Genomic DNA, 144,179 nt, shown 5'->3' with positions numbered 1-144,179 from the left:
GCTAGACTTGCTGTCTCCAGTCTGTTAAGTAGTTTGGGCAGGAAACTGCTACTTTAAATCTATTGGTCACCGCCTAGAGGCCAACCGTATAAATAGCTGCGTAGCAGCTATTAGCTTGCTTCTGTTATGTTCTGACCTTGAATAAACTTGTTGCTGTTTGAACACCTCGTCTCATTCAATGCCTGCAAGAACCAAATACTTAACAATAGCAGTGCCTTAAATTTTTAAAGAAAGCATTTAAAAAATACAGGTAGTTCCCAACTTACAACTATTCCTTTACTGTAGTGACTGTTTGAAATTACAATGACACTGGAAAAAGTGACATGACCGTTTTTCACATTTATGTCTGTGGCAGCATCCCCATGGTCATATGATCAAATTTTGAATGCTTGGCAATTGCTTCATATTTATGACAGTTGCAGTGTCCCTAGGTTTTAAGGGCAATATTCTTAGGATTGGGACAAAATGTTCATTTGTGGTTTTTTTTTGCCTCCAGGTTGTTTCATATAACCCAAAACAGAATTAGGAGAGGTCCCATGAGTAAAAACTGTGTCTCTGAAAACTTTCAATTATTTTAGTTTGTGTCACAAGAACTGAAAATTAAAGGATTTGACAGATTTAAGTAGTCAAGTTTGAATCTCAAAGAGGGCTCTAGTCCTCATCTGATTTTTACCTCTGGCTGCCAAAGTACATCCAGGGAATTCTCAGAGACAAGAAATTCCAACTCAGTGAGGCTTAGATGGTGCAGAGGAATCCCTGTTCCACAGACGGGCGGCACATAGAACGTTGAATCAAGCTTGGAAGATGAATTGTACAAAAGGTGTTTTGAACTGGGATCTGTTAGACCAAGAATGCCCTCTTGTTACAAATGTCTGGTTAGCTTCCCCATTGGTATGTATCCTTCCTTGGTGTATTTGATAGAAGGATTAATAACAACAACAACAACAACAACAACAACAACAACAACAATAATAATAATAATAATAATAATAATAATAATAATAATAATAATAATAATAATAAAGTTGGAAGGGACCTTGGAGGTCATCTGTTTAAATATATTGGTCCTTCTTTTGGATTTAGGCAGAATGTGGGAGCATTGGCCTATATGACAGTTTTTGCATATATATTTTTTGTTGATAACCATAAATAGAAGAAAAAGCCTTCTGCAATGATTTCATTCTTAGTTTTTGAGTATGGTTGCCATGCCACCAGCCACTGAGGAGATGTAGAAATAATCCTTCACAAGAAAAGATGTCTTTGGCTACTTTCTATGATTTCATGAGGTTGAGGTGTTCCCCTGAAACTTCTCTTTTTTGTTTGCAACACTTGTTCCATGATATCAATTCTGTTTCTCATGAATGGTTTTCTGGTATTTTCCCTTATGAGTAAAATCACATAAGCTTTCCCAAGAACATAATCAGAAAGTTCTATAAAAGGAGCAATCAGGAATAGTGAGCACCAAACAAAAGAGACAGCATTTTCATAACTCCCAAGTCTGATCTTCAACGCTGTTCATCATGAAGATCTCAGCCTTCATGTTCCTCTTTCTGGTGGCCTCCATCTCTCTGCCTGTAACTGATGCATGTGAGTTAACTTAGAGCTAAATGAATTTCAGTCAGAATGAATTTCAGTCTGAACTTAACAAACAAATGTACAATCGTGGATGGTGTATTTGATAGGTAGCATGTGAGGAGCTCTTCAGTAATATGTCTGACAGTAACATAGAAACATCTTTAAAAGATTAGACAGCTACTGTATATCTTCAGAATAGTGACATTTTAAAAAGTGGTAGTTCATTTCAAATAGAAATTACCCAGTGGTTAGGAATCTTAGTTTGGTATACTCTGAATTAATAGATTCTACAATCAAAGTCACTGGTAAGCTAGATGTATTTAAAAATAGTGACATTAGCTAGTTTTTTCACTAAGGAGAATGATGTCTATTATAGGCTAGAAACCAATAATATCGGTTGATCTGTCAGTCAGTCTGCCTGCCTGCCTGCCTGCCTGCCTGCCTGCCTGCCTGCCTATCTGTCTGTCTGTCTGTCTGTCTGTCTGTCTGTCTGTCTGTCTGTCTGTCTGTCTGTCTATCTATCTATCTATCTATCTATCTATCTATCTATCTATCCTCCCTCCCTCCCTCCCTCCATCCATCATCTATGTACTATCTATCTATCTATCTATCTATCTATCTATCTATCTATCTATCTATCTATCTATCTATCTATCTATCCTCCCTCCCTCCCTCTCTCCCTCCCTCCATCATCTATGTATTATCTATCTATCTATCTATCTATCTATCTATCTATCTATCTATCTATCTATCTATCTATCTATCTATCCTCCCTCCCTCCCTCCCTCTCTCCCTCCCTCCCTCCATCATCTATGTATTATCTATCTATCTATCTATCTATCTATCTATCTATCTATCTATCTATCTATCTATCTATCTATCTATCCTCCCTCCCTCCCTCCCTCTCTCCCTCCCTCCCTCCATCATCTATGTATTATCTATCTATCTATCTATCTATCTATCTATCTATCTATCTATCTATCTATCTATCTATCTATCTATCTATCTATCTATCAGATTCAAATGGAGCTTTAGGAGTTAAATGTGATCAGTGTGATGATGAATGGTCAAACCCAGGAAACAAAGGTCTCAAAGATCTTGTATAGAAGAGGCTCATATTTTATAATTGATCTAAACTAAATATTGGCACCTTTAACATCTCTTACAGTTGGCTTTGATTCAACCATCTGCTGCCTAAGTTACACCAAGAGAAAAATTCCAAAGCTTCGTGTGAAAAGTTTTTTCTCCACCAGCGGGACGTGCAGATTGCCATCTCTAGTGTAAGTCTGGCAGCAAGGAAACTGGTGTCCTTTGCAGTCTCTTTAATGAAGTAGAGTCTAATTCATCAGGCACAGAACCCTGAATGTACAGTAGAGAGATACTCTGCCTGTGTAAGGTCTGAAACTTTTGAAGATTTGAATACCCTATTGCAGTGTTTCCCAACCTTGGTGACATTAAGATATATGGACTTCAACTCCCAGAATTCCCCAATGAGCATGGCTGACTGAGAAATTTTGGAAGTCCACATATTTTAAAATTCCAAGGTTGAGGAACAATGCCCTACTGTAGTAGAGTATTATAAAATCCATTCATTGCTTTGTAGCTCATAAATATGGTATCACTTACAACTCAGCATGCTTTTCTAAACCCAGCCATTTTTTTAAAAACAAACTATATGTTTAAACCAATTGTAACTTAGTGTGCTATGTGAACCCAGATGGTGAAAATATAGCTTAAGCTGTAAACATTATCTTATTTTCTGATAGGTTTATGCTAAGGAATGGTACACCAGTCTGTGTTAACCCAAGAGAAGAATGGGTCATGACTATTGTGAGATCTTTCAAAGAAGAATGAAGATCCTAACTGCTGAGCTTTTGCCTTGTTGATGTCAGCAGAGAAACTCCATCTGGGAAACAACTACATTAGAAGCTCAACTGTGCCTTTGTTACAATCCCCATAAATTCTGACAATTTGGTGGCTGAACGGAGCCCCTGCCAGGAGATTCCAAGGTTAGAAGGCAGGAATCTCCTGGTCTTGTTACTGGACTTCTATCCTGAACACTTGAAAGGCTTTCTTTTTTAGCTAAATCTTCCAACTTCAGATCCTATTGTTCCCAAAATTATTTCGAAAATTACTCTGCTTTATCCTGATGTGGCTGAAGACCAGGTGCATTGTTCACCTAACAGGTTTGAAAGCTATGCTTTTGAAATTAAAGAGCCCATCGCTCTCCTTCTTAAATAAAGATCATCTCATTTTGAGTTCTAATGGTGCTGCTAAATTAAATGTGTTATTCGACTACTGAAATTTACCCAAGTTCAGGACCACACATCTCCTAACCTAACCACTAAGGAAAGTCCCAGTGCAATTTTTCAAACTGTAACTCCCAGAATCCTATATGGGACATCATGAAAACAAAGATGGAAATTTAATTGTTAGTTACAGAGATTTCACTGTATTTATCAGGTGTTTTTTTTTTCAGGAAAGTCTAAACATAGATAGAAATTGAGAGCAGAGATTTCACAAGCTAGAGGTTTCAGAGTCTGTGAAAACTATTTTTGAATCCAGTTCTGCACCCATTTGTTTGTATTTATTTATATATTGTCACGGGCATTTCACATCCTTATCTGAAAATGAACACGTGATATTTCTATTTATATTGAATTTCTATTGATATGTAATTGTTAAAAGCTGTGTTCACAACAGTATTTATTAGCATCCTTATCCCAGTAAGATGTTACTTGGTACTTTCCAAAATAAAGATGAAATTTAATTTAGTTTTGTCCCCGTCTCTTTTGCTGAGTTTGTCTCTTTACTGCGAGTCCCAAAATAATATGGTCTGCACCTTAAGAAAAAGTGCAAAGGAGAGAATTGGTCCAATGCTATAAAATCAGACATCGGGTAGAACCGCAAGTGCAATTGCAGGTTCAAATTCAATGTCAGATTTTCTTTTAGTCAAAACATTACCTGGAAATGTTCAATGGTAGTTAACAAGGTTGTCATTAGTGACAACTAAGAAGAATCCTGTTGCTCTTATCTATGGTTCCATCTGTAGTCCACTAAAAAAAAAACCAACCCAGCTGCAATCTTTCCCAATGGTCAAATCCAAACTTCCGCTGAAATTCCATAAACAGAAGCCTCAATGCTCACCACTCTCATCAGGTTCAAACACAGCTATGATGGAAGGAGAAGGGAACTTTAAAAAAATCCCTTCTAGGATATTCTAGTTCTCCCAGAAAACATTTTAATATAGCAGACATTAGAAAGAAATTTTATTCCCTATATTTATATATTCATGACTTTTTTTTAACCTAGCTGCCAATCCCAACATTATCGGATTTCCAATGAACTAATTAAAGAGTGCAAAAGCAAATTGACAAAGACAAATACCTTTTTAAATTAAAAAAAAAACCCCGCACTTGTATTTACTTTATATGTAACACAAATGACACATTGAATAAATTGTATTTATATTCAGCTTGTTCTGCAAAGATTTCCTGGTGTCCTCATTGCAACATTTTTTGGCAGTAGGTGTGAGAGAATGTTTGGGAAACTGGGTTTACTCAACATACTTAATGAGATTAGTTAAAAACCCACCAGCTGCATTTGCACAAGCAGATATTTTGGTTAGTTTTAACCTTAGTCGATTATTCTGTTGCTGGATATGTTGCTCAAAGCCCACATGTGCTTAGTTTGTCAGTGTACTGTGTGAACACAGAATCTATTAATTTGGTTGATTATGTGTTTCTCTGAGGATCACATCCAGCACTCTTAGGAAATCCATGTGGATTACATGCTCTATAGCAGGCTGCACTGCCATAGTTATCAGATAACTCTCCAATGAAGCTATTGTGACATGGTGCTTCTCAACTGGCTTTGCCCTATGCACAAGACATACAAGATTTTCTCACTTTTTCTAGGCTCCTAAATATTTCCCAGACACTTGATTTTGACTATAGCTTTTCTTTCTATGGTTAGAAACAGGCTCTTCCCCTTCCAAGGGGTTTCTATAATGCTTGATTGACACTAGAGTTAGTGTCTTGCATCGCTTCCTCAAGCTCCTCTTATAGCTCTGTTAACACAACATGCTTCCCTTGATTATTGAATTAACCCATATTTCTGAGATTGCACAGTGTGATTAACCATACATCAAGAAAGGGGCTAGCTTTTGCATATCATAAAATCCCATAAAACTAAGATTAGCACCTGCCAAAGTTAGTATTTTTTAAGCCTGGCACTTTGATCTTTGGCTGATGTAGTTACGAGTGCTGTGAACATGCCATCTCTGATTGTTATGGTTCTGTTCTATGATTCGAATTCTATGATGACAAACAGATTGCTTTGGTTTGTATTTTCCCCATTTCTGCTCACTGCTGCTGTTTTTTTCCTTGTATGAAAGCCCCAGGAAGGTGGAGAAATAAAGCCAATAACAGCACAATGTCTTCTAATTGATAGTGTTAGGAACTGTCAATGTGAAAATGCCAGAGCTGTAAAAGAGATGGGGAAGGAACATAAGTTATTCTCTACACCAGAGGTCCCCAACCTTTTGGGTACCGGAGACCAGTTCCAAGGAGAAAGCTTTTTCCATGGACCAGCGGGTGTGCGGTTTTGTGTGCTGCCTGCATTCCACACATGGAGCTTTGCTTGTTTGTGCGGACTGGTTGCTGGCATGACGCGGTTGGCATGTATTTATGATAGTTCTACTTACCAGGGTTCATGTAAGAGCAATAGATCTTACACTTATAAACCATGCCATAGTGCTTTATAGCACTCTCTGATACGGCCCCCAACCATCTGAGTCCTTATTTTACAATCCTTGGAACCACCATTTGTAATCACCATTTATAACCTTCCCAGCCAGCTTCTGACTAGCAAAGCAATTGGGGAAACCTGATTTGTTTAATGACAGCGTGATTCACTTAACAATTGCACTGATTTGCTTAACAACTACGGCAAAAATGTCATAAAATGGAGCAAAATTCACTTAGCAACCACCTTGCTTAGCAATGGAAATGTTGGGCTCAGTTGTGGTTATAAGTCAAGGACTTCCTGTATCTTCTTTCCTTTGGGGCAAAAATACAGGGCACCCACCTATTATCAGTTTGTGCAGTTCTCAGACTCCTGCTGAATTTTAGCTACAAAGCCCGGCACAGAAGTACAGATGAAAACTGAAGAGAAATAAGTTGGCTTAAGCCAGACATGTCAAACACAAGGCCCGGGGGCCAGATCCAGCCCGCGAAGTGGCTTCATGCGGCCCGCAAAGCCATCCTGGAAACAGTGGGGGAACGGCCCCCACTGCCTTGGCCCTGGCCCAGAGACCCTCCTTCTGCCAGAGACCCTCAGATCTGTCCCACTCCTGCCCAGGCCCCCATAGGCACCCTTGATGCGAACGATGTAGAGCTGGCCACGCCCACCCAGTAGGCCATACGCACTCTGGCCACGCCCACCCAGTAGGCCACGCCCACCCTGGCCATACCCACCCGGTCCCCTGAGGGCAACCGCAATGCTGATGCGGCCCTCCATGAAATTGAGTTTGACACCCCTAGCATATTTAAAACAGACACCAAAACTCTTGTTTTTTTTTAAATTGAAATGGATCCTTCCATATAGGCGACATCATGCTGGTGGCACCCTCTGCAAAACCTCAGTTGCCCAAGATAGAAACCAAAAATGAAGTGTGAAACCTCATTGGCCACAATATGTTTGCTGGCTTCTTTTCTAAAGGGGGGGGTCACAGCCCAGTCTCCCCCATTTCTGCTCATCCAAAATATGACTAACCAAATTTCTTATTTGCTTCCTTTTCTTTTACCATGAAACAGGCAGCCCACCTCCTCACTCCCCCCCCTCCTCGCTCCAGCCCTACTTTTAGGAAAAAACACTCGGAAAGCAGTATTATTGGGAAATAATTACTGGGAAATTCCAGGCAGGATCTTAAAAAGCTTAATCAGCCTGGCATGCATTTACCAATAAAAGTATGTCAGCTGCTGTGTTTAGAGGCATTTTTCTTTTAATTCCTTTTGTCTCTTCCTTCCTGCTTCTTTTGTGGTCTGTTGTGGTCTAACCAAGATCTTAAAAAAAGAGAAGCTTGTCTTACATGTGATTTATTTCCAGAGAGAGAGAGATACATGTGGCCATGGAAATCCTTTACTGAATTCATACTCTACAGTTCTACAAGTTGTGGATATGAAGCCTACTAAACGGAATATTGTTCAGAGGTTGCCTGTTAAAACAATTCTTCTGTCCTGCCTGCCGCCTGATTGAAAATTGATGGGAAAGCTTGATATCCTTTTCTTGAAACTTTTCCCATTTTCCAGAATGCAAGAGTTGCACTTGCAGATTAAGAACTTGTTCTGTACTCTTCTCAAAAAGAGTTCAAAAGGAGTACTTCCTTCCAAAGGAAGACTTTTCATGTGTGTGTGTGTGTGTGTGTGTGTTGAGTGTTTTGAGCACCTCGTCGACCCAAATATGGGCAAAATCTTTTGCCTGTATCAGCAAAGAAGAGCAAAGAAGCTTGAAATAGCTATATCAGTCTCCCTTTAATTCTGTATTAGCAATCCAAAAAATTTACACAAACACACACACACACACACACACATAAATTATTGCTACTTGCAGCATTATTATCTGTGAAAGGTAGAAAAGTTTTTAGCTGTTTTTTCAGACTGCAGTGTAGATACCATCAATTTCCCTGGAAACAAATTTGAGGATTCTACTTAAATGGAGTCATGGGAGGTCATGGGAAGACAGACATTATCTGGGATGTAGTTTGGCTGCTGTTTATTTTTCTTCGGAAAGAAAAATGAAGTCAGATATAGGTCACACTTACTTCCAAGAGGTGAAAAGTTTCTTCAGTTATTTTAACTCTTTAAAACAGGATCCAATCTGGGTCAGTCACTGGAACCAGAGGCTAAGTCTTCCACGCTTTCGGACTTGTGCTGGAGCCCATCCTCAGGGAACTTCTCTCTCCCCAGAAGGTGTGCTTTGGGGTATTCTATGCAAAGTATTTATCTAGTGTTTTAACTTTTAAAAAACCTACTACACCTTGAAAAGCGCTGGGCTCTTCGAAAAACCACTTCTCCAGATGGAATGGAGAAGTTTGTACAGATAGTCCTTGACTTACAACTGGTTGCTTAGTGACCATTTGAAGTTATGATGACCTACCTAGGGTCTACTTATGACCTGGATTTGAGGTTCTGATGGTTGGGACCCCCCTGATTGAACTTCAGGTACTTGACAACTAGGCTGCATTTATAGCTGTTTGTAGTGTCCCTGTGGGTGGTTCCATGACTCTGTTTTACAACATTTTCAAATAAAACCAGTGTTTACTTCGTTTTTGGCAAATGTGCCCATAGCAAACCATTGGTTCATTTAACAACTGAGGTGTTTGCTTAACAACCACAATATTCACTTAACAACTGCCATAAAAAAGGATCATAAACTGGGCGTGAAAATGCTGCCAAGAAAATTGCTGGCACTTGCCCCGGCTATCACCGGATGTCAACAATGATCTAAAGGTACACACACATGGACACATAAAAAGGATCTCCCAATCCCTAGTTTACATACAATATTCAAAACAGAAATATACATTGCCTTGGCATAACCTATGAATCCAGAGGAGAACTGGGCAATTGGGGTGTTTTTTTAAATTCAATTGAGGATTGTCTCTCTAATTAGTGATAACTCCAGGTCAAAGGTCTGCTTTTAATAAACATCTTGGGAATTCTTACATTAAGGAAAGCATTGCCTGCTAAGGTATTTTAGTATAATATTTGGAGGGGCCAGCACAAGAAAATCACAGGCATAAGGTAGACTGGAATGTTTTTAAAAATGCCTCCAATGGCCAACCATTTCCATATTGTACCCTCCCCCCAAACCCCATAGATTTAAAGACCTGTAATATTAGGAAGTTAAAAAAAACTAGAAGAAAACAGTGCATCTGTTTCCATAAAGTTGCCAAAAAGAACTGCACAGATATAATCATCAGCAGTGGAACTAAGGTGATTTCTGGGGGTCTAGGACAGGGGTAGGCAACCTTGGCTATTTTATGACTTGTGGACTTCAACAGAGCTGTTCTCTGCTCTGCATTTCTGCGCAGAGCCACTGCATCCTCCGTTCTCCATTCTCGACGAGACAGGCGACAAAGGGCTGGAAGAGGCAGGTGGCCTGGAGAGTTGGCGGAGGACAAAGAGGCGGCAACTGTACCTGGGCAGGCGACCTGCAAGGCGAAACTTAAAGAGCAGAGCCATTCACTGTCACTCCCTCCTGGCTCCAAAATGGCAGAGAGGGACTGGACCTACCCTGCTCATCCCATCCACAGTAGCATGGCAGTCTGGCTTGGGAGGGGAAAGGTCGCTGATCAAGGAATGGCCTGGCTGGGGTGGGTGGGTGGGTCCTGAAGTACCAGTAAGTGGGTGTGGGGCGCATGGGGTAACTCCACCCCCTTCCCCACCTGCCTCACCTTGTGGCAGCAGTGGCCCGATGTGCTGTGTGGCCTCCTGCCAAGGGCGGCCGCAGCAGAAGTGGGCTGGCAGCCACGTGGGTTGCTGGACAGGGCTGTTGGTGCTGCCGCCATGAGGCGAGGCAGGTGTCATAAAAAATATAAGACATCCCCAAAATTAAGACCTAATGCCTCTTTTGGAGGCAAAAATAATATAAGACAATGTCTTACTTTCAGGGAAACACGGTAGGTAGATTGAAAAATCCACAAACACACTAATTTAAAAATGTTTGGTCTATGAGCCTCAGATAATCCAAACCAGATGATCAATCGAAACAAGATCTTTATTCTGAGGAGTTCTTATTATAAAGCATACAGTAACTCAAAGAATGTGTCTCATTTCTTGAGGAGGGCCTGAATTGCTGACAAAAGTTTTTAAATTTATTTAAACACTTTTCTGGAAAGTGTTTATAGTTTATAGTGACAAACATTAAAAATTAACTTAGCAAATTTAATATTTTACCCTTCCTTTTCTCCTCCTTCTTTCCTTTTCTTCCCTTCCCTTCCCTTGTTTCTTCTCCTCTCCTCTCCTCTCCTCTCCTCTCCTCTCCTCTTCTCTTCTCTTCCTCTCTCCTCTTCCTCTTTACCCTCTCCTCTCCTCTCCTCTCCTCTCCTCTTCTTCCTGTCTCCTCTTTCCTCTTTACCCTCTCCTCTCCTCTCCTCTCCTCTCCTCTCCTCTTTTCTTCCTCTCCTCTTTCCTCTCTATCCTCTCCTCTCCTCTTCCTCTCTCCTCTTTCCTCTCTATCCTCTCCTCTCCTCTCCTCTCCTCTTCCTCTCTCCTCTTTCCTCTCTACCCTCTCCTCTCTTCTCCTCTCCTCTCCTCTCCTCTTCTCTTTTCTTCCTCTCTCCTCTTTCCTCTCTACCCTCTCCTCTCTTCTCCTCTTTTTTCTCATATGATTTTCACTGGCAAACAACAGCTAATGCATCTACTCTCAGCCCCCAACTTTGGTCCATTCACTCTTTCTCTATCCAATCAGCCTCACAGAATTATTTTGATGAAGCATAACAAAAAGAAGGAATGTGATGTACTGTATGCTGCGTTGAAGTCCTGAATGAAAAGTGAGACACAAATGTAATAAATAAATAATTTATATAATATTAAAACTCTCATGTCTGTGTGTAAAATTCAGTTGGGGAAAATGATGCGTCATAGAGCAACAGTTTTTGAATCAATATACCTCAAATGGACTAACTTACAGAATGCATCCAAAATCTGGGACTCATAACTCCTGTGGATTTAAATTTGGGAAAATGGTTACTGCTTCAGTGTTGCTATGCTGCCAGGTCACTCTGCTGCCATGATCAGCCACAGCCACATAATCATCATTTCCAATGGACCTTATCAGTTTTCCAGAAGGAAAATCAGTGGGGAAGTCAGCAGGAAATCAAAAGTCACTCCTTTCTGTTCAACCATAGTAATCCTATTTTGCTGTTTAGGTAAGGAAACATTTCTGAAATGTTGTCCCAATGGCTCACAGATTGTCTTGTAATAAATAATGTAATATTAGTCTTCTCCTGACATTCAGCTAACTTGATCCATTCTATTGTTGATCTCCTGATATGCTGTATTTCCGCACATAGAACCTTAAGGCCAGAAACACTGAGCCCTACATTGTAGATGATCAGTAGATGGATGCAAAGAAACAGAAGGAAAAAAAATTCTATCAGCATCCAATAGGCATTTGGATACTTCTACCTCACAATTGTTGCCTCTAATGAAGGTAGTTCATTGGAACTAATCAACAGTTCTGTATTGGGGGTCCTCAAATGATTCTGAAAGGATGTCATAGGATGGATGGGGTCAGGGAGTCAGACACATGTGGGCAGATAACTGGCATTCATTCTCACTTCTGCAGAAGAGCTGGACACCAGGGCTGCACAATGGAAAGATCCCTCAGCAGGATTTGACAAGTAAGTTTTATGACGTGTGAACTATTGACACCTACTTCTGTATTCATTACCCTGGGCCTAGTTCTATTTACCACAATTTCCTTTTTAAATATTCTAAAGAGAATGTCTAGCCAGGAGATAGTTAGCCAAGCATGTACATAATTAGAGACGCTCATTTCAGTACATTATCCTTTTCTACAACCGTATGTTTTTTATTCTCAAGTGAATGGACAGTCAAACTAGTGTTACAGTACAGGTGAATCTTAAACTGTATAGTCTCTCTCTCTCTCTCTCTCTCTCTCTCTCTCTCTCTCTCTCTCTCTCTCTCTCTCTGAAATGGATTTTTTTGGCAAGGTTTCAGAAGTGGTTCACAATTCTTTACAGTCCTCTCTAAGCAGTTCACAGAGTCAGCATATTGCCCCCAACAATCTGGCTCCTCATTTTACTGACTTTGGAAGGATGGAAGATTGAGTCAACCTTGAGCCAGTCAGGACTGGGTATGGCTAGTCCAGAGAAAAGAATAATAACAACAACAACAACAACAACAACAATAATAATAATAATAACAACAACAAGAAGAAGAAGTTGGAAGGGACCTTGGAGGTCATCTAGTCCAACCCCCTGATCAGGCAGGAAACCCAAACAGCTGTCCAGTCTCTTCTTAAAAACTTCCAGTGTTGGAGCATTTACCACCTCTGGAGGCAGGTTGTTCCACTAGTTAATTGTTCTGTCAGAAAGTTTCTCCTTAGTTCCAGGTTGCTTCTCTCCTTGACTAGTTTCCATCTGTTGCTTCTTGTCCTGCTTTCAGGTGCTTTGGAGAATAGCTTGGCTCCCTCTTTTTTGTGGTAGCCCCTGAGATATTGGAACACTGCTATCATGTCACCCCTCACCCTTCTCTTCGTTAAATTACACCTACCCAATTCCAGCAACCGTTTCCTATATGTTTTAGCCTCCAGTCCCCCAATCATCTTTGTTGCTCTTCTCTGTACTCTTTCTAGAGTCTCAACATCTTTTTTACATTGTGGTGACCAAAACTGGATGCAGTATTCCAAGTGTGGCCTTACCAAGGCATTGTAAAGTGGTATTAGTACTTCACGTGATCTTGATTCTATCCCTCTGTTAATGCAGCCTAGCACTGTGTTGGCTTTTTTGGCAGCTGCAGCACACTAGGGGTGACATGATATCAATATTCCAGTATTTGAGGGGCTGCCACAAAGAGGAGGGGGGTCAACTTATTTTCCAAAGCACCAGAAGGCAAGACAAGAAACAATGGATGGAAACTAATCAAGGAGAGAAGCAACCTAGAACTGAGGAGAAACTTCCTAACAGTGAAGACATAACCAGTGGAACAGCTTGCCTTCAGAAGTTGTAGGTGCTTCATCACTGGAGGTTTTTAAGAAAAGACTGGACAGCCACCTATCTGAAAGGGTGTAGGATCTCCTGCTTGAGTAAGGGGTTAAGGTTATGGTTGAACAAGGTCCCATCCAGCTCTATTCTGATTAATTAATTAGGATCAAACTCCTGGCAGTCAGCAGAATTAACCTTCAAAACTGCACCACACCACCACTAAATTAGTTCTTTTTATGACATTATTGCTTACGGTATATTATATGAATTACATGACAATGTATATGACATTATTGTGGCTTATAAAAATTGTTGATGTTGAAATACCACTAGCGAAGTTATAGGCCTGGGAAGGAAGGGGCTTCAAGTACAAAAGCAGTTGCCAGAAATTTCCTGAAAGAGGCTACTGTTTGCTATGTGCAAGGATCAACCTTACTTTTCTTCTTACACAATCATTCAACTGTGTGATGCAATGAAGTTCACCGAGGCCGGAACTGGAAGAGTTGCCTTCATTCATAGACAGAAAAGAATTCGAACAAGCATTGCGTAAATAATTTACAGCTGCAGATTCCCCTTTTATGACAGAAGAGATCCTTCACACTGTGATGTACCTCAAGAAGTTGAGAAAAAGACATGGAAAGTCCCTGCCCCAGTGTACGCACAAATATCTTGGTTCCAAACTGACAGGACTGCAGTTTACTTCTTGTATCATTATTGCCTTCATCTTAATAAATTTGGCCGAAGAGAACATGGTGAAGTTCATACTTGGAAAAAATCACTTTCAGTTCAAGTAGCTACCAAGGTTTGACAGGAACCTGAAAAGGCTTAAAGGTATCTAAAGGCTTCAGTCCTCCTATGTTGGCTCTACACACTGTCAACACAAAATCCTCCTCTTATAAAATTATGATGTCCTTGAGATGCTTCATTTACAGTACCATAGAGTCCACTGAAAGTCAGTGATTTCCTAAAGGTTTCCTTACCTTTGATATGGGTCACCTTTGCTGATGGGGGAAAAGGTGGCCATTTTTGTGTTTGTTTTTGTCTACTTACATAACATACATTATAGTTCGTTGATGTAAGTAAACCGAAAAAAACCCCAACTTCTTTTTCCCCATCAGCAAAGATGATGAAGGTGACTCATATTGAAGGTAAGTAAACTTGTAGAAAATAGCTTACTTTCAGTGGACTCTATTGTAAATGAAGCACATATTGCAAAAATCCTGTGTACATTTTGAGTACTTTTCTCCAGAAGCCACAAATGCTACTTCCTGTCAGCTCAGGGTGCAGAAAACAAGCAAAGGGAAGGAAAGACATCATCTCATCTCCTTCCTCTTCCTCTTTCCATTAAATGATTATGAGGAGCTCCCAAATTTACATTTTAATTTCTGACATCTATCTCATATTTGTTTGTTCAGCATGATATCACATGAGTGTTGACAATTCTGCATTGCATGTCAGTGGAAGCCTTGAGTCATGGTGAAGGAAATTTTTGCTCATCTATCCACTATCAAGAAAGGGGAAGGGGTGGAATCAAGAAACAGTTTTGTGGTCAATATGATTCTATGTGTTTTAGGCTGAATGCGTTAAATATCTATGGAGATTCGCAGTCATCCACGTCATGGTTGTCCCAAAGGTGCTTTTTTTCAGGTGGCAACTAGACTTTCTTGTTTTTCTTTGAAGATGTTTTGCTTCTCATCCAAGAATCTTCTTCAGTTCTGACTAGATCAGGGGTGTCAAACTGCTGGCCTGTGAGCTGGACGTGTCATCTGGAAGCCACACCTACACCATTGCCAGCAATGGCAAAACTGTCCTGATATGTTGCACGACGTCATGTGACATCACGAGTTTGACATGTCTGGACTAGATGGTTAGAGGTTCTTCCATTCCCCACCATCTATCAGAGCTGGATGAGAAGTGAAACGTCTTCAAAGAAAAACAAGAAAGTCCAGTTGCCTCCTGAAAAAAGTACCTGTAAAGTAGCGTGGGTGCACACAGAGACGGACACTCAACTGGGTAATAACTTCTTTATTGGAGTCAGGAACAAAGCTGGGGAAAGGGGGTTACCTGGCGTACCTTTATACCTGCCCAGGTGAAAACCAACCAATGGATTCAAACCTGGGCTTCCTGCCAGTGCAGTTGGCCAATAGATTTAAACCCTGGCTTCCTGCCAGAGCTGGCCATAGCCCGGGGCTGTCAAACTCCTTCAAACCAGGCTTTCCCGCCAAATGCGGTTATAGCCTGGAGCTGTCCAGCCCCCTGCTGTGCTGACAGCCTGTGTATGCTTTAGCCGCATACACTACAGTACCTTTGGGACATTGAATGTGTTATTTAAAAATTGATTTATAGTATTATACATAATCGTGGGGCATGGTGGTTGACCAGATGGTCAGTAGTTTGAGACCCAAGTACCACGCTGCCCGTATAACCATGGAACCATCTTCGGACAAGGCTGGCTCCCTCAGCTAAGAAATGGAGATAAGCATTCTCCCTAGAACTGGACATGACTGGGCAGGGGAAACCTTCACATGTTTATTTACTTACTTATTTACTTGTTTGTTTGTTTGTTCATCTGTTCATTCTATTTATTGCTATACAACAGTAGAAAATCTTACAGTATTATTGTAGGGGCTTTTTCCTATTTTTGGTTTCTTAATATTATAATATTTCCTTTGTTTCTCATTTTCTTTTGTCTTTTCTTTTATTTTTAGTGTACATTCTTTAGCATTACTTTAAGTATATAATTTGCTACTGAATAGCATGGGATGTAATTAGTAAGTCCTGATTTTGGCACTTATTGTTTCTACTCATTCGATAACAATTATGTTTGCTACTGTAACAATCTGTTATATAAATGATCTGGGATTTGGGAAGACTTAGATATATCCTAACTCATCTTTTCCTCAACAATACCATCCTTTTCTTTTAGGACAGGGCTTTTCAACCAGTGGTACGGGTACCACCTGTGGTATGTTGGCACCTGGCAGGTGGTACGTGACCATCCTAGAAAAGTGGTAGCTGGGGAGGGGAATGAGCTGAACCGGTGGCAGCACCACACGAGCCTGAGCGAGAGATGGCTGGAGCTGAAGGGCTATCAGGGCTCAGTGAAAGCACCAGGATCAGCGCTTCTTCGGGGCTGTCAGGGCTCAGCGGAAGTGCCAGGATCAGCGCCAGATTCCACCTGGAGCTTGGCGCTGATCGTGGCGCTTCTGAGCCCAGAAGAAGCGCCAATCAGCTGGGAAGTTGCAGCATCTCCAGGGTCTTATGATATACATTCAGATGCTTGGCAACTGATTCATATTTATGACGGTCACAGTGACCCAGGGTCATGTGAAGTGACCAAAATCTGCTGCAACCACCCAGCAGATGGGAGGAATAAAAACCAAACACCCCCCACCCCACCCCCGCTGCCAATCCTCAACAGAAATGCTCACAACGATGAAAACCTTGGACAGGAGGAAGAGCGCCACCAGGCAGGCAGGCGGGTGTCTTGCTCGGCTGTTGCTTGGGGAGTACTTTTTTCAGTGCCATTGTAACTTCGAACAGTCACTAAGCGAACTGTTGTAAGTCGAGGAGTACCTGTACTTTATCACTTTTTCCTTTCTTTTTTTTTTTTTGGTCATCAAGTTTTTGATACCTTGCTAGGCAACTGGTGGTGCTTGAATGTTGCCAAATCCTAAAAGTGGTACAATGGGTGAAAAGGTTGAAAAGCCCTGTTTTAGGAAGCTCCCAGGGTCCATAGTGATCTTCCTGCTGAAGGGGAGCCTTCGTAGATATCCAATAAACGAGCCCAAGTCCTCATCCTCATTTGCTTTTTCCTTTCATAAAATGCATTTAGGACGGATAAATTGGTCACGCGTGACTGATATAGAAGTGTTTATGTTCAATGCCAATCCATTCATAAATATACTGATAACCTCTGGTGGAAACTCCATAGCAACACTGTCCTTGTCCCAGTGCTACTTCTATTTTTTTTCTACTTTGGAAATTTTTTTTTACTTGGTCTGGTATTGTCCATCTATCTATCATGGTGATATAAAAAGATAGATGATAGATAGAGATGACAGAGCACAAATCTGCCAGCCTGTATTTGGGTTCTTGCACTCTGGACCAACTGATATTTGCCAATATCATCTTCCTTATAAAGTGTATCATAGTAGCCCAGATACTTGACTAGAGAGTTGGCAGGAAAGTTTCCAAACAACATGAATGGGAGGGAAAGTAACCATCAGAGTGCATGTAAGGTTTTTCTTCTTGCCTAAAGTGTATCCAATCTACAACTGTTATAAGTGTAATCGTGTTTCCCTACTGGAGAGAGGGAAGAGGAAAGAATTTTTACCCTAAAATGCAACAGAGAAGATGTGATTTTTCTACATAAGGAAAGCTGATGTTCTCCAAAAGAGGCTGGGAAATCAAAATTTAGCACCAAAGAACAGTGGGAGAAAAACATTGGCAGAGTAAACACGTGACATAACAGTATTTGAGATGACAGTGGAACTGAAGAACCAGTTTCCAGACTCTCCCCTTAGTGAATGATGGACAGACAACTGAATGACATGGGTTATTGTAGAAGACACTTGGGTCCCAACAGATCAAGAAAATCCAAGAACCATGCGGAGAAAGAAGAGGTGTATAATGGTGGTTAAGAGGACAGTGCAGGAAGTGTGTTGTATATATAGGTTCTAAGTGTACGCCCACTATAGAATATGATGAAGAAGTTACCAAGACTATTCAAACCTACCAAATTATCCTTTCCTTTTATGCCATGTGGAAATAAATGTCACACACAGAAAAAAATCTAGTAATACTCTCTGGAAACTATGAGATCTTGGATCAAAACATGAAGTAACTGAAAGGACAGGTATTTTTTTTTTTAAAAAAACCCAATTCTTCCAATTTTTTTAAAAAAATTCCATTTATATCCCGCCCTTCTCCGAAGACTCAGGGCGGCTTACAAGCTTAGCAGTAGCCTTCATTCTATGTATATGCCTGCTTATTCACACACCCCCAAGCGGCATTATTACAAAGTCAGCTTAATTGCCCCCAACAATCTGGGTCCTCATTTTACCTACCTCGGAAGGATGGAAGGCTGAGTCAACCTTGAGCCTGGTGGGATGCGAACCTGCACTAATTGCAGGCAGCTGGTGTTACTTAAGGAGGCATTAGCCCACTGCTCCACCAAGGCTCTTGAGGGGTCATGGTGCAAAAAGACAAGCAAGTTCCACAAATCAAAAAGTGCCCATGCAAATGCTTTTATGACCAGCCCCTCTATCCATTCATGAAGGACTACCGGGAAGAGAAGAGAAATGTCTTACACACACTGGGAAGGCAGTGCTGGCAGCAATCTTGTCAGTCTCATCAGCAGAGCATTAGAACAAAAGAGGAAAGAAGGCAAAAATCCAGAACCACATATGTAGCCAAGAACTGAGGCCAAGAAAGCAGAACATTAAGGAAGAAACAAACATGAGGTCAGGATGGGGACTCAGAGTTTTATTGTACTTCATAACAAAAATGTCAGTAAGAGGTGCAGTACTCAGAACTTCAGATGTTTCTACATCTGCCTACAGAGTAAGGGAAATAAATAGGAAGAACTAGAATTCCTCATTCAGAAAGACAAATTGTATATGATAAGCACCAATGAAAGTTGGTGGAAAAATACTCACGATTGGAACACAGCAACACAATGCTATTAGTTCTTCAAAAGGAGCAGATTGAAGAAAAAGGGGGAAGGGGTATTTCACCATGCAAGAAATCCTATTGAAAGTATTTGGGTAAGGTGGTACGGCTATGGACCACTACCACTTTTGCAGGCAGAACATATACCTGAGGAGTTTCCACGTCAAATAACCAATGTTTTAGAGAGGGTTGTAATCACAGAAGTTATCATGGCATCTTGACATCCCCCCAAAGCTCATAATTGTTTCACTGATGCCAATCTTGAAAGTCAATGCTAGTATATCTTGACCTCTTGGGAATCTAACTCTGCTAAGAGCGAGAAGATCAACAACTTCTTGTCTTCTCTTACTGATAACTTTATTTTTCAGGAAATGGAAGACAGAACAAGCGGGTATATTAACCTGAACCCAATCCTCACCAAAAGGAAGGAATTGGTTGAAGAAGTGAAGGCGATTGGACATTTGAGGCAGTGATCATGTTACTATTGAGTCAGACCTGCATATTGACTTCACAAGAGTTGAATACTAAGGAAGAATATGTAAAATCCAATAGTTTCAAATCCTTGGTGCCCAACAGAACTGCCAAAGGTTTACTGAGAAACTCTCCAAGCACTCACTGGAAACTGTTCTGATTCATAAGTCTTCTGAGGTGGACCATCTTAATTGGGGTGTGTGCTTTACAGAGGTCATGGGTGCCCATCAGTCTCCAATAAACCACAAAATGATGTGAACATGTCAACAGTTAGATGGAACTATCGTCTACATCCAGATGATTGTACATCTGCTCTGAGATACAAACAAAATCCAACCTGTGACTCTATAAAAGCCGTACATGTATATGGTCACCATGAGGTCATGAACTCCTCCACTCACCTATTCCCATAAACATGGAAAATAAAGTTGCCCAAAGGCAAAAGAACTGTAACACCAATCTTGAGCAAAGAGAGAGCAGTCCAGGAAAGCTGCTACTGGGCAACACAGCTGCCAGGACACCAGTAGGGCAATTAACTTGCCCTTATAGATTGCTTTGCCAAGATTGCTTATGCAGAGAAAAGTGCCATTTATTTCTGGATGCCTGTTTTTGATCCAGTTGGGCAAGAGTGGAGATCCCTGACTCATTGCCTTGCCCTTTCCTCAGACAAGTTAGGAAGACTAGAAGGTTTTTCTGGGCCTCTGGGTTTCCTCTTCAACTCTGATTTTTGAATCGTTAACACTTGATAGTTTCCCTTTCTATCTGATTCATATTCTTTATGACCCAAAAGTTACTTGCCCCAAATGTTCAACTAGTTGGGTGCAGAACAGAGAGTCCCATTTGCCTGATAAAACTCTACATTCTATAGAAATGAAGCACTTCAAAAATTAGTTAAGCAAGCCTTTCATCATAGATTAGAATTTGCTTTTTTACATTCTCTCTCTGTTAATAATAATAATAATAATAATAATAATAATAATAATAATAATAATAATAATAATAATAATAATAATAATAATAATAATAGAGTTGGACCTTGGAGGTCTTCTAGTCCAACCTTGGTGGAGTAGTGGGCTAATGCCTCCTTAAGTAACACCAGCTGCCTGCAATTAGTGCAGGTTCGCGTCCCACCAGGCTCAAGGTTGACTCAGCCTTCCATCCTTCCGAGGTAGGTAAAATGAGGACCCAGATTGTTGGGGGCAATTAAGCTGACTTTGTAATAATGCCGCTTGGGGGGCCCCCAAAAGCCCTAATAAGCAGGCATATACATAGAATGAAGGCTATTGCTAAGCACATTGATTTGTGCTTTAGTTTGTAAGCCGCCCTGAGTCTTCGGAGAAGGGTGGGATATAAATGTAATAAAAATAAAAAAATAAAAATAAACCCCTTGCTCAGGCAGGAAACCCTATACCATTTCAGATAAATGGTTGTCCAGTCCCTTCTTAAAAAATCATTTCTCTCTTGCAAGGCATACAAAAAAAATACAGGTTTTGTGGTTAATAAGAAACCAAGACTTTATTTCCCTGTGTTGATACTTGTAGAGCAAGCAGACCTAGTCACTGATGGCAGATGCAGCAAGGGATAATGTTTCTTTACTTCCTAAATAAGATTGGTGCACCTGAATATTTTTTCTTGAGGGAAAAATCATCCTGTCTCAATGTCAAATTTTTAGTATTGTCATAGACAATGTATCTGTTCCCAGTCAACTGAGGTGGATGCAAAATAGAAATCACTAGTCTTAGAGATCTCTCAACAGAAGGAGAGATAGTTGATCTGCTGGATTCTATATAAGCTACTGTGGTTTTTCTTTCTACCAGTGAGAACCATACTGAACTAAAATTCGTGTCAAAGGACATTTTCTGTATCCTTCATATTGCAAACATATTATTATTAACCTTTGATGCATCCTTTCCCTGCTGGAATATTTGCCAAGGGGAGCCTGAAATATCTTCTCAAAAGCAAAGACCTTCTCTGGTAAATGTTCAGTGCCCTTCTGGGGTTTAATCTGTTTGATATTATTTCAGCATTGGCATTATTTGCTTCTACAACTAAAAGAACATTTCAAGTTCCAATTAATGAGAATTCTTGATGTTTTTAATGATTTATGTCACTTATTCATGACGGATGACAAATTACATTTTGGTAATTACTCATTCAAGGAAGGGACCGAGTGTAATTTGTAAATGTCAGAAAGCTTTTTAGGTAGAAAGAAAACAGTCATGCATTCATATATTGTATTAGCCCAAGGAATAACGTGGTCTGTTTGGTTTTGCTTAACCAGTGATATGAATATAGTGGTTGCTTAATTTTGTTTTATAATTTAGTGGTTTGTTTAGATTACTACACTGTGTTCAAGATCATTTCTATTAGAAATAAACATTGGAACTTGAGAACAACAGTAGGTCAACTCAAATTCACTGAATTATTTGTTTCATCTGCTTCTGAAAACAAGCTTGTACTGAGTCCAGCACATGTGTTGCATTTGTTTTTTGACAAGTAAATTAGCAATTTGTTAACTGTGAGAATGAGAAACACAATATCTTGTTTAATAAATTCATGACATTTTCCTGTAAGAGGGGTTTCAGTTTATTTAAAGCCTATGAACTATTTTTCTGTAAAAATCCAAAATGACTTATAAAATGGTGTATATTTTTGTTCACATTTCTCCAAGTTGGCAGCTTTACTTTTAGAAGAGTTTTTGCTAACAATTTTCCTAAATACACCAAATGGAAACAAGAGAAACAACCACTTAAACACCATTATTAGATCCAAAGCAATCCAAATGTAGCTGGCTTTAAACACTCATTAAAAGCTTCTAAGAACTGGCCCTTTAAATGTGGCAGAATTTTAGGAAGGGAGCAGATACGTCTTTTGGAGAATGTATTTGGAAATGTGATATATGAAGAGGACCTTTCTGACATTGCTCTCCAATACCTCCGATAGCAACGAATGAGCAAAATAACAAATAACTCAAGGTGGTGAATACAACCAACACACTAGCCTCCTCTTATTTTTCCCACAACAACAACCCTGTGAGATGAGTTGGACTGAGAGAGTGACTGGCCCAAAGTCACTCAGCTGGTTTCATGGTTAAGTCATAACTAGAACTCATGGTCTCCCTCTTTCTAGCATGGTGTCTTAACCACTAATCAAACTAGCTCAAAAGCTGTGGAACATGCTGTCTTCAAAGATGCCTAGCCCTTTTGTTCTGGGTATTCCAGAAAAAAAATAAGGATACTTATTTTTAAGCAGGCAATTGAGACTTAATCTGAATGTGACTGGATTGTCCTTCTCTACCGTCTTTACACTGGAGGTCGGCTGGGTTGGGTTTAGATAGATAGCATCAACTTCACATGGATAACTTAGATTTATTTGAACAGGGCAATATAGACATTTGTAAGCCAACCTACAAAAAGATAATGCTGCTTCTGACTTGGTGAGGTTCTGCATTCAATGTCTGCCTTATGGAGTTGGGTGGGAAAATACTGTTTTAGTACAAGTAGTCCTCAACTTATGACCACAGTTCAGCCCAAAATTTCTGTTGCTCATTGAGACAGCTATTAACTGAGTTTTGTCCTGTTTTATGACCTCCCTTGCCACAGTTAAGTGAATCACAATTAAGTGAATCAGTTGTTAAGTTAGTAATCTGGCTTTCCTTTTGCTTGTAAGAAGATCGCAAGAGGGGATCATATGACCTCAAGACACTGCAACTGTCATAAATATGAATCGGTTGCCAAGTGTCTGAATTTTGATCATGTGAGCATTGGGGATGCTGCAGTGGTTGTGAAAAATGGTCACTCTTTCAGTTCCATTGTAACTTCAAACTGTCACTAAATGAACCATTGTAAGTTGAGGACTACCTGCATGCAGTTGAGGATCAGATTTACATCCAAGGAGTTCACTTGTATTTCTAAGAAAATTGAATATCCTTAAATAGTGGGCTGATAGTTTTACCCATTTGAAAGTCATAAAGTAGCAACATCAGAAGTTTCCTCTAATTCACCATGATGCCGGCTTTATGCAAGTTATCATGATTCAGCTTAGTTTTTTTAGTTTTAGTTTTTATTAAATTTTTATACCGCCCTTCTCCCAAGGGACTCAGGGCGGTGAACAGGGCATATGATAAAAGTACAAAACTACAAAAGTTAAAATAGAATTAAATTAATGCCCAAGATAAAACAATAAAATATACAAATATTTAAAACCCAAATTAACTCCCCATCAGGCCAGGCCAGCTTGTTCAAACAGGTGGGTCTTTAACCCGCGCCGGAAGGAGCTGAGATCCGGTGCCATCCGGAGCTCCACCGGCAGTTGATTCCACAAAGCCGGGGCGCCCACAGAGAAGGCCCTCCCCCTGGGGGCCACCAGCTGGCATTCTCTGACTGGAGGCACCCTGAGGAGGCCCTCTCTGTGGGAACGCACAGGGCGGAGGGGAGTTGACGCCGGCAGCAGGTGGTCCCCGAGGTATTCCGGACCCATGCCATGTAGGGACTTGAAAACCATCACTAAGACCTTGAACCTCACCCGGAAGACAACTGGTAACCAATGTAGCTCGCGGAGCAAAGGTGTAACATGGGAGTAGCGGGAAACTCCCAAGACAACTCTCGCGGCCGCATTCTGTACCAGTTGGAGCCTCCGAGTGGTCTTCAAGGGAAGCCCCATGTAGAGAGCATTACAGTAGTCAAGGCGAGAGGTCACGAGCGCATGAGTGACCGTACACAGGGCATCCCGGTCCAGATAGGGCCGCAACTGGCGCACCAGGCGAACCTGGGCGAAAGCCCCCCTAGTCACAGCTGCTACATGATCTTCCAAGGTAAGTAGTGAATCTAGGAGGACTCCCAAGTTGCGAGCCCTATCCACGGGGGGTAAGAGCTCACCCCCCATAGAAAGGGATGGAACATTTTGAATGTCCCGGGATGCCGGAATGTACAGCCACTCAGTCTTGTCCGGGTTGAGTTGAAGTCTGTTCCTCCCCATCCAGACCCGAACCGCCTCCAGGCAACGGGACATCACAGCGAGGGCTTAGGTTCTCATGTTCAGGAAGAATGGTTGGCAGCCTTCCTGACAGCTGTTTCAGACTTTGTGGCTTCTCTTCAATATGGCAACAGATTTGTTGTTCTGCGACTTGTGTTCAGAGAACTAACCAATGTCTTGTGCAGGGAACTCTGCTTGTCCAGCCTCTGCTATGAAGGGCAGAGAAAATGCAGGAACAGGATTCCAGCTCAGAGAAAACCTGCTCAACTCAGGGGGACCATTGGGTTGACATCAAGGTCAAACTCGAGCCAAAGGGGAAGATTTCATTCATTCAAATTGTGGAATTTGTTTTCCACAATTCTTCCCCCATTTCTTTGCAAATTGGCCCTCTCAGAAATCCCCAAAGCCTTGCCTCGCTTTCAGATCCTGAGGCCCTCGTCCAACTAAAAGTATATTTAAAAGTCTATAAACGATAAATGCTTCGTATGCATAAACTTATTTAAAAAGCGAGATATCCGAGTGAGACCAGACTTCCTCCACTTGATTGCCTACTTCATTGCTCCTCACCCTCTCACACCTTGCCAGAAAAAGCTACCCTGCTTTCCCATTTTTCCCCCTGCCGGGAATGTTATTTCCAGAATCCCTGGCTCAGATGGCTTAAGTGTCACCGGCTTTGCAAAACTACAGGCTAGCAGATTCCCTTTCTCTGCCAACATTTGCTTCCTCTTTCCCCCAGAGAAACTTTACCGATTGTAGCAGATTTTTTTACTGTTATGTCATCATTTCTCAGATATGAAACGTGGATTTTATTTCCAGCAAATCTCCACCCATATATATCCAGCCTATATAACGTGAGAAGTTCTGCCTCTCAGCATGGAGCTAGGGAGGTGAACAAACTACCACTACCTACTATTTCTTCTCTCATTCGATCCAAGAGGAAAGATGAACAGCTCCCTGGCTACCCTCGCTGTCTTCCTGGTTGCTGCTATGTTCCTATCCCAAGCTCAGGCTCAGTTTGGTAAGACTGCATTTTCTTTTCTTTTTCAGCATCCCATCTACAATCCGAGGGTGGTGCCGTGTCTCATGGTTAAAACGCTGGACTTGTCAGCTGGAAAGCTGGCAGCCCAGGTTCGAGACCTGAGCACCAAGTGATGGAGTGTGCTCTTGTCCTTGCCCAAGCTCCTGCCAACTTAGCAGTTCAAGAGCATGCAAATGCGAGTAAACAAATAGGCACCCTTTTGGTGAGAAGGTAATCGCACTCTGTGAATGTTGGCCACATTACTGCAGAAATGTCTTATTTTCCTCTAGTGCCAGGTGGAATTTTTAGAAGTTAGTGCTTTGGGGCTCACATAGTCACTATCTAGCTGTAATAGATACATACTAGTAAGAATCCATGTTAGAAGGAAGGAAGGAAGGAAGGAAGGAAGGAAGGAAGGAAGGAAGGAAGGAAGGAAGAGGGAGGAAGGAAGGAAGGAAGGAAGGACTCTGCCTGAGTGAGAATTCCTGCATTCTTAATTTCTGCAAAATTCATTGTTGAATTTGCCTTTGGAATTTTCACAACTAGAAGTAAAAAATCTCCACTTCTAACTCTGTACCAGAGCACATTGTTTGAAAGACTTTGGGCCACTCATTCTGCCTTAATTCAATCTATCTCTAGGGCTGTTTTTGTGGGAAATACAGGAGGATGAAGTGTTAGCTATGTATGCCACCTTGAGTTGTACAAAATAAGGTTGGATATAAATATAATAATAATAATAATAATAATAATAATAATAATAATAATAATAATAATAATAATAATAATAATAATAATAATAATAATAATATGCTCCATGGTAAGGTCAGACCATGGAAAATCTGCCCATATTATATGAAGGGAATGGTAAATATTCTAAACTAGCAGGTGAGAAGTTCAGGTTCAAACTCAATGATGGGCAAGGGAAACCATTAAAATGACACAAGTCTCTTTTCCTGTCTTTCAGACCCCCGCCTCTGTTGTTTTGACTACGTAACCAAGCCTATTCCACGGAAAAACCTGAAGTCCTATGAACACTCAAATGCCAGGTGTTCCATGCCAGCTGTCATGTAAGTACTAAAAAAACCTATCAATTTCTAAGTGATTCCTAAATATATTAAATGTGATGTTGACTTGAAATATCTGGTATCATTGTGTGACCTTTGTGGGAAAATGCACCAGCAGTAATCCTATTTGCCTGTATTGATTTTATGTGAATTTAATTTAAATGTAAAATTACTTGTGGTCCTTATGGATAGGCATTCCCAGCCAGCATAACACAATGGGGCCAGAGAATTCTTCGCCCAGAAGAACTAATAAAGAGGTGGGGTTTCAAATGCATGGCCATGGCTGCTATCTTGATTTATCTGTTGCCCCTTCTGTGGGTACCCTTATACCAGTAAATCTATGTCCCTCTTGAAAGGGCCTGTGTGCAGCTTTAGCTTAACAATTTGATTCACAATTTTCAGACAAATCATTTAGCGTAAATATTTAAATTAAAGATTTAGTGGACATCTGCCCATGCACCCTATTTCATGAAATCAATTTGGAACAGGAGCCCCTTGAGGATGACTAATGGGAGAAGCTCTGCCCCCTTGAAAACTGAGTGTGGTGCCAATTTGTAGAGAATTGTTTTCTTTCTAGCTTGTGACTAAATATGCACACATATGTCTCTTCTGCAGATTTACCACCCATATGAAACGACGGATCTGTGCAGATCCCCAGGCACCATGGGTCCAAGATCGTATAAAACATTTGTCCCCAAACTGACAACCTCCCACCTCCTCCATATTCATCTGGAGAAGCCCCAAGAAAGAAGTCAAAGCTTTGAAAATCTTCGGATGTGGGAAAAAAAAGAACATGCTGAACTCTTATTCTGACCTTCCACATTCCTAACTTAAACTTCATTGATGGAAGATGAAATAATGTATTTTATTTAAATTATGGCTAAATATCTTATATATTTTATATTATTATTTTTAAAAGTTCATTTGTCTAAAGATTCTGAAAAATATTTGACAGAAACTTAATGTATGAATAAATCTCAGGGTTATGAAATCCATACATGCCTCTGCTTGTCTATATTTGAAATCTTTTCCAAGAACTCCTTCAGGTTATACAATTCTTCTTTCACTGAAAGATGGACTAGGACTCTCTCTGGGCTCTGGCTCTTCTCCTTCCCTGGCAGTGGGGATGCTTGGACCATCCATCTGCTCCTGAACCACCATTCATAACATCCCTCCCTTTCAGACTTGCAAGATTGAGATTAGCCTTGTAAGGTAGACCAGGCAGGAAACACAGTGAGAAGAACTAATCTTACTTTATTGTAAGGTTCCATTAACGGAATCTTGCAAATCTGAAAATATCTTTTTCTCCCATCCCTTTATACAGCACAAGAAACTAGGGATGGTCCCTCCTGAGTCTCTTGCCCTACCTACATTCCTGCTGCAGGCTAAATTGCCTGTTATCTCTCTCTGTTTGCCCTGACTCCCAAGGTCATTCCCACATACCATTATACTCTCCATTGTCTGTGCTGCTGATGCACTGGAACTTATGAGACAGGGAAGCAGCAGTATGCAAGGCTGTGGATGTATTCAGAGTAAGGCCTTCTAAAGCAATGTGGAAGTAGGACTGAAACCATCCATTGGGGCTATTTCTTTTTCTGTTCATTATACTCACATAAAGGTAAAGGTAAAGGTTCCCCCACACATGCGTGCTAGTCGTTTCCAACTCTAGGGGCTGGTGCTCATCTCCGTTTCAAAGCCGAAGAGCCAGCGCTTGTCCGAGGACGTCTTCGTGGTCATGTGGCTGGCATGACTAGATGCCAAAGGCACACGGAACGCTGTTACCTTCCCACCGTAGTGGTCCCTATTTTTCTACTTGCATTTTTATGTGCTTTTGAACTGCTAGGTTGGCAGAAGCTGGGACGAGTAACAGGCGCTCACTCTGTTACGCGGCACTCGGGATTCAACCTGCCAAACTGCTGACCTTCTGATCGACAAGCTCAGCGTCCTAACCCACTGAGCCACCGCGTCCCTATACTCACATAAGACATGGCTTAATTCTAAAACTGCTATATGCTTGCTGGTTTTCTCTTCATTTCCAGCACATATTCTTAAAAAACAACCCACCTTATATTGTTGTTTACATGGTTGCATGAAATAGGGATTTTGATGTTGCTTTAACATTGAAGCCTTCCAGGTTTTCTCTGTTTGCAAGGGAGAGATAAGGGAAGGGAGAGTGGTTATTTATAAGTAATCAAGAGCTCATGTATCACAAACAGCATCTTAGCCCAGGTGGCAAGAAACTTGGGAAGGAATGTTTAAAATCATTTAAGCAACTCTACTTTAATTAGCTCACTATAAACGACAATGGGAAATTTCTCTTAGCTTCAGAGCTTTGGCATTTAGCCAAGGCCAGCATTAAAGACATTTTGCTGAAACCTTGGTTGATCTTGCACAGCTGTGTGCGGTTTGGCTGTCTTCCTGCAATACCAACACAAGTATCAACCATGTGGCATTGTAATTAATACAGGTGGGAGTTTCTGAACTCTTTATCTTGAGAGGGTTAGCAGATCTAGGATTTCCAACATTACCACCTCTACTTCATGGTCAGGAACTCTTTTCTTTAAAAATATGCCACTGAATCTGTGTGCAACACTGTAATTTAAACATTGAATTGATCTGTGCTGATGTGAAACAGCTTATGTGAACCTGGGGTCTGGTTGTGTTTTTATAATGCTTAAATCTGAAATAGATCTGCCTGTGCTATTCTGTAGATGAGGCTCACATTGCTATAATTACTGTGATATTTTGAAACAGATCCTTTAATGGATACTGTTTGTTATGGTTATTTTATGGGTCATTTGCTATCAACTTTTAGTTAACAGTCCACAATTCTTTTTCATTTTTAAGCTATAATTTTTATTAAAACTTTCAAACAAGAAGATAAAAGCTAAACAAATTAATAGAAAGAGAGAAAAAGAAAAGTTAAATATAAAGTTATAAGTACAGATATATTTTAACCTCTCTGTGTAAATTTATGTCATGTTACAGTACTCTTCTTTCTATAATTTAGCCTGTCAAATTATCAAAACCATAAGTCATAAGTTTATTTTTTCATTTTTATGCAAAAAAGTCCATACAGGACTTCCAGCCATTAATAGAGCCAATTTGATGTAGTAGTTAAGGTGCTGGCTTTGAAACCAGGAGACTGTGAGTTCTAGTCCCACCTTAGGCATGAAAGCTGGGTGGGTGAGGTGACTTCGAGCCAGTTACACTCTCAGCTCAACCCACCTCGCCTGGTGGTTGTGGGGAAAAATAAGAGGAGGAAAGAGTGTTATATATGTGTTTTTTTTAATCCCATTTATATCCCGCCCTTCTCCGAAGACTCAGGGCGGCTTACAATCTAAGAAGCACAAATCAATGTGCTTAGCAATAGCCTTCATTCTATGTATATGCCTGCTTATTAGGGCTTTCACACACACCCCAAGCAGCATTATTACAAAGTCAGCTTATTGCCCCCAACAATCTGGGTCCTCATTTTACCTACCTCGGAAGGATGGAAGGCTGAGTCAACCTTGAGCCTGGTGGGACTCGAACCTGCACTAATTGCAGGCAGCTGGTGTTACTTAAGGAGGCATTAGCCCACTGCTCCACCAAGGCTAGGTTAGTCACCTTTAAATACTTGTAAAATAATAAAGGCAGGATAAAAATCTGACAAATAACCTTTTTGATTTTGATGGGAATGAGCTGCTTAGACAAAAAAAATCAAAAATCAAAACAGGACCCTAAAGCTTCAGTATTCAGTAGTGATTTGGACCAGAAATTTTGGAGTACAGAATATTTGATATCAAAGATGTTTATCTTTTTATTTTATGTTAACAGTAAAGTAAAATCAGGAAAAAAGAGCCAAAAAGAAAAGATTTACAAACTGTATACATTGGAATAATAATGTTTGAAGTAGTATTAGATTAACTCTGTATGAAAAAGTATTCTTAAATAAATTTAGCAGTTTAAAACCATTATTAAAATGAAATCAATATTCAGTAATCACCAAAGGCAGCCAATAGTCATTTAGCTTTATGAAAGTCATCTCACTCACAGACAAAACCAAGACAGTACCTAAAAAACCCAGCAGGGGGAAACAGTGTGCCATAACAAAGAGAAAGTATATCTGGTACTGTAGTACAGCAGCTATCCCAGAACTTGGGTTGGGGGGGGGGAGGAAGGCAAATTGTCTGAAAGTTTGCAAGTTTCTGGGGGAACCCTGCATCAGAGATAGCCTGCTTCCTTCATCCCATCAGTTGACATTGCTTGTGAGAGAGATACCAACCGTGTCTGCTCTCTCTGACCTCACTCAGTCAGCTCTGTATTCTTTGTAATAATATAAAGCTTCATAGGAAAAAAAACCTGGCAGGAAACAAAAGTTAATATCTGCGATTTGTTTCATTCTGTGATGAATCATATTTTAGAATTGAGCAAATGATCCAGCCTGATTATTGCATTTCCAACTATATTTTTGTATTAAAAAATCTACTTTGGCAGTCAGCAGTAGTATAATACAGATAGTCCTTGACTTGCAACCATTCACTTAGTGACTGTTTGAAGTTACAATGGCACTGACCGTTTTCCACACTTAGGACTGTTGCAGCATCCCCAGTTTGTCACATGATCAAAATTTGGATGATGATGATGATAATAATAATAATAATAATAATAATAATAATAATAATAATAATAATAATAATAAAAAATTGGAAGGGACTTTGGAGGTCATCTAGTCCAACCCCCTGCTCAGGCAGGAAATCCTATACCATTTCAGGCAAATGGCTGTCCAGTCTCTTCTTAAAAACTTCCAGTGTTGGAGCATTCATCACTTCTGGAGGCAGGTTGTGCCACTGATTAATTGTTCTAACTGTCAGGAAGTTTCTCCTTAGTTCCAGGTTGCTTCTCTCCTCGACTAGTTTCCATCTGTTGCTTCTTGAACCTTGGGGTGTAATCCATCTGGTCCTGGTGATTTGAACTTGTCTAGGCTGGACAGGTGCTCACTTACCACTTATTTGCCTATCTTAACTTCTGTTTCTAATCTGTTTTTTAATGGTACTGTTTTTGATAGGTTGGAATGTTTTTGTGTAAAGACATGCAAAAAATGAGTAGTTCTGCTTTCTCCCTGTTGCTTGTCACCTTCTTGCCACTTTCTCCCACCAATGGACCAATCATTTCCTTAACTTTTTTTTAATTTTCTTGTTTTTTACATGTTGAAAGAAGCTTTTTTTTGTTATTTTTGACTTTGGTTGCAAGCCTTAGTTTATTTTGAGCCTTAGCTTTCCTCACTTCAACTTTGCAGTTTTGGGCTATTTGCTGATATTCTGCCTTAGTTATGTGCCCCTCTTTCCACTTCTTATATTTGTCCTTTTTATCTTTCAATTTATCAGAGAGTTCTTTATGCAGCCATGCTGGTTTCTTTTGAGAGCTGTTATTTTTCTTCTTTGTTGGTACTGTGCTAGACTGGGCCTTTATTATCTCACTTTTCAAAATTTCCCAAGCTTCTTGAGTTGTTTTCCCCTTTAGGATTCTCATCCATGGAATTCTTCCCAAGGTCTCTCTAACTTTATTGAAATTAGCTCTTTTAAAGTCCAAGACTCTAGTTTGGCTGTGTTCTATTGCTTGTGCTTCCATAATGTTGAATTCCAATATTGTATGATCACTTCCCCCCAAGGTTCCTGTGGCTTCGACATTTTCTATCATTTCATCTCTGTTAGTGAGAATTAAATCTAATATGGCTAATCCCCTAGTTCCCTTCTCTACTTGGCAATTGCTTGGCAATTGGCATGTAGTTATGATGGTTGAAGTGTCCCAAGATCATGTGATCACCTTTTGCGACCTTCTGACCAGCAAAGTCAATGGGGAAGGCAGATGCACTTAATAACCATGTTACTAACTTAACAGCTGCAGTGATTCACTTAACAACTCTGGCAAGAAAAGTCGTAAAATGGGTCAATACTCACTTAACAACTGTCTCGCTTAGTAACAGAAAATTTTGGGCTCATTTTGTGGTAATAACCTGAAGACTACCTGTATACCAGTTAAAAACCATCTTGTATACATTTTCCTTGAGCTATTCTATTCTATTCTATTCTATTCTATTCTATTCTATTCTATTCTATTCTATTCTATTCTATTCTATTCTATTCTATTCTATTCTATTCTATTCTATTCCATTCCATTCCATTCCATTCCATTCCATTCCATTCCATTCCATTCCATTATAAAGCAGAAGGATGCTGAACATTTCTCAGATTATTATAGAACCGTTACCTAAATAGGGAATGGCTGCTTTGGCGTTGTCAGTGAGTTCCATGCTGTTTAGGATCTCAACAAAAATATTGATAATTTTCAAATTTTCTTTCTAGGGCTGTGGAAGGGACAGGCCCAGAGTGACCCGTCCTCAGGGAAGCAAGAGGCTAGGCCTTCCTGCTCCTTATCCAGCATTAACAATTAATACATATACTGCTGTCATCCCAAGTGTATGTAGAAAAACACAATGTCACACTTATCATTTTTCCCCCAAAGGACACTTGTTCTTACAATTATATTTGGGCATGCTTGTGTTATAAAGATAACCTTTATTGTCACTGTTCTGTGTACATACTGGCTCACATTGAAATTCTAATGCCTGCTGTCAAAAGAAAATATATATACAAATATATACATACGTACCCATATCTGTAGGGACGCGGTGGCTCAGTGGGTTAGGACGCTGAGCTTGTTGATCCGAAGGTTGGCAGTTTGGCGGGTCGAATCCCGAGTGCTGCATAACAGAGTGAGCGCCTGTTACTCGTCCCAGCTTCTGCCCACCTAGCAGTTTGAAAGCACGTAAAAATGCAAGTAGAAAAATAGGGACCACTACGGTGGGAAGGTAACAGCGTTCTGTGCGCCTTTGGCGTCTAGTCATGCCGGCCATATGACCACGGAGACGTCCTCGGACAAGCGCTGGCTCTTCGGCTTTGAAACAGAGATGAGCACTGGCCCCTAGAGTTGGAAACGACTAGCACGCATGTGCGGGGGAACCTTTACCTTTACCTTTTACCCATATCTGTACACACAACACACACACACACTTACACACACACACATTCAGTCTATTCTGAATACATAGCAGAAAAAAGTATTTTTTAAATTATTAAACTAAGGGTTAAAGTAATCAGTATTTGCTTCACCTGTTTTTTTTAAAGAGCACTAAGGGGAATTCCTCCATTGAATGTGGTTCTCTTGTTTCCTCTCTGCATGACTTTCTAAAAAATCACTAATTTCTAGTCATGCCACATGCTACTCAAATGAGTCTCCCTGTACAAAATAAATAAAAAACCATGAGTCAAATGTGGTTATGGACACAGCAGGGGAAAATATGCATAAAATAATTTTGCTAAGGAGAGGCAGATAGCCAGCACATCATCTGCCCTCTCATTATGACTTGCAAATGGATAGCAGCAATCTTTGGAGCGAAAATTGATGACCTTGTTCCCAGCCCTTTGAAAACAAAATGATTATGTGCCATCAAGTCCAGGGTCATTTTTAGCAACCCCATTGTTAGATCTTCTTCAGTACAATCTGCCCCAATGTGGCCCTTCAGGATTCCCAGTGATGCAGCTAATAAGGGAGTTGGAGGTTTCCTAGATTTAAAAACTTGGCACCCTGCTTCCAGGGCAAAAGTGTTGGATTGAAAACTACTCAAGCACTTGCATGCGGCTCTTTCAGCCGTGTCTTGCGGCTCCCAGTCCTCTGCCATGTGCAGTCCAAAAAAAAAGTGGGACTAAAAAAGTTCAACCAATCAATTCATATATGCAGGGTAGGTGCATATCTCGCCTTGGCTCCACTCTTCAGTCAAACCCTGTTCTGCGCATGCGCGCATGTACGCGCATGCGCACACATTTTTTGCAGCTCCCAGTTTTTCCTTTTGTGAGGGAACCGGTTCCGAGTGGCTCTTTCACTGTTTCAGGTTGCTGACCCCTGTACTAGGCAGTTATAGACTTCTATAATGGATCCTTCTCCTCTTTTAATTTGAGGCACAAATACAATGCTACAGGCAATCCTCAATTCATAACTATTCATTTAATGACCATTCAAGGCCACAATGGCATGGGGGAAGAAAGGGACTTAAACCCAGTTCTCATACTTTAACTGTTGTAGCATTCCCCATGGTCACATGATCAAAATTCAAGCACCCAGCAACTGTGGGTTCATGTGATTGCCATTTACAAGCTTCCCAAGTGGCTTCTGACAAAGTTAATGGGGGAAACTGGATTTGCTTAATGAGCATGTGATTCACTTAATGAATATAGCAAAAAGGTCATAAAATCAGGCACGACTCACTTAATGATTGCATTTTTTAGTGATGCCCATTCTGATTCCAAATGCAGCTATAAGTTCCCGGACTACTTGCCCATGCATTTGAGAGGCAGTTTGATGTGAATTCTAGTCCTGCCATGAGCACAAAGCCATCTGGGTGACCCAAGGCCAGTCACTTGCTCTCAGCCCTGGGAAGTAAGCAATGGCAAGTCACTTCCAAACATGTTACCAAAAGAACTGCAGGGACCTGTCTAGGCAATTATCAGGAGAAGAGATTCACTCAAAGGTAGACAATACCTCTCTTTCCACATAAACACTACTGTCTTACTTCCAAAACACACTTGTTCAGTTTTTTGGGCTATTCATCAACAGATGAGTAATTAATAAGGAATAATCCCTTTCTACCTTGCTTGCTTCTTAAATATATTTAAGTTATAAAATCAAACTAATTATCACCTCTTGCTTAGCTCTGGGCTTGATTTTACATTCCCAGCTATTTGGCATAGAAAAGCAGCCCTGAGAAGCCTGAAGCTCTCAGATATAGTGAGCGTGGTAGTACCAACCTCACAACCACCACCATTCCTGGAAATCCAAAATGAGAATGGTTGTTTGTTTGTTTTTATACTGGATCAAAGGGGGTGGATCTAAAGGGCTAAAAACGTACATTTTGACAGGAGTTTGGCAGTTCGAAGAGTCAAAATGGGTGCTTAAAGCTCAGAGGCTCAGCACATTAATTCAATGCAAAAATCTCTAATATGCCATTGAAAAGCTGCCATTTTGTCATGGAATTTCAGTGCCATATTTTCTACCTGTTGCTAAGCCATAAAGAAAGGTTTATAAATCCCAATGAAAATTCCCATAGCATGTGGAGCACAATGAGTGAATAGGGTTAATTAACTTCAGCCTTGAATGGCTTGGCTAATTATTTCCCACTTAAGATAGGCATTCCCCATTTATAAATACAGTGCACATACCTCCATCATGTGCAGGCTATTCCTTAGAATGGAACAGAGGCCATTCTTCCATTCCCCTATCTGTTCATCCAAAATCACGGAAGGGATTTGAAGGACATCTAGTAGCAGAATTAAAAACTCGGCTTGATTTAGAAGTTACATTGCTTTATTTCCTCTTCTGTTTGCGTACAGTCATGGATTTTTCTACTATGTATAGAGTAGGAATGAATACATTTATTTTTGTGTATGAACCAAAGATGCACAGTAGCACATGTGGAAACAGTAAGAAACACTAGTCTCAAACAAGAAGGTCTGGTGCTTTATTTCATCAGTGTGCTGAGTGTTAAAACAATTCAACAGAAATTGTGGGTCCGAGCAACAAAAAATGATCCCACATCAAAGAAGGAATTTAAAAAGATATATACTGAAAGGCAAAGAATGTGTGATATTTGACATTAAATCATGATATGTCAGAAACCTTTTAAAAATAGCTGAAAATAAAATAAATACCATTTGAAAAAATGTTAACACTTTCCCCCCCTCCCCCAATAATCTTTTTAAGCTTCTCTATAAGAAATTCATAGCTGTACATTGGAGATGGGTATGTGATTAAAATATTCTGACAACCTCTCACTCTGCTATTGGAGTTTATCCAAAATTCAAAATACCACATTATCATATGCAGACTTGTAACAAACAACTTTTCAGTTCAAAGCTCACATTCTTTGGCATCTCTGTGTTAAAAAGTCATTCTGTGAAGGAGATGGGCAATCTCCAAATTTGATATATAAATAAAATAATCATATAAATAAAAGTATAAATATATGGCAGCTTTCAAATCCACACCTCCAAATACAATAACAAGGCCAATTTGGTGTGTTGCTTTGAGGCAGGGTAGAATTCCTTACTTTTTACCATAGTCCCTCTCTCTCTGACTCTTCCATAAAGATTTAGCTGGCTATCCATCATCATTACATACTTGATAATCCTCTGTATTGCTACATTTAGCAATTCAAAGTTTAAGCCTTGAAGCACTTGAGTGTTTCCAATTACACCCTTTAACCATTCCAGTGCTCTCTAAATCTCACACTTAGGGCTTTCCAAGAGCTACAGAGCAATATGATACCAATCTTAAAAGAGTTTGAAATCAATATCTCAGCCAATTCAGGAAAGCATAGTCTATGGGTCACAGGGGTGAGAACCCAAAAAAGCTTTGAAATTAGCTTTTTGAAGTACAGAAAACCAACTCAATAATTAAATCACATTTGGAAGAGGTGATAGCTAGATCTGAAATCAATATTCATAATTAACTCAGAAAACAAGAAGGGGTTTCCAATTTTGCCATTTCATCTCTAGATGGAGAATGATCAAAGCCATTTTGTATTTTGTAATTATGATTGTAAAGAGTGAAAACAGATAAGGCAAGAAGCCAGAGTTCCTGGAGGAATAATTATGCCACTGTACCTCCCAAGGCCATTAGAAAACAGCCTAGTATATGTTGACTTGGAAAAGGGGCAGGAAAATTTTTTTGAATCTAGGAAATAAGCACTGATTTCTCCATACTGCAAAAGGCGTACATTTTGCTCAGCTGTGCCTATGACCACTCTACTGACTAAACCAAGATTTGTATAAATCTAAAGTGTCTAGAGATTAACCAGCAAACCTGGCCTGACCATTGGAAACATCATCTCAAAAAAATATATATGAAAATATTTAGAATTATTAGTGCCTCAGATTATTTTGTTTCGGGCCATTTTAACATTAAATGTAATGGGCCAATAACTGCATGTCATCTTTCCAAGTCAATTTAAACAAATCAAGTGTAAGTATTATATACTTTTGCAGATTAATATTAAAGATTTTACATAACAAATGATGTCAAATGTGGTGCACAAACGGTTTTTATCCTGCTTTCTAGGGAATCTGGTTCTTTGGAAGGTTGCAGAACCCTTTGGAATTTGGAAGAAATTTAGGGACCAAATCTGTTCCTGCTTTATAACAGGAATAGGAGAAACTAGGTATCTAGCGTTTTGCTGTCTGAAGGGTTCATTCTTTTGGCAAATACAGGAGACAGTAATAATCAATGCAAGTGGTGGGAGCAGAAAAAAATGTGAAATAGTTAATCTCTCCCAGCATCGAGCTTTTATTAACTCAATTTTCAATGACCCTTAATCAGGCTACATTGCTACCTGATATTGTTATAAGAATGCCTTTGTGGAAATCATCCACCGCTCCCAACGATGGTTCTGCTAATTGGCAGGAGACACTGCAAAGCAAAAGTGCCCTGTGTAGAAAGCAAGCAAAACATTCACATGCAGCACCATTTGAATATCATTTTCCATTCTTCTTTTCTCTGCCTCCCCACCTTGGTGCAACACAGAAGATGCTGCGCTCAAATGATGCAATGTATGATGAGGTTTTCCACCTAGTGAGGTCATAAAAATACTAAATGATCTGTAAATGTCAGTGAATGAGACGATACTTCTTTCTTTGAACATTCAAGTGGACTCAAAGACTACTTCAGAAAAAAGACACACCACAGAATATTTGGGTCAAGCAAAAGTGATCACCTCTCAGTATCAGCAGAGGCTTCCAACCCAACATTTCCTTTAGTGCTACTTAAATGTGAAAGCTCAGATTTGATTAAGTGCTACTCATACTACAACAGAAGTGCTACAACAGAACAGCCCATCCTTGAACAAAACATGTAATATAAAAGTTAACTTCTGCTACGCAAAGTTAGCAATGGCACTGATGTGAAATACAGTGTACATGCACACACAGCACAACCATATACATGTCATCTCATAACAACACACATTTTAACAAGCCACCATTGTTATTCACTGGTTTTTTTAAAAAAAGAACAAGTTCTTAAACAGGAGGAGGGAGCAGCATAAAGGGAACTGTTAACAAGGCATTTAAGAACGTTAAGCTTGTCCCAGTCCTGGATGGGGACAAAGGGATACCCCTTTCGGTTTATTTTCAGAAAGAGACATACTTGTAGATGGAAGTAACTTTAGGGAATCCAACAGATCATTCCTCACAGATTGAATTCAAAACCCATAAAGTGATGTAACTTAGAATCAGTCCTAATACCCAAGTATGTTCAAGCATCCATTTATCCCAAAACTAAGACTGCTATTCCAAGATAGTCCACAAGTGTTTCTTCGTTTTTATTGTACTGTTTTAGAACTGTCCAAATCTTCAGTTTTCCTACAAATTTCCATTCTGAATGCACTGATCCTATTTGCGTCCGACAAAACATAACACAACCTTGTTTAAGCAATCTCTCATATCTAAGTTGTCTAGTTGCTTTTTCAAGTCTTCCATTTTTCAGGATGAATTCAGAAGTATAAGAAGAACATGGTAATCTCCCATAAAACTACAGAGAAAAGTAACAGGATGTGGGTGCAGCCTACATAGGAATGGAAAATATCAGCCAACACAATACATTCTTGGTTTTATGTAGTGCCAGCATTTCCATGTCTTAAAGCTTCAGTCCTGAAATGAGACGAGGGGGAGCTCTTTGATAGAGATCCCTAAATTGTCATGTCTGAACATTCTTGTTTGTCCCACTTTTGGGCAGCAAGGCTTACACTGAATCACATAAATAGTCTGGAAGTAACTACTGAGGCAATAATTAAGTCAGTGGAAGGAGAAGCATTATTAAATGTGAGGGTCTGCGGTGAAGAGAGGAGTGTATTTTTAAATAAACAGTACTTGAAGAATATTAACAAATTTGTTTTGCTAAAATCTCTCAGGTGCCAATAGATCTGACTGTACAAAACCACGTTATATTTAAATTGAGTTACAAACCTATTTGCACACTTTATGGATTTGCCATGTATCAAGATGCAATTATGCTGTCCCATTCCTACAAGCATGGGGGACTACACTGCATTCAAGCATACAATTTGGGGGATATAGTTCCTTAGTATAATCATGAGCTAAAGCTGATGTGTTTAACTCTAAATTACCTGGTATAAAGAACTCTGCTACAACACCCTGGAGACTCTATTTTTCTCTAGGTAATAGCAGAATCTCTCAATAATGTCACCCATTTTGCTGACTGATGCACTTTTGCAAAATATGATTGGGAATCCTTCCTCAACCTTAACTTGTTTCATTAACTAGATATAATATGACTTGTGTAGAAGCATTTATATTAATCCAGGGACCTGGACTAATAAGCAGACAAAGGGAGAGTGCCTCTCTATTTCCCAAGATGCATCCCCAACTGCTTGGAGAAGACAGTCTATGTCTATCTTTTTTTTAAAAAAATAGCAAACTTACTCAATAGATTACATCTAATTTAGTTTTTAAACTCATGCCATCTGATTGACTAAGGGATGCTAATCATTGACTGGGTTCACTAAAAACACCAATGCAGTTGGATTGCCTTTGGCATTACTATGAAAGAAAGCCATGTTAACATTATGGTCAAATTCCCACCACTTGTTAAACTAACAGGTGAATTCTTACAAAGGCCTGGATCACAGATTACTCATTTCAGGCTTACCTACCAGCTTGATGATATACAGCAGAAGCAATCAAAACTATATATTGTATGAATCTAACAATTCTGGCAGATATGCTATTACTACCTATGCAAGAACCAGAAAAAAGATAATAAAAAGAACGATTAAAGAGGCATTCTTTATATGAAGGGGAGAAAAAGATAAAATGAAGGAGCAGCGTGGTAAGAGATTCAAAGCTTTTGAATGGTGTGGTGAGATAAGAGAAGCAGAGAACACCTGCCCTTTCTGTACTCAAAAATCAGTCAAAGTCAACAACTTGGAGGGTTGGTGTTTTAATTACATTGCCTGCTTCTTTTCTCTTGTCATCTTTGCTATTCAGCATTTGATAGATAAATAAACCAACGTGATGTACACTTGGCTAGAAAAAGTAGAACTTTGCTCCCATGTTGTCAAAATCATGAATGTTAAACAGTGCGCTCAATTAGAAAGCAGTTTCAAATTTATGGATAATGTCTTGGAAAACTAATAGGTAACTATTTGCAGATGGCAGAATAAGGAAGAGACCATTTGAACATCTGAAGCAGCAGGAAATGTTATTAAATTATCTGATGAGCTCAGAATGAACGTAAATCTGAAAAGGTTAAAAATGTCCACCCTGTTCTTGATGACATTATGATAGAATGGAGAAGTTAATCACTGTCTGTCATCCTCTCATATAATTACTCAGATATTCTATCTGTACTTCAAGCTGACAACCTGAGTATGGGAAGAACTGAGGAAGCAGATAAGTTTTAAAAAGATCGTGTCCCATGGGGAAGAGAAGCCGAAGTGAGCTAAGAGGCTGGTAAGAACTTAATACGGTTGGAGTCTAACAGTACAGGTTATCAGATATAGATGGAACTAAGCAGTCTTTATCTGCCAAACAGGTGTATATTCCAGAGTGATTCAAAATCTGTGAAGAGCAAGTGCCACAGAAATTTTTATGCAAGGAGAATAATGCAACTGGTGCAAATGCCCATAGGAAGAAAAGGCTTTGAAGATACAGGAAAAATCAAGATTGCATTAGCCATCAGACAGTGATAGCTAAATTTTAACAAAGCCCTTGATTAACTCTCTGAGGAATTTTGTAGCTGCAGCTTAAGAAAGGTACACTGTTGTATTACCAGAAGCAGAATTACTAAAGGCAAAGAAATAGTTAATCTTAGGATTGTACAACAATTAAGCCATGAAGCAATTTGCCATATTTCATTCTCCTTTCATTATTGTAGGGACCATCTGCTTTCTAACATCCATCTTTGATATACTTCAAATAAAGAAAAAAGGCTCACTCTATTCACAGTAAGATTCTTGCGTGCTACTATCTTGTCTGGTCAATCCTAAGAACTGATGACAGGTATGTTTTGCTTATTATTTCTGCTATGAAATATGGGCTATTTACTTCGATACTTAGTAGTACAATGTCATTAGCCATCTTGTGTCTCATTCCCTCTGCCATTCTTCCATTGTATTTTCTTGTGACAGAGTTATGGTTGAGTGGGGTTGCTCAGCTTCCACTGAGGCCAGGTGGATTGGGCCCAGAACAGAGTTCTCAGTCGGTTTCCCAGAGTTGCATGGAAGTTTCATTTACTCTGCACTTTCTATAGTTACACTGCATCTGATGGTAGGAGAAACAGGTGAGAGACTTCTGAAACGTATGTATGTCATGCATACATACTTACCTTATAGGAACAAAATAAACTCCTTTATTTTGAATCACTTCACTGCTCTATTAACTCGTTTTACATCTAAATCGACTAGCAGCAGCTCTAAAGGATTTACCAGGAGATGTTACTAGCTGGAGATGTCAGGTTTTGACATGGGACCCCTCCATATGGAAAACTGATGCCTTCTCAACATTTGAGATAAATATTTTATTCAGAAATGGCAACAGACAGATCTCCTAAAGCACTGGAAATATGGACACAGTCAAATATGTCTCCTGAAGCTCAATAGTGCGTTCAACACATAGGATAGGACACTGTGAGCAGCAAGAGTGAAGACTGCTTCAGTTATGATGGGTTATGGTGGTGGTGGCAGAAGGATCTCTTTAGTTTCTTTAGAACTTAAGGATTTCTGCAAAAAGAGCAAAAAATGCTATTGTGTGGCCAACAGAATATAGGTGTCACATCTAAAAAATAGTAATCGTACGTTGAATCCAGGGTTCAACTTTTTCACCACTGGTTTCCACATTCATGTGTTGCCTCTACAGATGTCTCTATTAAATACGTAAAATTGAGACCTACTCTGGTGATGAGCCAGGGACAAGAGTTGTCTGGATGAAAAGATATTGGGCTTAAGGCACCCAAGAAATCCCCCAGTTCACAGCTATGGGCGCCCCCCCCCCTTTGTTTCTTATTTTCCTCAAGAACTGCAGATGTTGCTGCTGCCTCATCAGAAGGCTGCCTTTTCGAGAAAGAGATGTGGTTGTCAGTGAGGCCCTTTCTCACTGAGATAAGCTGGAGCTTCCCCACTCCGCTTTATTGCACATTTTTGTTACAAAGTAAACATTAAGACACAAGCTCATTTGCCTGTCCAGCATCAACCCCCCACCCCCACCCCACCCCCGCAAGAGATTACGGTTGGGGCAAATCATTCTCTCTACTTTCAATGTTTCATGAGTGGATACAAACAAGAGGAACAAACAGAAAGTTCCCCTGGGGAGACAGAAGCTGCCAGAGCTTTGTGAATTCCAATCCTCTCCATCACTTTGAACCATGAAGCTGCCAAGTGCAACTCAAAGAGCAAATGCCTACAAGCTCTTTGCAGGATGCCAGAGGCCTGGTGGTACAATCCCAGCTCTTGTTATGGGACAGACTCAAACTTATGAACCCCCCCTCTCATCCACACTATGGAGGGCAGATGCCGGTCGTGGTCTTTATCTGACTCAGGCTGGCTTTGGGCACGCTCTGGCTTGGGGGTCAAGGATGGTGGGTCAGGCTGCTGGACAGACATAGTTCTCCGGAGGTGATTCCTCTTGCGCAGGAAATCAGGTTGTGAATGAAGACCAAAGCTGCCTTTCCTTAGGATCATACGGGAGTTGTTCTTCTTAGGCCGGGAAGGGAGGCTGAACTCCAGGGAAGCCAAGTGGGCTGCATAACCTTCGCTGATAAACTGGAGAGAAGGAGAACAAACATGAGAATGTTTAGCATCATCTGTGGCATGAAGGAAGGGAGTAATGTAATGCAGAAGCTTTGCTGCTCTTCTCCCCAAACACCACCCAAGCAGACTAAAAGCCAATCAAGGACAAGTGAATCAAGAATAGACCAATGAACTGGCTCTTTCCTTGGAGCCACCTGTAAGGATTAAGACACAATTTGTGCCAAGTAACTGGCCAAGGAAGTGGATTCTCCAGTGGAAGGTAATGTCTGTCTACATTTGTAGTAAGAAATGTACAGAATGCAGGGATGTACAGAATGGGTGGGTAGGCAAGAAAGATTAAGCTAGTTCTGGATTAGCTAGGGGGAAAATAGGGAAACCCGATAGACTACTTGATTCTGTGTATATACTGAAAATGCTTAACTATTAGGTAAAGGTAAAGGTTCCCCCACACATGCGTGCTAGTCGTTTCCGAACAGCCAGCGCTTGTCCGAGGACGTCTCCGTGGTCATGTGGCCGGCATGACTGGACGCCAAAGGCGCACGGAACGCTGTTACCTTCCCACCGTAGTGGTCCCTATTTTTCTACTTGCATTTTTACGTGCTTTCGAACTGCTAGGTTGGCAGAAGCTGGGACGAGTAACAGGCGCTCATTCTGTTATGTTGTTAAATAGGTTAAACAGTGCACTCAATTAGAAAGCAGTTTCAAATTTATAGATAATGTCTTGGAAAACTAATGAGTAACTATTAGTAGGCATAACCAAAGTCATATTTAGAGTGCGCAACAGAATAAGTTAGAAGCCATTGGGAAGCAGATAGGCTAATCTTCCTTTTCTGTTCAACAGTGAAACTTTCTACTTATGAAGCTTTGGAATTCTTTGGAGGTTTTTAAGAAACACCCATCTTTCAAGAATGGTTTCATAGTTTCCTTGTATGCTACAGAGGGTAGGAGTAAATCAGTGTTTCTCAACCTCAGCAATTTAAAAATGTATGGACTTTAACTTGCAGAATTTTCCAACCGGTCTGGAGAAACACTGGATGAGATGATCCATGTGATTCCTTCCAGTTCCACAATTCTATGATTCTAAGACATAAATAAGGACAGTTCGCATATCTTTTAGTATGTTTCTGTATGAAGCATACAGGCACATAAGACTAAGTGCTCTGGTTTACTGTTGCTGCTGCAGAAGACAAATTTCATCTCACAAGGGTTAATTGTACAATGCCTCCAGGACTCTCCTTGTTTTTCAGGGCCCTTAAAACTTCCAGAAAAAGAAAAATCACCTGGCACAGTGTCTGATATTTCTTTGTTGGTCGTCCAACAATGTAAATCTGAGAGGGCGAAAGACCCAGGACATTGTACACAGAAATGTCCTTCATGGAGCCATATGCAGCACAAATTTTGATGTGGCACTGGAGGAAGGAAAAAATGTCAAAGGTTAGCCATGGAAATATGATACCAGCCATAGCCTATCACTCCCATTTTTAATGCCCCAATTTACCCATGTGATCACTCTTTATCACTAGCAATCATGAATTTGAACTATGAACTTAGAGATTATTGGAGTCTTAGCTCACATGTTATGGCTGTCTCTGGCCATGAATCTGATCCAACTAATTATGGTCTAATTAACAAACTTCAAAACTTCCTCATTCAATGCTCCTGAAAGGTCAAGGAAGCAGGCTATCAGCTAACTATTACCTCTTGCACAAGATTCCGGAGGAAAATGGTTTTCTGTCTTAAAGGATCATGAACAAGTCCATCAGAGAAGAAAATCATTCCTTGAGGGAAATTGTGCTGAGACAGCCAGGAGACAACACGTTGCTTCTGCATGTCAGGACGTCCTGTAATATATATGATCAGGTAGCCAAGATCTTGCCAATGCCTGTGTTAGAGAGAAGAGAAAAGCAGCTGCGATCATTAAACAGTTTCTGACTATTCTGTCTGATAGAATCCGAGGGGAGGGTGAGGATGGGACAACACCATACAGAAATTAACTATAGAGGCGTCAATAGAGATTCTCAGTCATCCAGGTCATAGTTGTCCCACAGGTACTTTTTCAAAAGGCAGCTGGACTTTCTTTGATTTTCCTTGAAGACGTTTCGCTTCTGAAGAAGCTTCTTGGATGAGAAGTGAAATGTCTTCAAGGAAAAACAAAGCAAGTCCAGATGCCTTTTGAAAAAGCACTTTGGGTAACTATAGAGGAAAAAACAAGAAGGTTAGGAAGGGATGGAATTGCACATGATGGCTGTGAAAGTGAAGTTGTAAGGAGTTGAGGTCCCGTGGTTATTAGCATGCCATAACAGTCAGAGATAGGGGAATAAAATTATTTAGCTTGTAATTGAATGCAAATGTATAGCATTTTAAAAATAATTCTGAAACACTTAATAAAACAAACATGAATTATACTTAAAAATTTGCATCTATGCATATTATTTAATATAGTCCTCTTAATAATTAGTTCTCTCTTTTACCCCTATGTAATCAATTATTTTCAATTTCAATTTTAAAATTTAATGTTATCTTAATTTTGTGGGCTTGTATTAATTTAATTTAATTTTATTCTCTCTTTTTGTATTGTTTTTAACTTGCCCTGTGAACCGCCCTGAGTCCTTTGGGAATAGGGCGGTATATAAATTCAATAAATAAATAAATAAATAAATAATAAATTTCGACTTTCTCTCGCATCCAGTGTTTCTCAATCTTGGGTAACTTTTAGAGTATATGGACTTCAACTCCCAGAATTCCCCAGCCACTGCTCTAATCTTTTTCCTTCTTAAGTAAAAGTTTATAAATTATGCACATTAATGAAAAAGTTAAGAAAGCATATTAAAAATGATTTGCAAAAGCTGCAGACAGTGATCCAAAATACAGAGAAAAAAAAAGCAAAGAAGCTTCCCCCTCTGTCCCCCCCTATACTGCATCAACTTGGTCTGAGTTCTCCTCCCTTCTCCCACAGTTCTACTATAGAAACTTCAGAGAGACTTTTAAATTAGGGTTTTTTTTACAAATACATTGTTTTTCATTTGAGGCTATCTGGATGCTGTATTTTTAATAGAGAGTTAACTATGAGGGTGCCTTCTCTAGAGTTGAACTGGATCAACCTCAATTTGCAATATAAGAGGATGTAGATAGCATGCTTGCAACAATATTTTTTGTACCCTTGCACAACCTGACTTCCAACTTCTAACCCAGATGATATTAGTAATTACATGTTACTTAAAATGATGAGGAAAAGCCAGATGCCTCTATATTTTTAAAAAGATAGTTGCTAGATCATTTCTTAAGGAGCTTTCCCCTTAAGAAGATAGGCAATTAAAAGCTAGTATCTAATCTACCATGGTTGGTAAAGGGATTGAGAGACTGCTGGATTATTAATTGCAGCCAGTCATGGAGGAAGCATATTATTCTAATGACACTGCCAAAAAGTTTTCTGTTATGGCAATATAATAATGTGATAAATAAAATCCAATAAAATAATGACGCATTTCAAACTGGCTTCAGGGCAGGCTATAGATTGGCTGGCCTGATGGGTGTGGATTCTTTGTGCTCTCTATTTGACTATAGATACTATCAATTTTGACAGACTAGATCACTGAGATTTAAGAAATAGGAGCCACAGGTCAGCAAAGGCTCCACCTCTAGCTCGGACAGAGTTTGGGTGGTGCTGCCTGAACAGAGTTGCTCAGGGTTGTCTGTCTTTTAAGAGAGGGTCAGAGATTGCAAGCTGAGTCATGGGCAAGATCTTCCTTTTCTATATGCAGTGGGACATTGCATTCACTCCTAAAAGGGAAGCAGCTTCCAGCATGAGGCTATTCTCAGCATTCTGATGAAAGCACTGACCACCTATGAAAGCACTGCAGTTGTTAAAGCAAATGGGAGCTCTTGGGATTCTATTAGGTCTCCAATATCTACATGTACCTGCTAAGGGTTATTATACCAAAGATTTGGAGCTAAGTGACATTAGTATGCTGATGACACCCTACTTTTCTGTTACATCTTCAGGAAATGCCAATGTTTCTCTGCAGAGTTGCCCGCCTACAGCCAGTAATGGGCTGAATGAGAGGAAAAAAGGACTAAAACTGCATCTGGAGAAGATGAAAGTATTTATTGTAGGAGACCATAATTCCAGAGAGATGATAGTTCTGTCTGTTCTGAATGGGATTACATTCTCCCAGAAGGAGCAGGTAGGTAGGCAGTATGGAGCAGCTTCTGGCCAAATCTAATTTCTAGACTGAAGGGGGGGAAAAAACCCAGGACTGCTTTAAAATTTTGGTTGTGACCCCTTTCTGGAAGAGGATGACTTAAAAGTGTGGTGCACACACAATGGTAAAATTCAGGCCTGACCACATTAATGTGTTCTATGTGGCAAGAAAACCAAGATCATGGCATCCGGCCCTCTCAATTCCTGGCAAATAGATGGGGAAGAAATGGAGGTAATGACAGATTTTATTTTCCTGGGCTCCAAGATCACTGCAGATGGAGACTGTAGCCAAGGAATCAAAAGACGCTTGCTCCTGGGGAGGAAAGCCATGGCAAATCTAGACAGCACACTAAAAAGCAGAGACATCACCCTGTCAACAAAAGTGCGTATAGTCAAGGCTATGGTCTTCCCAGTTGCAATGTATGGCAGTGAAAGTTGGACCTTAAGAAAGGCTGAGCGCCAAAGAATTGAGGCCTTTGAACTATGGTGCTGGAGAAGACTCCTGCGAGGCCCTTGGACTGCAAGGCGATCAAACCGGTCAGTCCTAGAGGAGATCAATCCTGACTGCTCTTTAGAAGGCCAGATCCTGAAGCTAAAACTCAAATACTTTGGCCACCTAATGAGAAGGAAGGACTCACTGGAGAAGAGCCTAATGCTGGGAAAGATCGAGGGCAATAGAAGAAGGGGACGACAGAGAATGAGGTGGCTGGATGGAGTCACTGAAGCAGTAGGCGTGAGCTTAAATGGACTCCAGAAGATGGTAGAGGACAGGAAGGCCTGGAGGAACGTTGTCCATAGGGTCGCGATGGGTCGGACACGACTTCGCAGCTAACAACAACAACATGTGGCACTGCCTTTGTGTCTTAAGTATCTGGAGGCTTTAATTGTTACATAACTAAGCAGCCAGTCTAGGAAATAATGCTAAGAGACCATATTACACCTGTACTTAAAGCATTGCACTAGCTGCCAATTTGTTTCCAGGCAAAATGCAAATTATTGCCTTTAAAGCCTTATGATGCTTAACTCCAGATTATCTAAGAAAACTCCTTTTATGAAGCTCCGATCCTACTGAAAGCATCTGAGGAAATTTGCCTACAATGCTGCAAGTGGTGATTTGACTAAACTTTCTCTGAGATGCCTGACATCTTTACAATCTTTAAAAAGGCCCTCAGGGCCTTTTTTTTCATACAGGCTTCTACTGGTTGCTTTTACCGTTAGTCCTTGACTTACAACCACAACTGAGCCCAAAATTTCTGTTTCTAAGCAAGACAGTTGTTAAGTGAGTTTTGCTCCAATTTATGACCTTTCTTGCCATGGTTGTTAAGTGAATCACTGCAGTTCTTAAGTTAGTAACATGGTTGTTAAGTGAATCTGTCTTCCCCATTGACTTTGCTTGCTACAGGGCACTGCAACCATCATAAATATGAACCAGTTGCCAAGCGTCTAAATTTTGATCATGTGACCATGGGGAAAACGGTCATAAGTCACTTTTTTCAGTCTGTTGTAACTTCAAACAGTCACTGAATGGTTGTAAATTGAGGAATACCTGTACTTGTTAATATTAATTCTTCTTGTTTTATGTATTTGTTTTCATTGCTACTGTAACCATTCTTAAGGTTTTGATCTTAAATTTGTTTCATGCCACTGAGAAACCTGTTTGGTTTTGGTTTAGCCTGGAATGTGAAACCACTATTGTGGTTTATCAAACATGGCTTATGGCTTAGCAAAGGAATGGTTTATGACTAAGCAGATCTTGCCATTTCTTTGTGCCCCCGCAAACAAAATTCAGTAACAAAGTTCCCAGCCATTTGAGAGAGGAAATACATACAAGTTGTGGCTGCACCCTCTAAAAGAGTCAAAACACAAAATTGAACAAACATCTCCCCAGCTGTATTATCAGTCAACACGGGACTGAAGAGGGGAAAAAGGCGGGAAATTCCTCCTCCTCCCACAAGATGGCTTCACTCCTGTTTTGACCACTTGGTGGCAGGAGAATCACAGGGAAAAGTAGTGTGGGGGGGAAGAGTTTGGGGGTTTATCATGGAGACAAGGGGACATAATTCTGAATGCAGATGCAAGTTGAAGAAAAAAGTTCCACAGTTTAATACTATTTCATGGAGCCTGGAAGTTTTGCCTGGGGATATTTTGCTAGCACTCCTGCCATCAAGTGGTAACAAAATGTAACAAGGTATTTCCAAGCAGATATTTCCAAGGCCCAACTGATAGGAATATGCCAATGCATATTTTCATTCAGGAATGATTGTCACCTGACTGCTTTATTGGTAGACAAAATGGCCGGCCTTTCCAAAGCAAATCGAGAATTCTGTCTGGAAGCCATTTGCTATTTTCACTTGGATTGACTAATCTGCCTTTGTGCAGATATATCTTATGTGCTAGTTATGCTCTTTCCTCACCCAGGAGGCAGTCCAGGCAGTTACTCACCTCATGACTGGACTACTGTACTTCACTTTACTTCACTTTGCCCTTGAAGACCAGGCAGAAGCTGGTTCAAAATGCAGCAGTGCGAGCAGTAATGGGCACTTCTCATTGTGCCCATGTATCACCACTGTCATTTGGCTTCTGGGTACAATTCAAGGTGCTGATTGATACCTTTAAATCCAACATGGAATAGGACTTGGTTATCTGAGGGATCACCTTTCTCTGGTACATTCAGGCTGAGTGGGTGCACTCCAGATCCCTTCTGTTAAAGGCTGCCATCTTGTGGGACCGAAGACATGTGCCTTCTCTCTCTGGAACAACATCCCGCCTCCCCAGATACAGACACCCCACTCTCTCTTGCTGTTCTGAAAAGTCCTTAAAACCTGACTGATGTTAATGTGCTGGGCAGGGTGTGCATTGTTTTATAATGGTTGTTTTAGCTGGCTTGTTTTAATTTAGTATTGTTATATAGGCGACCCAGAATCTGCTGTAACAGGTGGCTATAATAAATTTAATAAAATAAACAAAAATTGAAACTTAATAGAATTGCGAGGTGCCCTTTACCTGACAACATCAACTGCTCCAGCTCTGACTTTAGGATCACTGCCCATAATGGAGACGCTGGCAGCAAAGGACCCATCAATGCTGAAGACAACACACTCCATTCCTCGAGGAAGGACCGTCAAGTAGCTTATGGCATTACTCTGATCTCCTCTGATGACCATGAAGGAACACAGAAAGCATATTATAATAGAAAGCCATCATATCTATTCACATGGCCTTATGTTGAGATCAGAAGAAAAAACCTTCAGAAAAAACCTTTCAGTTATGACGGTTGGTCATAGCTTACTCAAATGATACAGAAATTCCAAAAATGGTGTTAGTAGAGAGGAATAATATCCAAGCATATCTTCCTTTGTGGTCACATAGGTTTGCATGTCCCATCGTTGGGGAACAGCTGTAAGAGAGAGACATGCCTATGGACTAAGTCAGATCGCAGTGATCTGTCAATGTGTTCATTCCACCAGTGAGTCAGTCCAAGGACATGCATACCAAAGGAAATTTTTATTACCAAATTTCAATAGCAAAATTCTAGCTTTCTCTGATTCATGGTGATGTTTATCTTTATAACGGTAACTAGCAATGAGTTATAAGTATTCTAAGTTACTGTAATAAACAATTCTGTATTCATTACAACAACAATGGGCAAATTGTGGCCCCAAAGCTACAAGGAGTCCCATTTCATCCCCTTTTTGCAGCTCTTGGACCATATAGCAGTAAAACTGGATGCCAAGGCTTCCTGCTATGATTATGGTATGGTACGAAAACAGATGAAAATTGGAGCATGATCCCTAAAATAAGCATATTATAGTTAAATATAAATAATTCCGCAGGATCCAATCTGGGTCAGTCATTGGGACCAGAGGTTTTAGTCTTCTGAGTTTTTGGACTCGTGCTGGAGCCCATCCTCAGGGAACATCTAAAAAGCCACATATAACAGGCAACATATAAATACCACACACAGAGAACAGCCCAAAACACACCCTCTACTAGGAGAGAAGTTCCCTGAAGATGGGCTCCAGCATGTGTCCGAAAGCTCAGAAGACAAAAACCTCTGGTCCCAGTGATCGACCCAGATGGGATCCAGCAACATTATCCTGGGACACGTATATTCGCCTTCATTCATGATAAATAATTCCCCCAACAACTCCCAACCTCAAGCACGTGTGTTGTAAAAAACTCTTAACTCTAGAATTTGATTAACATTTTATAAGAGTAGGACATAGTCCTCAGTCTCTCAATAATTTAAGGATGTATTTATATTCTTCCAGACTTACCTGACCACCATTTTAATAGGATAGACACCAACAGCAAGTCTTTTGTCTTTGGGGACGTTGTATGAGATTCTACCACTACTATTGGTGATTTCTGTATCAAAATAGACCCAACGTCCAGAGGAAGGTTCGGTCATGATAAAGATGTCAACCTGAAAGACGAAAGAGAACATGTGATAAAATTCTTCTGTGGAATTAAAATGCAGTAATAGAGAAGTTCAGGTTAGGCCAACAAATTCCTCTCTACACACATACACAGTTAACATTAAAGTTCATGAGGGATATCATATTAGTCTCTCATAAAAAACTAGCTTTGCAGCATCTTAAAGCCTAAAACATTGATTATGGCAAAAGCTTTGAGGATTAGTAGCTATTTCAGCAGCATGACATCACTGACAATTTTAGTCGGTTTTAATAGAAGTACAAGAAAAGCTCGCTGCTCTGTACTGTTCTGTCTGCAGCTAAAGCTTGTGTCCAATTCTAGGTGCCACATTTTAAGAAAGACAATGCAAGATGAGGACAATCCAGATGGTGAGGGGCCTTGAAACCAAAGTCCAATGAGAAATAGCTGAAAGAACACAGCATATTTATCCTGAAGAAAAAACAATAAAGGGAAAATAATAGTAATGTTCAAACATCTGTAGGAATATCTCATAAAAAACAGAACAAAAATTTGAATCAGCAGTTAAAGGTCTTGCAGTTCTAGCAATGAGTAGGGCATGAGCTTGGTCCCTCCTATAATTCTATAATACATACTTCATGTGTGAGATTCACCCTCTAGCACTTTTAACTAAAATATTTCTGACAGTAGATTAAATGAAATAAATACTTTGCTGCCTGAAACTCTGTGGAATGTTTCTGAACAAAGTTGACAACTGTGGGCACAAAAAACAATGATCTTACTCAATGATCCTACAAGCATCCTCTCATACAGGGAAGGGCATGATTTAAAGTTATAGAAATCTTGTCTGCAGAAAAGTACAGGCCATGGGATCAGAAGCAGTAATAGAGAGGAGGTATTGAACTCATACCTAGTTTATAAGTTTGAAATATGGTCAGCTGATATGAGAATGCAGGACTATAGAAGGGCTTATGGTCTGACAGGGCTCTTCTCATGTTCTTGGGGGCTTACATGTCTTCAGTGGCTTAGGCTTACCAGGAAGGAGGGAGAGAGGGAAGGATGGCCTTGGAATGTTACCTTTTCTCCTGTTAAAGCCACCATGTCAAGTGGTCCATACATGAACCGGCCAACTAGCAACTGAACGCCATCTTCTGCAGCAATGATATCATTTGATCTGTGGTTTGAAGTTACATTCTGAAAAAGAAACAAGGAAGGGATTGAAACAATTGGATCACATCCCAACCACCACCCAATCTAGAAAAAAGAACATGTTAAAGAACAGACCCTTTAAGATTAGGAGAAACAACTCAACCCTTACATGTTGATATGTGGATGAGCCTTCTCGATCTTTTCCTTAACTATGTATAGGTGCGTTTGTGTCAGTGCTGACTTTTGGACAGGTTCCTGCCATTTGGCAAGATTTTGGAAGTGGTTTGCCATTGCCTGCTTCCTAGGACTAAGAGTGATTAGTCCAAGTTTTTTTTATTTTAATTCCATTTATATCCCACCCTTCTCCAAAGACTCAGGGCGGCTTACAAGCTTAGCAGTAGCCTTCATTCTATGTATATGCCTGCTTATTAGGGCTTTCACACACACCCCAAGCGGCATTATTACAAAGTCAGCTTAATTGCCCCCAACAATCTGGGTCCTCATTTTACCTACCTCGGAAGGATGGAAGGCTGAGTCAACCTTGAGCCTGGTGGGACTCGAACCTGCACTAATTGCAGGCAGCTGGTGTTAAGTTAGTTGGATTACTCAGTTAGCTTTTTGCCTAAGTTGGGACAAACTGATGATCTCATGGCTAGGCCTTCTGCCTTAATAACTACACCCAACTGGACCTCTTTCCTTAATTTAGACCTTTGAAAAATTAAAATAAAATTCCACTGAGGTTCACATGCACCAATTTCAGGCTTCGACTGCTGCTTTTATATTTTAAACAAGACAGGTTGATCAGAAACCCTTCTGGCTTTCTTGCCATATATTGCACCTTTGAAAAAATACCGTACCTGGCCACAAAAAGTACTTTCATCACTTCCTGTCTTTCAAATGCTGCACCGACTGCTGCTGTTGTTATTATAATTTATTATAGCCATCTACTCCCATAGACTAGTTGGACAAATACAAAATAATAAAAGCAATTAAAAAGATAAAACCCATAGGCAGCCCTGTCCAAAATATCAAGCAGTAACAAATCAAACCAAATCTGAAATGCATCCCCCATTTTGATGGAGGGACCACTGCTGCTCTTGTGTTTTTTTTAATTTTAAAAACTGTTTTAAAATGGCTTTGGTTCCTTTGAAAAATGCTAAGATATAGAGGGATTGGATGAAAGCCAATCCCGTACCCTTAGCTTGACTTGGGTTCTTTTGCGCAGCCATTTCTCTCGGGGATTTGAAGGACTGAGAGTCACCGGATCCAAACTGTTGCTTTCCTTGACATTGATGGTTTCAAACCTCATCACCTGAAATGAAACATAAATAGAGGAACTGCACTCAGCATAGTCATTCTGCCCAATAAGTTCAAAAATTTATAAATCTAATAAATAAATAAAATAATAAAATAAAATAAAATAAAATAAAATAATAAAATAAAATAAAATAAAATAATAAAATAATAAAATAAAATAAAATAAAATAAAATAATAAAATAAAATAATGGCATAAATAAATCTCCGTACGCCACAGGTTTAGAACAAAAGTTTTTGTTTTTTTTAAATCCCATTTATATCCCGCCCTTCTCCGAAGACTCAGGGCGGCTTACAAGCTTAGCAGTAGCCTTCATTCTATGTATATGCCTGCTTATTAGGGCTTTCACACACACCCCAAGCGGCATTATTACAAAGTCAGCTTATTGCCCCCAACAATCTGGGTCCTCATTTTACCTACTTCGGAAGGATGGAAGGCTGAGTCAACCTTGAGCCTGGTGGGACGCGAACCTGCACTAATTGCAGGCAGCTGGTGGCATTAGCCCACTGCTCCACCAAGTTTACTGCTTGCAAGAATTATCTATGGGGGAAATTTGCATAAATCTTTTTGGTATTTCATTAGTTTAACTGCATTTGCACCTTCTCTTACACTGAAAGTTTGGCTTGCCAGTTTTATCCATGCAGCAACTGCATAAGTTAAATGAGGCTGGGATTTCCTGCAAGGCCATCAGTTCAGTTTTGTGGCCAAGATGTAAATTGTGATTTGTGATCCACAGATCTAGAAAGAGGGAGAGCACACAAGGAAGACCTAGTTACCTGTCTCAGAATGAAAGCAACCACGTCTGTCGATTCCCAGTAGCTGGCATGGAAGAGATGTGGCAAAGCCACTGTAGGAAAGGCTGTGAGGACATCTGGACAGTACAAAACGTAATCTATTCGCTTGGCTCCCCACCATTTAGAAGTTACTGTGGAAAACAAACAGGCATTTCATTTGTCTATTCCACATCATAGAAGCTCCCCAGATCCTACCTGAGAATAACATCAGCCCGGGCGGGGGGAAGCAGAGTGAACTCCTCAGAAGGGAGATCCAGGGGCAAATGCTAAGTGTAGCAGTTGGCAAAGGCTTTTCTTGGTTTATTCCATCAAATTGCCAACAGTAAGCCAACCTAAAGCAGGCAGGACTTCACAAGGAGAAAGCTACTAGTAACTACAAAATGGCTTTCTAGTGTTAAAACTAATTGAACTCACTGTTTGCTATGTTGCTGGACAATAGGCTGTCCGATGAGCCAGAGCTCTCACTGTTGCTGCTGCCCAGACTCCCTCTTCGCACTTTCCCTTGTACAGCATTTGGAAGCGCTAAAGTCTCTTGCATGAAGGGTGACTTTGCACAACTATCTTCAACAAACAGGCTGCTATGGTACTGGAGTGTATCAGCTGTAAGGTGAGAAAGAGCCGAATCAGATAAGGGAGAATTTTTTTTTTTTTTGCAAGTAAAATTTCTGAAAAATAGTACCAGATGTATCGATCAGGATAAGGATTGGGGCAGAAGAAGAACTACCAAGCTCTAGGAAGCCATTTAGATAATTTTCCCCTATCTTATTTGATATTTCAGCCATTTATGTTTTTTTAATGGGCGTAGATATTATATGAGCAAACCCAGCAAAGGAGAACCACACATTCAGAAAGGCAAGCCAATTAATACGGAGTATGAAACATTCATTTCCTTGTTAAAACAATAACAAGTGGACTTTGGTATCATAATTTTAGGATACATGAAACACAATCTTGGTGAAATACAGGAGCTGGATGTAAATGGGAAGGCTCACCCCAGATCCTAATAACCAGGGTATTATGGGAATTAAAGTCCACATCTGGAAGACAATGCGTTTCTAATGTGTATGTACGTGCTGTATGTTTTCTAGAGGCAAACCTGGATGATAAGGGTGCATGGATGTCATGTTCTGGGCAAACCAGGAGAGAGTGCCCTGAAACTCCACTGACAGCATAAGCTGATTCTTGGCAGAGAGTTATTATTCATTCATCTCTGTAAAGATCATTTTATATAATTGCCTAGACGGCTGAGGCATGCAGAAGTACTTGGAAGACAGGCTACATGTCTGCAGCAGGTTGTGAACTGTACAAGCCAAAGACATAAATACCTAAGAGGTGGGATCTTCCATCTCCTAAGGGGTATCTCTGGTACCTTGGTACAGTACAGGGAGGCAAAAGATGGAATTTATTCTCTAGTAATGGCTCCAGTCTGGAGGCAGACGGGTCAGCTGAGTGGAAGAGGCTGTAAACTTGGCTGCAGGCTGGGTGTACTTGGCAGACTAAACACAGGGAGAAAGGATGACTCACAGTCAATATGAACTGTTTAAATGTATCTTCAGAGTACAAAAAAGAAAATACAAGGAGTTACAGACTTGTCATTGAATTTCCAAAGGTATAAAATTCCTATGGAAGAGTCAAGTACTTTGGAAACAATGGGAGTCAGTTCTGAGCTACATCCTGCCTTCTGCCTTGCAACCCATCCCACATTTTAAGCAAATATGTAAACAAAGCAATTTAGTTTTTTTAAAAAAAGAATAGCTTTTGCATTCAATCACTTTAGCAAGCCATCATTGAATCAAATATTTTCTTATTTTTTTAAAAAAAATTCCTTTAAATCAGGCCCAGTATACCCAAAAAAGCCACCTCCTGATATGCTAGATTTCACAATGGATACAATTTGGTGGGTATGGTATTTAAAACACATATCAAATAGAAATTCCATACTTCATACAATATTTGAACAAGGAGACTTTACATTTATTGTAGCTTTATTTAGTTATTTAGTTATATAAATTCTTCCTCTTCGTAATACTGGAATGGCCTGTAAGTTCAGAAAACACATAATGGTCCCATTCAAATTCCAGTCCAACAAATTAAAAACCATACTATTGTTTCCTCTCTGCCCACAAGCTAGCCAGAAAGGACTTCAACCGGATTTCTAATCAAATTTTTAAGATGGGGGTCACCATATCCCCTTTATACAATTTTACAGAGATAACAACCAGCTTAGCTCAAGTTTTTCTGTATTTTTAATTTGCTTCTTCCATCTTTTTTTTTCTTTACCCAAATAACTGAGTAAGAAATGAGAAGACAATTGCAGAATAGTAGCATAATAATTGTCAGGTCGGGGAGAGGAACCCATGCAGTGAAGGAAATGTGCATTCTTCGAGAAAATGGGTAGAAAGTATGATTCTTCTTTTTCTACTCTTTGATTTGCATTTTTTATGGTTGCAGAGGTAGTTCACCTCCTAGGGCAAGGGAATAAGACCCTGGCCTCCTTATGACTTGCCTTTCTTTGTAGCAGTGTAAATGGAAGGCATTTGAACATTTTAAACTTGTAATTCTTTCTACAGAGTTCTTAACAACCTTAATTAATTGCTTTCTGAACCACTGTTCTTTTTTAGAGTAAAGGAATTGTTCTACCACCTTCATATCCTACTGATATTAACTAATCAACATGCTTTACTATGCTATACTCTTCTTTTTAAATAAATGATTGTTCATTTCCACAATGACAAAATGAAAATATTGGATTTCTAAAAATGGAACTGCTAAGAGACCTGAATAAGGTGAATCTCTGTTAAAAGCAAGTTTTAAAAACAAATAATCAGCAAGAAAATTAACCTTGCAAGTTTCCTATCTATCCTGTGAAACTGATAAAAATGGAGTTGTTCATAACAATGAAGATATATAAACATGATGAACTACTAGACCTTGAAAAAAAACCCTTTATCATTCCCTAATGTCTCTTTTTTGTTCAAAAAACAAATTATTCCTAGCCTGGATTTGCTTTGCAAGACAAAGTTATCATTACTCAACATTCACAAAGAGACAATTCCAGCACCTGTCCATCTGTGTTTCATCACTAATCGAAGCTGTTATAGCAAACTAAATAGGAAACTGCGCTTTGAAAATCAGATTAGAATTTCCCCAAGGCTAAACAAAGAACAATCCAATGGTATTAATTGCTGTAGTAAGCCCGGTATTTTACACCAAATGTCTGCTCTGTCAGACCTGATTAATAAATCAGATAAAACTTCAGTGTTTAAAGCACATATTGGTCCACTGGTGAATAATTTCCACCGGCAATGGATTGATTCTTGTTATGCATTTGAAAAGACCTCTTAAAATAGATATTCAACTTGAATGACAAGAATCCACAAAATGGACTATTTTAGAAATCTTGATTCTGCACACAATGTTTGCAATGGTCTCAGTTGCCATTAAATAAAAATCTAGTCTTCAACAAGTGTGAAAAGGTGGGAAGAAAAGCATCATCATGAGAAGGACCTTCACTGCTTTGAAAACTGGTAAGATTTGTGGATTTTGAGATGTTGGATCTACTACTTTTTACGGAAAAAACCCTTTTCAAAAATAATTTCAGAAAAATAGCAGTAAAACACCTATACTCTGCACCTATACTCTGCCCAAAGAAGTTTGTGCTCTTTTGAGACAACCTGAGCAAACTGATCCTCATTCTATTCGGGGACATAAAAGTTTGGGCGAAAGCAGCCAAGAGTAAGCTATCTGTTAGCTGATGCGCATCACTCACCTTCTAGACTGGGCAGGACTGTCCTTCGCATAGCCAGCACCAAACCAAGAGGTGAACCGAAGAGGAAGAAATCGGACACTTCAAATTCAAATCGCCCCAAATTAACATCCAACGTGCTTGAGGTGTTCGTTGGGGGAAACTCTGCATCCTCATTCAGCATCGTCGAGTGGATGCTGGGAAAGAGAATAAGAAGAGTGAAACGACATGGCTCCATTCCACAATGATGATAAACTTGAGGCTGAAATCAACAAGATAAAGACTAATATGTTTAAGGGCTGTAAACATATTGGCAAGTGAACCAATGTATAAAAATGGGAATGGGTGCATTTCTGGACAAAACTTCAACACAGGAGGCAGAGAGAAGCAGGTTTACCTTCACCAACCAGGAGAACAGTTTAGCTTCTAGGAGGCCTTTGGATTGTTTATTTTGGAAGCAGGCAAAAGATTTTTGTTTATGTTTGTGAGTGTGTACTTTTGTGAGTGTCTGATGTCAGTTTGTTCCAAAACATTGTTCCTAAGGAAAGGACTAATTTCCTTTATCTAATCTACCCCAAATAAACGAGAATGAAAGAAGAGTTTATACCCCAAAATACAACATTCAGTTTATGCATAAAGGCAGCAACTCGAGTTTATGAATGCAGAGCTATCAGCACTAAAAATCTACAAACTTTCTAACACCTATTTTCCCCTCGGTTATAAGGTTTGTGCCTTATGTATAATTTACAAAACTCTGCAATATTATAAAGTACTATCTGAGAAGTAATTGGAAAACCTACTTTCATCATGGTACCTCACACATGGAAGGGGCTTCAAAGTTCACTTTTGTGTTTTTCAAAAGCACTCTCAAGCAACCTGAGTCAGACAGTAGATAAGTACCAAGACCAGGCCATACAGCCTACCAGACATTATCTACTCATTGCTTAGTTTACATTAAGTCAGGGGTAGGCAACCTCGGCTCTTTTATGACTCATGGACTTCAACTCCCACAATTCCTGAGTCAGCATAGCTGACTCAGGAATTCTGGGAGTTGAAGTCCATGAGTCATAAAAGAGCCAAGGTTGCCTACCCCTGCACTAAGTCTTGCTCCTGCTTGCTTGAACTAACACTTTCTTCATGCAAGGTTTTCAGTTACCTGGATAGGAAAACATGATGGTTTGTTATGCTATCGCAATCATAGTTGGAGCAGTCACTTTGCTTCCGAGGCAATGGTTGTCTGGGCTCTTCATTCTCCATTATTCCTGAGATATCAATGTTACTTTTGCTGAGGCGCTTGAGGTCTTCTAGATTTGAATCTTCAGCTGAAACAGGTTTATCCTAGGGAAAGAAAAAAATGTGTATGTGTCTGTTTATTTTAAATTATTATAATGATACACACGAAGGAGCTATAGTATTAATACAATTTTCATTTCCAAAGTTTACTGCAGTCAACAACATGCAGTCAGTTTTTAAAACTAACATAGATCTTTGGCAAAAATTTGGGGTCTTTGGACTATGAGGGAAAAACAATGACAGAATAATAGATTCCAGAATAACATAGTTGGAAGGGATGTTGGAGGTCACTAATCCAACTCCCTGCTCAAGGAGGAGACCCTCTACCATTTCAGACAAGTAGTACAGTCTCTTCTTAAAAGCCACCACCCACAAGTTTTGAAGGTGAGCTGTTCCACTGATTTATTTTGCTCACAGTCAGGAAATTTCTCCTTAGTTCTAGGCTGGTCTTCTCCTTAATTAGTTTCCACCCATTGCTTCTTGTCTTGCCTTCAGGCTGCTTTGGAAAATAGGTCGATCTCCTCTTCTTTCAGACAGCCCCTCAAATATTGGAACACTGCTATCATGTCACCCACAGTCCTTCTTTTCACTAGGCTAGACATACCCAATTCCTGCAACCTTTCTTCATATGTTTTAGCCTCCAGCCCCCTAATCAACTTTGTTGCTCTTCTCTGCACTCTTTCCAGAGTCTCAACATCTTTTTTATAATGTGGTGACCAAAACTGGATGCAGTGTTCCAGGTGTGGGCTTACTAAGGTTTTATAAAGTGATACTTATACTCCAAGTGATCTTGATTCTCTTCCTATGTTCATGCAATATCGGATTGTGTTGGCTATTTTGGCTTCTGCCCCACACTGCTAGCTCGTATTTCATATCAATCATACGAGATTGCTATGCACCTGTATTGGTGCATAGTGCACTTATACAGTAAGTTCACAGGAGTTTTATACCATTTAGTTTGCAGCTTTCCAGTTAGCAAAACTGCTATTGTAGATGATAAAATATGCAGTGGTTGCCTTCTCTGACATTCTCCTATGCATACCTGGACACTGCTGGTGCTGCCTCTTCTGCTGCTGACTTGGCTTTCATCTGCTAGTCCCGTGCTATAACAAATGGCATCGAAGCCCAACATTCCTCCCACACAGTCCCCCACAAGGCACACCTGGAAGACCAAGAAGAAGCACCAAGTTTGTGATTTGGTCCAATTAGAGAAGTTCACTTTGAGCCCTATGTTGTTATAGTTAAATACCATATTATGATTAACAAAATAAACTATTTCATGGCTATTTTTATGGCTTCACAGGATTGCCTGGTTCAAACAGCATCCTGGTGGTACCTTGAACTGCAAACCTTTTAATGTTTTTGCATCATCTAATGTGTGGTGAGAATCTAAAGCCAGACATAGGTGGACCACAAATCTTCCAGTCATACAGCAAAGACGTGAACATAAGAAGGATCTTACAATAGGCTACGGCTCCTTACACAGAGAGACAATATTTCCTGTAATTACCATACTAGAAATAATTAGTTTTCAATTTTTTGTATTCACTTATATCAGCTGCATTAATAAAATAAGCTGATATGGCAAGTTTCTGCACAATCAGTATCACATAGATGAGACAATCTTAGGAAAGGTTAATTCTTCCTTCCAAGCCACTTCCCTGGAGATAAACATGCCTACTTCAACTATTGTTTACTTATTATAAAAGAATTTAGCATTGGTTCAGGTCTACCTTTTTACTACCTGGTCAATTCTGAAGAAGCAGGCTTCTACTACACCATTATGCTAATTTATCCTCCTGCTTCTAATTCCCCAGACATCTTTTTTTTCTATTGCTTTCCTCCCAAGATTCTGTGAGAACTCAACCAGTTAAATCTGCAGTCCAGTCTGGCAGGTAAAGTAATATGATTTGAAAAGGAGAAGCTAAAGACCACAACTACTAAGCCTTTATTTAGTGTCTGCAAAGTACATCACTACTTATTAGTACAACAGAAGAGTAGAACAAAGAAAGAATGGGTTTTTTTTCTTCCTTGTGGGGTTTTGAAGAAAGTTAAGGAGGTTTTTTCCCCTCCTTTCTTAGCAGGACCCCTTTTATCTCCTCTACCACATAATATTTTTCCCATGGAAATGGTTTTTATTGCATTTTTGGGGGATGAATAGTAGAGGGGAGGAAAGCTACATCAGGGTGAGGCTTGGGAGGAATGGCTGATGTTGTAAGAAAACAGAATGGATGATTTTTGTAGGAATCATTAAGTTAGAATTCCAGAGATGATGATCTTCATTCTTCTCTAAAAGAAGTGAGATGCTGAAAAACTCACTCCAACAGACTGCCCCTCACTTCCTGAATTGCATCTATTTGACCATAAAATAACTATCTTTAAGAACTGATTCCCCCCCCCCCACACACACACACCTCTGCTCTCTCTATTTTTCAATATCACATCTTCTACAGTTTCCATTTGAGGCTTATTGGTTGGTTGAAACATGAAATAAACATAGAATAAACTTTAAAAAGTCAATATGAGTAACTATAAATCAGGGGTGTCAAACGCAATTTCATTGAGGGCCGCATCAGCATTGCGGTTACCCTTGAGGGGCTGGGTGGGTGTGGCCCTCTCCTCACAGCGCTGAGAGGCTGAGCCAGACGGCACAAATCTGAAGAGAAGTACAATGCTGCCCAGCCCCTAGCCTGCCCGAAGTAGGCAGGGCCATGTGCTGGCCACTTCCAGGCGATGGTGCATTTCTTCATTCCTCACAAAGGGTGATAACTCCCCAGCATGCGCCCAGGGAGCGAGGCTGATGCAGCAGGGGCCGGTCCCTCACTGTTTCCAGGATGGCTTCGTGGGCCACATGAAACCACTTCGCGGGCCGGATCTGGCCCCCGGGCCTTGTGTTTGACGTGTCTGCTATAAATGGTCCATCAATCCCCCGTTTACATGTCTCTAGAATTCCTCAAGTCTGAGCCAGCGTATTTATTTATTTTTATGCATTTATTTGTATCCCACCATTACTACTTATATGAACAACTCAAGGAGGCAAATGTATCCAACACACCTTCCCTTTACTATCTACTCCTCAAGAACAACACTGTGAGATGAGTTGGGCTGAGAGTGACTGGGCTAAAGTCACCCAGCTGGCTTTCATGGCTAAGGCAAGACTTGAACTCATGGTCTCCCACTTTCTAGCCTAGTGCCTTAACTAGTAGACTAATTTGGGTAGCATGAGATTTCCTTTTTTAAAAAATTTCACAATTAAGCAGCAAGTTAGGCCTGTTAAAATTTTTAAGAGACAACACCTATTTCCTGAAGCTTTCCAAGCACCAATATTTGTAAGAAGTGAAATGGGGTGGTGGTGGAAAAATCCACTCGACTCCTTCAAATGACCCCCCTCTATTATTTACCATGCCTCTGTAGCCCTCAGAAACTGGGGGGGGGGAAGTGTGGCCTCTGTCTGAAACATAGATTTCCTTTCCATTTAGATCAGTCCACAAGCTTCATATCATCTATTTCAAATACCAAGGTTTCAGGAAGCAAATTATACATGGGGCAAAAGTGCAAGGAGTAGGAGCCTGATGTATTGTTTAATTTCTTATTTTGTGACAAGTAGCAGTGGAGTATTTTCTGATTAAAGAAATAAAGAAGGAAGTATATACCTCCCGTGGAAAAGCAATTTTATCAGTTTCAGTGTACTGATATAATGATGTCTTTTAGATTTTCTAGCAGGAATAAGAGTGGTCATACCTGCCCATTAAAGCCTGCCCCATCAGGAGATCCAAGAAATTCATTATAAACTTGGTTGGCTCTGCTGATCACCATGGCAACTGCATTCTGGTACTGAGGAGAAGAGATCGCCAACAAGGGCAAGGCAGCCAGCGGGATGTGATCTTCACTGCTACTTAGAGATGTCTCATCGTAACTGTAAGGATTCAGGCTAAAGAAAAAGAAGGGGATGGCAATGCAAATTATCCACCATTAAGAACAGGAGCATTATAAATGTTGGTTACATTGAGGGTGGAGAAAAGAGACGGCAATTTAAGATGAACCAGGACACATTCAACTGAACTGACATTAGTCATCCCCAATAGGCCAATTCTTCAAAAATATTTTGAAGACCATCCATTTCCTGGTAACAAGAAATGTTACTTTTTTGTGTGTGAAAATAGTACATTTTCATAAATATGTTTGTTAAGCACCTGTTTTTAAAAATACAAACTCCAGTAAGTTGCCCATCCTCTCGTGACACTCTCATATCACTGCCATTCTCTCTATGGGCCTCTATAGCAGGGAAGGAATTACCTCTAAAAGAGCAGGTAGTTTCCTTGAGTCTCTCGCCTTGAACTTTCCAGCAACCTACAGCCTCTTTGTCTGTTTCTGCTAGAGCGTGCCTACACTCATGCATACCATTCTGCCTGCATCTTACATACTAATGGAGAGGATCTTCCGGGTGCTAGTTGAGATGGACAGTATCCTGACCCCTGTGAATAAGATTTATCATGCCACAAACTCAACTTGCATTATATTCCTAATGCACTTTGCCCTATTAGCCTACAGTTGGTCAGGAGCTCATGATCCTCAGATGAAGGCAAGGTAGAAGAAGGGAATACAGCAGGAAATTAGCCTCTCCAGCTTAAAAATGAAGGACAGAGACCCAAATGGATGCAGAGGCATGGGGAAGAAAAGTCATATTCCTGAGATCTCAAGGGAACTGGCATTTCTGACAGAAAAACTCCAGCGCTGGCTTGATGTCATCACCATGCAAGTGTCCAACACAGAACTGGGATATGGTCCCACATTGTACAGCGTGAGAAGAGAAAGCCTTTTTTTATGATCGCACCAAAACATGGGACTAACTGACTGGAGAGACTCTCATTAAAGTCTTTCATTAGTTGATGAAAGTCTTAATTAGGAAGAGGAAGACATTTGATTTAACAGCATGTAAAATTTAATTGCGGTCTTATGTTTGCCACTGTTAGTTTAATTTTTTCATTAATACATACTATTTTTTTATGGAATGTTCACTCCAGTTGGTTTCAATTGTCAGCTGTTCCAAGAGAAATGTCAGCCCCACTAAATAAGGGGAAAGTAGTTAAAGAAAGTAATTAAAGAAGAAAAAAAATTTTTTTTAAAAAAGTGAAAGCCTGATAGTGAAGTCAAACAACTTTGAGTAAATTGAGAAGGGAAGCAATTATTGCATCAGCCTCCTTACTTTGGTAAACCTGACTAGGGAGGAAAGATATTTACTCTTAGTGTGAACAATTTTTGGAGACTAATTGCTAAGAATTTTTGACAAAACATTGTTATATAACACACACACACACACAAAGGGAAAGGTGAAGGAATGAGGAGGCATGGGCAAATGAACAGTTTAGAAGTTTCTGTAGTTGTGAAAGAAACTTGCTAATTGTACATTCTTTTGTTCCTTGCTCTTCACACATCTTGTACATTCTGCTTGTCAGCACAATGCAAATTCCAGGTGAAAAAAGGATGGGAACAATCATGCCCATATGGCTGTGCAAAACTCACCAATAAAAATGTGGGTCCCCTAAGAAGCACCCACACCAACATTATGGAAATACTGAGCTATCAGTTCTCAACAATCATGGTAAGACAGGGCTCTCTGTGAAAAAGGGCTGGGAATACCCCACCACTACCCTTGCGAAAGTCAAGGAAGGAGAGAAGCATTTCACAGGCTGCTGAGCTTTGCAAGAATTAAAGGTTTTTCTTTCGTTCAATTTACAGATTTTGCTTCACTATTGTTCCCCGGAAAAGCATGTCTGTCTCTCTTCTATTACTTTTACTTTGTGAATGACCAATCAGATGCCACAAGGAGGCAGTGTGGCCCAGCACTTGTATAGGGTGGAGGAAAATTTTGGCTTCTGGGTGTCCAAACAGGGCCTACAGCAATAGAGAAAGCTGCCTTGTACTAATCCGGACCATTTAGCTTAGCTTAGTACTTAGTCTGTGCTGACTGGCTGCTGCTATACAAGATTGCAAGGTTTCCAAGCTTTATCTTGGACACTGGGATTGAATTGAATTCATGTATACTATTAGTACCACTTTACAAAGCCTTAGTAAGACATCCCCCTTGGAATACTGCAATCAGTTTTGGTCACCGCAATATAAAAAAGATGTTGAGATTCTGGAAAGAGTGCAGAGAAGAGCAACAAAATTGATTAGGGGGCTGGAGGCTAAAACGTATGAAGAAAGGTTGCAGGAATTGGGTAAGTCTAGTCTAGTGAAAAGAAGGACAAGGGGAGGCACAATAGCAGTGTTCCAATATTTCAGGGCTGCCACAAAGAGGAGGGGGTCAACCTATTTTTCAAAGTAACAGAAGGCAAGACAAGAAGTAATGGATGGAACTAATCAAGGAGAGAAGCAACCTAGAACTAAGGAAAAATATTCCTAATGGTGAAATCAATTAACCAGTGGAATGTCTTGCCTTCAGAAGTTGTAGATGCTCCATCACTGGAGGCTTTTAAGAAGAGACTAGACAGCCATCTGTCTGAAATGCTATAGGTCTCCTGCTTGAGCAGGGGGGTTTGAACTAGAAGACCTCCAAGGCCCCTTCCAACTCTATTATTCTACGTCCTGTGTTTTAATTGGGAGCTGTTGAATACAACAGATGCTAGATTCTGAGCTGCATCCCTTCCCATTCCAATTTGAAGCTCTGGAGAGTACACCGTCAGCTGCCTTCAGCTGGAGAGGATGCCAAAGGTTCCAGAAAAATGCTCTTTTGAGCTCAGCCACTCATATTACTCCTCTCCATCTAACAAAGACAACAGCTGCAGGGCTTGGAACTTGGGAAAAGTTTTACAGAGCCCGAGAAAAGAACTTTAAGTTACAGCTCAAAGGAAGATATAAAACAAAATAGGACAGCCCAGAAAAATAACCATCAATTTCCTGCTTTCAGATCAGGAACCTCTAAAGCAAAAATGTAGAGCAGCAAGATGAGGAAAAGTTGGTCAGGCACCTTGTCGGGAACTCTCTGCCTCCCATGCTGCCGACACAGGTTCGTGTAAAAAGCTACAATTGAGAAAATGAGCTGGAGTGACCGAAGCAAGCAAACTAGTAAGAAGCCATTATCAAACTTTTATAGGGGGAAATGATCCTCTGTCCAATGTACAGTGCAAAAAATTTCCACCCAGCTCATAAACACTAGGCACTGTTTTTCACCACACTATTTTAAATATTAAATGAGAGATATTATAAATTGTACCATGCCGGATTGGCTTGCTTATTTCAGGAAACGATATGAATTTCAGCCTTCTTCAACTCTGTAGCTCTTAGTGCTTTCCCCTGTTTGCTCCATTCCAACCCTTTCAAAGTCTGCTGCTTTCCTGTTCCTGTCTTCTCCATTTTACTTTCCTTCCCTCCCACTTTTTAGTCTTCTGTCCTTCCTCCCTGTCCTTCACTTTCCTCTTCCCTATAATTAAGGGCAGGGGTAGGCAACCTCGGCTCTTTTATGACTCGTGGACTTCAACTCCCAGAATTCCTGAGCCAGCTTGGCTGGCTCAGGAATTCTGGGAGTTGAGGTCCACGAGTCATAAAAGAGCCAAGGTTGCCTACCCCTGATTAAGGGGCTTAAGCAATGTCAGTAGGACATTGTTCCCTTAAAAGCTTAATTACTGCTACAAAACCTCTTTGCTGCTTTCTATCAATAAATTGACCGTCTGTATTGTAATTCTGATAATCTCTCAATGATTAGTGGACTTTCAGATATCATCTGTAGTTCAAGGCATGTACCCGCTGAAATCTAGCTCTCTGAGATATATCAAGAAGCAAAATATCCCTACAGTAACGATGACCATGCAGTAGCTCAAAACCCTGCAAAGTTTCGGTGGACAACTATATTATTTAAAACACATTTGGTCTATTAATTAAACAGGTTAATAATTAGCAATTAGACTTCAAGGTAGACATTGCAAGGTGGGGAAAATACAGCCCTTCCCAGCAATAACACTTCTTCCCAAATACGGGTTCTAACCTAACTCCTCTTAATCAGAAATGGGCTGGAAATGTGAGAGTTGCAGTTGCAAGACCATCAAAAGCTACCATTCTAGGAAGGCTAATCCAATTCAGCTAAGACCTTCTCAGTTGCACTGAGCCACAGCATTGTATTTGTGCCCCCACAATGTTGTCTTCATTTTGTCCCCAGTCTACAAGTAAGAGCCTTAATTTGTCCTCTGCTATTCTGGGGTTAAAAGTAGCATTTCCATCCTTATTCTGAAATAACCAAGGGCTGCCTTGAAATGTAAAGGCCTGGTAGGGAGCAGAAGGAAAGGTGTGCCAGCAGGAAGGAAATGGAGTGAAAACTAGAGCAAGCATCTTAGGATATGATGGCTTTGAGAGGATACAGGATCTATGAGTGCCTTATGACTACAGGTAGGGAGAAAAGGGAAAGAAGAACTCTGTTGATGGGACCTTCAGCATCAGACTTCCCTCTTCCATGCTGCAAAAGAATGGCCAAAGTTGCAAAGTAGTATTCTTTTTCCCCACCTGATTATATTATGCCAACTCACAAGGGAAATGACTAAGTTAGGAGCACATTCAAATCCACTGTTTCACTTCATCAGAGAAATTCTGCAAGACATCAGCCAGGCTTTCCAGGAAGACATTTGAGGGCTGGAACAGATGTTCCTAAATTTAACTCTGCAGGGTTAAATGAATACACACAAGTACTGCTTAAGATGTGGCGAGAAACACTAGTTTAGGGAGTTTTGAAAAGGGGCTTCCACAAACTCACACAGAGAAGAAACTGGCCTATGAACATCTATCCACAAAAGCTAAGTTAGAAGATTCAGAAGCAATCTTCGGAAAATCTGAATGCGTTATATTAATAAATAAGAGAAGATGGGCAAAGACACTGAACTGACTGTTAGAAACGGAGTCCTTGGCTTTTGTTGGAGCACAGTCTATGCCACGGCTTTTCAACTTTTTCACCCATTGTACCACTTTTAGGATATGGAAACATCTGGGTACCACCAGTTGCCTAGCAAATTGTCAAAAACTTGATGACCAAAAAAAAGGGGAAAAAAGTGATGAAGTATAGGTAGTCCTCGATTTACAACAGTTCGCTTAGTGACTGTTTGAAGTTACAATGGCACTAAAAACGTTTTCCCCCAAGCCACAGCTGAGCAAGACACCTGCCTGCCCGCCCAGCAGTGCTCTTCCTCCTGTCCAAGGTTTTCATTGTTGTGAGCATTTCTGTTGAGGGTTGGCAGCGGGGGTGGGGTGGGGGTGTTTGGTTTTTATTTCCCCTCCCCTCTGCTGGGTGGTTGCAGCAGGTTTTGGTCACTTCACATGACCCTGGGACACTGTGACCGTCATAAATATGAAACAGTTGCCAAGCATCTGAATGTAAATCACAAGACCCTGGAGATGCTGCAACATTCCAGCTGATCGGTGCTTCTTCTGGGCTTAGAAGCGCCAGGATCAGCACCAACTCCAGCTGGAGCCTGGCGCTGATCCTGGCACTTCCAAGAGAGCCCTGACAGCCCCGAAGAAGTGCTGATCCTGGCACTTCTGCTGAGCCCTGACAGCCCTGCAGCTCCAGCTATCTTTTGCTCAGGTTTGTGCGGTGCTGCCACCGGTTCAGCTCACTCCCCTCCCCCGCTACCACTTTTCTAGGATGGTCACGTACCACCTGCTAGGTGCTAATGTACCACAGGTGCATAACGTACCACTGGTTGAAAAGCCCTGATCTATGCTATCTCCTCTTAGAAGCACATTTTTCTTTGGAAAACAGCAAAAAAGAACTCTGGGATAGTCTGGAAATTATTTTGGCTCTAAATATCAAATGGGGTGGTGTGATGATCCAGCAGTTAAGATGCTGGGCTTGTCAGCTAGCAAGCCCAGGTTTAAGACCCGAATGTGGCATAACAGATGAGCACCAATCTAGTTCCTGGCTACCCAGTAGTTCGAAAGCATGCAAATATGAATACATAAATAGATACCACTTTGGTGAGAAAAAAAACAGTCCTCCGCAATGTCATGCTGGCCACATGGCTGTGGAAACGTATTCAGGCTCATGGCCTTGACATGGAGATGAGCAACTGCGCTCTACTGAAGTGGCTGGAACAGACCACTCGAAGACAGCTGGTAACTTCAACAGATTTATTAAGACAGAGCGAGCAATAACAGGAGCCTTTCGGCTTTTTATAGTCTGGCGCCGGTCATCTGGTCCAATCGCCGGCCGGTCTTTTTCCCGCTTTGCTTCTGCTCCAATCAGCTCCGCGGAATGCCTGACAGTTCGGTTCCTCGTGCTGGCGGCATGTGTTGCTTTGACAGCTGAAAGCTGTCAACTAGTGCGCCTGCGTAAGTCGGGAGTTTTGACAGCTGTCAAAACTCCCTCGTGTTCGGCTGTCAAACACTTTACCTCATGTTCGGCTGTCAAACGTTTTTCCTTATGTTGCGAACCAATTGCGTTAACACATTAAATGAACTATATACATATAATACACCCCTTACCCTTCCCCTGGATCGTTTCCACCCCCGTGTGTTTGTTTGTTGCTCCCTGCCCATTCATAGTCCTGTAAGTAAGTCGGTGGTTTTCTCGATCGGCTGGACCGTCGTGGGGGAGCCTCATCTCCGAGTTCTCCTTCCTCCTGCGGTTGTTGTGGCTGTGCCTCTTCGGATGGCAGAATACTAGGTATGAAGGGGGTTAAAAGAGGTTGTTGAGATGGTAGGGGTGTGTTTTGTGGCTTGCGGATTCGTATTTGGTCTAGGTGTCGCCGTAGTTGGCCTTGTGTGTCAGAGTGGATTAAGTATGAGACAGGTCCGGTTTGCTTTATTATGACCCCTTGAATCCATTTTTGGTTGCCGGTGTAATTTCTTGCCCAGATAGTTTAGCCTGGGAAAAAGGTTCGTGGTGCGGATGTTGGAAGTTCTTGGTCATTAGGAGTTCTATCTGGGTGCAGTCTGTCTAATCTTGTTATTAGCCTCCTGCCCCATCGAAGCTCAGCTGGTGATTTTCCGGTGGTGGTGCCGGGTGTGGTGTGTTGGGCTAGGAGGAATTGGCTGAGGCGTCGGTGCCAGTTCCCTTTTATGAATTTATTAAGTGCCTCTTTTGTTGACCTCACCATTATTTCTGCCATGCCATTAGTCGACGGGTGGAAGGGTGCTGACGTCACCAGTCTAATACAGTTCCTCGAAGCGAACATCTGAAATTCACGAGAGGTGAATTGTGGGCCGTTATCGGAAACTATGACGTCTGGGAGGCCATGTGTTGCAAAAACTTTCCTAAGGGCTTGTATAGTGGAGTATGTTGTTATTTTATTTAGGGGTATCACCTCGAGCCATTTAGAAAAGCTATCAACAATTATTAAGAAATTCTGCCCTCGTATTGGTCCCGCAAAATCTAGGTGGATACGGGACCATGGGTTTTTTGTTGTTTCCCATTTATGGACTGGGGCATGGGGTGGTTCGCTTCTTGTTAGTTGGCAAGTATAACATCCCCCTACATGTTGTTCTATGTCCTTATCAATTCCTGGCCACCATACATAACTCCTTGCAAGTAGCTTCATTTTTACCATCCCCGGGTGCCCTTCGTGTAAGGTTTTTAATGTTTGTTGTATATTTGTGTGTGGTATCACCACTCTATTTCCCCATAGTAGACAGCCTAAATGAGAGGTTAGTTCTGCTTGTCTGGAAAAAAAGGGGAGAAATGTTTCTGCTGGGCATTTGTGTGGCCATCCTGTCGTGACCCATTGCAGAACCCTGCTGAGAGTTGTATCCCTAGCGGTGTTGTCAGCAATGATTTTTGCTGTGAGGGGAAATTCTGGTAATTCATTGATAGCCAATATGTTGCCCGCGGGGGCTGGGTCTGGGTCGTGGCGACGTATGGGAAGTCTGCTTAGGCAGTCTGCATGCCCTAGTTCCCTGCCTGGCTTGTATACCAATTTGTAGGAGTATGCTGATAGAAAGGTTGACCAGCGTAGGATTCTAGGGGACAATATTTGTGGGGTCGTTTTGTCCCAGGTAAATATGCCTAATAGGGTTTTGTGGTCTGTGAAGATAGTGAAAGGTCTGCCATACAGATAGTCATGAAATTTTTTAACCCCGGCGACGATGGCCAGGGCCTCCCTGTCAATTTGAGCGTAATTTCTTTCTGTTTTAGTCAGAGTTCGAGAATAAAATGCAATGGGTCTTTGGGTGTCGTCCTGGTCCAGGTGACTCAAGACTGCCCCTATCCCGTATGGGGACGCATCGCAAGCGATGCAGACGGGGGTGTCCTCCTGGAATAGGGTGATAGTGGAGCTTTTACAAATGATGCTCTTGAGTGACTGGAAACTATTTTCATGCACTCTTGTCCAGGTCCAGGGGTTGCCCTTGTCTAATAGCCTATGAAGTGGCTCTGCAATTGTAGCCTTGTGGGGGAGGAAGGCGTGGTAAAAATTTAATAGTCCCAAAAACGCCTGAAGTTCCTGTTTGTTTTTGGGGCTGGGGGCTGCTTGGATGGCTTTTAGTTTGTCATTTGTAGGGTGAATGCCCTGGGCATCAATCTTGTACCCGAGGAATTCCGTAGAGGGAACTCCTATAGAGCACTTTTCTCTTTTTAGTTTAAATCCGGCCGTTCGGAATCGCTCTAGCACAGCTGACAGCCTGTCAGCCAGAATGGCTTCTGTTTCTCCGGCGATAAGTACATCGTCGAAATAAGGGGAGACTCCGGGGATTCCTTTTAATGTTTTTTCCATAATGCTTTGGAAAATGCCTGGGGCGGTCGAAATGCCAAATTGTAGTCTTGTCACTTTAAATGCTCCGCGGTGTGTGACAATTGTCTGAGCGACCGCGGTGTCATCGGTCACAGGCAATTGCAAATACGCCTGCGTGAGATCTAATTTCGCAAAAATGGCGCCGGAGCGAATAGAAGCCAGGACGTCCCTTACTGCTGGAATGGGGTAAGAGTGGGCATTGAGTGCTAAGTTTAGCGTCCCCTTATAGTCTGCGCATATTCTAATTTGGCCATTAGGTTTCACAGGTGTTACGATGGGGGTTTCCCAACTGCCCCCGTCAGTAGGTTCTAAAACTCCTAGTTTGACAAGGCGTTCCAGTTCGTCCTCAATTTTTTGTTTGAGGGCGAAGGGGACCCGCCTGGCCCTGATTTTGATAGGTTGTATGGCGGGGTTTAAATTAAGGGCGATGGGAGGGCCTGTGTATTTGCCTAAGGAACCGTCGAAGACGTCTGCATACTTTCTGCAGACGGTCTCAAGGTTTGACGTTTCTATGGCGTTGACGCCTGTAAGGGCAATTCCTAAGGGGCTAAACCAGTTTAACCCTATTAGATTAGTGCGATCCCCCTGGGTGACTATTACTTCTAGAGGTCCCTTGAACTTTTTGTACTCCACCCAGACCTTAGCCTTGCCCTTGAGTTGAATCGGTGTTTTCTGGTAGTCAGCTAATTGAACTTGTGGGCTTTCTAACGGTATTGTTTTTTTACTGCGCCTACAGATTTCCCTATACGTCTTTGACGAAATTAGGGTTACAGCAGAACCTGAATCCACCTCCATGTCGCAATAGACTCCCTGCAGTTTAGTTTTAATTTTTACCTTAGGGCTCAAACTGTGTACCCCCTCCACTGTCTTCACTAACCCCTCTGAGGGCTTTCCATTACTGGCTCGGTGGGTGATCGTACCTGGGGGGGGTAGCCTCCACTTCATGCAGGTTGTCGCGGGGACGGCCTCGGCAGACGGGTTTAATGTGGCCGGTCTTGCCACAATTATGACATTTAGCGCTCCGGAAACGGCAATTTGCCCGGGCATGGTTGCCTCCGCAGCTGGCACAGGCGTTTCGTTGTTCTCTTTGGGCTGAGGTGAAGTTTCTTGGGTTGGGACGGTCGTTGTTGTCACTCCGTTTATTTTGCCTTCTCTCCATTCGGCGTTGTATCGCGTCGGTGTCTGTTAGATCGATGGACTCTTCGTCGCTGAGAGACGCTTCGTCCTGATGGACGCTGCTTTGGGGTTCCATTGCTGTTCGGTTGAGGGGCTTCTTGTGGTTATCTTCATACGCCAAAATCTCCCGGGAGACCTGGGCGAGTGTCATCTCGGGTTTTGACGTGATTTTTTTCTTGAGGCGTTCGTCTCTCAGCCCGATGACCACCTGGTCCCGAATCCGGTCTTCTAAGTCGGGGAAGTTGCAGCTCCGCGCAGCGTGCTGGACTCCCGCGATGAAGTCGTTTGCAGGTTCATCCGGCCGCTGTCTTCGCTGGGCGAACTGTACCCGCCAGTACAGTTCTGAGCGGGCCGGCATGTAGTGCTTGCTGAGCCGGTCAACGAGTTCTGAATATGGAACCTCTGTGATTGGCACGGGGCTGAATAGTCCGACAGCAGCATCGTAGACGGGTGGACCGCTGATGTATAGAAGTGCTGCTGCCTTGGCTCTGTCATCTGTTATTTTGCTGACGAGGAGGAACCCCTCGACCTGCCCCAGATGCGACTCCCATCGCTCGGGGTGGCGAGTATCGAACTCCCTCACTCGTCCGAAATTTGCCATGCTGTCAGGGCTCGGTGGTCCGCTTCGCTGTGGGAGTTAAAACTCCCAGTGACTAGCTCTGCCGGCCGAGGACTCTTCCTGGCCGTGACTTCAGCTCTGGAAGCGGATCCCACCTTCGTCGCCAGTGAAGTGGCTGGAACAGACCACTCGAAGACAGCTGGTAACTTCAACAGATTTATTAAGACAGAGCGAGCAATAACAGGAGCCTTTCGGCTTTTTATAGTCTGGCGCCGGTCGTCTGGTCCAATCGCCGGCCGGTCTTTTTCCCGCTTTGCTTCTGCTCCAATCAGCTCCGCGGAATGCCTGACAGTTCGGTTCCTCGTGCTGGCGGCATGTGTTGCTTTGACAGCTGAAAGCTGTCAACTAGTGCGCCTGCGTAAGTCGGGAGTTTTGACAGCTGTCAAAACTCCCTCGTGTTCGGCTGTCAAACACTTTACCTCATGTTCGGCTGTCAAACGTTTTTCCTTATGTTGCGAACCAATTGCGTTAACACATTAAATGAACTATATACATATAATACATCTACAGTTGACAACTAGCTAAGTAAAAACTGCAGAGACTCCTTTCCTTTCCTGAATATTCAGTATGTAAATGACAGAGGGTTAAAGACAGAAAGATTCAAAGAAATTCCAAGCCTAATAGCTCTTTTCAATCTGACATACTCCAGGAAGGTTGGACTGAAGTTTCCATTTAACCTGGATAGTGTTTCCAAATGTAGGGGAATATAACAACAGCAATAGTAATTTATTAAATTTATATAGAGTCTGTGGATTTGTGAGCCTCCTTATCTAAGAACCTTCCTCTGATGATATTCCCCACTCAAAGCAATCTGCTCACTTTAATTATATGTACAGTATAGCTATGCTGAAGATTGTCTCATTTTAACTGAAGGATGAACATTAATTTTTCAAAGGAGAGAAAGGTGGTTTGGTTTTGTTCAACATCCTGCTAATTATCTCTGTATTAACTGGTGCAGGATCAATTCTTCCTTCTCCTATTCTTTTTCCCCCCTCCTGGAATAGTCGCCAGGTGATGTCACAGAGATAAACAACAAAATGAATCTGATTATACGAGGCTGATGAATGCAAACAAAGCAAGATTGAAAGGCAAATGTAAGAGAAAGACAGTGCCAATGAAACGGACAAAAACAGAAGAAGCAGTTTTGGTCCAATTCCAGTTGACCGCAGCCTTATAATTTTCAGAATATAAATGATGTCTCTCACCTCTGAAGATAGCAGAGCATCATTTTCTCTAGGCCTTTGGTCAAACTGACCTGGGACATACCGGTAATACTGACCACTTTACAATGAACACAGAGGATCTCCAGAATGACATGATGAAAGCTATTTACAATGCTGTTTAACTAAATTAATGTCTCCAAAGACACAGAAGAAAACAGCAATTACAGCAGGAGCTATATTTTGACAGAGGAGCCAGCTCACTTAGTGCCAATTATATTGTTGTAACTAATGAAGTGAAGGTAGGAGAACAGAAAGTTTTCATTCTGCTTCTGAATTCATTTCGTAGTTGATGCAAAAACCAACACACTAATTGTTTGAAAGATTCTAATTATATCTGACGTTTTATATATTTAATCAGCAGAACTTTCATATGAACCAAAGTAGGAGGAAATATTTATTGCTCGGCAAAGAAACAGAATGTTTCAATTTTCAAGTACAACCACTTATAAAATCTGGGTTGTAGGCCATTCAAGCATGCAAGGAATTAATCAACAAGACATTTTCTTCCTCCTGCTGAGAATCACAGAAGTCCTCAGCTTTCCTGAAAATCAGCAGGGAGAGGGCACTTGACTCATTCCTTAGCCCCCTGCATTCATGGGGTCATTAGCCTCCCTCCTCCAGCTTTTTTTCTGAGCAATTAACACATTTCCATGCTTCCGTCATGAGTTTATTATTCTGCTTTCATAGAGTTCAATTGGTAAGTTGGCAATAGGTACATAAGCAAATGTCTTGGTGGACACATAATCAATTCTTGCTACATCATGTAAAGTAAATTTAAAAATCTGCATGCCAAAGAACAGATTGTCTATAATTATCCAAGATACAGAAAGATGGCCATACATTTTATTTCTATGGCTATAGTGTTTTATTACATATGTCTAATTTCTGGGAACTTATTGTGCAACGTACAATCTTTGAGAGCCGATAACTTAATGCGTACTTATCCACCTATTCTTTGAGGGCACAAGTTGTCATATTTATTTATTTTATTTATTTATTTAATTTAATTTATATACCGCCCTTCTCCCGAAGGACTCAGGGCGGTGTACAGGGCAATGCAATAAAATACAATATACAAAAATTAAAAATATTAAATACTACAGCCCTATTCAATAAATTAATACAAAACTATAAAATACCCCTAAAGCCATCAGACCAGGCCGGCTTGTTCAAATAAATGTGTTTTTAGGTCCCGTTGGAAGGAGTGAAGGTCGGGAGCCATCCGGAGCTCAACCGGTAGACGGTTCCAAAGGTCTGGCGCGCCCACAGAGAACGCCCTCCCCCTGGGGGCCGCCAGTCGACACTCTTTGAGGGAGATCTCCCCTATGTTTATCCCCAGAACAGTTTTATTTGCCAGGCTTGCTATGGTAAGAATAAGAAGAAAAAAATTATTCTTAATGTTTAGATAACAGATGTTGGAGGGGCATTCTGAGAATTGGGTACCAATTCCAATTGTTTTCCATTTCCATGATGTATGCTTCTCATTCTATCTCTGAAAAAGAGGGAGATGGAAGAATCTATTTTAAACTACTAATTAGTTGAGGTCTTTGGATCCTCTTTGCTGAGCAGAAGTTAGAATACTCTTACCCCCTACCCCACCCCAAGGAAGACAATGGAAGAGATTCTTTTGCAATTAGAAAGAGGCATTTGGCTCTCCTTGTTCCAAAAAGCTGAAGAATTTTGCTACCATATTTTCCCCTTGGAGGGGAAGTGAAAATCCTGATTTAAACTGAATCTTTTATGGGAGGAGGAAGGAGCAAAGGGACCCCACAAGAAAAGGGGATCCCATCCAAAATATGGGTATTTAAAATGATCAGATATAAGAATGTAACATGAATCAATTAATGTATCGTTCCAAGAATTATTCAAGTACCTCAACTTTGCTTTTGTTGAAAGCACACACATGGGGTTTTTAAAGAGAGAGCGGGGGAGCACAAAGCGCATTCAAGAACAAGAGGCTGAAAAGCTCAGTGTTTCTGTTCCCAGATGATGTGACACTCCAGATGAAATAGAACTGAATCCTTTGCTAAGTTCCTCCTTTTCTCTGGAAAGGATTTATCAGAGCCTTGGTGGAGCAGTGGGCTAATGCCTCCTTAAGTAACACTAGCTGCCTGCAATTAGTGCAGGTTCGCATCCCACCAGGCTCAAGGTTGACTCAGCCTTCCATCCTTCCGAGGTAGGTAAAATGAGGACCCAGATTGTTGGGGGCAATTAAAGCTGACTTTGTAATAATGCCGCTTGGGGTGTGTGTGAAAGCCCTAACAAGCAGGCATATACATAGAATGAAGGCTACTGCTAAGCTTGTAAGCCGCCCTGAGTCTTCGGAGAAGGGCGGGATATAAATGGAATTAAAATAAAAAAAAATAAATATCAATCCCCTGGACTGTCCCTACCATTCCTACCTGGTGGCTTTATGTTAAGAAAGTTGGTTTTTTAAAGTTTCCCACAGAACAAAATAAATATTCCCTAAACCAATTTCAGAAGTGCAGTATTCAGCAATATTTTTTCTCAGCAGTGGCATTTTATTTTACAGAGGTTTATGTTTTACTTCAAAAGCTCAGCTCATAGTTTGAGATACATGTAACTATGCTGAGAAAATTCCCTGTAGGAATCTCAGAAAGCCAGAGGCACTAAAAAAAAAGAATAAACCAATACAGCCTGAGCCACCTGTGGCCACAGTTGAAAACAGAACTTTTCTTACATTCCCATTTATATACAATGTCACTATTTAGTACTGTTGCTATTTCTTCTGTTTATTAATCTGTCATTTCTAATCCAGCAATGCTTCACAGTTCGTACTTCTCTCACAATAGTAGCTAACAAGGCAAGCTGTTCTTATTCCCACTTCTCAGGTGGAAATACGCATGGAGGAAGAATAGTTTACCAAAAGGTATATCTCATTTCCTTTCCCAAAAAATGTCAGAGATAGCCTATTTCCTAGTTCACTGAAATATGTAATATGATAATGAAGAAGGAAGGAATAGAACTCACTTTGCCATGAGGGAGAAGGCTTCAGAGCAGACAGCTGGACAGGGAACAAGTCGGATTACAATATGGCCGAGTGAGGAAGGGAAGTGGGCCTGGGTCACTTTTTCAAATACAGATGTGAAGGTGTTAACATCAGCCATCTTGCTGCTGGGTTCCCCTGTTCCAGTATCTAGGATGTTGCCCCCATGAAGGACAAGAATCAGGACACGTGTTCTGCAGTTGCACAACTGACTTCCTTCCTGGAGAGGGAGACAAAAAGAAACCAAATGATTTGAGGAGAAGGCAGCCTTGTTTTATGCTACATTTATGAGAAAAAGAGCAAAACTCAGATATCGGGAATCAGTAGTCCTAGATTATTCACGGGCTCTCACTCAAGAGAAAGTGGAGGGTGGAATTGCAGAGAGGAATTTATTATTTTCTAGTGCATTTTGCCATATTAGAAAAAGCTCAAGTCTACAGATTAAAAGATAATTTGTAACTATCGTTAATGTTTTTATTGTGTGCTGCCTAGAATTGCTTTTTTTCTGAGATGGATGGCTATATAAATATGATTTGATTGATAAATAAATAAAATGTTTAAAATTAAAAATAACAAAGCCATGGATGTCTCTCTGCTCTGTTTTCTCAGTAACAGAATCAAATCCCAATACATGGATGAAGGTTGTGATTAGAACAGTTAGCTAAATAACAGCCCAGCAAATGTAATTTTGGAGTCAAAGATAATTTTGGCTGCTGAGAATAAAAAAATTACCCCCCCTGATGCATTATAACATCTGAGATTTTGGAGCATGTTCATAGCAAAATCCTAAGAGTCATTTAAGTGAGATGGGTAGTATAAAAATATGATGAATAAATAAACATTCTAAAAATCTCAGTACTGTATTGCAATTAGATCAAGAGTTTCCAACTTTAGCAACTTTAAGACCTGTGGACTTCAATTACCAGAATTCCCCAGCCATTATTTTGGGAGTTGAGGTCCACAGGTCTTAAAGTTGCCATAGGTGGGCACCTCTGCTGTGGATGCAGAAGCTGCCTGAAGCATGATGTTCTGTACCAGCCTGCTACCGGCCCTGCAGCAAAAGCAGGGACAACCCCTTTACAAACGGCAAGAGGCTGGAATAAAGCCTGCCAAATTTATTCACATAAAACAGAGCAAGACAAGACACCAACCATAAAACACGAGCTAAGAAACAGGAACTATCCAAGCGGTTGTCTTCAGCAAACCAGCCCTCCCACACATTCCCCTTAAATACAGTTCAGGGCGTGGCCTCTCTCTGCCTCCTTCCGAGGTGCCCCATTGCCTTCCTCTGTTTACTCCTGACTGACTGCCTCCTGCGTCGGGCGTCCTTGAACAGGGCCAGCTGTGGGTCATCTTCATCCACGCTGTCAGGCTCACACAGCTGGGTCTGCATCGTGACCAGATGAGAGGGGCCTGGCTGGGGGCTCTCATCAAGCTGTACAATCCCCTCAGCAAGCTCTTCAACACCCCCCTCCTCCTCCTCTGAGTCGTCCGACCCAACTGCCGAACCCACAGGCTGACCCTGAATCACAACACATGATCCAGATAGTAATTCACCTCAGGGTCCTCATGGATTTCAATGCTGCCCTGTGCAGGATAGCGATGTTTCCTCAGAGAGGCTCTGTACAACTCCCCTAAAAGATAAAAGAAGAGGAATATTACCTTTTTTGCTTTCAATGTCTCAATTACCAACAGCTGTGAAGCAGATTGATGCATTATTTATATGAATCTTGAGGCAAGATCTAAATAGCTATGGTTTTGTAATTCTGACATCTCAGCCAGTGAATTGACTCTATTCCAGGGCACCCATTTCCAGTCAACAGTAGTCATTCTGTCTTGTCCTCAACTGAGTTCTTGTAAAAAAAAACACTGGGAAATGCTACTGGTTATTGAGTGGAAGATTTTCTCTGGCCATTCATGAGTGCCTATGTTATGGAACAGTGTTTTATTTATTCGTGAGATCTATATATCCTGTCTTTTCTCCAGAAAACCAATTATATCCTAACTAATGTTAATTTTATCCTACTGGCCACAAAGTAGGTTAGGCTGAGAAAAAATGACCAGCCAAAAGTCAAGTAATGAACTTAGCTAAATGCAGTTTGAACTTGGACTTCCCCTGCTTTGGTAGTATTGCTGTTAACCACATTTTTTCACAATCTTCATCTGAAAGCATCAGTTGTCACCAGTTCAATTTATTACCAAAAGTGGCCATAGCATTGATTGCTTTATTGTTTCAAACCAGCAAATGACCTTGCTTAGCAGCTCATGTAGATGTTGAATAAAATAGGATAGAGAGTTGTAATCTGTGGCATCCCACAAAGAAAGGACCTAAGAAGCAACCTCTCTTCAACCAACATTGACTAAAACTGGTCTCAGGGAAATAAGAGAACTATCATAAAATAGCACTCCTACCATACAATGGTACCCCAACCTCTAGAACTGGTCCCAAAGGATGCTATAGTCAACAGTACCTCAAGTTGCTTAGAAATCAAGGAGCACAAGGATGGATGCACCATCTCCATCCTGACTCTACCACAGGTAATCTACAAGCTTAACCAAGTCTGTCTCCATACTAAATTCCACCCTGAAATAAGTAACACCAGCTGCCTGCAATTAGTGCAGGTTCGCATCCCACCAGGCTCAAGGTTGACTCAGCCTTCCATCCTTCCGAGGTAGGTAAAATGAGGACCCAGATTGTTGGGGGCAATAAGCTGACTTTGTAATAATGCCACTGAGGGGGGGGGGCGAAAGCCCTAATAAGCAGGCATATACATAGAATGAAGGCTATTGCTAAGCACATTTGATTTGTGCTTAGATTGTAAGCCACCTTGAGTCTTCGGAGAAGGGTGGGATATAAATGGGATTAAAATAAATAAAATAAAATAAAACTGAGTATAGAAAATCTGTTTCCTCCAGAGTTTGTATCAACTTCATACCAAGTGGCTTTTCAACAACCTTCCTTTAAAAGAGGGAAGTTATTTAAAATCATTCGGTTCAAGTACGGCCTCTTGAGAAGGGGATGCATTATTGCTTTCTTCAAGGAAGGGATATCACCTCTCCTTCAAAGAGGCTGACACCATCGAAAAGCATTCAGTCATAGATCACCTCCTTAGCTGCTTTCAAACCTAGGAAGATCCTTGGTCCAATAACTAGGTGGCCAAACTAAAAGCACAGAGAACCCTGCCCATTTTCTCAGGAGTTACTGGTTCAAACACATCCAAAATCACATCACAAGTCTGGGCCTTAGCCTCCTGGCCAGAGCTACACAGTTGGAGTTGATCTCTTTATCCACCAAGGAGCCATAACAGGTCTGAAGATGTTTCTGCTACTTTACCCCTCCCTACCCAGAAGGGACTGATCACTCTGAATAGGGCTTTAGGTCTGATCCTCTGGGACACGCCTGATGATTCAAATAAAAGATTATTTTTTTTAAAAAAAAAACAGAAAACGATAAGTCCTTTTTAAAGAATCAGTCTACAAATGTGATAAATAAACTCAAATTGCCCCAGGCACAGATGGCAGTGTAATCAAAAAAAGCCATCGAAAGGGCTAGTAAATGGGTGGGGAGCAGGAGTGTAAAGAAAACAGAAAATTTTCATTACCTGCTGAAATAAAGCTGATTATATGGCAAATTATGTTTTTCTATTTGCAAGAAAAGCTTTAATGAGGAAAAATTATAATTGAGGCTTAGCAGGACTCAAAAGAACTTCTCAGGTAAGGTTTCAGATTTTTACCAGCTTTCCCTGGCAATCTTATTTATACTGCTATTACTGCAATTCATGCTAATTACATCATTAAGCAAACTATAGGAACAAAGGAGGCAAAAATCAAATCTTGCACAGAAGGTGACATTCAGCATACATAATAGCTCACTATTCAAATAGCAAGGGGTGGGTGGGTGTTGATTGGATGTATAATTTAACAATATAGATTTGAGAAAATTCTGCATGAAAATTGGACATATTTTGAAACAAGTTAGAAACAGCAAGATGATAGAAAATCCTATCTACCAAGAACTCTCCTATCTATATTTACCACCAAGTAATCTTGTGACATTTTGAAATCTAACCCACATATTATGATCACAATGTTCATGGATCTAGGAAAGTTTATAATGTACCAAATCTGTTACTCTTTAAAATGGCATAAGATTTCTGTTTTACTCCTACCTCTCCTAAAATTGCTTTGCAATTCTTTGACTTTCCAGATGAGTTCTACTATGTGATTTCTTTTTTTAAAAAAGCACCAAAGGTTTTGAAAAGCAAAGCTTAGGATAGGACAGACACTTGAAGAAGTATGTGGTAGGGTTCTCCACAGGGAAACACCTGTGTTTGTCTAACATCCCTATACTCATCATCAATATATTTTAAGTTTTTTTCTTGAATAAGGACTGATGTTATGAACTCCAAATTAAGATTGAACTTTAGATATCCCTTGAAATTGTCTTGCTTAAAAAGTACATATTAATACTAACATTGCCCAGTTCTTCATCAAGTAAGGGGAAGATCTCACTCGTTTTTGCAAATTAGAAGAATCTGCTTGATTAATGTAACCTTCATGAATATAATTTTAAAAACACACAGCCTAAGACAGTCTAGCCCTACATCCTATTTTGTCCGAGTAGCCAGCTAACAACCCCCAGAGAAACCCGCAAACAGGATATGAGAACAATAACTTCTTCCAGTGTTCTTTACTAAAATATGTCTCTGATACTAGATCATGACTGGCAGCTACTGACAGCTCTTTCTGCTATGAATACAAATGACTATCGAGTAGGTGGTTATTATCACATATTGTGCAGTGAATTACATGGATTGCACCCTGTATGAAAAAGTTCCTTTTTTGTTATGTCCTGAATCTCCTTTCATTCAGGTTCACTACATAATTTTTTTTATTAATAACTACAGTGTTTTGGCCAATCAAGGCGGAATAATTAGTCCAAGGTACAACTAGCCTATCAGATAGTAAAGTTTGTCCTAATGTCCAGTCACAACTGTTTTTGGCTTGAGTGCCAGCTCCTTATCCCATTTCTGTCAAAAAAAGAGCTAAGCCTTACATTTGCTTCCTGAAAGAATCTAAACCAAAGATCCCCAATCTTTTGGGCACCAGGAACCTGGTTCTGTGGAGAGAGGTTTTTCTGTGGACTGGAGAGTGTGTGGTTTTGTGTGCTGCCTGCATCTCACAGATGGGTTTTTGCTTGTTTCTGCAGACCAGTTGCTGGCATGCTGCGGCCCAGTACTGGTCCATGGACCGGGGGTTGGGGACCCCTGATCTAAACAAACAGATGAGCGCTAGTGTGCATACCACAATATGGAACCAATGTGATTACTTCTGGGTCATATATGTTCACTTGTCAGCCTGTCCAAGAGACCAGATAACTGAATTGCAGGGGTATGCCAAAAAGAGAGAGACTCTATCCTGAATCAGAAAGTGGAGATCCAATGTAATATTCCAGGGTGAAATTAAGACACTCCAACTTTTAATGCAATTATAGATGACCAGGTATTCCACTACTAACATTACCAGAAAATATCTCTGCTAGGGAGAAGAATTGTAAGATGCCCAAAGTCACTTGGCTATAAAAGTTGAGTGAATGAATGAATGTGAAAGAGTGAATGGATGGATGGATGGATGATCTAAGCTGCTGAAAGGTAGCATACTTCCATTATTGAAGAGGATTTTAGGACTGATAAAGCCACAAGTAACAAAATTGTTTTATGGAGTTCTGCCTCAATAAAATCCCCCAGTTAAATTTGGATGAATTTCAATTGAGTAAAAGCAAAGGGTTCCATGGAAGAGAAGGAAAACAGCTATTCACTCTCTGGTTAAGCAAGACTGTGTTACAAAGGAACAAATGACTAAACCAATCCCCAACATGAAAAACTGTTCAGACTCTGATGCATTTCCTTATTTTACATTTCCTTATTTTACACTATCTGGAAGGAACAATTTAGAACTGGCTATGAATATTTACTGGAAAAGAAAATTCAGACTGGAAAGCTCCTACCTACACAGTCACATATGGATGCCATAAACCCGCATAGAAATTATGTATGCTTTGATCAATATGGGGAATCTTGTTTGGAACTTGTAGAAAACAAGACTGTATATATTAGTTTATATACTTAATTTCCTATTTTTTCCTATTGTTAAATAGACAATTCTTAACAATTATATAAGAACTGTACGACACGGATATATTTATTATATGGTTAGTGCATAAAAGCTGTATATTCATTCCCATATTCATTTTTAAATGAATATTTTTTTTTAAAAAAATCAGCATGCAGCTTCTACAGATTTTTGTTTCCAGTAAGTGGATGGGAACTCAATCCCAGTTGAGACTACTATATGTAAGAGCCTTGGTGGAGCAGTGGGCTAATGCCTCCTTAAGTAACACCAGCTGCCTGCAATTAGTGCAGGTTCGCGTCCCACCAGGCTCAAGGTTGACTCAGCCTTCCATCCTTCCGAGGTAGGTAAAATGAGGACCCAGATTGTTGGGGGCAATAAGCTGACTTTGTAATAATGCCGCTTGGGGGGGGGAAAGCCCTAATAAGCAGGCATATACATAGAATGAAGGCTATTGCTAAGCACATTTCATTTGTGCTTAGATTGTAAGCCGCCCTGAGTCTTCGGAGAAGGGCGGGATATAAATGGGATTAAAATAAATAAATAAATAAATAAATAAATGCAGAGGCGATGGGGCAGTGTGTGCTGCACAAAAAACATGTTGTGTAGTTCAGCTCTGCAGTCCTTAAAGAAAGAAGTTCTCTGGAGACATGCATGTACTTACTCTATTCCCTTGTTATTTTCTTCTTCCCTCAGTCTGTGTGCTAGACAATAGCTACTGGGGAATAAGAAATACCTGGCATTGTAGGATTCAGCTTCATGGAAATACTGGACCCTAAGAGTTATTTTCATTATTCTGGTTCAGAAATCTCCAGTTAAAGGAACTCTTGACTCACTATGTTTCATGGCAAAAATAACTTGCAATCGGAAGATACATATTTAAAAAACTAGTTTTAGTAGGCCCAAGGGATTGAGGCTGAGACATTTTTGTCTGTCTGTTCTGAAGCACAAATTACATTTTGAGAGCCATCCCTCCCATTTGAAAATCAGGTATTAGAGAATGCTGGAGTGATAGGATTTCTGTTTAAGAAATTTGAACTGATTTCATTCCAGATCATATCACTACCTAGATCCCAACTACAGAGTGGAATGTTTTCTGGAGAATGCATAGGAGACAGTTACTCTCCCTTTTGCTTATGCCAATCAAACATTCAACAAAACGAGCTTTTAAAGGTATTGGAATACAATTGCTGGAAATCAGAAAAGATTGCTGTTTTCAATACAGGAGGCAGTGTGAACAAAAAACAGTCACGTTTTCCTTGAGATTTGAACAAGTTTAGACTGTGTTTTCAACAGGTTCTCCTTAAAGCATAAACATCTGTAAGCCACCCAGCATCAACTCTGGTAAATAAAGCAACTCAGATAGCCCTTGGCATGGCAGTTACTAATATAAAAAGGGGTTGTCAGGACAGCCGCCATGATCAACCATGAGATGGAGAACATTTTAATGCTTCTTTAAAACATATGTTTTTACACTGTCCTATACTTACCAATGAATGAATGAATGAATAAACCTTTATTGTCAAAGTACAACCATGTATACATTGAGATTGGCTGAGCCTCCCTTCGTGCCCCCATCCCCAACTCACAGTGACAACGAACCCTCCATCTTATTACACCATGTGAGCTAATTGCACAACACACCGGCCTCACAAGTCAATCTATACTTACCAAGTTCTGGGAGAAAGCAATAGATTAAATAAATATTTATTTTTTATTTTAATCCCATTTATATCCCGCCCTTCTCCGAAGACTCAGGGCGGCTCACAATCTAAGAAGCACAAATCAATGTGCTTAGGAATAGCCTTCATTCTATGTATATGCCTGCTTATTAGGGCTTTTGCCCCCCCCCCCAGCGGCATTATTACAAAGTCAGCTTATTGGCCCCAACAATCTGGGTCCTCATTTTACCTACCTCGGAAGGATGGAAGGCTGAGTCAACCTTGAGCCTGGTGGGATGCGAACCTGCACTAATTGCAGGCAGCTGGTGTTACTTAAGGAGGCATTAGCCCACTGCACCACCAAGGCTCCTTATGATTGTGCAATGAAAACTAAAGTTTTCAGGGGATGTGTAGCTATGTGTCCTGATAGATGAACTTGGCTGCCTCCACTAAGGACATATGGAGAAAGGCAACAATGAAGTGAACTTTTCCTTTAGAGAAGGATATGGGTCAGATTTCAGAAACCTATCAAGTATTTATTTACTGGCCTGGTTCATGCACTATAATAAGCCAGATATAATAGAATAGATTATTTTGTATGAAGGCAACCAATTATGCTTCATTTAATGAATCACAATTAAACAAAGTATGCTTTAGTGCACTATGTAGATCCAGTCATTGCATCTAGGAAGAATAAAGATCACTTGCTATCCTTGCTTACATTTGGCATAGCAAGAAATAATGGCTGAGAAAGCTTATGCTGCTTACTGTAAAAAGGCTGCAGAATGACGGAGTCAATAAGTAGTTCTGGAAAATGACAGACGTGCTTATCTTTCATCCCTGAAGAATTTGCCAAAATGCTGTATTTAACCAGAGCAACTAAGTACATTCAGACTCACATGGGAACGAAAAATTGGGCCTCAACACCTTTCAAATCTGTTTTTTTTTAATGCCAACATCTGAGGAAGTGCCATCTCAGTAAAAGGAGAGAAGGAAAAGAGACACTTCCCATTTTCACATTCCCATAAAAAGTTGTCAGTTTTCTGCCATCTGTTGCACTGTTGTTAGCTGTTTATAATAACAAATCTGTTACAGAGAAATAAACTTATGCATAGCTGCTGGCATATGCTTCCTATTAGCAAGTGGTCATAAAAGTATTTTAAATAGAAAAGGATTGAGATCCTAAAGGTTTGCAAAAAAAGAAAATGCCACGCAAGGGGGCAAAGTTTGTAGGCTCACTTGATTTGAGTACAAAGTACCTTCATGTTGAGATCACAGAAAAGTAACAAAGGAGAGGATGCCCTATTTGACAATACTGAAGTTACAGGGGGTTAGGAAAATTCTTGTCTTTCCTTTCCCTAGCTGTCAAGATACTGTATAGCTTGCTCTGAAAGTCATTTGGATCTCCCCCTCTTGAAATTTTGGCTTCCCTTTCTCAAACATTAAGGGAGCTGAAAATGTTGCATACTTGGACTTTTTATTCTGACAATGTCTTTCCTATCAAATCTTGCTGCAACATCTATTCTTTTTCATTATCCAAACTTAACCCATAATACACAAATAATATATGGTGTATTTCATAATTGCATCTGGAATAACAGCATTCCTCCATTTTATGTTTCCTGATAACCTATGGAAATTATGATCCTCATTTGAGATGCAAATTAATTAGGGAAAGGCCAACACATTTCAGTAAAATTCACTGTTTTTATTATGACTGCATTAACCTCACATTTCATTTGTAAATATTCTGGATAAATACACTCAATACAGAAAACTCTTTAGAATATTTCAATAACTGGTATGCCATTTTTAGCTTCCTGTATTTTTTTCACTTGTCATTAGTTATCAGTGAATTCAGTTCAATTCAATTAATCACCTAGTCTTAGTTTAATGTAGCTAAATAATTTTGGAAACGTGGAAGAGATTTTTTTTTAAAAAAAACTAATGCATTTGTTTTAAAAAGTTTTTATTACATTCTGCCATGTCAAATCTATTTCAACTCAGATGAGAAAAAATGAAAGGCATCATTTGGGTTCATAGACAATAGTGTCTTCTTCTGAATCTGCAGCATTTTCCCCATGTCCTGTTCATCTTGACTGGCAACAGTGTCCAAGTATCTTACTAACTCATTGCATCCAAAATCTTTTTTCTACAAAAAATTCAGATACTGGGGACTAAGCTTGGAACCAAGATGCATTGGAAACTACACACTGAGGAGCATGTCTTCTCTGTCATTAATGAATTACAGTAGTCTTTGGTTAACAACTGTAATTGTGACCAGCAATCACTAAGCAATGTGGCTGAAAAGTGTAAGAAGGCAATCTCGGCACTCCTTATTGCTGTTGTTAAGCAAGTCTCAGGTGGTTTACAAATAGGCCAGCAGGCAACTAAAAGGCTGCTGCTGGGTGGGGGAGGGGTGCAGATGTGAGTCTGGCGTGGCCAGAGGTGGTGGCTGCTGGGCAGGAAGGGAGCATAGGAGGTCCATGAGGCATAGCAGAAGTAGAGCAAGGGTGAGGGCAGGCTGTTGCCAGATGGGGGAATAGTGTGAGTTGACTTATCTATCAGCTTGACTTTGCTTGTTGATCATGTGACCACAGGACATTGCAACCTTCCTATGTACACGTTGGTTGCCAGTCATGATCACATGACTGTAGGGGTATTCGAACAGCTTGAACTTCGAGGACCTGTTGTAAATATAGCACCTTTGTAACTTCAAACAGTTGCTGAATGAGTGGATGTTAAACGAGAACTACCTGTAGCCAGAATAACTGCTTGTTTGCCTGTAATTATTAAAATATCAATATTATTGCTGGAAAGGAAACAAAACCAGCTCTCCAGCAGTTATGCTGATATTTTAATGAGTATCAGGGGAGATTCAAAGTTACCTATTGTTGTACTTTTTAGACAGTACAATAAACCTTAAATATGGGAGTACATTTTAAAAGCTTCAAGACTCACGTTGTTTTTCCTGTAGAACACCAGATGAGCAAAAAGTGGGGTCTTCACCTGTGAAATACAGGAACAGAGGTGTTAGATTTTATTTATAAGTACCTATGTTTCTCTATAGAATCATTCAACTGTTACATCACCCATTAGCACCCAACCCCCAAACCCAAACTCATTCATTCAGCTCACATTAAAGATGGACCATTGTGGCTTCCTCTAATTCCATCTATCTGTCCTCCATCCCTGCTTCCTATCAGCTGCATCAATATATGAATAATGGCTTTAAAATTACATTTACTTTGGTAGGCATAACTACAATAGGTTTTATAGTGAACCAAAGGCAAGCACAGGAAAACATTTCTGCTTCTTCTCTCCTGATGTTAGAATTCAGGGTGCATTATACAGCTTGTTGGAATCAGCTACAATATCTGAACTAACAGGAAAAAGTATTGCTTTCCACCATGTCTAATTAAATGTAATTCAGACACAAAATATCAATCCTTGGCTAGTAGATCTTTAAAAACAAATAAACAGAAAATAGAATGATTAATGGCATTAGTCACAAAGACACCTCTCAGTACAGAAGCAGCATATCACTGAACACCAATTTATAAATCAGGTAGATTAAGATCGTGTTATTTCTCCAAATTTCTTGGGGTTTCTTTACAGCAAGACTACAAAAATAAACAGAGTACAAAAATACAGAAATAAACAGAACAATGAAATACAAAACAACCCCCAAACCAAACCTGGGGGGGGAAAGGGAGTGTTTTGGGGGGATTCCAAATGTACCAATATAAAACATCTAATATATGCACTGTATACGTATATAAAGCATATAGAAATCATTGCTTATCAAAACATGTCATTGTAATAATATATTGCTATCAAATACAAAGAATAAAAAATTACCCACTCTATTGGTGTAAAATATAAAATGTGGACCAAAGAAGAACACATTGTTTCATTTTTTCAGATTTCCAAAAGCTGTAATTAATATCTGGAATAGTACCACTATTCCAATTTCTTCAACAACCCATCTAGTCCTTCTGTATCCTGCAAGTGCCAGTCCAATGTATTCAGAGAAGCTCCCAAATATTTACAGGAGGAAAAAAATGTAGTGCTTTTCAATGTTGCATCCCAGCAGTTACTACTTAAGATATGCTACCTCTGATTTTGTCATGAAGAGTTCTGGGCACTGATGGCATAATCCTCCATGTCTTTGTCCAGTCCCCCTTTAAAATAATCAGAACTGGTACCACCTTCCACATATTGGAAGTAAACTATCTAGCTTAACTATGCATTAATATTGCTACCATACTCTGCTGCCATAATATACACATATTGTTGAGTACACTACTCTATATTTATATAGAATATTTATTTGTCAGGTGAAATATTTTGATCCATTAAATTAATCCAATTTTTTTTAAAATGACAATTAAAAAACTGCAATGCAAATACTGAGTTGCCAACCAGATGACTCCATGAAAACACAAACATTCAAACTGAAAAGCAGACTGAACACTAAAGCAAAATAATTTTGTTCGAGAGATTAAAAAGGCTTTTAGTGCAAGTATTTGTGGCAACTGCCGCAAACTGGAAAAAATGGAGGTTTTCAAGAGGGATTAATTTAGTTCTCTGTGAAATCTACATCATCACCAGGATGCCTTACAGATGCACTCTTACTCCTACCTGTAAATTGCACTAGAGTGGATTCTGCTGAATTTCCAGCTGCTCTTATTTTAATCTTCTAGGAAGTAATATTTTAAAAAGGATTATAATGGCTTGTAATCCTTTAAAATGACTGAGCAGTAACTCAAAACAGCATAAATGTAAAGACTATTAAATGCAAAGATCATCATTAATTGGTATTCCAAGCTCAGACTAACCAAAATAACCAACCAGATTTTCAGATAAAGCTCACAGACTATGAGACCAGATGTCCTTCATTATTTCCAGTAAGTGGGAACAAGAAATATATCACCCTGTAACAAAAAGTTCCACTTCTAGCTAACCATGTTAATACAGTCAAAAATATATACTAATTTGATTAAAAAGCACTTCCTAACAACTAATTGGTGAACAACCTATGAAATAAGCAACAATTTCTAGCAGCAACTCAGCCAATTGTTGATGGACAGAATTAAAAGATATAGGGCCCACTTCTTGATATGTAACAGATCTCCAGTGCAAAATAAAAATGGAGTATTCTGGACAAATATTTTCTTAAAAGTCTCCACTGAGGAAACAGTGTCTTTTCCAATTGTTAAATTGATCCATTATTAAACAATGTTAGGAAGTACTTCTAAAGGTTTGCAGCTTTTTCTAACCTTGGCTTCTGCAGGAATGGGAAATGCAGCGACAGGAAATGAATATGCTCCATATTTTGCATAAAAGGATTCTATCTCATTTGCAGTCTCATTGGCTACAAATCCTACAACTATTTTTTAGTAGATTGGCTTCAAGATCTCTCATTATTAACACTAGTTTTTTTACTGTCCTTCATCTAGATGCAGCTGGAATCCATACATACTGCTGTTTTGTATGGTAGTCCAAGACAGTCTCTCCAAATCTAGATTTAATATATATTCTCCAATTCACAATAGTCACTCGTCTTATCCATATGATCAAATGGATTTATTGCTCTGAAAATTCCTTCATGTGAATGGATTATATGTATGCTGTCCACTTCCCAATTAAACATGTAGACCTCTCTAGCTGTTTTTCATCTATAATGTGCACAAAGGCCCTTCCCACCTTAGGAGACCAAACTGTACATCTGGATTGGTTCTCAGAATAGATACTAGAACTATGCATAGATCTTGATCTGAAAGGCAAGAATGTCTTTTCTTGGGATCTCATGAGAAACTAAACTATTCCCAGGATTCCACAGCAGGAATCACATGGCCAGGAAAAGGTACAGTTGTTTTAAGGTAAGCCCCACAAGAGCTACATCTGTGCCTATATATACTCTGAAAGAAATTTTGCCATTAAATCTAGATCTCTGCATAAAGGTAGAGCAGTATTGTAGAGTATTGGACAAATTATACCAATCGATTATTGGACAGAAGATGACAGAATTTCAGTTCTTCAGATGGGAAAAGAAGCAAGGGAGCTGTCCAAGGTCCCGCTTTGTCCAACAAAGAATCTACTGTACCTAAAGCATCAAAAATATTACTGTACTCCTTGAAATGAATATAGAAAAGCAAGAACTTTGCATGTTTGATTATTGGTGAGGAGCAACTGGATAAATACAATCCTTAGACTCTATGTTGATTCTATGGTACTAACCTTGATAGCAGCATGACTGCCTCGGAGGGTTGGTCACTGAAAACAGACTGATGGATTAGGTGGGCCAGAACACCAGTCAGGCAAAGGCACTGCATATGTTCTTAACTATGGACATAGCTAGCATCAAATCATTAATGTTGATACTACTATAATCATTTTTGTTGTTAGCTGCGAAGTCGTGTCCGACCCATCGCGACCCTATGGACAATGTTCCTCCAGGCCTTCCTGTCCTCTACCATCTTCTGGAGTCCATTTAAGCTCACGCCTACTGCTTCAGTGACTCCATCCAGCCACCTCATTCTCTGTCGTCCCCTTCTTCTATTGCCCTCGATCTTTCCCAGCATTAGGCTTTTCTCCAGTGAGTCTTTCCTTCTCATTAGGTGGCCAAAGTATTTGAGTTTTAGCTTCAGGATCTGGCCTTCTAAAGAGCAGTCGGGATTGATCTCCTCTAGGACTGACCGGTTTGATCGCTTTGCAGTCCAAGGGACTCGCAGGAGTCTTCTCCAGCACCATAGTTCAAAGGCCTCAATTCTTTTGCGCTCAGCCTTTCTTATGGTCCAACTTTCACTGCCATACATTGCAACTGGGACTATAATCATACATAAGTTATTACTTTTAACAAAGTATTTTTGCCCCTAAAATATGCTACAATCTTCAAAGGTTTAAGTACCTTTATTAATCTTTCCCCTCTGCTCTTCCTATTATCTTTCTTTCCAGAATTTGTAGCTAGCAAGCAGAGTTTCTCTACTAAAGTAACTCCATTTTCAAATAATACTTTAAGACAGGGGTGTCAAACTTGCAACATCACATGACGTGTCGCGACGTATCGTGAATTTTTTGTCATTGCCGTCAATGGGGTGGGTGCGGTTTTGCTATGATGCACCTGGCCTGTGGGCCGGCAGTTTGACACCCCAGCTTTAAGCCTTCATTCCTGGCAACTGACTGGGCAAGTCTCTGCAGTTTTTTTGTCAAGATTCTCACAAGTGGTTTGCCCTTGCCTTTTTCCTATGGATGAGAAAGTGACTGGCTCAAGATCACCCAGCTGGTTGAATGCCCAAGGCAGAACTATAATTCACAATCTCCTAGTTTTTACTCTGGTGCCTTAACACTGCACCAAACTGACTCTTATGGACACAGAAAACTGGAAAGGAAAATTTATGGGTCACAAGCAGATCAATAAAACTGCGGCTGACTATATTTTAACATATTGCCATTCCCTGCAAGGAAGAACCAATTCTGTCAATTCCAGTTGAACTTTGATAAATCAAATATAACACAAGATTTATGAGACACAGAATGTTAAAAATCAATTTAAAATATTTTTTTAATGTCCCATGGAACATACACTGAAATTACACAATTCCTTGGAGAAATCAGATGTAAAATCCCCTTTTAGAACCGACTATTCATTTCCCATAGAATGGTTCAGCTCACTGCCAGATTAAATGCATTTTCCTACTCACTGTCAAGAGAAGAGATGCTCAGAATGCAGACAGCATCTTTCTCAACTCCCCCTGAATCACTGGCTGTTGATTGACATAAATTAGCAGGGAACACAAGGCATATCACAAGGCATATCACTTCATATCACTGTCAAGAGCAGCTGTAAAACATGTTATACTCCCTCAAACCCCACCCACTAATTATCTATTTTGCTGTGTTTGGAACACTGTTTGGGTATGTGGCCGCTGCATCACTCAGCTTATCAGTGGTGTAGAAAAAATATATATAAAACATCTATTTGTGCACAGAATATCAACTTTTAAAAAACCAATTAAATAAATCACCAAGACAAAAACTAATAAATTAGAAATCAAATGATAAACAAAAAAGTAAAAAAATACAGACTCATAAATAAACATTTTATCCAGAACCTTTCTACAGGCAAGGATAGCCATTGAATTATGTGAATCTTTTAACCAATGCAATTTCCCAAATTTTTAAGCACCATTGAACCACAGAAGCATGTAGTTTAGTTTCCTAGTGCTTTGCAATAGTAAACGTAGCTGTTTAGAAGAACTGATTTAATTTGTCATGTTGCTTCAGTTTAGGAAAAACTAAAGGCAAGATTCCTAAACAAAGATTGTTCAGTGTTTTCCCCAATTTCTGTAAAAATATTCAAAAGTTTTGCATTTTTCTTACTTTCTTTTTCTTTGTAGTTTTGTTTAATTAAAGAAATTATATTTTATATTATAAAATTACCAATTATGGTAATATATACCAGTCTATTTATAAACCTAGTAATAACATTTACCTAATATAACTTCAGCAGGTAAGTTCATTCCTTCAACAATTTAATCTCTCTCTCTCTCTCTCTCTCTCTCTCTCTCTCTCTCTCTCTCTCTCTCTCTCTCTCTCTCTCTCTCTCTCTCTCTCTGTGTGTGTGTGTGTGTGTGTGTGTGTGTAAACAATTGCACAAGCCAACTGAGTCTTTCCTCATCCTACCCATAGCTACTTCAAATAGATTTAATAGAAATGGTCACCGTTGAGAATGAATAAAAATCCATTAAGGAAGGACACAGTTCTGCCTTCCATTTCAAGAACAGAAAGAAATGCTGGAAAAAGTATGGTGAACAAGTAAGAGGCTGGGTTAGCCAGATGCTTTGAAGGAACACTAAAGAAGCATCTTAGAGGACAAACATACTATTTGGTATCATTCCTCAACATTTTCTTAAAACCTTCCCCAACCAATTTGTACACATTTCTACAGATTTACAGAGATTGGAAATTTTGAAAGTTGAAAAGTGGAACAATTTTAAAAAGTACCGTAAATAGTTTTAATATATGTCAATTCAAACAAAAATTTGTATTCCTACTATCCTGGATCCCCTTCATGGATTACTGCCCCCCTTCATGGATTACTGCCTTGTCCCCTTCATGGATTACTGCCTTGTCGTGGCAAAGGGGCTTGCGTAATTCAATGAAGCTATGAGCTATGCCGTGCAGAGCCACCCAAGACGGAAAGGTCATAGCAGAGTTCTGACAAAACGTGATCCACTGGAGAAGGAAATGGCAACCCACTCCAGTATCTTGGCCATGAAAACCCTATGGACAGTACCAAAAGGCAAAACGATATGACGCTGGAAGATGAGCCCCTCAGGTCGGAAGGCGTCCAATATGCTACTGGGGAAGAGCAGAGGGCTAGTACTAGTAGCGCCAAAAAGAATGAAGTGACTGGGCCAAAGCTGAAAGGACACTCAGCTGTGGATGTCTCTGGTGGTGAAAGGAAAGTCCAATGCTGTAAAGATTTTTTCCTCCATAGGAACCTGGAATGTAAGATCCATGAATCAAGGCAAGCTGGACGTGGTCAAACAAGAGATGACAAGACTAAACATCGACATCTTAGGTATCAGCAAACTAAAATGGACAGGAATGGGTGAATTTAATTCAGATGACCATCAGGTATACTACTGTGGGCAAGAATCTCTCAGAAGAAATGGAGTAGCCTTCATAGTCAATAAAAGAGTAGGAAAAGCAATACTGGGATACAATCCTCAAAATGACAGAATGATCTCAGTTCGAATCCAAGGCAAACCATTCAATATCACAGTAGTCTAAGTCTACAGTATGCCCCAAACACCAGTGCTGAAGAGGATGATTTTTTTTTATTGAAAAGTTTTAACATACAATTTTTCCCTTATAAAATCCCCCCTCCCCCACCCTTCTCCCTCCCCCCCTTCCTCCCCCCCTCCCCCCCTCCCCCCCCGACTTCCCAGAGCTAAATACAAGGTATATATAAAAAAAACAATCATAAACAACCATATACTAACAACCATAAACTCTAAAATCTATCACTCTCTAGCTTATATAGGATAAAACAAACCTTAGTAATATTAAATATATATATAAAAAACTAATATAGAAAAAGAAACAAAGAAAGAAGCCTTATTCAAATATAAAACTTCTTAACCCTATACTTATTCTGGATAAACTCAAACCATTCTCTCCCTTCCATAATATAGCGTTCCTGCAAGTAATCTTGCAAATAGGCCGAAATCTTCGCCATTTCAACCAAGTCGGAAACCTCTAAAGCCCACTCTTCTATGGTCGGCAGTTCCTCTTTCCAGTACTAACCTATCAAAAGTCTTGCTGCCGTAATTAAATTCAACATCAACTTAGTATGTTCCACCAGACTTTTATCCAAAAAGCCTTAACCTTTTTACAAGTCCACCATATATGAAAATATATTACGTCTTCATCACCGCACCTCCAACATTTAGGCTAATGATTCAGATACATACTTAGCTTTTTAAAATCTAAATACCATCTATAAAACATTTTGTAAAAATTCTCTCTTAGATTTCAAACTTGTTTAAATTTTACATTCCTCACCCAACTCTTTTCCCACCTCCCACTACTTGGCTGTAAGTACGTTGTGAAAGTTCCATAGACTTCTGCTGTTCTTGTTCTTTTATCTTTTTTGATCGTTTTAAAGCAGCACGCGTCACCCTCTGTTCTCTGGGATCATCCAAAGGTGTTATAACTTGATCTCCTCCAGCACCATTCTCCTCTGTCTGTCCATCTTCAGCCTCTTGATGTTCTCCTTCTCCAGATCCCTTTGCAGCTTCCAGAAGTGTTAATGGGGTTGCTTTTAAAACATTATTGTAAAAATCACGCGCTTGCATCACAGTAACCAGACGGTACCTTTTACCTTCATGCATCACCATCAACCCAGCTGGGATCTCCCATCTGAACCTTATATCTCGTTGCTTGAGCTCTTGCACAAGAAATGTAAAATCCTTCCTTCTCCTTAAAATCTTTGGAGGAATTTCTTTTAGAACCAGAACTTCTTGATCAGCAATCACGACTTTAGTATCATAGGCAGCTTGTATAACTTCATCTCTAATTTCCCTTTTTGCAAAATAAACCACCACATCTCTAGGCAACTTTCTCTGTCTAGCAATCCATGAATTCACACGAAACACTTTATCCATGCCTCCTTTTATTTCGGATGCTGGCTGATTCAATACCACTTCAAGAGCCTCAGAAACCAGCTGCTTTAGATCTTCCTTAATATTCTCCTTTAAACCTCTGATTCTAATGGCAAACTGCATCTGGAAATATTGAGCAAGACTCAAGTCTCTATCCATTTTATCTCTTAAATCTTCATTCTCCAGTACTTTTGCTTCTAATATGGCATTCTTTTGCGTCAAATCTTCCACTTTTTCATCCAAATCTTCCACACATTCAGCCACTTTATACACTGAAGACAAAATGTCTACCTTCATCACCCTAAACTTCTGTTCCATCCTCTCCTCCATTCTCTCCTCCAACTTCTTCAATTTCTCCTCCATCTGTGCAAATTTATCACCAATTGATTGATTAATTGATTCCAAAAGTACCTGGGCATGTTTATCCAAAGCATCTCGTAAATCCTTCGGTGTCAATACATCAGGAGGGTGCAACGCCTGTAATGAGGATTGTTGCACCGGAGAAGATCCACCACTCCGAAGAGTTTTAGGGGGAGGTTTAGCCGCCATCTTTAACTTTCAATTGTGACGCACTTTCAGTTAAAGTTTAAAAAAGTACATCAAGCTCGAGAGTAAAATAAAATAATCCTCTTCACCTTTTCCTCTTGTACCGCTCTGCCTGCTCCTTTTAATCCATAGTCCTTCCTTCAGGCAGGGGTGGTCGCAGACGCCTGGCTCTGCTCCATGAAATCAGGAGCAGAGGCGCTGGCCAGCTGGGAGCGACCCAGGCTACGGGGGAGTTCAATCCTTCAGCCGCCCAAGCTGCAAGCTCAGGCGGCCCCGGAGAACTCGACCCCTACCTGGGGCCTCACCCCCTCCTCTTCTCCCGAGGAGGGGGCTTCAAATTCGCTCGAACAGCTGATCGGCGCTGTTTCGGGCGAAAATCACTCAGCTGAGCCGCGGGCAGCCCGGGAAGGCTGTCTCCGGCGCTGCACAGCCACCGGAAGCCGCCTGAAGAGGATGAAATTGACTGGTTCTATGAAGCCATACAGCACCTTATAGAACTAACACCAAAAAATGTCCTTATCCTCATGGGGGATTGGAATGCTAAAGTAGGAAGCCAAAAGATAACTGGAATAACAGGCAAGTTTGGCCTTGGAGTACAAAATGAAGCAGGGCACAGGTTGATAGAATTTTGTCAAGAGAATACGATGGTGATAGCAAACACTCTTTTCCAACAACCCAAGAGACGGCTCTACACATGGACATCACCAGACGGTCAACACAGAAATCAGATTGACTATGTGCTCTGCAGCCAAAGATGGAGAAGCTCTATACAGTCAGTAAAAACAAGACCAGGAGCTGACTGTGGCTCAGACCATGAGCTTCTCATTGCAAAGTTTAGGCTTAAACTAAAGAAAGTAGGGAAAAGCACTAGGCCACTCAGGTATGAATTAAATCATATCCCTGTTGAATATACAGTAGAGGTGACAAATAGATTTAAGGAATTAGATCTGATAGACAGAGTGCCTGAAGAACTATGGTCAGAGGTTTGCAACATTGTACAACAGGTAGCAACCAAAACCATCCCAAAGAAAAAGAAATGCAAGAAAGCAAAATGGCTGTCTGAGGAAGCTCTGCAAATAGCTGAGGAAAGGAGGGAAGCGAAAGGCAAGGGACAAAAAGAAAGATACGCCCAATTGAATGCAGAATTCCAGAGAATAGCTAGAAGAGATAAGAATGCCTTCTTAAATGAACAGTGCAAAGAAATAGAAGAAAACAATAGAATAGGGAGGACCAGAGATCTTTTCAAGAAAATTGGAGAGATGAAGGGAACGTTACATGCAAAAATGGGCATGATAAAGGACCAAAATGGCAGGGACCTAACAGAGGCAGAAGAGATTAAGAAGAGGTGGCAAAATTACACAGAACTATACAAGAATGAGCTTAACGTCCCTGATAATCACAATGAGGTGGTCACTGACCTCGAGCCAGACATCCTAGAATGTGAAGTGAAGTGGGCCTTAGAAAAGTTGAGCAACAACAAAGCTAGTGGAGGTGACAGTATTCCAGCTGAGCTATTCAAAATCTTAAAAGACGATGCAGTAAAAGTGCTACACTCAATTTGTCAGCAAATTTGGAAAACTCAACAATGGCCACAGGATTAGAAAAGATCAGTTTACATTCCAATTCCAAAGAAAGACAGTGCCAAAGAATGTTCAAACTATCGCACCATTGCACTAATTTCTCATGCTAGTAAAGCAATGCTTAAAATCCTACAAGCTAGACTCCAGCAGTATGTGGATCGAGAACTACCAGAAGTACAGGCAGGATTTCGAAGAGGCAGAGGAACTAGAAATCAAATTGCCAACATAGGCTGGATCATGGAGAAAGCTAGAGAGTTCCAGAAAAACATCTACTTCTGCTTCATTGATTATTCTAAAGCCTTTGATTGTGTGGATCATAACAAACTGTGGCAAGTTGTTAAAGAGATGGGAGTACCAGACCATCTTATTTGTCTCTTGAAAAACCTATATGTGGGCCAAGAAGCAACAGTGAGAACTGGACAGGGAACCACTGAATGGTTCAAAATTGGGAAAGGAGTTCGGCAAGGCTGTATACTGTCGCCCTGCCTATTTAACTTATATGTAGAGCACATCATGAGAAAGGCAGGGCTAGAGGAATCAAAAGTTGGAATTAAGATTGCTGGAAGAAATATCAACAACCTAAGATGATATTATTATTATTATTATTATTATTATTATTATTATTATTATTATTATTATTATTATTATTATTATTATTATTATTATTATTATTAATTTTATTTGTATACCACCCTTCTCCCGAAGGACTCAGGGCGGTGAACAGGGCAATACATGTTAAAAAACAAGAATACAAATATTAAAAGAAATTAAACAAGATGCCCAACAACAGCAATAAGTTAAAATACATTAAAAAACAGTAAAACCCAAGCCCATCACCCATCAGGCCAGGCCGGCTTGTTCGAACAGATAAGTCTTTAGATCGCGCCGGAAGGAGCGAAGGTCGGGCGCCATCTGGAGCTCAACTGGAAGACGGTTCCACAGATCCGGCGCGCCCACAGAGAACGCCCTCCCCCTGGGGGCCACCAGTCAACATTCTTTGACTGGTGGCACCCTGAGGAGGCCCTCTCTGTGGGAACGCACTGGGCGGAGGGAAGTTGATGCCGGCTGCAGGTGCTCCCTAAGGTATTCCGGACCCTTGCCATGTAGGGCTTTGTAGGTCATTACCAGCATCTTGAATCTCACCCGGAAGACAACTGGGAGCCAATGCAGCTCGCGAAGCAGAGGTGTAACATGGGAGTATCGGGAAACTCCCAACACAACTCTCGCGGCTGCATTCTGTACCAGTTGGAGCCTCCGAGTGGTCTTCAAGGGCAGCCCCATGTAGAGAGCATTGCAGTAGTCTAAACGAGAGGTCATGAGCACATGAGTGACCGTACGTGAGGCATCCCGGTCTAGATAGGGCCGCAACTGGCGCACCAGGCGAACCTGGGCGAAGGCCCCCCTAGTCACAGTTACTATATGGTCTTCTAAAGAAAGCTGTGAATCTAGGAGGACTCCCAAGTTTCGAGCCCTATCTACGGGGGGTAATAACTCACCCCCCATAGAAATAATAATTAATAATAATAATTTTATTTATATACCGCCCTTCTCCCGAAGGACTCAGGGCGGTGAACAGGGCAGATATATAAAAAATACAAAAATACAAAAGTTAAAAGAAAATTAAACATATGCCCAACTAAAAACAGTAAATACATATATTAAAAATAACAATAAAAACCCAACCCATCCCCCATCAGGCCAGGCCGGCTTGTTCAAATAAGAGTGTCTTCAGATCGCGACGGAAGGAGTGAAGGTCGGGCGCCATCCGGAGCTCAACCGGCAACCGGCAATATTCTGAATATCCCGAGATGCCGGTATGCACAGCCACTCAGTCTTGTCAGGGTTGAGTCGAAGCCTGTTCCTCCCCATCCAGACCCGAACCGCCTCCAGGCAACAGGACATCACATCGAGGGCATCACTGGGGTGGTTTGGGGTCGAAATAAAAAGCCACGAATGATCTCACCCAGCAGTTTCATATAGATGTTGAACAGGAGAGGCGAGAGGACCGACCCCTGAGGAACTCCACAAGTGAGAGGCCTCGAGGTCGACCTCTGGCCCCCTGTCAACACCAACTGCGAACGTCCCAGGAGATAGGAAGAGAACCACTGAAGAACCGTGCCTCCCACTCCCAATCCCCTGAGACGCCGCAGCAGGATACCATGGTCGATGGTATCGAAAGCCGCTGAGAGGTCTAATAGGACTAGGATGGAGGAATATCCCCTGTCCCGAGCCCTCTAGAGATCATTCACCAGAGCGACCAATGCCATCTCCGTGCTGTACCCAGGCCTGAAGCCCGATTGGTATGGGTCTAGATAATCCACTTCATCCAGAACCAGAGGGAGCTGATGCGCCACCATGCTCTCAACAACCTTCGCAAGAAAGCGAAGGTTGGAGACCGGACAAAAGTTATTTAACACAGCTGGGTCCAAGGCAGGCTTCTTGAGGAGAGGTCTCACCACCACCTCCTTCAAGACGGCGGGGAAACTACCCTCACTCAAAGATGCAGATATAACCGCCTGGAACCAGCCTCGTGTCCCCTCCTGGGCCGCATAAACCAGCCAGGAAGGGCACGGGTCCAATAAACACGTGGTGGAGCTCAGCCTCCCCATAATCCTGTCCACTTCATCCGGAGTCACAGGATCGAACTCCTCCCAAATAACATTGACAAGACCACCTGTGTCCTGATCGTCAGACTCTGCCCAGTCGGAGTCCAAACCGGTCCGAATCCGAGCGATTTTGTCCGACAGATGTTGACTAAACTCCTCGGCACGTCCCTGCAAGGGTTCCTCCCTCACCTCCTGATTAAGGAGGGAGCGGGTCACCCTAAACAGGGTGGCCGGGCGATTATCTGCGAAGTGATTAGACCTCGCCGCCCTTATCGCCGCAAGATAAGACCTAATATAGGTTCTTAGTCGCAATCGGTCGGACTCAGATCGGCTGGACCTCCAACAGCTCTCTAGGCCCCGTCTCCGACGCTTCATCTTCCGGAGCTCCGCGGAGAACCATGGAGCCCGCTGGGATCTGCACCAGGTCAGGGGCCGCAAGGGTACAACTCGGTCAAGTGCCTCCATGGCCGCCCTTGCCTAGGCTTCCACCAAGGCATCCGCCGAGCTGTGAGCAAAGGAGGCAGGTGGGGACCCCAGTGCTGCCTGGAACCTCTCAGGGTCCATTAAGCGCCTGGGGCGGAACCATCTAGTTGGTTCAACACACCCACGGCGAGGAGTGGCAAAACGGAAGACCAGCCGCAGGAGATGATGATCGGTCCATGACAGGGGCATAACAATTGGGGAGCCCCCACCAAGATCATCTAACCACCGTCCGGATAGAAAAACCAAATCAAGGGTGTGGCCTCCCACATGAGTCGGTCCATGAATTACTTGCGTCAGGTCCATGGCCGTCATGGAAGCCATGAACTCCCGAGCTAACTCAGAGGATCCTCCCAGGGATGGTAGATTGAAGTCACCCAAAACCATAAGTTTGGGGAACTCAATCACCAGCCCCGAGAGGATATTGAGAAGCTTAGGCAGGGCTGCTGCTGCACGACTAGGCGAAAGGTACACCAGCAGCAAGCCCAACTGCGCCCTAGGACCACATCTCAGGAGGAGAGACTCACACCCGACTATCTGAAGAACGGTGGCCTCCTGCGGACATAAGGTCTCCCTCATAACTACCGCCACTCCCCCGCCCCTACCTTGAGCCCGAAGATGAAGATGATACCACTCTAACGGCAGAAAGTGAAGAAGAACTAAAGAGCCTCTTGTTGCGGGTGAAGAAGGAGAGTGCAAAACTTGGGTTGAAACTTAACATTAAGAAAACCAAGATCATGGCATCCGGCCCTCTCAATTCCTGGCAAATAGATGGGGAAGAAATGGAGATAGTGACAGATTTTATTTTCCTGGGCTCCAAGATTACTGCAGATGGGGACTGTAGCCAAGAAATTAAAAGACGCTTGTTCCTCGGGAGGAAAGCCATGGCAAATCTAGACCGCACACTAAAAAGCAGAGACATCACCCTGTCAACAAAAGTGTGTATAGTCAAGGCTATGGTCTTCCCAGTTGCAATGTATGGCAGTGAAAGTTGGACCATAAAAAAGGCTGAGCGCCAAAGAATTGAGGCCTTTGAACTATGGTGCTGGAGAAGACTCCTGCGAGTCCCTTGGAGTACAAGGCGATCAAACCGGTCAGTCCTAGAGGAGATCAACCCTGACTGCTCTTTAGAAGGCCAGATCCTGAAGCTAAAACTCAAATACTTTGGCCACCTAATGAGAAGGAAGGACTCACTGGAGAAGAGCCTAATGCTGGGAAAGATTGAGGGCAATAGAAGAAGGGGACGACAGAGAATGAGGTGGCTGGATGGAGTCACTGAAGCAGTAGGCGTGAGCTTAAATGGACTCCAGAAGATGGTAGAGGACAGGAAGGCCTGGAGGAACATTGTCCATAGGGTCGCGATGGGTCGGACACCACTTCGCAGCTAACAACAACAACATCCTGGATATTTTTTGTCAATTTCTTTTTCTAAACTCATATTTTTAAATAACTAAAATATTAGAAAAATTGCACAAGGGCTGTTTAAAGGTTCAGAGGATTTGACTGAAAGACAGTGCAAAACATGTTTTTCCTCCTTTTATTTAAGCTAATGATAAAACATGAGTACAACTTTTGTTTCCAGCTAAGCTTTGCAAATATGATTTAGTTTCTAACTGCTCTGCATAACAAAGCCAACAGTTTCACCAGATAAACCCGGTTGTATTTGATACATATTATTGCTACAATATTTATATCGTCACACTATTTGATTTTTCTTTGTCCACAAATGTTGACTGTACTTAAATGCTATTTGATGCATATTTTTTCCTCTGGTACTAGATTAAAACTTGGATTTATTAGCTTTGAATTATCTCTGCTGAATACTATATCATAGCAATCAACACTGGTTGAGTGTTATTATCATCCCAGTGGTTTTAGAGAAAAGAATCCAACTAAAAGGTGTTCTATTTATATTTGTATCCTTCTTGTGAACATAAATATATTGAGATTCAAGGTGCTGGTAATGACCTATAAAGCTCTAAATGGCTTGGGTCCGGATTATCTAAGGGAACACCTGCTGCCGGCATCAACTTCCCATCGTCCTGTGCGCTCCCACAGGGAGGGCCTTCTCAGGGTGCCGGCGGTTAAGGAGTGCCGGTGGGTGATCCCCAGGGGGAGGGCATTCTCTGTGGGCGCGCCTGCCCTTTGGAATGATTTACCGGTGGAACTTCGGACCGCCCCTGATCTGCGTTCATTTTGCCGGGACCTGAAAACCTGGTTTTTTGATCTATCAGGCCTGAACTGAAGGGTTTTTACCTTTTAATATTGTTTTAATTGTTGGGCTTAATTAATTTAATCTATTTTAATTTTATACTATTTTTATATTGTATTTTATGTTGCCCTGTAAACCACCCTGAGTCCTTCGGGAATAGGGTGGTATAAAAATTTAATTAAATAAATAAATAAATAAATAAATAAATAAATATTGGTAATACTAACTCCTGGATATAAGAAACCTAGCTAATATAAGTAAGGGACCTACTAGGGTCAGATCAAGAGGGCATTGATTGACACTTGGAATGCGAAAGTGGGTCATCCTTTTTTAACAATCACAGAGGTCCAAAAATGAAAACACTGTTTGGAGGAGCCAATCCTAAAATGGACAAAGGGAGGGAGCTCTAATCTGAACTAGCCAAAATGAGGATGGACCAGAACCAATCAGCACCAATAAGTTTGAAGATAATGAGGATTCTTGAGGACTCTATTATTTATTTATTCATTACTTCAGTTTGTTTAATTTTTTTGTGTGGCAAGCAACAAAGTAAAACAATACTGTAGAAACATTATTATTGTTTTGCAGTACTTTATGCCTACCTCCTAATTTATATCTTGCCCTCTCAAACAGCTGCCCGATGCTTCCTTGCTTCTTCCTCTATCACTGCTTCAATCTTTCCCAGCCAGTCTGAAGGTGTCAAATACAGAGCAAAATCGCATCTGGCTTTTATTATCTGCATTTAGGTGAACTCTTACACTTGTGATTTTCCTTGCTGTTGCCTATGTCTTATAAGCTGTGTACTCATCACATGTACTTGCAGAATTCTTTTACTAAATCAAAATAACAGAATAAAGAATAACAGAGTTTCTCCATATTTGACAAAGTGAGTTTCTCTATATTTGTTCAATCTGTCTCTAAACCTCATTTAAATCAGAAGTGTAAGTCGATCCCCTTCCTTCTCACAAAGTTTTCTTCAGCCTTAGGGCAAGCAATGCCCATTGGCAATACAATCTAATATATACATGAATATGAAGTCTCAGTGAAAATAAGTGGAAAGGCATGCAAGAGCTAGCCTTTCTTCTCCTAGTGTGCATATGGACTGGTTCCTCAGAATGGAAGCCTGTTAGTAGTTACATGGAAGAGAGGGTAGTCCATGGCTGAATTTTTTTCTCTGTAAGGTTGTCCTATCCTTTTCAGAAGGCCATCAAATATATCCTTGCCAAGTGATGTAGGCTATCTGACCATAGGCTGCGGACAGGATTGCTATATTTCAGTCCCAAATTGTGCCGCCCTACATAATAAAAACCAGATAGCACCCATTTATTTAGACACAGGTTAAACCAAGCTTGTACCTTGATTTTCATCCAGTTTTCCAATCGTCTCGATCTGCTCCACCAAGTCATTGGAATTCCACTGGCTCATCTCCAAAAGAATGGCATTCTTCCCTTCAGCCACCTCCTCTGTAAAAGAGGAGAAAAAACAACCATGTAATTTCAGTGATGGCCTAGATTCAAAGCAGAGGCAGGATTACTGCATTGACAATTAACAGAAAGCAAAATCAGCCTAAATATAAAATACCCAGGTTTTTCAGAGAGCTTTGCAAGGACATATTCCTCATATAATATGCCTGCCTATAGAAATCAAGGAGGTCTATAGTTTGATACATCTCTTTTATTTCCAGTACTTATATTCCACCAGTATATCAAATTCTAGGCAGAGCACGATGATAAAAGCTAAAGGGTAGATATTCCATGTGAATAGTGAACATTTATATGTGCCATTTTTGAATGACACAGCACTTTCCTTGCTAATCACCTGATACTAAATTACTGCCCTAGTTGTTACCAACAATTGCTTCCCACTCACAATATAACCTCACATATTATTTATCATCCCTCCTAGACTTGACTGTCCCCCATTTCTTAGCAGAGCTAAGAACAGTTGCCATCTAGCTTAACTAATGACTTACTCAGGGGACTGGACTGTATAGCAGCCTTCAGCAACTAAGACTCACTAGCACTTGTTGTGTGCTTATTTGCAGATGCAAATTGTCTATCCCTAAAGGGTTTGGATTATTGATGCAATGACTATACAAAAGGTCAGACTCCAAGCACTGAAACAATTTGCTAGTTAAGCAGGTCCAAATGTTTATAAGGAGTTCAATTGCTACAAAATACAGAGAGAATTCAATTGCTACTGCCTGGAATGTACACTTTAAATGGGAAGGTGTTGAATTTAGGCAAATGGATGGCATGGGCTACATGTCCCACTATCTTCAGGACAAATCCAAGCAAGTTGAAAACATATAATCACTATAAGTGACTCCAGTAAAATGGTAAAGATTTTCCCTGTCCAGTCGATTCAGACTCTACAGGCGGTGCTCATCTCCATTTCTTAGCTGAGGGAGCCACAGCATTGTCCAAAGGCATTTCTGTGGTCATATGGCCAGCATGACTATATGCCGAGGGGCATGGAAAGCCTGTTACCTTCCCACCGAAGTGGTAAATTCTCACATTTGCATGCCTTCCAACTGCTAGGTGGACAGGAGCTGGGGCAAACAATGGCTGCTCCCTTCATCACACGGCACCCAGGTCTTGAACCTGGTCTGTCAACTTTCCATGTGACAAGCTCAGCGTCTTTAACCACTGAGCCATCACCCCCTTGTAAAATGGTATGCAATTACAAACAATAACCCCCTCACCTATTTGTTCATTTTAAATACTTTACATCCCATCTTATTTCCAGAAGAATTCAGGTACGTTAACACATTTAAAACTCATTTACATAAGCATTGTTCTAATAGTAAGAGAAATACCGTAACTTATGCAAGCAGTATTAGCAATAATTTTTAGAGACTAAAGTTGAAAAAAAATTAAAACAAATCAGAAAAATATTAATCCAAAGGAAATTTCAAATAATCATTTTGCCAACCATTTAACACCGACTGACAGGAGTTGCCCACTGTAATTCATAGTGTCTGCATTCACCCATCATACTGAATCCGCTTACTGAATTAAAACATTTTCTGGATTTGCAGAATATATTGCACTGCCAAATAACCAAACAGGCTGGGTGTATCCCAAATTCTAAGACTGGTTCACATACACATTCTCCCAAAGGAGTTAATCGAAGTTACTAGCAATTAAGTACATGTTGTACAAATGCTTACATTTTTAATCTGACTTGGATAAAAGTATCACATGAATGTAGCCTAAGTTGCAAGACAAGAAGTAGAGAACTGGATAATGACAGGAGAAGTTTATGAGAAGAAAGACCTCCTTTGAGTTGTCTAGAGTTGACCATACATAAGGAAAGTTTTACATGTTAATGCCAACCATTTGAGTTCAGCACGGAAAAAAGTGAAGCAAATTTATAGTCAACAAAACAGTTGTGAGATAGTCAGGTTTATGTGCCTAGCCCTAGACAGTATCGTGTAATTATTTGCATTTGTGGGAGTTTTTGAAAGCTTGTAAGGAGAAGGCCATTCTCACATGCTGTAGTATGATCAGAGTAATTTAGAGCTTGGACCACTAGAAGACCTCCAAGGTCCCTCCCAACTCTTATTATTCTATGTTCTACCCTGGAAGTAACTAAGGCATATAGGGAGGTAAGATCTGGATTTATTAGTTATTAATAGAGGCCCAACAAAAGCTTCAAAAAAGCTTTGCTTTTACTATTTTTGTCACCCAGGAGAACCAATTTGCATTCCCAAATTGTTAACATAATCTTCCAATAGGACTGCAGCCTCATCCATGACAGGCTGCATAACCATACCTGAGTCAGATTACTCACCCATCAAAAATATTTTTTTTGTTTAGATGAAGCTGAAGTTTATTTTTCCCCATTAAACCTGTCACAGGTGATAAATAGTAGTTGACTGCTTCTACTGCTCCCTGAAATCAGACAGAAGCCTGAACATTTTTGTGGACAAGGATGTGATCTATCTGGAGCAAATCATCTGGTCTGAAACTAATTATGGCTCCTCAAGACCCATTACAAAGCTGGTTTTGTTCCAATTTAGAAAACCTGCATGAGGCCCAAGTACAAAGCTGCCCTCCTTCAAATCCTCAACAGTGTAAAGCATAGTGTAGAGAGGAACTGTAAGAATCCCTTCTTTTCTTCTAGAATAACCAAGGGAAGGAAAATTCTGAAATGAAGGTATTTACATCAAAAGTTCCTAAACAAAGCCTTTCTGTTTATCAAGCACGCTGCCATTCATTGTGTATAAAATACACCAAACAGAAGTCAAATCAAGAGGAGCCATCTGCTGTTGATTCATTCATTCACTGAGGAAGTGTATTTACAAAATTGCTGTATTCCATGCTTCAATAATACAAACAGCCCTGAAGATCAGGTCAAGATATATCCACTTGGAGTAATCCATTAGGTACCCTTCGGATAGTTTCAAACCTCAGTCTGTATAATCAATAGACAGAAATTAAAGGGACTATTGCTCAAAATATGTGTAGGATACCAACTTGCCCAATCCCTTTTAAACCAGAATCTCTCTTCTCACAAGGCTTAACTATATGCTTCTAAAAATCCCACTGGTCTCCTGAATATCTCATATCTTCCAACATGTTCATGTATCAGACTTTGGGAGTGATCTTGGTGGTTCCTTGATTGGGCTGTTGTTTACTATTAGCTTGTTTGTCTGAACTGGTGATTCCTTGATTAGGATACTATTTATTTCTTGATTGTTAATTTAGTGTTAATCTTAATCTATGTCAATCTCTGCTCATCTAGGTGTTCATTGCTATTTTGGTCCTTTTGTTTCCTTTTTGGCTTTTTTGATTGTCTCTTTCGAATGGCATAAAGATGTTGTTTACTTCTATAAGCCTGTTGATGGTGAGTTTCAGGCTTCCAGGAATTCTCTAAGGTTTCTCTAGAAATTCAGGTTAGTGAGGGCAGATATGATATTGTTGCCATTACGGAAACATGGTGGGATGAAACCCACAAATGGAACACACAGCTAGCGGGATTTAAATTATTTAAAAGAAACAGACCAAATAAAAGAGGAGGTAGAGTTGCCCTCTATGTAAGGAATAACTACATCTCTACAGAAATAGAGCACAACAATAATGAAAACTGTAAACTTGAATGCACTTGGGTCAATATAAAAGGGGGGGGGAATGACATTGCCATAGGTGTATACTATAGGCCACCCAACCAAACAGGAAATAGATGAACTTTTTGCTAGTCAGCTAACTAAGGGATGTAGGAAGCACATCACAATACTAATGGGGGACTTTAACTACCCTGACATCAACTGGGAGACAAACTCCACACCAAGTGGAAGATCAAACAGATTCCTGACAAATCTAGCAGACAACTTTGCTACCCAAAAAGTAGAGAAGGGAACTAGGGGATTAGCCATTTTGGATCTAATTCTCACTAACAGAGATGAAATGATAGAAGGTGTTGAAACCACAGGAACCTTGGGAGGAAGTGATCACGCAATATTGGAATTCAACATTATGGAAGCACAAGCAATAGAACACAGTCAAACTAGAGTCCTGGACTTTAAGAGAGCTAATTTCAATAAACTTAGAAAGGGCTTGAGAAGGATTCTGAAGTAGCCTAAGGACCACTCGGGACGACAGGCTAGTAACAACAGGGTTTATTTAGTACAAGGCAAACATAGAATAACTTGTCCGGCTTTTATAGCCGGCAGCTGGCAGCGAGGGCCAATCAGGAGTGTTCATTTTGGCGCCGCGTCAACCGGGACCAATCCGCGTCGTCTTCTGTTGACAGCTCCGGCTTCCGCATGGTTTGGTGTTTTGACAGCCGCGAGCTGTCAGTGGTTGCGCCTGCGCTGTGCGGGGAACTTTGACAGCTCAGGCTTCCGCCTGGTCCGGTGTTTGACAGCCGCGAGCTGTCAGTGGTGGCGCCTGCGCTGTGCGGGGAACTTTGACAGCTGTCAAAGTTCCCGCGTGTTTTTTCTGTCAGGCGGCTTTCCTAGTTTTTACAATCTGTTAATGAAGTATTATTACTGTTTACATATACAACACACCCCTTACCCCTCCCCTGGCGCGTTTCCTCCCTCTTGGACGTTGGAACCTGCCCACTGATAGTCTCTTAGGTAGGTGGGGGCTCTTCGATTCCTGTTGGAGCGGCGAAGGGGTGGGGGATTGACTGGTTCTGGTAGTTCGTTCCCCTGCTGTTCTTCTTCCTGGTTTGGCATAGGAAGTATTTCCGGGGGGGGGTTGTAGCTCGGAATGCTTTGGGTGCTCAGAGTTGTGTGGTGGTTGTCTGGGTCTGAGTTGGTCAATATGGCGGCGTATGTTGCCGTGTGCTTGTGTGGCAATAAGGTATGAAATGGGTCCGGTTTGTTTTAGTACTGTCCCTTGGACCCACTTGTTTTTATCCGTGTATGACCGTGCCCATATCAATTGTCCTGGGTTGAGTGTGCGGTTTGGGTAGGGGTGCTCTTTTTCTTCTGGGTATGTGTCAGGGTGCAGTCTATCGAGTCGTGTTATTAGCCTCCTCCCCCATCTCAATTCCGCTGGTGATTTGCCCGTTGTTGTGCATGGGGTTGTGTGTTGTGACAAGAGGAACTGGCTGAGACGCCTCTGCCAATTCCCTTTAACGAATTTTTTCAAGGCTTCTTTTGTGGACCGTACCATAATTTCAGCCATCCCGTTCGACGATGGGTGGAACGGCGCCGACGTTACCAGCCTAATACAATTCTTCATAGCGAACATCTGAAATTCACGAGAGGTGAATTGAGGTCCGTTGTCTGAGACTATGGTGTCTGGAAGGCCATGTGTGGCGAATATTTTTCTTAAGGCTTGAATAGTGGATTCGGACGTAGTTTTTCTAAGGGGAGTGACTTCTAGCCATTTAGAATAGCTGTCCACTACAATTAAGAAACTTTGGCCCTGGATAGGTCCTGCAAAATCTAAATGTATACGTGACCAAGGGTTCCTTGTAGTTTCCCATTTGTGGATCGGTGCTTGGGGTGGCTCGTTTCGGGTCGCCTGACAGGTATAGCACCCTCCCACGTACTTTTCTATTTGTTTATCAATGCCTGGCCACCATACATAACTTCTAGCCATCGCTTTCATCTTTACAATGCCTGGGTGTCCTTCATGTAAAATGTGTAATGTTTGGTCTATGTTTTTCTCTGGTATGATGACCCTATTTCCCCACAGCAGGCATCCCCTATGGGTGGAGATCTCATTTTTCCTGTTAAAATATGGTTGGAATTGGGGTTGTGGGTTTTGAGCTGGCCACCCTGTTGTGGCCCATTTGAGGATTCTGGTAAGTATTTTGTCTTTGGCTGAATTGTTGGCTATAATGTTTGCAGTCAGGGGGCAATCTGGAAGTTGGGAGATTGCTAAAATCAGACCAGCTGGGGCTGGGTCAGAGTCCTTGTTTTGCATGGGCAGTCTGCTGAGGCAGTCTGCGTGTCCTAATTCTTTTCCTGGTTTATGTATTAGTTGATAGGAATAGGCTGCTAAGAATGTGGACCACCGTAATATTCTCGGAGAGAGAATTTGTGGTGTAGTTTTATTCCAAGTGAATATGCCCAGCAGGGGTTTGTGATCAGTAAATATAGTAAATGGCCTCCCATAAAGGTAGTCATGAAATTTTTTGACCCCTGAAACTATTGCTAGGGCTTCCCTGTCTATTTGTGCGTAATTTCTTTCTGCTTTGGTCAGAGTGCATGAATAGAAGGCTATGGGTCTTTGTGTACCGTCCTTGAATAGATGACTTAATACAGCCCCGATTCCATAGGGAGAGGCATCGCAAGCGATGCATATTGGGGTATCTTCTCTGAATAGGGTGATAGTTGAGCTGTGACAGATAATCTGTTTTAATGATTGGAAACTATTCTCATGTATCTTGGTCCAGGACCAAACAGTACCCTTGTCCAGAAGCCTATGCAGGGGCTCCGCGATAGTGGCTTTATGGGGGATGAAGGCATGGTAGAAGTTTAATAACCCTAAAAAAGCTTGAAGCTCTTGTTTATTCCTTGGGCTGGGTGCAGTTTGAATAGCCCTTAGTTTTTCTGTGGTTTATTCCTTGGGCTGGGTGCAGTTTGAATAGCCCTTAGTTTTTCTGTGGTGGGGTGGATGCCCTGGTCGTCTATTTTGTACCCTAGGAATTCAGTGGATGTGACTCCAATAGAGCACTTTTCTCGCTTAAGTTTGAGGCCGGCTTCTCTGAGCCGGCTCAGCACAGCTGACAGCCTGTCAGCTAAGTTTGCTTCGTTTTCTCCGGCGATGAGAACATCGTCGAAATAGGGGCAGACCCCGGGTATTCCCTTCAGGGTCTTCTCCATGATACCCTGAAATATACCTGGGGCCGCCGATATGCCGAATTGGAGTCTCTTTACTTTAAAGGCACCGCGGTGGGTGACAATTGTCTGGGCTTCCGCGGTGTCCTCAGTGACAGGCAGTTGTAAATACGCCTGCGTGAGATCGAGTTTGGCGAAAATGGCGCCAGAACGGATGGAAGCAAATACGTCCCTTACCGCTGGCACCGGGTAAGCGTGGGGGCTGAGGGCTAGGTTGACTGTCGCTTTATAGTCTGCGCAGACTCTCACTTCTCCATTAGGTTTAATTGGGGTGACAATAGGGGTCTCCCAGGTCCCCCCCTCCGTTGGTTCAAGCACCCCGAGGCCTATGAGGCGATCAAGTTCGTTTTCTATTTTTTCTTTTAGGGCAAAGGGTACTCTCCTAGCTCTTATCTTAATTGGTTGGATTGCTGGGTTTAACTGTAAGGAGATGGGGGGTCCAGTGTATTTTCCTAAAGTGCCATCGAAGACGTCTGCATATTTGTTGCAAACGGCTTCTAGGCTGGGTGATTGAATTGTGTTTACCCCCGTTATGGCGATCCCTAGCGGCCCGAACCAGTTTAACCCTATCAAGTTGGTGCGGTTCCCTGGCGTAACTAAAACCTCTAAGGGACCCTTGAACCCCTTGTACTGCACTATGACCTTAGCCCTCCCTTCCAGAGGAATGGGGGTTTTCTGGAAGTCAGCTAGGTGTACTTGGGTTTGCCTCAGGGGAATTTGTCCCTTGCCTTGCCGACAGATCTCCTGATACGTTTTTAATGAAATTAAGGAGACTGCTGACCCTGAATCCACCTCCATGTGGCAGGGTACCCCCTGAATTTTTACCCAGACCTTAACCTTTGCGCTTAGGCTGTTTACCCTGTCAATTGTCTCTACCAGGGGCCCTGGCGGTTTTTCTCTGCTGGCCTGGGTAGCTGGCCTACCTGGGGAGTTTGCCTCCAGATCATGGACGTTGTCATGGCCCTTGCTGCGGCACACCGGCTTGATGTGGCCGGTCTTTCCGCAATTGTGGCATTTAGCGTTTCTGAATCGGCAGCTTCCCCGGGCATGGTTGCCCCCGCAGCTGGCACAGGCGGCCCGTTGCTCGTAACGTGGTGGCGGCAGAGGGGGGTTCCTGGACCTACGGCGGTCTGAAGTGTCGCCTCTCCTTGGTTGCCTGCGTTCCATTCTTCGCTGCAGGGCTTCTCCGTCGGTGAAATCCACCGACTCTTCGCTGTCGCTGAAGGTTGCGCTCTCTTGGAAGACGGTCGCTGGGCTCTCTGGGGTCGAGGTTGTCGGCTTCTTCTTGTGGCTGTGCTCGTAGGCCATTATTTCTCTGGTCAGCTCTGCCAGGCTCATGTCGGTTTTGGATGTTAGCTTCTTCTGCAGCTTCTCGTCCCTCAGACCGATCACCACCTGGTCTCTGATGCGGTCCTCCAGGTCGGGGAAACAGCAGTTCCGTGCGGCATGTCTGACCCCGGCGATGAACTCGTTGGCGGGCTCGTCCGGCCGCTGTTTCTTTTGGGCGAATTGGACCCGCCAGTACAGTTCTGAGCGAGCCGGCATATAGTACTTGTTCAGCTGGTCCACCAGGTCCGCGTAGGAGACTTCTGTGATGGGCACCGGGCTGAACAGGCCAACGGCTGCATCATACACTGGAGGTCCGCTGATGTATAGAAGAGCGGCGGCCTTTGCTCTGTCGTCAGTGATTTTACTGACGAGAAGGAATCCCTCGACCTGGCCTAAGTGTGATTGCCATCTCTCGGGATGGCGGGTATCAAATTCCCTCACACGCCCGAAGTTTGCCATGTCGTCCGGTCCTGGGTTGCTCCTTTGGAAGTTAAAACTTCCCGTGACAGCTCTTGCCGGGAACTCTCTTCCTCGGCCGTGACTTCAGCTCCGGAGCGATCCCACCTTCGTCGCCAGTGAAGTAGCCTAAGGACCACTCGGGACGACAGGCTAGTAACAACAGGGTTTATTTAGTACAAGGCAAACATAGAATAACTTGTCCGGCTTTTATAGCCGGCAGCTGGCAGCGAGGGCCAATCAGGAGTGTTCATTTTGGCGCCGCGTCAACCGGGACCAATCCGCGTCGTCTTCTGTTGACAGCTCCGGCTTCCGCATGGTTTGGTGTTTTGACAGCCACGAGCTGTCAGTGGTTGCGCCTGCGCTGTGCGGGGAACTTTGACAGCTCAGGCTTCCGCCTGGTCCGGTGTTTGACAGCCGCGAGCTGTCAGTGGTGGCGCCTGCGCTGTGCGGGGAACTTTGACAGCTGTCAAAGTTCCCGCGTGTTTTTTCTGTCAGGCGGCTTTCCTAGTTTTTACAATCTGTTAATGAAGTATTATTACTGTTTACATATACAACACAGATTCCATGGATGAGAATCCTCAAGGGGAAAACAACTCAAGAAGCTTGGGAAATTTTGAAAAGTGAGATAATAAAAGCCCAGTCTAACACAATACCAACAAAGAGGTATTCTCTCAAAAGAAACCAGCGTGGCTGTATAAAGAACTCTCTGACAAATTGAAAGATAAAAAGGATAAGTATAGAAAGTGGAAAGAGGGGCACATAACTAAGTCAGAATATCAGCAAATATCCCGAGCCTGCAAAGATGAAGTGAGGAAAGCTAAGGCTCAAAATAAACTAAGGCTTGCGACCAAAGTCAACAATAACAAAAAAAAGCTTCTTTCAACATGTAAAAAACAAGAAAAAAGTTAAGGAAATGATTGGTCCATTAGTGGATGAAAGTGGCAAGAAGGTGACAAGCAACAGGGAGAAAGAAGAACTATTTAACTCGTTTTTTGCATCTGTCTTTACACAAAGGGAAAAAAACAGTCCAACCTATCAAAAATAGTGCCATAAAAACAGAATAGAAACATAAGGTAAGATAGGCAAGAAAATGGTAAGTGAGCATCTGTCCAGTCTAGACGAGTTTAAATCAGCAGGACCAGATGGATTGCACCCCAAGGTTCTCAAGGAACTGGCAGATGTGATCTCAGAACCACTGACCTATATTTTTCAAAGATCCTGGAGCACTGGGGAACTACCAGAGGATTGGAAAAGAGCTGATGTAGTTCCCATCTTCAAAAAAGAAAAAAAAATGGATCCAGGAAATTACAGACCTATCAGCCTGACCTCAATACCTGGGAAGATTCTGGAAAAGATAATCAAACAATGAATCAGCAAACACCTAGAGGCAAACAAAGTCATTACTAAAAGCCAACAGGGGTTTGTCAAAAACAGATCATGCCAGACAAATCTTATTGCATTCTTCGACCAAGTGACAAAATTAGTGGATCAGAGGAATGCTGTGGATATAATTTACTTGGACTTCAGTAAGCCATTTGATAAAGTAGATCACAATCTTCTACTTGATGAGATAGAAAAATACATGTAGGGAAGTATGCAGTGGGGTGCCCCAGGGCTCTGTTCTGGGCCCAGTGCTCTTCAACATCTTCATCAACGATTTGGATGAAGGGATAAATGGGGAACACCAAGCTGGCACGAACAGCCAACACTCCAGAAGACAGGGTTAAGATACAGGAGGATCTGGTCAGACTTGAACACTGGGCGCTATCTAACAAAATGAAATTCAGTGGTGAAAAAAATAAGGTTCTACATTTAGGCAAGAAAAACCAAATGTACAGGTATAGTATAGGGGGTACCTTGCTCAATAGTAGTAACTGTGAGAGGGATCTCGGAGTCCTAGTGGACAATCACTTCAATATGAGCCAGCAGTGTGCTGCAGCTGCCAAAAAAATCAACACAGTGCTAGGCTGCATTAACAGAGGGATAGAATCAAGATCATGTGAAGTATTAATACCACTTTACAATGCCTTGGTAAGGCCACACTTGGAATACTGCATCCAGTTTTGGTCACCACGATGTAAAAAAGATGTTGAGACTCTAGAAAGAGTACAGAGAAGAGCAACAAAGATGATTAGTGGACTGGAGACTAAAACATATAAGGAACGGCTGCTGGAATTGGGTATGTCTAGTTTAATGAAGAGAAGGACGAGGGGGGACATGATAGCAGTGTTCCAATATCTCAGGGACTGCCACAAAGAGGAGGGACTCAAGCTGTTCTCTAAAGCGCCCAAAGGCAGGACAAGAAGCAATGGATGGAAACTAATCAAGGAGAGAAGCAACCTAGAACTAAGGAGAAACTACCTGACAGTTAGAACAATTAATCAGTGGAACAACCTGCCTCCAGAAGCTGTGAATGCTCCAACACTGGAAGTTTTTAAGAAGAGACTGGACAGCCATTTGTCCAAAATGGTATAGGGTTTCCTGCCTGAGCAGGGGGTTGGACTAGATGACCTCCAGGGTCCCTTCCATCATCATCATCATCATCATCATCATCATCATCATCATCATCATCATCATCATTATTATTATTATTATTATTATTATTATTGACTTGGCTTGGTCTACAATGCTTACAGTTTCCTAATTGAAATTATGGTTAGGCCTGTCCAGAGAACGAGAAATTTAACTCCTTCAGAGCCACAGTTCTGGGGGTGGGGGGAAGACTATAAAAACTATAAAATATTTTTGGCAGAAGAAATTATTCAGGAGATGCCTGAGGATTTTACTTCTAACAAAATAGAGACTAGCTTTCTCAGGTCAATTACATTCTATTTCTCCCCAAACAAAAACAGTTTACACACTACATACATATCTATCACACTATCCCCTTTGGGGGAAAGCAACAATACGCACATAAAAAAGGATTAAAACATACTGAGACAAAGAAATTAGGCATGACAGGAAAAAAAGAAAAGAAACATGAGAAAATTAGTTTACATCAATACTATTCTACTGTACACCGCATCACACATTTCTGTCTTTGCAAACCATTCTATTTCTCATCAGGCCCATGTATCTTGTCATATATTGTTCTTCACATTTTTTTCAGAATCACATCAATTTCATCAATTATTTTTTCTATCCTCCCTCTCCTCTAAATCCATTCATTTTTCTTTCATATATTTGTTTTGTAATTTGATCCTCATACATTCTCTCTTTATCACAACTTACTTCTTTCACTGGTCATTCTCTTTCATATTCAACCCACTTTCATTCTTGGCTCAGTGTTTCTTTTGTTTAATAAATAAAAAAACTTGCTTTTTATTACATAATCTCCTTAAGTACTACATTCAACTTACTTATTTTATATGTGCATTTTCTGCATACAAATAGCAGTGAAATGTTCTACAGGTTTTTTTTTAAAGCTGCCAAACTGGAATTCTGCCAAGTAATGTAGACACTTAGATAAACTGGATTTTTTTAAAAAAAATCATGCATTTTTACTCAAAAATTGACATTTGCACTTTAAGAGAAGCTCCTGCTTGTTCCTGCAGAAGCTTCCTTTAACTTTATAACTTTCCAGAAGTGCATTTATCAGGAGAAAAAATGAAGGCTTCTTATTGTGTTTTCTCTATTGAAGATTTTAATCTAAAGCTGTGACTGTTTGTGCATTTTGTTTCTGCTGTGAGTTACAGATTTAATGCTCTAGATACTCACTGATTTCATGCTCTGATAGATAGTACATATATAAAACGCCCCCACAGCATGAACAAATGAGATGATACCTCTCGCCTACCAGCCATTTGGAAACCCGCCTTGATTGACAGACGAGTACCAACCACCAAGAATGATACCTGACCCAAACTCATGATAACATCACATGACATCACCACCACACAACCATTCAAAAAGCAAATCCGAACCCACAACGATAACGACACACAACCACAAAACAGAAACCTAACCACAGCTGCAACATCAGCCACTTTAAACCCCTCCAAACCACACAATAAGCAAACTGACACCCACTATAAAAACATGGCACCACCACAAACACGGAGCCGAACAAAAGCAGCACAACTCACCAGTTCAGGTCTAAGGCTGGCAGCTGAGACCAGCCCATCCACTCAAAACACACCCACGCCCAATCAGAACACAGCCCCCATTCAAAACACACCCCCACCCAATCAGAACACAGCTAACCCCCCACCCAATCAGAGCACACCTCCACCCACAGAACACACCCCCTCTGGCAGTTTAAAAAAGAGGAACAAACAGCCACTACCACACAATTCTCCCAGAAGAACGAAGCTGAAGCCACCAGCCTGAGGATGACGGATGAGATTAAATAATAATATTGACTTTGGTCCTGTCACCACGTACTTGTGGTTGCTATGGAGAATCTGAGTCTCTGTTAAAACTTATGTCTGAGGACATATACCATTCATGCTTTAAATGATAGATGTAGCTGAGCAACCTCAAAAATAGCAGCTACCTATTTTTTCAGCAGTAATATCAAAGAAGAGAACAGTGATCACAGAAAAACATGAAGTCACAAAAAGCTTTAGCAGATCATTTTTCCACTACCACTTCCATAGCATAAAAACAGTATGCCAAGATATTTGAAGGATCAAACTAGATCTATATTATTTCCTGTCATCAATATTTGCAGCATATAAATCCTCTGAGAAAACCATAGTTTTGATTTTAGTTTATTGTGAGCTTTTCATCTCCACTAGAGCCCACAGTTTCTCCTATGGCCAGCTTCAGTTGAGAAGACATAATAATAATAATAATAATAATAATAATAATAATAATAATAATAATAATAATAATAATAATAATAATAATAATAAGAAGAAGAAGAAGAAGAAGAAGAAGAAGAAGAAGAAGAAGAAGAAGAAGAAGAAGAAGAAGGAGGAGGAGGAGGCAAATGGCTGTCCAGTCTCTTCTTAAAAACCTCCAGTGTTGGAGCATTCACCACCTCTGGAGGCAGGTTGTTCCACTGGTTAATTGTTCTGTCAGGAAGTTTCTCCTTAGTTCTAGGTTGCTTCTCTCCTTGACTAGTTTCCATCCGTTGCTTCTTGTCCTGCTTTCAGGTGCTTTGGAGAATAGCTTGACTCCCTCTTCTTTGTGGTAGCCCCTGAGATATTGGAACACTGCTATCATGTCACCCCTCACCCTTCTCTTCATTAAACTACACATACCCAATTCCAGCAACCGTTCCCTATATGTTTTAGCCTCCAGCCCCCTAATCATCTTTGTTGATCTTCTCTGTACCCTTTCTACATATCTACTGTTAAATTTAGAGGATCTAGAATTAATTGAAGTGATTAAGGTGAACCTAAGTTTAATTGGACCATACCATTTACATGCAGGAAGTCAGGAAATAAATAGGTTCTAAAGCAGATAAATAAAAGAAAACAAACAGTCCATTAAAGTTCTTTTGGCTGCAAATATTCATTATCTTTGGGCACAGTTTGTTGCTATAAAGTCTGCAAGGTTCCAAAATAAGTTCCAAGTCACAACATTTGAGCAAGCAATTAATTTGGCAATTTCTAAGATCTGAGGAAAAAAACACTTCTCAAAATACAATTTTTCCCCATGCCATGACTTCACTAACATCATTCATAGTACAATCAGACCAAAATGCTACTACCTCCATTCATACATGGATGATCATGCAGTAACTTTGGTTGGTGCCATTGGATTTGTGGACCTAAAAGAATTAGATAATTTGGAAGACCCCAATGACTGCAGAACTGGCCATGATCAATCTTCTCGAAGGACAGAGCAGCGGAGGATTTGGCCATTTAGTAGTGCAGACTTTGATGATGTAATATACTATCTCATCCCTGCCTTCGGACTGTTCTTTATTGCCATTCACATATCGTCCCCAAAGGATTCAGAGTTCCCTGGGTACTGGCCACAGTGAGAGGGTGGCCTGAACTTACATCTGCTGCCCCTAGAGGTGAGAGCTCTAGGGGACATGCTGTACCCAGGATGGATGTTTCGGACCATTCCCCCTGGTATAGGCTCTCCAACTGTCGTGAGAGGGCGGGGGTTGGCCTGTCCTGGGGTGGCACCCAGCTGAGTGGCAGTGGCTGGGTGGAGGCTCGGGACACCTATTTGCTCTCTGTTTGGTTCCTCCTTAAATCAATTGACCATGGACTGCCTATATCTGGACTGCTCTTATGCCTTGTCTTAGGTACTCCTCTACGGACTTGCTTGCCCTCAGGGGTGCTCCCCCTTCCTGGAGGCGGCCCGCCTTTCCAGCCGAGTACAATCTCGAGGAAGGTCCCATTTATTGGGATCCTGAGAGATGGCCGGGCACGGTTATGGGCCTCCGACGTAAACCTAATAGGAGGTCCTTGGTTTGCTTTTTGTCAAAATTTTTTTGGGGGTTAGGGAGGAGGGAGGGTTCTTTTCTTGGTTGTTTGGATGGGGGGGGGCAGTCCAACTACCTCTGTTCAGGCTAGTGCTGAGGCTGATCGCGGGGGGGAGGAGCGGGGGTCGGCTGCTTCTGGGGCTCCAGGGCCAGTCGTGGGACTATCCATCCCCACGACGATAGGGAATGGCAGCAGGTGTAGGAACAGGGGGCCGTATTGGTCTCAGGGAAGGCCTCTCCGCTGCTTACAAGCGGTGAGGCACTCCGACCCTCTGGTTCCGCCCCGAGGTCCCGGGAGTGAGGATGTGCAGCCTCCTGAGCTCCGGCTGGTGTACTTGAATGCCAGGTCGGTCGCTAACAAGGCTCCTCTCGTCCGTGACTTGGTCGAGGGTGAGCAGGCGGACCTGGCTTGCATCACGGAAACTTGGTTGGGCCCAGAGGGCGGCATTCCTCTGGTTGATCTTTGCCCACCAGGTTTCCGGGTGCTGCACCGGCCTCGGGCTCAGGGTAGGGGTGGGGGAGTGGCTGTTGTTATGAGGGAGACCTTGTGTCCACGGGAGGCCACCGTTCCCCAGACAGTCGGGTGTGAGTCTCTCTTTTTGAGATGCGGCCCTGGTGCGCAGTTGGGCTTGCTGCTGGTGTACCTTTCGCCTAGTCACGCAGCAGCAGCCCTGCCTCAGCTGCTCGATGTCCTCTCTGGGCTGGTGGTTGAGTTCCCGAAACTTATAGTTTTGGGGGACTTCAACCTACCATCGCTGGGAGGATCATCTGAGTTGGCTCGGGAGTTCATGGCTTCCATGACGGCCATGGACCTGACGCAAGTAATTTTGGGACCGACTCATGAAGGAGGCCACACCCTTGACCTAGTTTTCTTGTCTGGACGGTGGTTAGATGATCTTGGTGGGGGCTCTCCAATTATTATGCCCCTGTCATGGACCGATCATCATCTCCTGCGGCTGGTCTTCCGTTTTGCCACCCCCCGCCGTGGGTGTTTGGAACCACTTAAATGGTACCGCCCCAGACGCTTAATGGATCCCCAGAGGTTCCAGGCGGCGCTGGGGTCCCCACCTGCCTCCCTTGCTCACAGCTCGGCCGATGCCTTAGTGGAAGCCTGGGAAAGGACGGCCACTGAGGCTCTTGACCGAGTTGTACCCCTGCGGCCCCTGACCCGGTGCAGATCCCGTCGAGCTCCATGGTTCTCTGCGGAGCTCCGGGAGATGAAGCGTCGGAGACGGGGCCTAGAGAGCGGTTGGAGGTCCAGCCGATCCGAATCCGACCGATTGCGACTAAGAGCCTACATTAGGTCTTATCTCGCTGCAATAAGGGAGGCGAGGTCTAACCACTTCGCCACCCTTATCGCGTCCGCAGATAATCGCCCAGCCGCCCTGTTTAGGGTGACTCGCTCCCTCCTAAATCAGGAGGTGAGGGAGGATCCCTTGCAGGGTCGTGCCGAGGAGTTTAACCAACATCTGTCGGACAAAATCGCTCGGATTCGGACCGGTCTGGACTCTGACTGGGCAGAGTCTGACGATCAGGACACGGGCGGTCTTGTCGATATCACCTGGGAGGAGTTTGATTCTGTGACTCCGGAGGAAGTGGACAGGATCATGGGGAGGCTGAGCACCACCACATGTTTATTGGACCCGTGCCCTTCCTGGCTGGTCTATGCAGCCCGGGAGAGGACACGCAGCTGGTTCCAGGCAGTTATATCGGCTTCTCTGAGTGAGGGTATCTTCCCCGCCGTCTTGAAGGAGGCGGTGGTGAGGCCTCTCCTCAAGAAGCCTGCCCTGGACCCAGCTGTATTGAACAACTTTCGTCCTGTCTCCAACCTTCGCTTTCTTGCGAAGGTTGTTGAGAGTGTGGTGGCGCATCAGCTCCCTCTGGTCCTGGATGAAGCTGATTATCTAGACCCGTACCAATCGGGTTTCAGGCCCGGGCACAGCACGGAGACGGCATTGGTCGCGCTGGTGAATGATCTCTGGAGGGCTTGGGACAGGGGGCATTCCTCTGTTCTAGTCCTATTAGACCTCTCGGCGGCTTTCGATACCATCGACCATGGTATCTTGCTGCGGCGTCTCAGGGGACTGGGAGTGGGAGGCACAGTTTTACAGTGGTTCTCCTCCTATCTCTTGGGACGTTCGCAGTCGGTGTTGGCAGGGGGGCAGAGGTCGACCGCGAGGTCTCTCATTTGTGGAGTTCCTCAGGGGTCGGTCCTCTCGCCTCTCCTGTTCAACATCTACATGAAACCGCTGGGTGAGATCATTCGTGGCTTTGGAGTTGGGTATCATCAGTACGCTGATGATACCCAACTTTTCTTTTCGACCCCAAACCACCCCAGTGATGCCCTCAACGTGATGTCCCGTTGCCTGGAGGCGGTTCGGGTCTGGATGGGGAGGAACAGACTTCAACTCAACCCCGACAAGACTGAGTGGCTTTGCATACCTTCATCCCGGGTTTATTCGGACATTCCACCTCTGGCTATGGGGGGTGAACTATTACCCCCCGTAGATAGGGCTCGCAACTTGGGAGTCCTCCTAGATTCACGGCTCACCTTGGAAGACCATATAGGAGCTGTGACTAGGGGGGCCTTCGCCCAGGTTCGCCTGGTGCGCCAGTTGCGGCCCTATCTTAGCCGGGATGATTTGTGCACGGTCACTCATGCGCTCGTGTCCTCTCGTCTGGACTACTGCAACGCTCTCTACATGGGGCTGCCCTTGAGGACCACCCGGAAGCTCCAACTGGTACAGAATGCAGCCGCGAGAGTGGTGTTGGGAGTCTCCCGATACTCCCACGTTACACCTCTGCTCCGTGAGCTGCATTGGTTGCCAGTTGTCTTCCGGGTGAGATTCAAGGTACTGGTAACGGTGTTTAAAGCCCTCCATGGCATGGGGCCGGAGTACCTCAGGGAACATCTGCTGCCGGCATCAAGCTCCCTGCGCCCTGTGCGTTCCCACAGAGAGGGCCTCCTCAGGGTGCCACCGATCAGAGAATGTCGATTGGTGGCCCCCAGGGGGAGATCCTTCTCTGTGGGCGCTCCGGAGCTGTGGAATCAGCTACCGGTAGAGCTCCGGATGGCGCCCGATCTTCGCTCCTTTCGTCGCGATCTCAAGACATTTTTGTTTGTACAAGCTGGCCTAGCCTGATGGGGATCGGTGGGGTTGTTTTATCTTTGGTCTCTTAATTTTATCTTGGGGTTTTTAGAATTGTACTTCTATTGTTTTAACTAGGGCAACTGTTTAATCTCTTTTTAATGTTTGTATTTGGTATTTTATTCTGCCCTGTGAACCGCCCTGAGTCCTCAGGGAGAAGGGCGGTATATAAATGTTATTAAATTAAATTAAAATTAAATTAATAAATTCCACCACAGAAATCCCACTTAAATTAATGCAAGCAGCAGAAAAGTTAATTAAAGAGATATAAACAAAACTTTCGATAAATGATGTAAGCTGGCATCGTCTGTCATCCCAAAGCCTTCCAAAATACTAGGTTTTAAGTAGAAGGACCCATATATGGCAGAAAATCAAGGTAAAACAATTTGTTAAATGTCCAAAAAAAACCCCTCTACTAACAAAACAGTGGCATACTTTTGGAGCAAGTTGAGAGGATCCAGAGCAGGCTTTGATCTATGAGCTTATGCCTGCTTTGAAAAGTGCATTTTTGTTTCTCTCTGTCAAGCAAAAACAAAATTGCAGAGAAGGATGGATTGTAATTTTCTCCTCACTTTATTTTTAGCTAACCTAAACTATGGTACGTGAGTTATCCTCACAGAGTCCAGAGTCTAGTTTTGGCTCAACATCAAATCTCAGCCCCTGAGCAAATTGATCAAGGAGGGGAAGCTGTAACAAGCAACAAGCAAAAATTTACCCAACCTATCTGGAGAAATGTGCATTCAATATGACAGAAAATCTGCATTGTCTTACTCTTAATTTGAAGCAACATGTCCAACATAATTTAACTTTTGTTGTTAGTTGCAAAGTCGTGTCCGACCCTGGACAACGTTCCTCCAGGCCTTCCTGTCCTCTACCATCTTCTGGAGTCCCTTTAAGCTCACGCCTACTGCTTCAGTGACTCCATCCAGCCACCTCATTCTCTGTCGTCCCCTTCTTCTCTTGCCCTCAATCTTTCCCAGCATTAGGCTCTTCTCCAGTGAGTCCTTCCTTCTCATTAGGTGGCCAAAGTATTTGAGTTTCATCTTCAGGATCTGGCCTTCTAAAGAGCAGTCAGGGTTGATCTCCTCTAGGACTGACCGGTTTGATCGCCTTGCAGTCCAAGGGACTCGCAGGAGTCTTCTCCAGCACCATAGCTCAAAGGCCTCAATTCTTTGGCGCTCAGCCTTTCTTATGGTCCAACTTTCACTGCCAATTTTAACTTTAGATAGAAATATTACCTGTTCCATGCAGATAAGACAATTCTCTCCAAAATGAAACACCCCAATTACCGTACTCAATTTCAGATCACCAGTGGCTACAGCACCTTCCGATTCCCTTCTTTTAAAAAAAACAAATTAGCCATAAATTACTCCCTGGGGAGAGATTCTCCAAGTACATTACAAATTCTTTCCTGCAAAGCTGATCTACAGGAATAGTTTTTAATAAAGCCCTAAAAGGAGAATAAAACTGTAGAGTTTTACATTTTAAGAAAACTAGACATAAATGTAAATCTTACACGTAGACGGTGCTTGTTAACCTCCCTGAAAACTTGACAGCTCAGAACCAATGAAGAAGGATTACAAACCTCGTGCATCGAAGAATTCATCATCAGAGCTTTCCACTGAGTCGATGCCTTCCATGGGCCACTGAGAGCCAAACCGGTGCAATCCAACTGAACAAGGGGAGAAATGCAGTATTAGTACACAGGATTCCAAGATGGGAGTCCAATCAAACATTCTGTGTAGTAACACCAGCTGCCTGCAATTAGTGCAGGTTCGAGTCCCACCAGGCTCAAGGTTGACTCAGCCTTCCATCCTTCCGAGGTAGGTAAAATGAGGACCCAGATTGTTGGGGGCAATTAAGCTGACTTTGTAATAATGCCGCTTGGGGGTGTGTGTGAAAGCCCTAATAAGCAGGCATATACATAGAATGAAGGCTACTGCTAAGCTTGTAAGCCACCCTGAGTCTTCGGAGAAGGTCGGGATATAAATGGAATTAAAATAAATAAAAATAAATAAATAAATAAAATACTACTGAGTCTACTGAAGTTGAGTGGCTAATAAATTCAAATGCATACAAACATTTTTAAAAACCGCTGTTGTCAAACAAGAAAAAAAATCAAGGAAACAGTTGGTCCACTAAAGAGAGAAGATAGCAAGGCAGCAGAGAGAAAGCAGAGCTACTTAACTCATTCTTTGCATCGGTCTTCATGCAGAAATAAATTATAACCGAACCCACGAAAAACATAACTGAAAGAGACAAACTAGAGATAAAAGCTAAAATAAACAAAAAATGGTAAGAGAACAGCTGTCTGATCTTGATGAACATAAATCACTGGGGCCTGACAGACTATACCCCAGAGTTCTGAATGAACTGGCAAATGACATCTCAGAACCACTGTTCCATATCTTTCAAAAATCCTGGAGCACAGAGGAACTATCAGAGGACTGGAAAAGAGCTGATGTGGTTCCCAGCATCATCATCATCATAATTTGGAAGGGACCTTGGAGATCATCTAATCCAGCCCGTTAGTCAGGCAGGAAACCCTACAACATTTCAGACAAATGACTGTCCAGTCTTTTCTTAAAAACTTCCAGTGTTGGAGCATTCAGAGCTTCTGGAGACAGGTTGTTCCATTGATTAATTGTTCTGTCAGGAAATTTCTCCTTAGTTCTAGGTTGCTTCTCTCTTTGGTTAGTTTCCATCCATTGCTTTTTTGTTTGGGAACTTCCTCATTGCTATTGTGCCTCTGCAATCAGAAATTTGATGACACTGGAGATAAAGGACATCAAGAGGAATTTTTAAACATCAAGAGGAATTTGGAGGGGACAAATTAAGAGGAACTCTGAGTGACCTACGCTGGAACAGGGGGGAAAGTGGAGCTGACCTATTTTATTACCCTATGACTGGGAGCTACAGAAAAGAAAAGGTTCATTTTCCTTTGCTGGCAGAAGTCTTAGGATTTGACTCTTATCAGATTGTATTTAATTCAGATGATAGCACTTAAATTGAGGGCAAGTCCAATAAGCTTTAGCCTTAGCCTAGGGAAATCATCATACTGGTTGACACACCTCCATTCCTGAGGTAAGGGACTGCCCAGATCACTTGCAGATTTAGGATGCCACACTACATTACAGATTTGCTTCTCAGTCACATAGCATTCTGAAGAACCCTCAAACACTGACATATTGTTCATTTTATGTCCTGTTTTTCAATCAGTTTTTGTGTGCCAAAATAACTCAAGTCATTAAAAAAGATACTGAGCTGGACCTGCCCTGAGGCTTAAAGTCAAAAAAGACAAGGCACATGGGAGATGAGAAATGGTAGGAAAAGAAGAAGAGTCAGATTGATTGTTCAAGGCCAAAATGAAATAGTAAGCAGCAAGGTGGCATTTATACATAGTTCAGTCTAGGCTGGTTTTAACCTCCTGAAGCTCTTGCTTAAATAGAAAGTTCTGGCAGTTGTTCCTTTGGATGATAGATGCAGCCAGATTTGGTGTGGCAGATGGATGGAGGTACAGCTTGGCTCTCCAGTCCCAGGGCAACTGGAAGCAATGAAGTGCAAAACAAGATTCTTTGCATCTGCCTTTTTCTTACCACTGTAAACATGAACACAACACATATGTATACCTACCCTTTGTGCCCTGACCAGTGTACATTTGAGGATTCATGGCAGCACGACACAACACAATGTTGCCTTGCTTCTAGGCAAGGTTTGTTTGACTTGTACATATTTTAATCTTATATTTTATGTTGTATAGTATGCCTTATTTTAATTGTGATGCTCCTGATGCAAATAAACAAAAAACCACTGTAACCAGGCCATTATATATTTTGGGAAAACCTGGATGCAATCTCCCAAGAGCTCTTGATCCACTGATGGATGAATGAAGATGAAGTGTGTGCTAGCCTTTCTCTTTCCCATTCCAAGAAACATACCTTTCTCCATGAAATTCATCATCAGAACATCAGAGACATTGACAAAATAGTACTGTAATACTTCAAGTAGACTGATATGAAATGGCAATAAAGAATTATGACATATTTTAAAGTCTCTCAGCCCAAATGCTTGGCCAACGTTATGCTGACACAAGAGGCCCAATGAGAAAGTTCATGGACAAATGTATTTTTTCCTTTTTGTTTAGGTTAAGATTTTTTTTCTTTTTTTTCCAAAATTGCATCAATTTGTTAAGGAATGCTATTTCCTATTAATGTTGCCTCAAACAGATAGATCAGGGTGACCTAACCTAACTATGCAAACTAGGAAAAGAAAGGGATCTTTTCTCACTGCTGCTGTTTTGAGCTAAACTGTGCTCTTAGATCACTCTGCACTGGTGCCTAATTTATCTCCATTTTAGTTTTCTCAACACTTCACTTTTTCCTTTAGTTCTTATTTTTATTAGTCTATAATTGCAGTGCAACAACATCTATACAAGGGGTATAGATACCAGCTTTGCTGCTGAGGAATTCTGGAAATTGAAGTCCGCAAGTCATAAAAGGGCCAAGTTTGAAGACCCCTGATCTATACTAAGTAACAATGAGATTAAAATGGCAATATATCCATAATTATTGCATAAATGGTATGACCTCACATACCATCTAATGTATCATTTGTGTCATGCCATTATTTATCATTATTTGCCCTCTCCATCACTGACTCCTCAGAGGCTTATACCAGGAATGTCAAACTTGTGATGTCATGTGACATCGCGCGACGTATTGTGATTTTTTCCCTATTGCTGGCAATCGGGTGGGCGCAATTTTAGTATGATGCATCTGGCCCACGGGCCGGCAATTTGACATACCTGGCCAATACCATGGGAGCCTTTCAAACTGATGAGGACAAGCTACATAATTAACAAACAAGTATATAGTAGGACAAGAGTCACACTCTGAAGATGACTTCTAGAGAGGTTGTTGTGTCCTGTTCATGATATTACAGGTCACAGACTGCCTTTGTACGTTTATTTAAAATTTGTGTGATTCTTGTGGACCTCTTCCTCTTAACTAACTGTAGTTCTGTCCAAAGATCTTAACTCAGTGACAAAGCACATGCTCTGTGGGCAGAAGGCTCAATTGCTGAACATCTCTTTTTTCTAAAGATCTTAGTGATGGATGGTTTCTCATTCAAGATAACCCTTAATAATAGGTTCCAGCAGAGTAGCTATTTTTTATTATATTAAGCTAATTACTCCAAAATGTTACTACACTCCCAATTCTACAAATACAGTGAAAAACCCCATGAGTCAAAGTGGCTTTACATGCATGTTGGCCAATGCTAATCATTTGCTGTTTTCTTCTGCTTTTCATACCCAAACGATATATTGGCATATACATCCAATGATTAATCATTCAGCTACACTTTGCTACCGACTAAATCCTCTCTATTTCTCCTGCAGAACCCATTTAATATAAATACTGGGATATGATTTTATAAACTTAAAATATCCAATTAAAGCTAATGAATGTTAGTTATGAAGCCAATATCTTGATGGCTTTGAAGACAGAGAACCTGGAAAATGCTAACAGCTTGGCTACATTAAATAAAATCCATTTAATGCTAAGTGTTCCTAGACACACCAATAACCTTTCAAATTAATCTACAAAAAGTGACAAAAACCTGCTAACTGAGCACTAGGTATTATTAAGGTAAAAGTTTAGGGCTTGAAGGATGTTCTTTTACATTTCATCTTTACCTTAAAGAAAGCAATTTTGTGAGCCTTTATTTTCAAGCTGCAAACAGACTATATCACTCAGGCTGCGGTAGTGAAAGATCAGTTTACTTAACACACTATTTTGTACAAAATATAATATGGACATAGCTGACACTTACTGGGATTTAACATTTTCCTCCCTGCTTAAATCCCAAGGAAAATCTGCATCTAAAATGTTTTTTGTTTAGATTCCACTGGCTCTGATGTGATCCACCCCCAAAGCAAACACCATCAATAGAAGAATTATTTCTTCAGGACTTAAGCAGGGGGGAAAAACATTAGAATCCTCCTCTATGCTTACTCAAGTCTCAGTAATCATCCACAGCTGGGATTAATTGCAGTTAGGTTTCACATCTGGTTGTGAAAATGGGCCAAACAGATCCTGTTAATCTAGAATTTCCTATTTTGCTACTCTTCTCCAAGCTTTCTAAACCCAGTGTGGTTCCAATGTAATAAAATTCTCTTAAAAAATAATAATTTGAGGACATGCAATTGAATAAATACATGTTGCTATGCTATTGGCTTTCCCCAGCTCTACTTTACTGAATTTCATTTACTCGCTTTTTCTTTTACTTACTTTCTCAAATTTTAGCTTATAAGCTTTTCATGGGACATGATAAAGCTCCATGAATACAGAAGGTGTTATATAAATAATTATTCAAAAGACCTTGCTCACACAAGAACATATCTGTGACAGAAGCACTCATGATGCTAGCAAAGTTTGGTATAATCCAAAAATAGATCCAATTCTTCTCTCTAAAAGATCAAGAGAGGCAATCTTTGGCCTTGACGCTGAAATGAGAAAGAATTTCATGGGGGGTGGGGAATAATTTGCTCTTTCCAGTTTTCCTTCTATATAAGGTATGCATCTAATGAGGTTTCTCAATGTTATTTCATATTCTATTTGCATTTCTTCTAAGTCTTTTATCTCCTCCTGGGAAGACATGATGGCTTCACAGGGCAACTTGGTGTCATTTTCATGAATGGTATCTACTGTTTATAGGCAAAGAATGGGCCCATCACTATTTTCTCATAACAGCTTGCTTTTACAAAATATTGCAGCCAATTGGCCAAACACTGTGTTATCAAAACTCAACCATGACAAGGATGAACAACATGCAAACTTGGACTTCTTCAGACTTGATTTGTAGATAATTTGGCTTCCTATATAAGGAAGGAGCTTGTAGCAGCAGAATGCCCCCACTATACCAAGTTTTCTGTATCGGGAAAACTGGCAAAGAAGGAGAAATGTGCAAATCAAGTTGGCATAGGGCTTGTATATTTCCATCTGTCTTAAAGACATGCTGCCTGTTCAAAATGCTAACATTTCTAATTATCTTTCCTAATGAGAGTGACATTGCCATAAATGTGAAGCGTAAGGCTAACTGTGAATGGTTATAATACAAAATTGTAAATGTGAAGGGTAAGGCTAACTGTGAATGGTTATAATACAAAATGGACTGTCCAGAAGCCCAAAATTTTAGAGATTGATTCCTGTAGGGAACTGATCCTTTTTGTTAGCATTCTGGGTCAGTGGGAAGTATTGTCCTGAGAAGCATATTATATATATAGATAGATAGATCTTTGGTCATTTGGGATTTTTCCCCACATAGAATTGGAGGTATCAGGGCAACGTTTCGACGAAGTCTCATCCGTCATCCTCAGGCTGGTGACTTCAGCTTCGTTCTTCTGGGAGAAGTGAGTGGCTGTTTTTTCTTCTTTTTTAAACTGCCAGAGGGGGTGTGTTCTGTGGGTGGAGGCTTGGCTGTGTTCTGATGGGGTGGAGGTGTGCTCCGATTGGGTGGGGGCTTAGCTGTGTTCTGATTGGGTGGGAGTGTGTTTTGAATGGGGGCTGTGTTCTGATTGGGTGGGGATGTGTTTTGAGTGGATGGGCTGGTCTCAGCTGCCAGCCTTAGACCTGAACTGGTGAGTTGTGCTGCTTTTGTTCGGCTCCGTGTTTGTGGTGGTGCCATGTTTTTATAGTGGGTGTCAGTTTGCTTACTGTCTGGTTTGGAGAAGTTTAAAGTGGCTAATGTTGCAGCTGTAGTTAGGTTTCTGTTTTCTGGTTGTGTGTCGTTATCGTTGTGGGTTCGGATTTGCTTTGAATGGTTGTGTGGTGGTGATGCCATGTGATGTTATCATGAGTTTGGGTCAGGTATCATTCTTGGTGGTTGGGACTCGTCTGTCAATCAAGGCGGGTTTCCAAATGGCTGGTAGGCGAGAGATATCATCTCATTTGTTCATGCTGTGGGGGCGTTTTTCTATCTCGATGGCTTCTCTGATTATTCTGTTGTTAAAATGTTCAATTTTGGCGATAGTTCTGGTTTTTTTTTAAATCAATTTCGTGTCCCGTGGCTTTAAAGTGTTGGAACAGGGATGAAGTTTGTTCTCGCTTTCTGAGTGAGTTCCTGTGCTCTTCAATGCGTGCACTTATTCTTCTGTTGGTCTGTCCGATGTATGTGGTGGGGCAGGTGGGGCATGGGATTTTGTATACTCCTTGGTTTTCTAACCCAATTATGTCTTTGGGGTTTCTTAGGATGGTGGATATTTTTCTGTCTGTGCAGAATGCTGTTTTGATGTTGTGTTTTTGGAGGATCTTGCTGATTCTGTCTGTGGTCCCTTTTAAGTATGGGAGGAGGGCTTTGCCATTTTCTTGTTCTCTGTCTTGGATTTTTGTGGGTGTCTCTCTTCGGACTAAGTTGGTAATCATGTTTCTTTGAATCTGTTGGCTGTTAGTACATTAGTGAGAGTGTGTAGTTTGGTTTTTAGGTGTTGTTCATCAGCTAGGTGTTTTGTTCTGGAGATGAGTGTCTTGGCTACAGAGTTGATCTGTGCTGGGTGGTGGTGTGAGAGTGCGTTCAGGTAGCGGTTTGTGTGTGTGTTTTTTTTATGGTAGATAGTGTGTCCTAGGGAGCCATTGGATTTCTTGTAGACTAAGACATCAAGCAAGGGAAGTTGATTGTTAGCTTCTGTTTCCATGGTGAATTGTATTTTGGGGTGTAGGCTGTTGAGGTGTGTGAAGAAGTCATCCAGTTTTTCTTTGCTGTGTGGCCAGATTACGAAGGTGTCATCTACGTATCTGAGCCAGAGTTTGGGTTTGTGGTTGGATTTTTCTAGAGCGAGGGTTTCAAAGTGTTCCATGTAGAAGTTTGCGATGACAGGTGAGAGAGGTGATCCCATGGGTGCTCCTTCCATTTGTTTGTATCTTTGTCCATTGTAGATGAAGTATGCGTTTGATAGGCAGTGGTTGGTCAGATCTAGGATGTGTTTTGGGGGGTTGTATTTATTTAGGATAGCTGTCAAGGCTTCTTTGATTGGCACTTGGGTGAAGAGGGATATGACATTGAAGCTCACAAGTAGGTCACAGGGCTGTAAGTTTATTTTACTTATGATCTCTATTAATTGGAATGAGTTTTGTACGTGTGAGGTGATGGAATTTGCGTAAGGCTGTACTTGTTTGGCAAGAAATTTGGCTAGATTTTGTAGAGGTGAGCCTATGGAGCTGACTATGGGTCTGAGTGGGGTTCCTTCTTAGTGTATCTTGGGGAGACCATAGAGTTTGGGACATCTGGATGATTTTTCTCTGGGAATGATTGTTTGCTGGATCTCTTCACTGATGGGGGTGTTTTTTATTTTGGATTTTATGTCTTGAGTTTGTATGTGGAGTCTTGGAGTAGGTTGGATAATTTGGTATGGTATATATATTTCTCTCCCATCTGTTTCCAGAAATACATAAACATTTTATTATTGTGCATAAATCTTCAATAATAAAATTAAATCAACCAAAATGTTTTTGGGTGCTTTTCTTTTCTTTCTTTCTAACTGAGGATTGTTAAAACTGAAGTTGGTTTATTTCATGTTAATCTAAAAACAAATATTGCAAACAAAAGAAAATAATACAATATGATCTACATAAAGAGACTTTATACCATCAAAACTGGAGAAACAGGAAAGGATGTCATGACTAAGAAACCCCACACTTGGAAGACCTTTGTCTAATCCAGGGGTGTCAAACTCGCAATGTCACGTGATGTGTCGTGATATATTGTGACTTTCCCCCCATTGCCGGCATGGGGAGGCGCAATTTCGGCGTGACGCATCCAGACCACAGGCCAGCAGTTTAACACCCCTGGTCTAATCTGACAGCCATTTTCAAACCACTTTTACTGAAATCCTAGCACTTTCACTGGGAAAAGAGGAAATAGCAATTAAGAAGCACAGCTTATTTGCTAAACATATATATAGTAGACATCCCACAATGCAAAGCTTAACAAAAATTTCTTTCCTCTCTCCCATGTGCCAAAATAGCATACTGACCATCTTTGTGGATAGATTGGCAGCAATTCCAAGCATCAAATGCCTCCCTCCTTTTTTTAAAAAAAAATGAAAATGGGGGAGCAAAACACCTTATTAATTCATAAAAATTAAATCAGCCACAAATGGTTTATTGAATGGAAAGCCAGACTTTGATTTTAATTAAGCCAAACTGGTAGAACACTTGGGAGGAACTGGCAGCCAGAAGGAAAAGCAAGATAAAAGCAGCCAAAAGGAATAATGAGTGGGTGGGAAGGCAAAATGGATTGCACACAAAGGAGTGAGGAAGGAAGGAAGGAAAGTCTCTAGCTCCAGTTTTTAATGCCGGTCCCTCAATTCCACTTCCCCCAAATGGCAAATGACTATGTCCTTGGGATAAGGACAATTACTACTATACAATTCAGTGTAGTAGTTAAGGTGGTTGGCTAGAAATCACCTGTTAGGCATGAAAGGCACTGGGTGATTTTGGGCTAGTCACTCTCTCTCAGCTCTATCCACCTCATAGGGTTGCTGTTGTGGGGGAAATTGATTTCATTGATTTGGTGTTGTAGGTCTGACATCAAGAGACTGTCTGAGAAAAGAAGAAATTGATTTTGCAAAGAGGAGATCTCTAGAATTTGTAACAATGTTCTCAGACCCACTAACACTCTCCATCTTTAGAGTAGTGTTTCTTCAAGTGTGGCCCTAAGACCCCTGGGGGTCCCCCAAGAGGCTCTTACCAGGAGGTCTAAACAAGTGGAAAAAATACCACAGCAAAAGAAGGAAAGCATTTTAATGGCGGGACTGTAAAGTACAATGAAACTTGGCATCTCCACCCTACATTTAGCCTTAAGCTGCATCTCTAACACTGTTTCAGGGATGGAGTAGTGCTATCCTTGCCATACGTGAAGAAAAAAAAATAGAAAAAAAGATTTAAATAGTACTACTTATCTTCCCACTGTTCACAGAGTCAAAATAGCACCCCTGGATATCTCACAAACTGAGTCCCCCACTCACGGAGGAAACTAAAGCTAAAAATTTGATTCCTCTTCCAAGCTCTGACTCCAGACCTATTAGATATGGCAGTGCTTTTCAACCTTGGCTACTTGAAGATACGGTGTGTGGATTTCAACCCCCAGAATTTCTCAGCCAGCTATGCTGGCTGGGGAATTCTGGAAGTGGAAGTCCACATTCCTCCAAGTAGCCAAGATTCAGAAACACTGAGATATGGTATTTCTCCCTGGTCTACTCGCTATTACTGGCTTTTAAAAAAGTTAAAAATTGCAACAAATCATCTATTCCTCTTCTACAGCAAAAACAACCAATTGTATTTTGGTGCCTACAAAGTTATTGCATGTTATATATTTAAGCTGACGTGACATTAAATAGCTTCTATTAAGACAACAAACAGAATTTTTTTCTATACAGCACTGCAGAATTGGTCACGTTTTCTTATATAGCAACAGACAACTCCAGATGGGGCTTCATTCCCCCTGCTCCCATCACTCCATTTCTCTCCCCCAAACACATTCTTGTTCTGAAAAGGAAGAGGACGCTGTTCTCAGACTTGATTCAGCATGATCTAAAATGGTGAGGCATATCATTTAACCAGCCTCACTGTAAAATAGGTAGTTAAGATAAATTAAGGGAACAGAAGCCTATTTTAATGGATTGCGGAGGATGTAGTCTGAAATTAGCAGACAGAATAGCTATACTGAAAGAATGCCAAGTTTAGGTGTTATCTATCATTGGAAATTTTGGATTCCAAAAACGTCCTGGCTTATTCAAACCTGCATGAAGGTGGCCATTCGTCTAAGCACCAGATCCACAAGACTTGATACCCTCATGGAAGAAAAAGTACAGGTAGTCCTCAACTTATAACCACAATTGAGCCCAAAATTTCTGTTGTTAAATGAGACATTTGTTACGTGAGTTTTGCCCAGTTTACAATGTTTCTTGTCACAGTTGTAAAGTGAATCTCTGCAGTTGGCAAGTTAGTAACTCGGCTGTTAAGTGAATCTGGCTTCCCCATTGATTTTGCTTGTGAGGAGGTCACAAAAGTGATCACCTGACCTTGGGACACAGCAATGGTCGTAAGTATGAACAGTTGCCAAGCCTCTGAATTTTGATCACATGATCATGGGGATGTTTCAAAGTTCGTGTGAAAAACAGTCATAAGTCCCACTTTTCAACGCCGTTGTAACTGAATAGTTGCTAAATGAATTGTTGTAAGTCGAGGACTACCTGTATCTGTTGCCTAGATTGCAGCTGCAACATGGAGCATGCTCGGATCAAGGTACATGACTAAAATTACTTCAATGATATGCCGATTCCATCTCTGCCAAGTCAAGCACAATTTCACTCTCTCTACCTCCCTCCTTCTCAATCTCTCACTCGCTCTTTCTCCTTAATGATAGTCATCCCACTCAGCCCAATTACTGAAAATCAATTACGGCCCTGAGATCCCACAGGGAAATGTCTGTCAGAGATTCTCACTTCACAGGCACGTTACATGTATCATGCTGGCTCAGTAGCTCCAAGTAAAAGGCAAAAGGGTTCTTCTCATCCCATTCAGACAGAAAAACATTCCTTAAAAATATGAAACGAATGGGAAAGGACCTTGTTTCAGATACCTGGGCTTAACAGCAGGCATTGGACTGGTGACTAATATATTTGGGTAATTTTACTGAATTTATATTTATTAATAAGGAATAGCTAACTCACGCATGGGTTGCAAGTAACCCTCTATGTGAACTTTGTATTTCTTAAAGAACCCCTGGCAAACTCACTGATTTTCAGTGGGTTAGGACGCTGAGCTTGTGGACCAGATGGTCGGCAGTTTGGCGGGTCGAATCCCGAGTGCTGCGTAGCAGAGTGAGTGCCTCTTACTCGTCCCAGCTTCTGCCAACCTAGCAGTTCGAAAGCACATAAAAATGCAAGTAGAAAAATAGGGACCACTACGGTGGGAAGGTAACAGCGTTCCATGCACCTTTGGCATCTAGTCATGCCAGCCACATGACCACGAAGACATCCTCGGACAAGCGCTGGCTCTTCGGCTTTGAAACGGAGATGAGCACCGGCCCCTAGAGTCGGAAACGACTAGCACACATGTGTGGGGGAACCTTTACCTTTACCTTTATTTACACATGGTCCTGCTTTTAAGGATACTAAATGACAGTGTTCATGTGACATGCTTAACTAATCGTATTTTGAGGGTTGCACAATGCATTAAAATATGCATTAATTAAATGGGCTGTTTGCATTACCTGCTATGACAAAGAAACATAATCAAATTTAACATTATGAGCTTGGCATGTTTGTATTAATGTATGTGAACACACAAGGGACGCGGTGGCTCAGTGGGTTAGGACGCTGAGCTTGTCGATCAGATGGTTGGCAGTTTGGCGGGTCGAATCCCAAGTGCCACGTAACAGAGTGAGCGCCTGTTACTCGTCCCAGCTTCTGCCAACCTAGCAGTTCGAAAGCACATAAAAATGCAAGTAGAAAAATAGGGACCACTACGGTGGGAAGGTAACAGCACTCCGTGCGCCTTTGGCGTCTAGTCATGCCGGCCACATGACCACAGAGACATCCTCGGACAAGCGCTGGCTCTTCGGCTTTGAAATGGAGATGAGCACCGGCCCTTAGAGTCAGAAACGACTAGCATGCATGTGCGGGGGAACCTTTACCTTTACCTTTATTTACACATGGTCCTGCTTTTAAGGATACTAAATGACAGTGTTCATGTGACATGCTTAATTAATCGTATTTTGGGGGTTGCACAATGCATTAAAATATACATTAATCAAATGGGCTGTTTGCATTACCTGCTATGACACAGAAACATAATCAAATTTAACTTTATGAGCTTGGCATGTTTGTATTAATGTATGTGAACACACAAGGGACGCGGTGGCTCAGTGGGTTAGGACGCTGAGCTTGTCAATCAGATGGTTGGCAGTTTGGTGGGTTGAATCCCGAGTGCCGTGTAACAGATTGAGCGCCTGTTACTCGTCCCAGCTTCTGCCAACCTAGCAGTTCGAAAGTACGTAAAAATGCAAGTAGAAAAATAGGGACCACTACGGTGGGAAGGTAACAGGGTTCCGTGCGCCTTTGGTGTCTAGTCATGCCGGCCACATAACCACGGAGATGTCCTCGGACAATCGCTGGCTCTTCGGCTTTGAAACGGAGATGAGCACCGGCCCCTAGAGTCGGAAATGACTAGCACGCATGTGCGGGGGAACCTTTACCTATGTGAACACATTTCATGTACTTGCCCCAACTGAATAGGGCTGTCTTCATCATTAGCAAGGAATGATGCATATGGCATGGATAAAATTAGAACAAGTTCCTAATATATATGCATGTTCTTTTTCTTATCAAAAAGTTCTTGACTGATCAAAAACACAATGGATTGTTGCAATCATATCTATAGGCCTATCTGGTAAGTTATACCGTAGATTCCGGCGTATAAGACTACTTTTTAACCCATGAAAATCTTCTCAAAAGTCAGGGGTCCTCTTATACGCCAGGTGCTGAAAATTTATGGACAGGGCTGGCTGGAAAACCTGGAGCAGATCTGTCATTTAGTCTGCGCAGGGAAAGCGGGACCAATTGGAGAAGAAGCTGCAGTCTGTGATTTTTTACAGGCTGGGGTCTGGGCGTCTTTCCTTCTAAAGTTGAAGACCAGCTGTAGTATATCCCAACTTGAAAGGCAGGTGGGGAAGGCAGCAGCCACAGCAGCGGCTTAGCTCTAAGGACACATTTGACTCAGGAACTGGGCGGGCTGGCTGGAAAACCTGGAGCGGATCTCCCATTTGGTCTTTTTTTTAAAAAATCCCATTTATATCCTGCCCTTCTCCGAAGACTCAGGGTGGCTTACAATTTAAAGCACAAATCAATGTGCTTAGCAATAGCCTTCATTCTGTGTATATGCCTGTTTATTAGGGCTTTCACACACACACCCCAAGCAGCATTATTACAAAGTCAGCTTATTGCCCCCAACAATCTGGGTCCTCATTTTACCTACCTTGGAAGGATGGAAAGCTGAGTCAACCTTGAGCCTGGTGGGATGCGAACCTGCACTAATTGCAGGCAGCTGGTTTTACTTAAGGCTCTGCGCAGGGAAAGCTTTAGAGTGAATTAGGAAAAGTGAAAAAGTGAATTAGGAAAATAGGGAATGGTTGCTGGAATTGGGTATGTGTAGTTTAACGAAGAGAAGGGTGAGGGGTGACATGATAGCAGGGATCCAATATCTCAGGGGCTGCCACAAAGAAGAGGGAGCCAAGCTATTCTCCAAGGCACCTGAAAGCAGGACAAGAAGCAATGGATGGAAACTAGTCAAGGAGAGAAGCAACCTAGAACTAAGGAGAAACTTCCTGACAGTTAGAACAATTAACCAGTGGAACAACCTGCCTCCAGAAGTGGTGAATGCTCCAACACTGGAAGTTTTTAAGAAGAGACTGGCCAGCCATTTGTCTGAAATGGTATAGGGTTTCCTGCCTTAGCAGGGGGTTGGACTAGATGACCTCCAAGGTCCCCTCCAACTACTACTTCTTCTTCTTCTTCTTCTTCTTCTTATTATTATTATTATTATTATTATTATTATTATTATTATTATTATTATTATTATTATTTATTATAGTTTAATCCACTTGCACTGTTTTATGTTTACATGTTTGATGACAAACAGCCTTATGTTTATAAGTGACAGTTTTCCTACTAAGCACCTGCATGTCATAAGCATTTGAATTAAAATTACCATATTAAAATCAAATCTGATGTTTTTTAATTTTTATTTGGTGTGCGTTGGAAGAGGGGTAGTCTTATACGGCGAGTATAGCCCAAACCCTATAATTTAACAGGAAATGTAGGGGGTCGTCTTATACGCCCAGTCGTCTTATACGCCGGAAAATACGGTATTTTCTTTTCTCTTTTCTTAATATTTCTATTACGTATTCCTTTTCCATGCTTTTTATTCCACTTTCAACGTATTATTAACTAGAAAATAAATATTGTAATCAGGTATGTATGGATATATGTATAATATATTCAGCTGCTTAATTAAGTCAATCTTGTTGTGGGGGGGGGGAAGCCATGAGTTAATTATCTCCACTGTTCTGAGGACTGAAATATTCATCTTTCACTTACAGACATCACAACACTGCTAACATTCTCTGAGGTCCGAGAAAGAAAACCCAGAACAAATTATAGCTAACAACCTACACTTTCTGGAAGCAAAAGTTGGATTTTGAAGAAGCAGAATATCAAGCGTAGTGTTGCTTCTGAACTTTGGTCTTAGAGAAGACTCCTGAGAATATCACAGATAGTCCTTAAGCAAATCAACCCAGAGTTCTCACCCAAATGATCTCAAAGAGCCTTGGTGGAGCAGTGGGCTAATGCCTCCTTAAGTAACACCAGCTGCCTGCAATTAGTGCAGGTTCGAGTCCCACCAGGCTCAAGCTTGACTCAGCCTTCCATCCTTCTGAGGTAGGTAAAATGAGGACCCAGATTGTTGGGGGCAGTAAGCTGACTTTGTAAAAATGCTGCCTGGGGGGGGGGGGGTGAAAGCCCTAATAAGCAGGCAGATACATAGAATGAAGGCTCTTGATAAGCACATTGATTTGTGCTTCTTAGATTGTGAGCCGCCCTGAGTCTTCGGAGAAGGGCGGGATATAAATGGGATTTAAAAAAAAATGTTTGCACAAATTATCAGTTCATATTAACATACTTTGGACATACTCTCTCTAGGAAAGTTTATAATGCCTGGAAAGATGGGAAAAAAAAGAAGAAAAAGACACCAGCAGTACTGTAAGCTGGATGGATTCAGTTACACTGGTGATACACAAATGAAAAAGAACCAGATTGGAAACAAATCCTCCTTGAGAAAATACATCTATGTAGTCACTAATAGTTGAGACCAACTTGATGGCACATAATCACTACCAATCACAAAAAAATTGTCCAAGAACTGTAGGTTGACTGTTTTTTGCTTCACTTTCATTAAAATTAGATAAGCTTGCTGCATTTTTGGATAGTCCAGTTAATTAAGAGGCTCAGGGTATCTGCCTACATTCACTTCTGAAGACATTATTGGCCTGGAATAGGAAGCCATGGGTCACCTATCTACATTTTATTAAAGATCAGAAGAAGTTTGTGTAGCTGAATCATTGGCTTTTAAGGCCAAATAATGCTGTTCCATGGTCCCCATGACCTCCAGCAAGTCTTCCCCAAATTTAGAGGTAGTATGTGCTAAGTCCTGGTTTGTTTAACCATGATTTACTTTGAGAACCTAGCCAAAGGTGAAAACATGGGTACCATGTCAGTGGATCACAGGGCAGAGGACAATAATCTGAAAAATGTCTAGAGTGTTGATGCGAGTCTGTTGACTACTAGCAACAAATTTCTTCAAAGAGCACTATAGAATTTAAGCAATACGGCCAGAGACCTGGGTCTACTTCTGACTTTCAAACAAGACAATCAGTTTTTACCTCCACAGAAGGTACTCTAATCTAGAAGTACCTTTTAACTCCACTTTAGTTCCAGTGAAATATAGTTTCCTAGCCTACCAGTTGCTAGGCTACCATAACATTTTTCTTTGCCTGTAACTAACCACAAGCCAGAGCTAAAGAGAATGAACACTGAGGACAGTTAGTGGTCTACAAGAGCATCACGCAAAGCTTTGGCATCCTGAGCTGTGTGATGAAAAATCTATCTGCAGTAAAACTGGAAGAATATTTTCTCTCTCTCTCTCTCTCTCTCTCTCTCTCTCTCTCTCTCTCTCTCTCTCTCTCTCTCTCTCTCTCTCTCTCTCTCTCTCTCTCTCTCTCTCTCTCTCTCTCTCTCTCTCCCTCTCCCTCTCCCTCTCTCTCTCTCTCCCTCTCTCTCTCACACACACACATCTCATGTAAGGCATTCCAGCTGCAGAGCCCATCTGTGCACACATACACTCTATCTCTTACTCATTCAGAGAGAGAGAGACACAGAGACACACACAGAGAAACCATTAGCAGCTTTCTTGAGGATCACATCACTGTTTGGTGAAATGAAACCTTTTATCAGGCACTCAAAGTTGTTTTCTCCTTCAACAAGCATTCATTGCTTGGAAAGCTTAAATCCACTTGCTTTTCTCTTCTACAGCGAGAGAACAATAAAGAGGACATTTTTTCTAATATTGCATCTTTTTTCCTGGTTAGCGTTAAAAAAAACCCTCCCTATTAGGTTTCACTCAGATTCAAAGTTCAGTTTTCAAATACTGATGATTTTATAGCAGCCATGGGATTAGGTGTGTGGGGAGGGTAGGAGGTGGAAAAGAAAAAGGGTTTTCATATTATCTACAGCCTACTCTTTTCTAGCAAAACAATGCAGAAAACTACATGAAGCCTGGCAGGAATATTTCCTGATGAGATGCCTCCTGATGCGCTGGATATGCTATACAAGAGAAATTATATGGGACTGACCATTCCAGATATTGTAAGGGAGGCTTTATTTCTTGAATATAGTTTTTGAATGATTATGAAAGAATACAGTACTGGTAGAATAAATGTGATACAGTATTACTCAGAGATGAGCATTCAGAATACCAAAATATATTCTATGTGGAGTTGTCTTCAAAAAGTGTATGGTATAAAATTTATGTAAAGTATAGAGCCATTTCCCTTTGTTGAAAGATCTGTGCTTGTTTTCCAGATGTATTATAAAGTGTTGGGAGTACTTAGTAACCCAAGGCCAGCAAAAGATATAATCTTCTTTTCAGAAATCTATTCATGAGTCATATGGTTTCAAACTTTGGAATGCAATCTTTAATTGCACAACCCTCTCTGCTTTCAAGAAGAGCATCACAACTTTTCAGTCTAGTCTTTGAAATTGATTGAATATGATGGTATTGGATAATATTCGTGTCTTCTAGGCAAGATCAGTTATTTCTCAACTAGTCCCTCTCATACATAGTCAATATATTAATTGCTCTTCCTCAACACTGTCAGGAATAATTGCTTGTGTACATACAACTCATGTAACCAGGTCAGTTAAAGATTAAGGACTGTATTTGCACATGTTTAGCATTCACCCTGGCTAGGTATTTTTGTGGTTTGGGGTATTGTTGAAATCTAAAAACGGTAAATATAGTAACCAAATTAAACCTTGTAAACACAGTCACTGAGGT

General features: G+C 41.4%; 2 protein-coding genes across 2 annotated transcripts; one reads left to right on the top strand and one right to left on the bottom strand.

Annotated features, from left to right (window-relative positions):
- Positions 1 to 25,303: 25,303 nt before the first annotated feature.
- On the top strand, positions 25,304 to 27,362 carry LOC310648461 (C-C motif chemokine 5-like). Its single transcript, XM_083376299.1, has 3 exons — positions 25,304 to 25,445; positions 26,410 to 26,512; positions 27,125 to 27,362. Exons 1-3 carry the CDS (start codon positions 25,370 to 25,372, stop codon positions 27,210 to 27,212), a joined length of 267 nt encoding a protein of 88 aa, XP_083232425.1. The 5' UTR covers positions 25,304 to 25,369; the 3' UTR covers positions 27,213 to 27,362.
- Positions 27,363 to 42,848: 15,486 nt separating this feature from the next.
- On the bottom strand, positions 42,849 to 128,967 carry PITPNM3 (PITPNM family member 3; the record flags this gene model as incomplete). The annotated part of the gene is made up of 20 exons (XM_083350228.1): positions 42,849 to 43,376; positions 44,645 to 44,773; positions 45,063 to 45,246; positions 50,569 to 50,718; positions 51,843 to 51,991; positions 53,038 to 53,154; positions 54,305 to 54,421; positions 55,202 to 55,350; positions 55,634 to 55,819; positions 56,545 to 56,715; positions 58,989 to 59,161; positions 60,121 to 60,302; positions 61,300 to 61,419; positions 63,999 to 64,188; positions 78,977 to 79,212; positions 80,550 to 80,626; positions 89,744 to 89,791; positions 106,736 to 106,843; positions 126,596 to 126,682; positions 128,949 to 128,967. 20 exons carry the CDS (start codon positions 128,965 to 128,967, stop codon positions 43,068 to 43,070), a joined length of 2,901 nt encoding a protein of 966 aa, XP_083206354.1. The 3' UTR covers positions 42,849 to 43,067.
- Positions 128,968 to 144,179: the final 15,212 nt, after the last annotated feature.

Source organism: Vipera ursinii, assembly GCF_947247035.1.
Source record: "Vipera ursinii genome assembly, chromosome: 1".
In the NCBI taxonomy this organism is placed as follows: domain Eukaryota; kingdom Metazoa; phylum Chordata; class Lepidosauria; order Squamata; family Viperidae; genus Vipera; species Vipera ursinii.
Note: the sequence above shows the minus strand (reverse complement) of the source record. Positions and strands in the feature narration are given on the sequence as shown.

Coding starts and splice junctions, on each gene's coding strand:
- LOC310648461 (XM_083376299.1), top strand. CDS start 25,370: ATGAACAGCTCCCTGGCTACCCTCGCTGTCTTCCTGGTTGCTGCTATG. Junction 25,446..26,409: donor CCAAGCTCAGGCTCAGTTTG/GTAAGACTGCAT, acceptor CCTGTCTTTCAG/ACCCCCGCCTCTGTTGTTTT. Junction 26,513..27,124: donor TGTTCCATGCCAGCTGTCAT/GTAAGTACTAAA, acceptor TCTCTTCTGCAG/ATTTACCACCCATATGAAAC.